Here is a 143,780-nt window from a genome sequence, read left to right on the forward strand (position 1 = left end):
GGTTTAAGCTGGTTCAATCCGGTTTTATCCGGTTTAAACCGGTTCTATCCGGTTCTATCCGGTTGAAACCGGTTTAATCCGGTTCAATCCGGTTTTATCCGGTTTAAACCGATTTAAACCGGTTCAGTCCGGTTTTATCCAGTTTAAACCGGTTATATCCGGTTTAAACCGGTATAAACCAGTTCAATCCGGTTTTATCCTGTTTAAACCGGTTTAAACCGGATCAATCCGGTTTTATCCGGTTTCAACCGGTTTTACCCGGTTCTATACGGTTTAAACATGTTTAAACCTGTTCAATCCGATTTCATCCGGTTTAAACCGATTCAACCCAGTTTTATCCGGTTTAAACCGGTTTAAGCTGGTTCAATCCGGTTTTATCCAGTTCAAACCGGTTTTATCCGTTTTAAACCGGTTTAATCCAGTTCAATCCTGTTTTTTCCGGTTTAAACCGTTGCTATCCGGTTCTATCCGTTTTAAACCGGTTTAAAAAAGTTCATTCCGGTTTTATCAGGTTTAACCCGGTTTGAACCGGTTCAATCCGGTTTAAACCAGTTTAAGCCGGTTTAATCCGTTTTTATGCGGTTTAAACCGGTTCAATCTGATTTTATGCGGTTTAAACCAGTTTGAACCGGTTCAATCCTGTTTAATCTGGTTTTAACCAGTTTAAGCCAGTTCAATCCAGTTTTATCCAGTTTAAACCGGTTCTATCTGGTTCTATCCGGTTGAAACCAGTTTAAACCGGTTCAATCCGGTTTTATCCGGTTTAAACCAGTTCAATCCTGTTTTATCCGGTTTAAACCGGTTCTATCCGGTTCTATACAGTTGAAACCGGTTTAAACCGGTTCTATCTGGTTCTATCCGGTTGAAACCGGTTTAAACCGGTTCAATCCGGTTTTATCCATTTTAAACCGGTTCAATCCGTTTTTTCCGGTTTAAACCGGTTTAAACCAGTTTATTCCGGTTTTATCCGGTTTAAGCCGGTTCAATCCGGTTTATCCAGTATAAACTGGTTTAATCCGGTTCAATCCGGTTTTATCCGCTTTAAACCGGTTTAAACCGTTTCAATCGGTTTTTATCTGGTTTAAACCGGATTAAACCGGTTTTATCCGGTTTTATCCATTTTAAACCGGTTCAGTCTGTTTTTTCCGGTTTAAACCGGTTTCAACCAGTTCATTCCGGTTTTATCCGGTTTAAGCCGGATCAATCCGGTTTAAACCGTTTCAATCTGATGTTATCCGGTTTTAACCGGTTTAAACCGCTTCAATCCGGTTTTATCCGGTTTAAACCGGTTTTATCCGGTTTAGACCAGTTTAAACCAGTTCAATCCGGTTTTAATCAGCTTAAACCGGATCAATCTGGTTTTATCCAGTTTAAACCGCTTTAAAACGGTTTTATCCGGTTTTATCCGGTTTAAACCAGTTTGAACCGGTACAATCCGGTTTTATCCGGTTTAAACCGGTTTAAGCTGGTTCAATCCGGTTTTATCCATTTTAAACCGATTCTATCTGGTTCTATCTGGTTGAAACCAGTTTAAACCGGTTCAATCCTGTTTTATCCGGTTTAAACCGGTTCGATCCGGTTTTATCCAGTTTAAACTGGTTCAGTCCGATTTTATCCGGTTTAAACCAGTTCATTCCGGTTTTATCCGGTTTAAACTGGTTTGAACCGGTTCAATCCGGTTTTATCCGGTTTAAACCAGTTCACTCCAGTTTTATCCGGTTTGAACCGGTTTGTACCGGTTCAATCTGGTTTTATCCGGTTTAAACCGGTTTAAGCTGGTTCAATCCGGTTTTATCCAGTTTAAACCGGTTCTATCCGGTTCTATCTGGTTGAAACCGGTTTAAACCAGTTCAATCCGGTTTTCTCAGGTTAAAACCGGTTCAATCTGGTTTTATCAGGTTTAAACCGGTTTAAACTGGTTCAATCGGTTTTATCCAGTTTAAACCAGTTCTATCCGGTTTAAACCAGTTTAATCCAGTTCAATCCGGTTTTATCCGGTTTAAACCGGTCCTATCGTGTTTAAACAGGTTTAGGCCGGTTCATTCCGGTTTTATCAGTTTTAAACCGGTTTAAACTGCTTCAATCCTTTTATATTCGGTTTAAACCGGTTACAACCGGTTCAATCCGGTTTTCTCCAGTTTAAACCGGTTTAAGCCGGTTCCACCCGGTTTTCTCCGGTTTTAACCGGCTTTAACCGGTTCAATCCGCTTTTATCCAGTTTAAACCGGTTCTATCTGGTTCTATCCGGTTGAAACCGGTTTATACCGGTTCAATCCGTTTTTTCCGGTTTAAACCGGTTTCAACCAGTTCATTCTGGTTTTATCCGGTTTAAGCCGGATCAATCCGGTTTAAACCGTTTCAATCTGATTTTATCCGGTTTAAACCGGTTTAAACCGCTTCAATCCGGTTTTATCCAGTTTAAACCAGTTCTATCCAGTTCTATCCGGTTGAAACCGGTTTAAACCGGTTCAATCCGGTTTTATCCGGTTTAAACCAGTTCAATCCGGTTTTATCCGGTTTAAACCGGTTTAAAACGGTTCAATCCGGTTTTATCCGGTTTAAACCGGTTCTATCCGGTTCTATCCGGTTTGAACCGGTTCAGTCCGGTTTTATCCGGTTTAAACCGGTTTAAGCCGGTTCAATCCGGTTTTATCCAGTTTAAACCGGTTCTATCCGGTTCTATCCGGTTGAAACCAGTTTAAACCGGTTCAATCCGGTTTTATCCGGTTTAAACCGGTTCAATCCGATTTTGTCCGGTTTAAACCGGTTCATTCCGGTTTTATCCGGTTAAAACCGGTTTGAAACGTTTCAATCCGGTTTTATCCGGTTTAAAACGGTTCATTCCGGTTTTATCCGTTTAAAACCGGTTTGAAAAGGTTCAATCCGATTATATCCGGTTTAAACCGGTTCGATCCGTTTTTATCCGGTTTAAACCAGTTCACTCCGATTTTATCCGGTTTAAACCGGTTTGAACCGGTTCAATCCGGTTTTATCTGGTTTAAACCGGTTCAATCTGGTTTTATCCTGTTGAAACCGGTTTTATCCGGTTTAGACCGGTTTAAACCAGTTCAATCCGGTTTTAATCGGCTTAAACTGGTTCCATCTGGTTTTATCCGATTTAAACCGCTTTAAAACGGTTTAATCCGGTTTTATCCGGTTTAAACCAGTTTGAACCGGTTCAATCCGGTTTTATCCGGTTTAAACCGGTTTAAACCGGTTCAATCCGGTTTTATCTCGTTTAGACCGGTTCTATCTGGTTCTATCCTTTTTAAATCGGATTAAACTGTTTCTGTACTGTTCTATCCTGTTTTAACTGGATTAAACCAGTTCAATCCGGTTTTATCCTGTTTAAACCGGTTTAAACCCTTTCAATCCGTTTTTATCCGGTTTCAACCGGTTTACAGCGGTTCAATCCGGTTTTATCCGGTTTATACCGTTTCTATCCGGTTCTATCCGTTTTAAACCGGTTTAAACCAGTTCATTCCGGTTTTATCCGGTTTAAACCTGTTTGAACCAGTTCAATCCGGTCTTATTCGGTTTAAACCGGTTTAAGCCAGTTCAATCCGGTTTTATCCGGTTTAAACCGGTTCAATCAGGTTTTATCCGGTTTAAACCGGTTTAAGCCGGTTCAATCCGGTTTTATCCAGTTTAAACCGGTCCTATCTGGTTCTATCCGGTTGAAACCATTTTAAACCGGTTCAATCCGGTTTTATCCGGTTTAAACCGGTTTAAGCTGGTTCAATCTGGTTTTATCCGGTTTAAACCGTTTCAATCTTGTTTTATCCGGTTTAAACCGTTGAAACCAGTTCAATCCGGTTTTATCTGGTTTAGACCAGTTCATACCGGTTCAATCCGGTTTTATCCAGTTTAAACCAGTTCTATCCATTTCTATCTGGTTTAAACCGGTTTAAACTGGTTCAATCCGGTTTTCTCCAGTTTAAACCGGTTCTATCCGTTTTAAACCGGTTTAAAACAGTTCATTCCGGTTTTATCCGGTTTAAACCGGTTTAAGCCGGTTCAATCCGGTTTTATCCGGTTTCAACCGGTTTACACCAGTTCAATCTGGTTTTATCCGGTTTAAACCGTTTCTATCCACTTCTATCCGTTTTAAACCGGTTTAAACCAGTTCATTCCGGTTTTATCCGGTTTAAACCGGTTTCAACCGGTTCAATCCGGTTTTATCCGGTTTAAACCGGTTTAAGCTGGTTCAATCCGGTTTAAACCAGTTTGAACCGGTTCAATCCGGTTTTATCCGGTTTAAACCGGTTTAAGCCGGTTCAATCCGGTTTTATCCAGTTTAAACCGGTTCTATCCGGTTCTATCCGGTTGAAACCAGTTTAAACCGGTTCAATCCGGTTTTGTCCGGTTTAAACCGGTTTTATCCGGTTTAGACCAGTTTAAACCCGTTCAATCCGGTTTTAATCAGCTTAAACCGGTTCAATCTGGTTTTATCCAGTTTAAACCGCTTTAAAACGGTTTTATCCAGTTTTATCCGGTTTAAACCAGTTTGAACCTGTTCAATCCGGTTTTATCCGGTTTAAACCGTTTCTATCCACTTCTATCCGTTTTAAACCGGTTTAAACCAGTTCATTCCGGTTTTATCCAGTTTAAACCGGTTCTATCCGGTTCTATCTGGTTGAAACCAGTTTAAACCGGTTCAATCCGGTTTTATCTGGTTTAAACCGGTTCAATCCGGTTTTATCCGGTTTAAACCGGTTCATTCCGGTTTTATCCGGTTAAAACCGGTTTGAAACGTTTCGATCCGGTTTTATCCAGTTTAAACTGGTTCAGTCCGATTTTATCCGGTTTAAACCAGTTCATTCCGATTTTATCCGGTTTAAACTGGTTTGAACCGGTTCAATCCGGTTTTATCCGGTTTAAACCAGTTCACTCCGGTTTTATCCGGTTTAAACCGGTTTGTACCGGTTCAATCCGGTTTTATCCGGTTTCAACCGGTTTTACCCGGTTCTATACCGTTTAAAAATGTTTAAACCTGTTCAATCCGATTTCATCCGGTTTAAACCGATTCAACCCAGTTTTATCCGGTTTAAACCGGTTTAAGCTGGTTCAATCCGGTTTTATCCAGTTTAAACTGGTTTTATCCGTTTTAAACCGGTTTAATCCAGTTCAATCCTGTTTTTTCCGGTTTAAACCGTTGCTATCCGGTTCTATCCGTTTTAAACCGGTTTAAAAAAGTTCATTCCGGTTTTATCAGGTTTAACCCGGTTTGAACCGGTTCAATCCGGTTTAAACCAGTTTAAGCCGGTTTAATCCGTTTTTATGCGGTTTAAACCGGTTCAATCTGATTTTATGCGGTTTAAACCAGTTTGAACCGGTTCAATCCTGTTTAATCTGGTTTTAACCAGTTTAAGCCAGTTCAATCCAGTTTTATCCAGTTTAAACCGGTTCTATCTGGTTCTATCCGGTTGAAACCAGTTTAAACCGGTTCAATCCGGTTTTATCCGGTTTAAACCAGTTCAATCCTGTTTTATCCGGTTTAAACCGGTTCTATCCGGTTCTATACAGTTGAAACCGGTTTAAACCGGTTCTATCTGGTTCTATCCGGTTGAAACCGGTTTAAACCGTTTCAATCCGGTTTTATCCATTTTAAACCGGTTCAATCCGTTTTTTCCGGTTTAAACCGGTTTAAACCAGTTTATTCCGGTTTTATCCGGTTTAAGCCGGTTCAATCCGGTTTATCCAGTATAAACTGGTTTAATCCGGTTCAATCCGGTTTTATCCGCTTTAAACCGGTTTAAACCGTTTCAATCGGTTTTTATCTGGTTTAAACCGGATTAAACCGGTTTTATCCGGTTTTATCCATTTTAAACCGGTTCAGTCCGTTTTTTCCGGTTTAAACCGGTTTCAACCAGTTCATTCCGGTTTTATCCGGTTTAAGCCGGATCAATCCGGTTTAAACCGTTTCAATCTGATGTTATCCGGTTTTAACCGGTTTAAACCGCTTCAATCCGGTTTTATCCGGTTTAAACCGGTTTTATCCGGTTTAGACCAGTTTAAACCAGTTCAATCCGGTTTTAATCAGCTTAAACCGGATCAATCTGGTTTTATCCAGTTTAAACCGCTTTAAAACGGTTTTATCCGGTTTTATCCGGTTTAAACCAGTTTGAACCGGTACAATCCGGTTTTATCCGGTTTAAACCGGTTTAAGCTGGTTCAATCCGGTTTTATCCATTTTAAACCGATTCTATCTGGTTCTATCTGGTTGAAACCAGTTTAAACCGGTTCAATCCTGTTTTATCCGGTTTAAACCGGTTCAATCCGGTTTTATCCGGTTTGAACCGGTTCATTCCGGTTTTATCCGGTTAAAACCGGATTGAAACGGTTCGATCCGGTTTTATCCAGTTTAAACTGGTTCAGTCCGATTTTATCCGGTTTAAACCAGTTCATTCCGGTTTTATCCGGTTTAAACTGGTTTGAACCGGTTCAATCCGGTTTTATCCGGTTTAAACCAGTTCACTCCAGTTTTATCCGGTTTGAACCGGTTTGTACCGGTTCAATCTGGTTTTATCCGGTTTAAACCGGTTTAAGCTGGTTCAATCCGGTTTTATCCAGTTTAAACCGGTTCTATCCGGTTCTATCTGGTTGAAACCGGTTTAAACCAGTTCAATCCGGTTTTCTCAGGTTAAAACCGGTTCAATCTGGTTTTATCAGGTTTAAACCGGTTTAAACTGGTTCAATCGGTTTTATCCAGTTTAAACCAGTTCTATCCGGTTTAAACCAGTTTAATCCAGTTCAATCCGGTTTTATCCGGTTTAAACCGGTCCTATCGTGTTTAAACAGGTTTAGGCCGGTTCATTCCGGTTTTATCAGTTTTAAACCGGTTTAAACTGCTTCAATCCTTTTATATTCGGTTTAAACCGGTTACAACCGGTTCAATCCGGTTTTCTCCAGTTTAAACCGGTTTAAGCCGGTTCCACCCGGTTTTCTCCGGTTTTAACCGGCTTTAACCGGTTCAATCCGCTTTTATCCAGTTTAAACCGGTTCTATCTGGTTCTATCCGGTTGAAACCGGTTTATACCGGTTCAATCCGTTTTTTCCGGTTTAAACCGGTTTCAACCAGTTCATTCTGGTTTTATCCGGTTTAAGCCGGATCAATCCGGTTTAAACCGTTTCAATCTGATTTTATCCGGTTTAAACCGGTTTAAACCGCTTCAATCCGGTTTTATCCGGTTTAAACCAGTTCTATCCAGTTCTATCCGGTTGAAACCGGTTTAAACCGGTTCAATCCGGTTTTATCCGGTTTAAACCAGTTCAATCCGGTTTTATCCGGTTTAAACCGGTTTAAAACGGTTCAATCCGGTTTTATCCGGTTTAAACCGGTTCTATCCGGTTCTATCCGGTTTGAACCGGTTCAGTCCGGTTTTATCCGGTTTAAACCGGTTTAAGCCGGTTCAATCCGGTTTTATCCAGTTTAAACCGGTTCTATCCGGTTCTATCCGGTTGAAACCAGTTTAAACCGGTTCAATCCGGTTTTATCCGGTTTAAACCGGTTCAATCCGATTTTGTCCGGTTTAAACCGGTTCATTCCGGTTTTATCAGGTTAAAACCGGTTTGAAACGTTTCAATCCGGTTTTATCCGGTTTAAAACGGTTCATTCCGGTTTTATCCGTTTAAAACCGGTTTGAAAAGGTTCAATCCGATTATATCCGGTTTAAACCGGTTCGATCCGTTTTTATCCGGTTTAAACCAGTTCACTCCGATTTTATCCGGTTTAAACCGGTTTGAACCGGTTCAATCCGGTTTTATCTGGTTTAAACCGGTTCAATCTGGTTTTATCCTGTTGAAACCGGTTTTATCCGGTTTAGACCGGTTTAAACCAGTTCAATCCGGTTTTAATCGGCTTAAACTGGTTCCATCTGGTTTTATCCGATTTAAACCGCTTTAAAACGGTTTAATCCGGTTTTATCCGGTTTAAACCAGTTTGAACCGGTTCAATCCGGTTTTATCCGGTTTAAACCGGTTCTATCCATTTCTATCTGGTTTAAACCGGTTTAAACTGGTTCAATCCGGTTTTCTCCAGTTTAAACCGGTTCTATACGTTTTAAACCGGTTTAAAACAGTTCATTCCGGTTTTATCCGGTTTAAACCGGTTTAAGCCGGTTCAATCCGGTTTTATCCGGTTTCAACCGGTTTACACCGGTTCAATCCGGTTTTATCCGGTTTAAACCGTTTCTATCCACTTCTATCCGTTTTAAACCGGTTTAAACCAGTTCATTCCGGTTTTATCCGGTTTAAACCGGTTTCAACCGGTTCAATCCGGTTTTATCCGGTTTAAACCGGTTTAAGCTGGTTCAATCCGGTTTAAACCAGTTTGAACTGGTTCAATCCGGTTTTATCCGGTTTAAACCGGTTTAAACCGGTTCAATCCGGTTTTATCCAGTTTAAACCGGTTCTATCCGGTTCTATCCGGTTGAAACCAGTTTAAACCGGTTCAATCCGGTTTTGTCCGGTTTAAACCGGTTTTATCCGGTTTAGACCAGTTTAAACCCGTTCAATCCGGTTTTAATCAGCTTAAACAGGTTCAATCTGGTTTTATCCAGTTTAAACCGCTTTAAAACGGTTTTATCCAGTTTTATCCGGTTTAAACCAGTTTGAACCTGTTCAATCCGGTTTTATCCGGTTTAAACCGTTTCTATCCACTTCTATCCGTTTTAAACCGGTTTAAACCAGTTCATTCCGGTTTTATCCAGTTTAAACCGGTTCTATCCGGTTCTATCTGGTTGAAACCAGTTTAAACCGGTTCAATCCGGTTTTATCCGGTTTAAACCGGTTCAATCCGGTTTTATCCGGTTTAAACCGGTTCATTCCGGTTTTATCCGGTTAAAACCGGTTTGAAACGGTTCGATCCGGTTTTATCCAGTTTAAACTGGTTCAGTCCGATTTTATCCGGTTTAAACCAGTTCATTCCGATTTTATCCGGTTTAAACTGGTTTGAACCGGTTCAATCCGGTTTTATCCGGTTTAAACCAGTTCACTCCGGTTTTATCCGGTTTAAACCGGTTTGTACCGGTTCAATCCGGTTTTATCCGGTTTAAACCGGTTTAAGCTGGTTCAATCCGGTTTTATCCAGTTTAAACCGGTTCTATCCGGTTCTATCTGGTTGAAACCGGTTTAAACCAGTTCAATCCGGTTTTCTCAGGTTAAATCCGGTTCAATCTGGTTTTATCCGGTTTAAACCGGTTTAAACCGGTTCAATCAGTTTTATCCAGTTTAAACCAGTTCTATCCGGTTTAAACCAGTTTAATCCAGTTCAATCCGGTTTTATCCAGTTTAAACCGGTACTATCGGGTTTAAACAGGTTTAGGACGGTTCATTCCGGTTTTATCAGTTTTAAACCGGTTTAAACTGCTTCAATCCGTTTATATCCGGTTTAAACCGGTTACAACCGGTTCGATCCGGTTTTCTCCGATTTAAACCGGTTTAAGCTGGTTCAATAGGGTTTTATCCGGTTTAAACCGGTTCTATCCGGTTCTATCCGGTTGAAACCGGTTTAATCCGGTTCAATCCGGTTTTATCCGGTTTAAACCGATTTAAACCGGTTCAGTCCGGTTTTATCCAGTTTAAACCGGTTATATCCGTTTTAAACCGGTATAAACCAGTTCAATCCGGTTTTATCCTGTTTAAACCGGTTTAAACCGGATCAATCCGGTTTTATCCGGTTTCAACCGGTTTTACCCGGTTCTATACCGTTTAAAAATATTTAAACCTGTTCAATCCGATTTCATCCGGTTTAAACCGATTCAACCCAGTTTTATCCGGTTTAAACCGGTTTAAGCTGGTTCAATCCGGTTTTATCCAGTTTAAACTGGTTTTATCCGTTTTAAACCGGTTTAATCCAGTTCAATCCTGTTTTATCCGATTTAAACCGTTGCTATCCGGTTCTATCCGTTTTAAACCGGTTTTAAAAAGTTCATTCCGGTTTTATCAGGTTTAAACCGGTTTGAACCGGTTCAATCCGGTTTAAACCAGTTTAAGCCCGTTCAATCCGTTTTTATGCGGTTTAAACCGGTTCAATCTGATTTTATGCGGTTTAAACCAGTTTGAACCGGTTCAATCCTGTTTAATCTGGTTTTAACCAGTTTAAGCCAGTTCAATCCAGTTTTATCCAGTTTAAACCGGTTCTATCCGGTTCTATCCGGTTGAAACCAGTTTAAACCGGATCAATCCGGTTTTATCCGGTTTAAACCAGTTCAATCCTGTTTTATCCGGGTTAAACCGGTTCTATCCGGTTCTATACAGTTGAAACCGGTGTAAACCGGTTCAATCCGGTTTTATCCTGTTTAAACCGGTATAAACCGGTTCAATCCGGTTTTATCTCGTTGAAACCGGTTCTGTCCGGTTCTATCCTGTTTAAATCGGTTTAAACCGGTTCTATCCTGTTCTATCCTGTTTTAACCGGTTAAACCAGTTCAATCCGGTTTTATCCAGTTTAAACCGGTTCTATTCGTTTCCATCTGGTTTAAAAGGGTTTAAACTGGTTCAATCCGGTTTTATACGTTTTAAACCAGTTCAATCTGATTTTATCCGGTTTAAACTGGTTCAATTCGGTTTTATCCGGTTTAAACCGGTTTGAACCGTTCAATCGGTTTTTATCTGGTTTAAACCGGATTAAACCTGTTCTATCCGGTTTTATCCAGTTTAAACCGGTTCAATCCGTTTTTTCCGGTTTAAACCGGTTCATTCCGGTTTCATCCGGTTTGAACCGGTTTAAACCGGTTTAAACCGGTTCAATCCGGTTTTAAACGGTTTAAACCAGTTCTATCCGGTTCAATCTGGTTTAAACCGGTTTAAACCCGTTCTATCCGTTTTTATCCGGTTTAAACCGATACAATTTGGTTTTATCCGGTTTAAACCGGTTTAAACCGGTTCAATCGGTTTTATCCAGTTTAAACCGGTTCAATCCGTTTTTTCCGGTTTAAACCGGTTTAAACCAGTTCATTCCGGTTTTATCCGGTTTAAACCGGTTCAATCCGGTTTAAACCGTTTCAATCTGGTTTTATCCGGTTTGAACCGGTTTAAACCGCTTCAATCCGTTTTTATCCGGTTTAAACCGGTTCTATCCGTTTCTATCCGGTTGAAACCGGTTTAAACCGGTTCAATCTGGTTTTATCCAGTTTAAACCGGTTTTAACCGATTCAATCCGGTTTATCCAGTATAAACTGGTTTAATCCGGTTCAATCCGGTTTTATCCGCTTTAAACCAGTTTAAACCGGTTCAATCGGTTTTTATCTGGTTTAAACCAGATTAAACCAGTTCTATCCGGTTTTATCCATTTTAAACCGGTTCAGTCCGTTTTTTCCGGTTTAAACCGGTCTCAACCAGTTCATTCCGGTTTTATCCGGTTTAAGCCGGATCAATCCGGTTTAAACCGTTTCAATCTGATTTTATCCGGTTTTAACCGGTTTAAACCGCTTCAATCCGGTTTAATCCGGTTTAAACCGGTTTTATCCGGTTTAGACCAGTTTAAACCAGTTCAATCCGGTTTTAATCAGCTTAAACCGGTTCAATCTGGTTTTATCCAGTTTAAACCGCTTTAAAACGGTTTTATCCGGTTTTATCCGGTTTAAACCAGTTTGAACCGGTTCAATCCGGTTTTATCCGGTTTAAACCGGTTTTATCCGGTTTAGACCAGTTTAAACCAGTTCAATCCGGTTTTATTCAGCTTAAACCGGTTCAATCTGGTTTTATCCTGTTTAAACTGCTTTAAAACGGTTTTATCCGGTTTAAACCAATTTGAACCGGTTCAATCCGGTTTTATCCGGTTTAAACCGGTTCAATCCGGTTTAAACCGGTTTAAGCCGGTTCAATCCTGTTTTATCCAGTTTAAACCGGTTCTATCCGGTTCTATCTGGTTGAAACCAGTTTAAACCGGTTCAATCCGGTTTTATCCGGTTTAAACCGGTTCAATCCGGTTTTATCCGGTTTAAACCGGTTTAAACCGGGTCAATCCGGTTTTATCCGGTTTCAACCTCTTCAATCCGGTTTTCTCCAGTTTAAACCGTTTTATACCAGTTCAATCCGGTTTTATCCGCTTTAAACCGGTTCTATCCGGTTCTATCCAGTTTAAACCGGTTCTATCCGGTTCTATCTGGTTTAAGCCGGTTTAAACCGGTTCAATCCGGTTTTATCCGGTTAAAACCGGATCAATCCGGTTTTATCCGGTTTAAACCGGTTTAAACTGGTTCAATCCGGTTTTATCCGGTTTAAACCGGTTCTATCCGGTTTAAACCGGTTTAAACCGGTTCAATCCGGTTTTATTCGGTTTAAACCGGTTCAATTGGTTTTTATCTGGTTTAAACCGGATTAAACCGGTTCTATCCGGTTTTATCCAGTTTAAACCGGTTCAATCCGTTTTTTCCGGTTTAACCCGGTTTCAACCAGTTCATTCCGGTTTTATCCGGTTTAGGCCGGTTCAATCCGGTTTAAACCGTTTCAATCTGGTTTTATCCGGTTTTAACCGGTTTAAACCGCTTCAATCCGGTTTTATCCGGTTTAAACTGGTTCTATACAGTTCTATCCGGTTGAAACCGGTTTAAACCGGTTCAATCCGGTTTTATACCTTTTAAACCAGTTCAATCCGGTTTTATCCTGTTTAAACCGGTTCAATCCGGTTTTATCCGGTTTAAACCGGTTCTATCCGGTTCTATCCAGTTTCAACCGGTTCAATCCGGTTTTATCCGGTTTAAACTGGTTTAAGCCGGTTCAATCTGGTTTTATCCAGTTTAAACCGGTTCTATCCGGTTCTATCCAGTTGAAACCAGTTTAAACCGGTTCAATCCGGTTTTATCCGGTTTCAACCGGTTCAATCCGGTTTTATCCGGTTTAAACCGGTTCATTCCGGTTTTATCCTGTTAAAACCGGTTTGAAACGGTTCAATCCGGTTTTATCCGGTTTCAACCGGTTCAATCCAGTTTTATCCGGTTTAAACCGGTTCATTCCGGTTTTATCCTGTTCAAACCGGTTTGAAACGTTTCAATCCGGTTTTATCCGGTTTAAACCGGTTCATTCCGGTTTTATCCGTTTAAAACCGGTTTGAAAGGGTTCAATCCGGTTTTATCCGGTTTAAACCGGTTCAATCCGTTTTTATCCGGTTTAAACCAGTTCACTCCAGTTTTATCCGGTTTAAACCGGTTTGAACCGGTTCAATCCGGTTTTATCTGGTTTAAACCGGTTCAATACGGTTTTATCTCATTTAGACCGGTTCTATCCGGTTCTATCCTTTTTAAATCGGATTAAACTGGTTCTATCCTGTTCTATCCTGTTTTAACTGGATTAAACCAGTTCAATCCGGTTTTATCCGGTTTAAACCGGTTCTATCCGTTTCTATCTGATTTAAACGGGTTTAAACAGGTTCAATCCGGTTTTATCCAGTTTAAACCGGTTTAAACTGGGTCAATCCGGTTTTATCCAATTTTAAACCTGTTCAATCCGGTTTTCTCCAGTTTAAACCGGTTTAGACAGGTTCAATCCGGTTTTATCAAGTTTAAACCGGTTCTATCCGGTTGAAATCGGTTTAAAGCGGTTCAATCCGGTTTTATCCGGTTTAAACCAGTTCAGTCCGGTTTTATCCGCTTTAACCTGGTTTAAACCGTTTGAATCCGCTTTTATCCGGTTTAAACCGGTTCTATCCGGTTCTATCCGGTTTAAACCGATTCTATCCGGTTCTATCTGGTTTAAACCGGTTTAAACCGGTTCATTCCGGTTTTATCCGTTTAAAACCGGTTTGAAAAGGTTCAATCCGATTATATCCGGTTTAAACCGGTTTAAACCGGTTCAATCCGGTTTTATCTCGTTTAAACCGGTTCTATCCGGTTCTATCCTGTTTAAATCAGTTTAAACCTGTTCTATCCTGTTCTATCCTGTTTTAACCGGTTAAACCAGTTCAATCCGGTTTTATCCAGTTTAAACCGGTTCTATTCGTTTCCATCTGGTGTAAAAGGGTTTAAACTAGTTCAATCCGGTTTTATCCGGTTTCAACCTCTTCAATCCGGTTTTCTCCAGTTTAAACCGGTTTATACCAGTTCAATCCGGTTTTATCCGCTTTAAACCGGTTCTATCCGGTTCTATCCGGTTTAAACCGGTTCTATCCGGTTCTATCTGGTTTAATCCGGTTTAAACCGGTTCAATCCGGTTTTATCCGGTTTAAACCGGATCAATCCGGTTTTATCCGGTTTAAACCGGTTTTATCCGTTTTTAACCGGTTTAATCCAGTTCAATCCGGTTTTATCCGGTTTAAAACCGTTTCTATCCGGTTCTCTCCGTTTTAAACCGGTTTAAACCAGTTCATTCCGGTTTTATCAGGTTTAAACCGGTTTGAACCGGTTTGAACCGGTTCAAACCGGTTTAAACCAGTTTAAGCCGGTTCAATCCTGTTTTATCTGGTTTAAACCGGTTCAATCTGATTTTATGCGGTTTAAACCAGTTTGAACCGGTTCAATCCGGTTTAATCCGGTTTAAACCGGTTTAAGCCAGTTCAATCCAGTTTTATCCAGTTTAAACCGGTTCTATCCGGTTCTATCCGGTTGAAACCAGTTTAAACCAGTTCAATCCGGTTTTATCCGGTTTAAACCAGTTCAATCCTGTTTTATCCGGTTTAAACCTGTTCTATCCGGTTCTATACAGTTGAAACCGGTTTAAACCGGTTCAATCCGGTTTTATCCTGTTTAAACCGGTTCAATCCGGTTTTATCCGGTTTAAACCGGTTCTATGCTGTTTATACCAGTTTAAGCCTGTTCAATCGGGTTTTATCCGGTTTAGACCTGTTTAAGCTGGTTCATTCCGGTTTTATCCAGTTTAAACCGGTTCTATCCGGTTCTACCCGGTTGAAACCAGTTTAAACCGGTTCTATCCGGTTGTATCCAGTTTGAACCGGTTCAATCCGGTTTTATCCGGTTTAAACCGGTTTAAGCCGGTTCAATCTGGTTTTATCCAGTTTAAACCGGTTCTATCTGGTTCTATCCAGTTGAAACCAGTTTAAACCGGTTCAATCCGGTTTTAACCGGTTTCAACCGGTTCAATCCGGTTTTATCCGGTTTAAACCGGTTCATTCCGGTTTTATCCTGTTAAAACCGGTTTGAAACGGTTCAATCCGGTTTTATCCGGTTTCAACCGGTTCAATCCGGTTTTTTCCGGTTTAAACCGGTTCATTCCGGTTTTATCCTGTTAAAACCGGTTTGAAACGTTTCAATCCGGTTTTATCCGGTTTCAACCGGTTCATTCCGGTTTTATCCGTTTAAAACCGGTTTGAAAGGGTTCAATCCGGTTTTATCTGGTTTAAACCGGTTCAATCTGGTTTTATCCGGTTTAAACCGGTTTTATCCGGTTTAGACCGGTTTAAACCAGTTCAATCCGGTTTTAATCGGCTTAAACTGGTTCAATCTGGTTTTATCCGGTTTAAACCAGTTTGAACCGGTTCAATCCAGTTTTGTCCGGTATAAACCGGTTTAAACCGGTTCAATCCGGTTTTATCTCATTTAGACCGGTTCTATCCGGTTCTATCCTTTTTAAATCGGATTAAACTGGTTCTATCCTGTTCTATCCGTTTTAAACCGGTTTAAAAATGTTCATTCCGGTTTTATCCGTTTTAAACCGGTTTAATCCAGTTCAATCCGGTTTTATCCAGTTAAAACGTGTTCTATCCGGTTCTATCCGGTTGAAACCAGTTTAAACCGGTTCAATCCAGTTTTATCCGGTTTAAGCCGGTTTAAGCTGGTTCAATCCGGTTTTATCCGGTTTAAACCGGTTCAATCTTGTTTTATCCGGTTTAAACCGGTTGAAACCAGTTCAATCCGTTTTTATCTGGTTTAGACCAGTTCAAACCGGTTCAATCCGGTTTTATCCAGTTTAAACTGGTTCAGTCTGGTTTTATCCGGTTTCAACCAGTTTAAACCGGTTCAATCCGGTTTTATCCGGTTGAAACCGGTTCTATGCTGTTTATACCAGTTTAAGCCTGTTCAATCGGGTTTTATCCGGTTTAGACCTGTTTAAGCCGGTTCATTCCAGTTTTATCCAGTTTAAACCGGTTTAAACCCTTTCAATCCGTTTTTATCCGGTTTCAACCGGTTTACACCGGTTCAATCCGGTTTTATCCGGTTAAAACCGTTTCTCTCCACTTCTATCCGTTTTAAACCGGTTTAAACCAGTTCATTCCGGTTTTATCCGGTTTAAACCGGTTTGAACCGGTTCAATCCGGTTTTATCCGGTTTAATCCGGTTTAAGCCGGATCAATCCGGTTTTATCCGGTTTAAACCGGTTTATTCCTGTTTAAACCGGTTTAAGCTGGTTCAATCCGGTTTTATCCAGTTTAAACCGGTTCTATCCGGTTCTATCCGGTTGAAACCAGTTTATACCGGTTCAATCCGGTTTTATCCGGTTTAAACCGGTTCATTCCGGTTTTATCCGGTTAAAACCGGTTTGAAATGCTTCAATCCTGTTTTTTCCGGTTTAAACTGGTTCAGTCCGGTTTTATCCTGTTTAAACCAGTTTATTCCGGTTTTATCCGGTTTAAACCGGTTTGAGCCGGTTCATGCCGGTTTTATCCGGTTTAACCCGGATACCGGTTTAAAGCGGCCCTATCCAGTTTAAACAGGTTTAAGCCGGTTCAATCCGGTTTTATCCAGTTTAAACCGGTTCAATCCGTTTTTTCCGGTTTAAACCGGTTTAAACCAGTTCATTCCGGTTTTATCCAGCTTAAACCGGTTCAATATGGTATTATCCGGTTTAAACTGGTTCAATTTGGTTTTATCCCGTTTAAACCGGTTTTATCCGGTTTAAACCAGTATAAACCAGTTCAATCCGGTTTTATCCTGTTTAAACCAGTCCTATCGGGTTTAAACAGGTTTAGGCCGGTTCATTCCGGCTTTATCAGTTTTAAACCGGTTTAAACTGCTTCAATCCGTTTATATCCGGTTTAAACCGGTTACAACCGGTTCAATCCGGTTTTCTCCGGTTTAAACCGGTTTAAGCCGGTTCCATCCGGTTTTCTCCGGTTTTAACCAGCTTTAACAGGTTCAATCTGCTTTTATCCAGTTTAAACCGGTTCTATCTGGTTCTATCCGGTTGAAACCGGTTTAAACCGGTTCAATCCGGTTTTATCCATTTTAAACCGGTTCAATCCGTTTTTTCCGGTTTAAACCGGTTTAAACCAGTTTATTCCGGTTTTATCCGGTTTAAGCCGGTTCAATCCGGTTTATCCAGTATAAACTGGTTTAATCCGGTTCAATCCGGTTTTATCCGCTTTAAACCGGTTTAAACCGGTTCAATCGGTTTTTATCTGGTTTAAACCGGATTAAACCGGTTCTATCCGGTTTTATCCATTTTAAACCGGTTCAGTCCGTTTTTTCCGGTTTAAACTGGTTTCAACCAGTTCATTCCGGTTTTATCCGGTTTAAGCCGGATCAATCCGGTTTAAACCGTTTCAATCTGATGTTATCCGGTTTTAACCGGTTTAAACCGCTTCAATCCGGTTTTATCCGGTTTAAACCGGTTTTATCCGGTTTAGACCAGTTTAAACCAGTTCAATCCGGTTTTAATCAGCTTAAACCGGATCAATCTGGTTTTATCCAGTTTAAACCGCTTTAAAACGGTTTTATCCGGTTTTATCCGGTTTAAACCAGTTTGAACCGGTACAATCCGGTTTTATCCGGTTTAAACCGGTTTAAGCTGGTTCAATCCGGTTTTATCCATTTTAAACCGATTCTATCTGGTTCTATCTGGTTGAAACCAGTTTAAACCGGTTCAATCCTGTTTTATCCGGTTTAAACCGGTTCAATCCGGTTTTATCCATTTTAAACCGGTTCAATCCGTTTTTTCCGGTTTAAACCGGTTTAAACCAGTTTATTCTGGTTTTATCCGGTTTAAGCCGGTTCAATCCGGTTTATCCAGTATAAACTGGTTTAATCCGGTTCAATCCGGTTTTATCCGCTTTAAACCGGTTTAAACCGGTTCAATCGGTTTTTATCTGGATTAAACCGGATTAAACCGGTTCTATCCGGTTTTATCCATTTTAAACCGGTTCAGTCTGTTTTTTCCGGTTTAAACCGGTTTCAACCAGTTCATTCCGGTTTTATCCGGTTTAAGCCGGATCAATCCGGTTTAAACCGTTTCAATCTGATGTTATCCGGTTTTAACCGGTTTAAACCGCTTCAATCCGGTTTTATCCGGTTTAAACCGGTTTTATCCGGTTTAGACCAGTTTAAACCAGTTCAATCCGGTTTTAATCAGCTTAAACCGGATCAATCTGGTTTTATCCAGTTTAAACCGCTTTAAAACGGTTTTATCCGGTTTTATCCGGTTTAAACCAGTTTGAACCGGTACAATCCGGTTTTATCCGGTTTAAACCGGTTTAAGCTGGTTCAATCCGGTTTTATCCATTTTAAACCGATTCTATCTGGTTCTATCTGGTTGAAACCAGTTTAAACCGGTTCAATCCTGTTTTATCCGGTTTTAAACCGGTTCGATCCGGTTTTATCCAGTTTAAACTGGTTCAGTCCGATTTTATCCGGTTTAAACCAGTTCATTCCGGTTTTATCCGGTTTAAACTGGTTTGAACCGGTTCAATCCGGTTTTATCCGGTTTAAACCAGTTCACTCCAGTTTTATCCGGTTTGAACCGGTTTGTACCGGTTCAATCTGGTTTTATCCGGTTTAAACCGGTTTAAGCTGGTTCAATCCGGTTTTATCCAGTTTAAACCGGTTCTATCCGGTTCTATCTGGTTGAAACCGGTTTAAACCAGTTCAATCCGGTTTTCTCAGGTTAAAACCGGTTCAATCTGGTTTTATCAGGTTTAAACCGGTTTAAACTGGTTCAATCGGTTTTATCCAGTTTAAACCAGTTCTATCCGGTTTAAACCAGTTTAATCCAGTTCAATCCGGTTTTATCCGGTTTAAACCGGTCCTATCGTGTTTAAACAGGTTTAGGCCGGTTCATTCCGGTTTTATCAGTTTTAAACCGGTTTAAACTGCTTCAATCCTTTTATATTCGGTTTAAACCGGTTACAACCGGTTCAATCCGGTTTTCTCCAGTTTAAACCGGTTTAAGCCGGTTCCACCCGGTTTTCTCCGGTTTTAACCGGCTTTAACCGGTTCAATCCGCTTTTATCCAGTTTAAACCGGTTCTATCTGGTTCTATCCGGTTGAAACCGGTTTATACCGGTTCAATCCGTTTTTTCCGGTTTAAACCGGTTTCAACCAGTTCATTCTGGTTTTATCCGGTTTAAGCCGGATCAATCCGGTTTAAACCGTTTCAATCTGATTTTATCCGGTTTAAACCGGTTTAAACCGCTTCAATCCGGTTTTATCCGGTTTAAACCAGTTCTATCCAGTTCTATCCGGTTGAAACCGGTTTAAACCGGTTCAATCCGGTTTTATCCGGTTTAAACCAGTTCAATCCGGTTTTATCCGGTTTAAACCGGTTTAAAACGGTTCAATCCGGTTTTATCCGGTTTAAACCGGTTCTATCCGGTTCTATCCGGTTTGAACCGGTTCAGTCCGGTTTTATCCGGTTTAAACCGGTTTAAGCCGGTTCAATCCGGTTTTATCCAGTTTAAACCGGTTCTATCCGGTTCTATCCGGTTGAAACCAGTTTAAACCGGTTCAATCCGGTTTTATCCGGTTTAAACCGGTTCAATCCGATTTTGTCCGGTTTAAACCGGTTCATTCCGGTTTTATCCGGTTAAAACCGGTTTGAAACGTTTCAATCCGGTTTTATCCGGTTTAAAACGGTTCATTCCGGTTTTATCCGTTTAAAACCGGTTTGAAAAGGTTCAATCCGATTATATCCGGTTTAAACCGGTTCGATCCGTTTTTATCCGGTTTAAACCAGTTCACTCCGATTTTATCCGGTTTAAACCGGTTTGAACCGGTTCAATCCGGTTTTATCTGGTTTAAACCGGTTCAATCTGGTTTTATCCTGTTGAAACCGGTTTTATCCGGTTTAGACCGGTTTAAACCAGTTCAATCCGGTTTTAATCGGCTTAAACTGGTTCCATCTGGTTTTATCCGATTTAAACCGCTTTAAAACGGTTTAATCCGGTTTTATCCGGTTTAAACCAGTTTGAACCGGTTCAATCCGGTTTTATCCGGTTTAAACCGGTTTAAACCGGTTCAATCCGGTTTTATCTCGTTTAGACCGGTTCTATCTGGTTCTATCCTTTTTAAATCGGATTAAACTGTTTCTGTACTGTTCTATCCTGTTTTAACTGGATTAAACCAGTTCAATCCGGTTTTATCCTGTTTAAACCGGTTTAAACCCTTTCAATCCGTTTTTATCCGGTTTCAACCGGTTTACAGCGGTTCAATCCGGTTTTATCCGGTTTATACCGTTTCTATCCGGTTCTATCCGTTTTTAAACCGGTTTAAACCAGTTCATTCCGGTTTTATCCGGTTTAAACCTGTTTGAACCAGTTCAATCCGGTCTTATTCGGTTTAAACCGGTTTAAGCCAGTTCAATCCGGTTTTATCCGGTTTAAACCGGTTCAATCAGGTTTTATCCGGTTTAAACCGGTTTAAGCCGGTTCAATCCGGTTTTATCCAGTTTAAACCGGTCCTATCTGGTTCTATCCGGTTGAAACCATTTTAAACCGGTTCAATCCGGTTTTATCCGGTTTAAACCGGTTTAAGCTGGTTCAATCTGGTTTTATCCGGTTTAAACCGTTTCAATCTTGTTTTATCCGGTTTAAACCGTTGAAACCAGTTCAATCCGGTTTTATCTGGTTTAGACCAGTTCATACCGGTTCAATCCGGTTTTATCCAGTTTAAACCAGTTCTATCCATTTCTATCTGGTTTAAACCGGTTTAAACTGGTTCAATCCGGTTTTCTCCAGTTTAAACCGGTTCTATCCGTTTTAAACCGGTTTAAAACAGTTCATTCCGGTTTTATCCGGTTTAAACCGGTTTAAGCCGGTTCAATCCGGTTTTATCCGGTTTCAACCGGTTTACACCGGTTCAATCCGGTTTTATCCGGTTTAAACCGTTTCTATCCACTTCTATCCGTTTTAAACCGGTTTAAACCAGTTCATTCCGGTTTTATCCGGTTTAAACCGGTTTCAACCGGTTCAATCCGGTTTTATCCGGTTTAAACCGGTTTAAGCTGGTTCAATCCGGTTTAAACCAGTTTGAACCGGTTCAATCCGGTTTTATCCGGTTTAAACCGGTTTAAGCCGGTTCAATCCGGTTTTATCCAGTTTAAACCGGTTCTATCCGGTTCTATCCGGTTGAAACCAGTTTAAACCGGTTCAATCCGGTTTTGTCCGGTTTAAACCGGTTTTATCCGGTTTAGACCAGTTTAAACCCGTTCAATCCGGTTTTAATCAGCTTAAACCGGTTCAATCTGGTTTTATCCAGTTTAAACCGCTTTAAAACGGTTTTATCCAGTTTTATCCGGTTTAAACCAGTTTGAACCTGTTCAATCCGGTTTTATCCGGTTTAAACCGTTTCTATCCACTTCTATCCGTTTTAAACCGGTTTAAACCAGTTCATTCCGGTTTTATCCAGTTTAAACCGGTTCTATCCGGTTCTATCTGGTTGAAACCAGTTTAAACCGGTTCAATCCGGTTTTATCTGGTTTAAACCGGTTCAATCCGGTTTTATCCGGTTTAAACCGGTTCATTCCGGTTTTATCCGGTTAAAACCGGTTTGAAACGTTTCGATCCGGTTTTATCCAGTTTAAACTGGTTCAGTCCGATTTTATCCGGTTTAAACCAGTTCATTCCGATTTTATCCGGTTTAAACTGGTTTGAACCGGTTCAATCCGGTTTTATCCGGTTTAAACCAGTTCACTCCGGTTTTATCCGGTTTAAACCGGTTTGTACCGGTTCAATCCGGTTTTATCCGGTTTCAACCGGTTTTACCCGGTTCTATACCGTTTAAAAATGTTTAAACCTGTTCAATCCGATTTCATCCGGTTTAAACCGATTCAACCCAGTTTTATCCGTTTTAAACCGGTTTAAGCTGGTTCAATCCGGTTTTATCCAGTTTAAACTGGTTTTATCCGTTTTAAACCGGTTTAATCCAGTTCAATCCTGTTTTTTCCGGTTTAAACCGTTGCTATCCGGTTCTATCCGTTTTAAACCGGTTTAAAAAAGTTCATTCCGGTTTTATCAGGTTTAACCCGGTTTGAACCGGTTCAATCCGGTTTAAACCAGTTTAAGCCGGTTTAATCCGTTTTTATGCGGTTTAAACCGGTTCAATCTGATTTTATGCGGTTTAAACCAGTTTGAACCGGTTCAATCCTGTTTAATCTGGTTTTAACCAGTTTAAGCCAGTTCAATCCAGTTTTATCCAGTTTAAACCGGTTCTATCTGGTTCTATCCGGTTGAAACCAGTTTAAACCGGTTCAATCCGGTTTTATCCGGTTTAAACCAGTTCAATCCTGTTTTATCCGGTTTAAACCGGTTCTATCCGGTTCTATACAGTTGAAACCGGTTTAAACCGGTTCTATCTGGTTCTATCCGGTTGAAACCGGTTTTAAACCGGTTCAATCCGGTTTTATCCATTTTAAACCGGTTCAATCCGTTTTTTCCGGTTTAAACCGGTTTAAACCAGTTTATTCCGGTTTTATCCGGTTTAAGCCGGTTCAATCCGGTTTATCCAGTATAAACTGGTTTAATCCGGTTCAATCCGGTTTTATCCGCTTTAAACCGGTTTAAACCGTTTCAATCGGTTTTTATCTGGTTTAAACCGGATTAAACCGGTTTTATCCGGTTTTATCCATTTTAAACCGGTTCAGTCCGTTTTTTCCGGTTTAAACCGGTTTCAACCAGTTCATTCCGGTTTTATCCGGTTTAAGCCGGATCAATCCGGTTTAAACCGTTTCAATCTGATGTTATCCGGTTTTAACCGGTTTAAACCGCTTCAATCCGGTTTTATCCGGTTTAAACCGGTTTTATCCGGTTTAGACCAGTTTAAACCAGTTCAATCCGGTTTTAATCAGCTTAAACCGGATCAATCTGGTTTTATCCAGTTTAAACCGCTTTAAAACGGTTTTATCCGGTTTTATCCGGTTTAAACCAGTTTGATCCGGTACAATCCGGTTTTATCCGGTTTAAACCGGTTTAAGCTGGTTCAATCCGGTTTTATCCATTTTAAACCGATTCTATCTGGTTCTATCTGGTTGAAACCAGTTTAAACCGGTTCAATCCTGTTTTATCCGGTTTAAACCGGTTCAATCCGGTTTTATCCGGTTTGAACCGGTTCATTCCGGTTTTATCCGGTTAAAACCGGATTGAAACGGTTCGATCCGGTTTTATCCAGTTTAAACTGGTTCAGTCCGATTTTATCCGGTTTAAACCAGTTCATTCCGGTTTTATCCGGTTTAAACTGGTTTGAACCGGTTCAATCCGGTTTTATCCGGTTTAAACCAGTTCACTCCAGTTTTATCCGGTTTGAACCGGTTTGTACCGGTTCAATCTGGTTTTATCCGGTTTAAACCGGTTTAAGCTGGTTCAATCCGGTTTTATCCAGTTTAAACCGGTTCTATCCGGTTCTATCTGGTTGAAACCGGTTTAAACCAGTTCAATCCGGTTTTCTCAAGTTAAAACCGGTTCAATCTGGTTTTATCAGGTTTAAACCGGTTTAAACTGGTTCAATCGGTTTTATCCAGTTTAAACCAGTTCTATCCGGTTTAAACCAGTTTAATCCAGTTCAATCCGGTTTTATCCGGTTTAAACCGGTCCTATCGTGTTTAAACAGGTTTAGGCCGGTTCATTCCGGTTTTATCAGTTTTAAACCGGTTTAAACTGCTTCAATCCTTTTATATTCGGTTTAAACCGGTTACAACCGGTTCAATCCGGTTTTCTCCAGTTTAAACCGGTTTAAGCCGGTTCCACCCGGTTTTCTCCGGTTTTAACCGGCTTTAACCGGTTCAATCCGCTTTTATCCAGTTTAAACCGGTTCTATCTGGTTCTATCCGGTTGAAACCGGTTTATACCGGTTCAATCCGTTTTTTCCGGTTTAAACCGGTTTCAACCAGTTCATTCTGGTTTTATCCGGTTTAAGCCGGATCAATCCGGTTTAAACCGTTTCAATCTGATTTTATCCGGTTTAAACCGGTTTAAACCGCTTCAATCCGGTTTTATCCGGTTTAAACCAGTTCTATCCAGTTCTATCCGGTTGAAACCGGTTTAAACCGGTTCAATCCGGTTTTATCCGGTTTAAACCAGTTCAATCCGGTTTTATCCGGTTTAAACCGGTTTAAAACGGTTCAATCCGGTTTTATCCGGTTTAAACCGGTTCTATCCGGTTCTATCCGGTTTGAACCGGTTCAGTCCGGTTTTATCCGGTTTAAACCGGTTTAAGCCGGTTCAATCCGGTTTTATCCAGTTTAAACCGGTTCTATCCGGTTCTATCCGGTTGAAACCAGTTTAAACCGGTTCAATCCGGTTTTATCCGGTTTAAACCGGTTCAATCCGATTTTGTCCGGTTTAAACCGGTTCATTCCGGTTTTATCAGGTTAAAACCGGTTTGAAACGTTTCAATCCGGTTTTATCCGGTTTAAAACGGTTCATTCCGGTTTTATCCGTTTAAAACCGGTTTGAAAAGGTTCAATCCGATTATATCCGGTTTAAACCGGTTCGATCCGTTTTTATCCGGTTTAAACCAGTTCACTCCGATTTTATCCGGTTTAAACCGGTTTGAACCGGTTCAATCCGGTTTTATCTGGTTTAAACCGGTTCAATCTGGTTTTATCCTGTTGAAACCGGTTTTATCCGGTTTAGACCGGTTTAAACCAGTTCAATCCGGTTTTAATCGGCTTAAACTGGTTCCATCTGGTTTTATCCGATTTAAACCGCTTTAAAACGGTTTAATCCGGTTTTATCCGGTTTAAACCAGTTTGAACCGGTTCAATCCGGTTTTATCCGGTTTAAACCGGTTCTATCCATTTCTATCTGGTTTAAACCGGTTTAAACTGGTTCAATCCGGTTTTCTCCAGTTTAAACCGGTTCTATACGTTTTAAACCGGTTTAAAACAGTTCATTCCGGTTTTATCCGGTTTAAACCGGTTTAAGCCGGTTCAATCCGGTTTTATCCGGTTTCAACCGGTTTACACCGGTTCAATCCGGTTTTATCCGGTTTAAACCGTTTCTATCCACTTCTATCCGTTTTAAACCGGTTTAAACCAGTTCATTCCGGTTTTATCCGGTTTAAACCGGTTTCAACCGGTTCAATCCGGTTTTATCCGGTTTAAACCGGTTTAAGCTGGTTCAATCCGGTTTAAACCAGTTTGAACTGGTTCAATCCGGTTTTATCCGGTTTAAACCGGTTTAAACCGGTTCAATCCGGTTTTATCCAGTTTAAACCGGTTCTATCCGGTTCTATCCGGTTGAAACCAGTTTAAACCGGTTCAATCCGGTTTTGTCCGGTTTAAACCGGTTTTATCCGGTTTAGACCAGTTTAAACCCGTTCAATCCGGTTTTAATCAGCTTAAACAGGTTCAATCTGGTTTTATCCAGTTTAAACCGCTTTAAAACGGTTTTATCCAGTTTTATCCGGTTTAAACCAGTTTGAACCTGTTCAATCCGGTTTTATCCGGTTTAAACCGTTTCTATCCACTTCTATCCGTTTTAAACCGGTTTAAACCAGTTCATTCCGGTTTTATCCAGTTTAAACCGGTTCTATCCGGTTCTATCTGGTTGAAACCAGTTTAAACCGGTTCAATCCGGTTTTATCTGGTTTAAACCGGTTCAATCCGGTTTTATCCGGTTTAAACCGGTTCATTCCGGTTTTATCCGGTTAAAACCGGTTTGAAACGGTTCGATCCGGTTTTATCCAGTTTAAACTGGTTCAGTCCGATTTTATCCGGTTTAAACCAGTTCATTCCGATTTTATCCGGTTTAAACTGGTTTGAACCGGTTCAATCCGGTTTTATCCGGTTTAAACCAGTTCACTCCGGTTTTATCCGGTTTAAACCGGTTTGTACCGGTTCAATCCGGTTTTATCCGGTTTAAACCGGTTTAAGCTGGTTCAATCCGGTTTTATCCAGTTTAAACCGGTTCTATCCGGTTCTATCTGGTTGAAACCGGTTTAAACCAGTTCAATCCGGTTTTCTCAGGTTAAATCCGGTTCAATCTGGTTTTATCCGGTTTAAACCGGTTTAAACCGGTTCAATCAGTTTTATCCAGTTTAAACCAGTTCTATCCGGTTTAAACCAGTTTAATCCAGTTCAATCCGGTTTTATCCAGTTTAAACCGGTACTATCGGGTTTAAACAGGTTTAGGACGGTTCATTCCGGTTTTATCAGTTTTAAACCGGTTTAAACTGCTTCAATCCGTTTATATCCGGTTTAAACCGGTTACAACCGGTTCGATCCGGTTTTCTCCGGTTTAAACCGGTTTAAGCTGGTTCAATAGGGTTTTATCCGGTTTAAACCGGTTCTATCCGGTTCTATCCGGTTGAAACCGGTTTAATCCGGTTCAATCCGGTTTTATCCGGTTTAAACCGATTTAAACCGGTTCAGTCCGGTTTTATCCAGTTTAAACCGGTTATATCCGTTTTAAACCGGTATAAACCAGTTCAATCCGGTTTTATCCTGTTTAAACCGGTTTAAACCGGATCAATCCGGTTTTATCCGGTTTCAACCGGTTTTACCCGGTTCTATACCGTTTAAAAATATTTAAACCTGTTCAATCCGATTTCATCCGGTTTAAACCGATTCAACCCAGTTTTATCCGGTTTAAACCGGTTTAAGCTGGTTCAATCCGGTTTTATCCAGTTTAAACTGGTTTTATCCGTTTTAAACCGGTTTAATCCAGTTCAATCCTGTTTTATCCGATTTAAACCGTTGCTATCCGGTTCTATCCGTTTTAAACCGGTTTTAAAAAGTTCATTCCGGTTTTATCAGGTTTAAACCGGTTTGAACCGGTTCAATCCGGTTTAAACCAGTTTAAGCCGGTTCAATCCGTTTTTATGCGGTTTAAACCGGTTCAATCTGATTTTATGCGGTTTAAACCAGTTTGAACCGGTTCAATCCTGTTTAATCTGGTTTTAACCAGTTTAAGCCAGTTCAATCCAGTTTTATCCAGTTTAAACCGGTTCTATCCGGTTCTATCCGGTTGAAACCAGTTTAAACCGGATCAATCCGGTTTTATCCGGTTTAAACCAGTTCAATCCTGTTTTATCCGGGTTAAACCGGTTCTATCCGGTTCTATACAGTTGAAACCGGTTTAAACCGGTTCAATCCGGTTTTATCCTGTTTAAACCGGTATAAACCGGTTCAATCCGGTTTTATCTCGTTTAAACCGGTTCTGTCCGGTTCTATCCTGTTTAAATCGGTTTAAACCGGTTCTATCCTGTTCTATCCTGTTTTAACCGGTTAAACCAGTTCAATCCGGTTTTATCCAGTTTAAACCGGTTCTATTCGTTTCCATCTGGTTTAAAAGGGTTTAAACTGGTTCAATCCGGTTTTATACGTTTTAAACCAGTTCAATCTGATTTTATCCGGTTTAAACTGGTTCAATTCGGTTTTATCCGGTTTAAACCGGTTTGAACCGTTCAATCGGTTTTTATCTGGTTTAAACCGGATTAAACCTGTTCTATCCGGTTTTATCCAGTTTAAACCGGTTCAATCCGTTTTTTTCCGGTTTAAACCGGTTCATTCCGGTTTCATCCGGTTTGAACCGGTTTAAACCGGTTTAAACCGGTTCAATCCGGTTTTAAACGGTTTAAACCAGTTCTATCCGGTTCAATCTGGTTTAAACCGGTTTAAACCCGTTCTATCCGTTTTTATCCGGTTTAAACCGATACAATTTGGTTTTATCCGGTTTAAACCGGTTTAAACCGGTTCAATCGGTTTTATCCAGTTTAAACCGGTTCAATCCGTTTTTTCCGGTTTAAACCGGTTTAAACCAGTTCATTCCGGTTTTATCCGGTTTAAACCGGTTCAATCCGGTTTAAACCGTTTCAATCTGGTTTTATCCGGTTTGAACCTGTTTAAACCGCTTCAATCCGTTTTTATCCGGTTTAAACCGGTTCTATCCGTTTCTATCCGGTTGAAACCGGTTTAAACCGGTTCAATCTGGTTTATCCAGTATAAACTGGTTTAATCCGGTTCAATCCGGTTTTATCCGCTTTAAACCAGTTTAAACCGGTTCAATCGGTTTTTATCTGGTTTAAACCAGATTAAACCAGTTCTATCCGGTTTTATCCATTTTAAACCGGTTCAGTCCGTTTTTTCCGGTTTAAACCGGTCTCAACCAGTTCATTCCGGTTTTATCCGGTTTAAGCCGGATCAATCCGGTTTAAACCGTTTCAATCTGATTTTATCCGGTTTTAACCGGTTTAAACCGCTTCAATCCGGTTTAATCCGGTTTAAACCGGTTTTATCCGGTTTAGACCAGTTTAAACCAGTTCAATCCGGTTTTAATCAGCTTAAACCGGTTCAATCTGGTTTTATCCAGTTTAAACCGCTTTAAAACGGTTTTATCCGGTTTTATCCGGTTTAAACCAGTTTGAACCGGTTCAATCCGGTTTTATCCGGTTTAAACCGGTTTTATCCGGTTTAGACCAGTTTAAACCAGTTCAATCCGGTTTTATTCAGCTTAAACCGGTTCAATCTGGTTTTATCCTGTTTAAACTGCTTTAAAACGGTTTTATCCGGTTTTATCCGGTTTAAACCAATTTGAACCGGTTCAATCCGGTTTTATCCGGTTTAAACCGGTTCAATCCGGTTTAAACCGGTTTAAGCCGGTTCAATCCTGTTTTATCCAGTTTAAACCGGTTCTATCCGGTTCTATCTGGTTGAAACCAGTTTAAACCGGTTCAATCCGGTTTTATCCGGTTTAAACCGGTTCAATCCGGTTTTATCCGGTTTAAACCGGTTTAAACCGGGTCAATCCGGTTTTATCCGGTTTCAACCTCTTCAATCCGGTTTTCTCCAGTTTAAACCGTTTTATACCAGTTCAATCCGGTTTTATCCGCTTTAAACCGGTTCTATCCGGTTCTATCCAGTTTAAACCGGTTCTATCCGGTTCTATCTGGTTTAAGCCGGTTTAAACTGGTTCAATCCGGTTTTATCCGGTTAAAACCGGATCAATCCGGTTTTATCCGGTTTAAACCGGTTTAAACTGGTTCAATCCGGTTTTATCCGGTTTAAACCGGTTCTATCCGGTTTAAACCGGTTTAAACCGGTTCAATCCGGTTTTATTCGGTTTAAACCGGTTCAATTGGTTTTTATCTGGTTTAAACCGGATTAAACCGGTTCTATCCGGTTTTATCCAGTTTAAACCGGTTCAATCCGTTTTTTCCGGTTTAACCCGGTTTCAACCAGTTCATTCCGGTTTTATCCGGTTTAGGCCGGTTCAATCCGGTTTAAACCGTTTCAATCTGGTTTTATCCGGTTTTAACCGGTTTAAACCGCTTCAATCCGGTTTTATCCGGTTTAAACTGGTTCTATACAGTTCTATCCGGTTGAAACCGGTTTAAACCGGTTCAATCCGGTTTTATACCTTTTAAACCAGTTCAATCCGGTTTTATCCTGTTTAAACCGGTTCAATCCGGTTTTATCCGGTTTAAACCGGTTCTATCCGGTTCTATCCAGTTTGAACCGGTTCAATCCGGTTTTATCCGGTTTAAACTGGTTTAAGCCGGTTCAATCTGGTTTTATCCAGTTTAAACCGGTTCTATCCGGTTCTATCCAGTTGAAACCAGTTTAAACCGGTTCAATCCGGTTTTATCCGGTTTCAACCGGTTCAATCCGGTTTTATCCGGTTTAAACCGGTTCATTCCGGTTTTATCCTGTTAAAACCGGTTTGAAACGGTTCAATCCGGTTTTATCCGGTTTCAACCGGTTCAATCCAGTTTTATCCGGTTTAAACCGGTTCATTCCGGTTTTATCCTGTTCAAACCGGTTTGAAACGTTTCAATCCGGTTTTATCCGGTTTAAACCGGTTCATTCCGGTTTTATCCGTTTAAAACCGGTTTGAAAGGGTTCAATCCGGTTTTATCCGGTTTAAACCGGTTCAATCCGTTTTTATCCGGTTTAAACCAGTTCACTCCAGTTTTATCCGGTTTAAACCGGTTTGAACCGGTTCAATCCGGTTTTATCTGGTTTAAACCGGTTCAATACGGTTTTATCTCATTTAGACCGGTTCTATCCGGTTCTATCCTTTTTAAATCGGATTAAACTGGTTCTATCCTGTTCTATCCTGTTTTAACTGGATTAAACCAGTTCAATCCGGTTTTATCCGGTTTAAACCGGTTCTATCCGTTTCTATCTGATTTAAACGGGTTTAAACAGGTTCAATCCGGTTTTATCCAGTTTAAACCGGTTTAAACTGGGTCAATCCGGTTTTATCCAATTTTAAACCTGTTCAATCCGGTTTTCTCCAGTTTAAACCGGTTTAGACAGGTTCAATCCGGTTTTATCAAGTTTAAACCGGTTCTATCCGGTTGAAATCGGTTTAAAGCGGTTCAATCCGGTTTTATCCGGTTTAAACCAGTTCAGTCCGGTTTTATCCGCTTTAACCTGGTTTAAACCGTTTGAATCCGCTTTTATCCGGTTTAAACCGGTTCTATCCGGTTCTATCCGGTTTAAACCGATTCTATCCGGTTCTATCTGGTTTAAACCGGTTTAAACCGGTTCATTCCGGTTTTATCCGTTTAAAACCGGTTTGAAAAGGTTCAATCCGATTATATCCGGTTTAAACCGGTTTAAACCGGTTCAATCCGGTTTTATCTCGTTTAAACCGGTTCTATCCGGTTCTATCCTGTTTAAATCAGTTTAAACCTGTTCTATCCTGTTCTATCCTGTTTTAACCGGTTAAACCAGTTCAATCCGGTTTTATCCAGTTTAAACCGGTTCTATTCGTTTCCATCTGGTGTAAAAGGGTTTAAACTAGTTCAATCCGGTTTTATCCGGTTTCAACCTCTTCAATCCGGTTTTCTCCAGTTTAAACCGGTTTATACCAGTTCAATCCGGTTTTATCCGCTTTAAACCGGTTCTATCCGGTTCTATCCGGTTTAAACCGGTTCTATCCGGTTCTATCTGGTTTAATCCGGTTTAAACCGGTTCAATCCGGTTTTATCCGGTTTAAACCGGATCAATCCGGTTTTATCCGGTTTAAACCGGTTTTATCCGTTTTTAACCGGTTTAATCCAGTTCAATCCGGTTTTATCCGGTTTAAACCGTTTCTATCCGGTTCTCTCCGTTTTAAACCGGTTTAAACCAGTTCATTCCGGTTTTATCAGGTTTAAACCGGTTTGAACCGGTTTGAACCGGTTCAAACCGGTTTAAACCAGTTTAAGCCGGTTCAATCCTGTTTTATCTGGTTTAAACCGGTTCAATCTGATTTTATGCGGTTTAAACCAGTTTGAACCGGTTCAATCCGGTTTAATCCGGTTTAAACCGGTTTAAGCCAGTTCAATCCAGTTTTATCCAGTTTAAACCGGTTCTATCCGGTTCTATCCGGTTGAAACCAGTTTAAACCAGTTCAATCCGGTTTTATCCGGTTTAAACCAGTTCAATCCTGTTTTATCCGGTTTAAACCTGTTCTATCCGGTTCTATACAGTTGAAACCGGTTTAAACCGGTTCAATCCGGTTTTATCCTGTTTAAACCGGTTCAATCCGGTTTTATCCGGTTTAAACCGGTTCTATGCTGTTTATACCAGTTTAAGCCTGTTCAATCGGGTTTTATCCGGTTTAGACCTGTTTAAGCTGGTTCATTCCGGTTTTATCCAGTTTAAACCGGTTCTATCCGGTTCTACCCGGTTGAAACCAGTTTAAACCGGTTCTATCCGGTTCTATCCAGTTTGAACCGGTTCAATCCGGTTTTATCCGGTTTAAACCGGTTTAAGCCGGTTCAATCTGGTTTTATCCAGTTTAAACCGGTTCTATCTGGTTCTATCCAGTTGAAACCAGTTTAAACCGGTTCAATCCGGTTTTAACCGGTTTCAACCGGTTCAATCCGGTTTTATCCGGTTTAAACCGGTTCATTCCGGTTTTATCCTGTTAAAACCGGTTTGAAACGGTTCAATCCGGTTTTATCCGGTTTCAACCGGTTCAATCCGGTTTTTTCCGGTTTAAACCGGTTCATTCCGGTTTTATCCTGTTAAAACCGGTTTGAAACGTTTCAATCCGGTTTTATCCGGTTTCAACCGGTTCATTCCGGTTTTATCCGTTTAAAACCGGTTTGAAAGGGTTCAATCCGGTTTTATCTGGTTTAAACCGGTTCAATCTGGTTTTATCCGGTTTAAACCGGTTTTATCCGGTTTAGACCGGTTTAAACCAGTTCAATCCGGTTTTAATCGGCTTAAACTGGTTCAATCTGGTTTTATCCGGTTTAAACCAGTTTGAACCGGTTCAATCCAGTTTTGTCCGGTATAAACCGGTTTAAACCGGTTCAATCCGGTTTTATCTCATTTAGACCGGTTCTATCCGGTTCTATCCTTTTTAAATCGGATTAAACTGGTTCTATCCTGTTCTATCCGTTTTAAACCGGTTTAAAAATGTTCATTCCGGTTTTATCCGTTTTAAACCGGTTTAATCCAGTTCAATCCGGTTTTATCCAGTTTAAACCGGTTCTATCCGGTTCTATCCGGTTGAAACCAGTTTAAACCGGTTCAATCCAGTTTTATCCGGTTTAAGCCGGTTTAAGCTGGTTCAATCCGGTTTTATCCGGTTTAAACCGGTTCAATCTTGTTTTATCCGGTTTAAACCGGTTGAAACCAGTTCAATCCGTTTTTATCTGGTTTAGACCAGTTCAAACCGGTTCAATCCGGTTTTATCCAGTTTAAACTGGTTCAGTCTGGTTTTATCCGGTTTCAACCAGTTTAAACCGGTTCAATCCGGTTTTATCCGGTTGAAACCGGTTCTATGCTGTTTATACCAGTTTAAGCCTGTTCAATCGGGTTTTATCCGGTTTAGACCTGTTTAAGCCGGTTCATTCCAGTTTTATCCAGTTTAAACCGGTTTAAACCCTTTCAATCCGTTTTTATCCGGTTTCAACCGGTTTACACCGGTTCAATCCGGTTTTATCCGGTTAAAACCGTTTCTCTCCACTTCTATCCGTTTTAAACCGGTTTAAACCAGTTCATTCCGGTTTTATCCGGTTTAAACCGGTTTGAACCGGTTCAATCCGGTTTTATCCGGTTTAATCCGGTTTAAGCCGGATCAATCCGGTTTTATCCGGTTTAAACCGGTTTATTCCTGTTTAAACCGGTTTAAGCTGGTTCAATCCGGTTTTATCCAGTTTAAACCGGTTCTATCCGGTTCTATCCGGTTGAAACCAGTTTATACCGGTTCAATCCGGTTTTATCCGGTTTAAACCGGTTCATTCCGGTTTTATCCGGTTAAAACCGGTTTGAAATGCTTCAATCCTGTTTTTTCCGGTTTAAACTGGTTCAGTCCGGTTTTATCCTGTTTAAACCAGTTTATTCCGGTTTTATCCGGTTTAAACCGGTTTGAGCCGGTTCATGCCGGTTTTATCCGGTTTAACCCGGATACCGGTTTAAAGCGGCCCTATCCAGTTTAAACAGGTTTAAGCCGGTTCAATCCGGTTTTATCCAGTTTAAACCGGTTCAATCCGTTTTTTCCGGTTTAAACCGGTTTAAACCAGTTCATTCCGGTTTTATCCAGCTTAAACCGGTTCAATATGGTATTATCCGGTTTAAACTGGTTCAATTTGGTTTTATCCCGTTTAAACCGGTTTTATCCGGTTTAAACCAGTATAAACCAGTTCAATCCGGTTTTATCCTGTTTAAACCAGTCCTATCGGGTTTAAACAGGTTTAGGCCGGTTCATTCCGGCTTTATCAGTTTTAAACCGGTTTAAACTGCTTCAATCCGTTTATATCCGGTTTAAACCGGTTACAACCGGTTCAATCCGGTTTTCTCCGGTTTAAACCGGTTTAAGCCGGTTCCATCCGGTTTTCTCCGGTTTTAACCAGCTTTAACAGGTTCAATCTGCTTTTATCCAGTTTAAACCGGTTCTATCTGGTTCTATCCGGTTGAAACCGGTTTAAACCGGTTCAATCCGGTTTTATCCATTTTAAACCGGTTCAATCCGTTTTTTCCGGTTTAAACCGGTTTAAACCAGTTTATTCCGGTTTTATCCGGTTTAAGCCGGTTCAATCCGGTTTATCCAGTATAAACTGGTTTAATCCGGTTCAATCCGGTTTTATCCGCTTTAAACCGGTTTAAACCGGTTCAATCGGTTTTTATCTGGTTTAAACCGGATTAAACCGGTTCTATCCGGTTTTATCCATTTTAAACCGGTTCAGTCCGTTTTTTCCGGTTTAAACTGGTTTCAACCAGTTCATTCCGGTTTTATCCGGTTTAAGCCGGATCAATCCGGTTTAAACCGTTTCAATCTGATGTTATCCGGTTTTAACCGGTTTAAACCGCTTCAATCCGGTTTTATCCGGTTTAAACCGGTTTTATCCGGTTTAGACCAGTTTAAACCAGTTCAATCCGGTTTTAATCAGCTTAAACCGGATCAATCTGGTTTTATCCAGTTTAAACCGCTTTAAAACGGTTTTATCCGGTTTTATCCGGTTTAAACCAGTTTGAACCGGTACAATCCGGTTTTATCCGGTTTAAACCGGTTTAAGCTGGTTCAATCCGGTTTTATCCATTTTAAACCGATTCTATCTGGTTCTATCTGGTTGAAACCAGTTTAAACCGGTTCAATCCTGTTTTATCCGGTTTAAACCGGTTCAATCCGGTTTTATCCATTTTAAACCGGTTCAATCCGTTTTTTCCGGTTTAAACCGGTTTAAACCAGTTTATTCTGGTTTTATCCGGTTTAAGCCGGTTCAATCCGGTTTATCCAGTATAAACTGGTTTAATCCGGTTCAATCCGGTTTTATCCGCTTTAAACCGGTTTAAACCGGTTCAATCGGTTTTTATCTGGATTAAACCGGATTAAACCGGTTCTATCCGGTTTTATCCATTTTAAACCGGTTCAGTCTGTTTTTTCCGGTTTAAACCGGTTTCAACCAGTTCATTCCGGTTTTATCCGGTTTAAGCCGGATCAATCCGGTTTAAACCGTTTCAATCTGATGTTATCCGGTTTTAACCGGTTTAAACCGCTTCAATCCGGTTTTATCCGGTTTAAACCGGTTTTATCCGGTTTAGACAAGTTTAAACCAGTTCAATCCGGTTTTAATCAGCTTAAACCGGATCAATCTGGTTTTATCCAGTTTAAACCGCTTTAAAACGGTTTTATCCGGTTTTATCCGGTTTAAACCAGTTTGAACCGGTACAATCCGGTTTTATCCGGTTTAAACCGGTTTAAGCTGGTTCAATCCGGTTTTATCCATTTTAAACCGATTCTATCTGGTTCTATCTGGTTGAAACCAGTTTAAACCGGTTCAATCCTGTTTTATCCGGTTTAAACCGGTTCGATCCGGTTTTATCCAGTTTAAACTGGTTCAGTCCGATTTTATCCGGTTTAAACCAGTTCATTCCGGTTTTATCCGGTTTAAACTGGTTTGAACCGGTTCAATCCGGTTTTATCCGGTTTAAACCAGTTCACTCCAGTTTTATCCGGTTTGAACCGGTTTGTACCGGTTCAATCTGGTTTTATCCGGTTTAAACCGGTTTAAGCTGGTTCAATCCGGTTTTATCCAGTTTAAACCGGTTCTATCCGGTTCTATCTGGTTGAAACCGGTTTAAACCAGTTCAATCCGGTTTTCTCAGGTTAAAACCGGTTCAATCTGGTTTTATCAGGTTTAAACCGGTTTAAACTGGTTCAATCGGTTTTATCCAGTTTAAACCAGTTCTATCCGGTTTAAACCAGTTTAATCCAGTTCAATCCGGTTTTATCCGGTTTAAACCGGTCCTATCGTGTTTAAACAGGTTTAGGCCGGTTCATTCCGGTTTTATCAGTTTTAAACCGGTTTAAACTGCTTCAATCCTTTTATATTCGGTTTAAACCGTTTACAACCGGTTCAATCCGGTTTTCTCCAGTTTAAACCGGTTTAAGCCGGTTCCACCCGGTTTTCTCCGGTTTTAACCGGCTTTAACCGGTTCAATCCGCTTTTATCCAGTTTAAACCGGTTCTATCTGGTTCTATCCGGTTGAAACCGGTTTATACCGGTTCAATCCGTTTTTTCCGGTTTAAACCGGTTTCAACCAGTTCATTCTGGTTTTATCCGGTTTAAGCCGGATCAATCCGGTTTAAACCGTTTCAATCTGATTTTATCCGGTTTAAACCGGTTTAAACCGCTTCAATCCGGTTTTATCCGGTTTAAACCAGTTCTATCCAGTTCTATCCGGTTGAAACCGGTTTAAACCGGTTCAATCCGGTTTTATCCGGTTTAAACCAGTTCAATCCGGTTTTATCCGGTTTAAACCGGTTTAAAACGGTTCAATCCGGTTTTATCCGGTTTAAACCGGTTCTATCCGGTTCTATCCGGTTTGAACCGGTTCAGTCCGGTTTTATCCGGTTTAAACCGGTTTAAGCCGGTTCAATCCGGTTTTATCCAGTTTAAACCGGTTCTATCCGGTTCTATCCGGTTGAAACCAGTTTAAACCGGTTCAATCCGGTTTTATCCGGTTTAAACCGGTTCAATCCGATTTTGTCCGGTTTAAACCGGTTCATTCCGGTTTTATCCGGTTAAAACCGGTTTGAAACGTTTCAATCCGGTTTTATCCGGTTTAAAACGGTTCATTCCGGTTTTATCCGTTTAAAACCGGTTTGAAAAGGTTCAATCCGATTATATCCGGTTTAAACCGGTTCGATCCGTTTTTATCCGGTTTAAACCAGTTCACTCCGATTTTATCCGGTTTAAACCGGTTTGAACCGGTTCAATCCGGTTTTATCTGGTTTAAACCGGTTCAATCTGGTTTTATCCTGTTGAAACCGGTTTTATCCGGTTTAGACCGGTTTAAACCAGTTCAATCCGGTTTTAATCGGCTTAAACTGGTTCCATCTGGTTTTATCCGATTTAAACCGCTTTAAAACGGTTTAATCCGGTTTTATCCGGTTTAAACCAGTTTGAACCGGTTCAATCCGGTTTTATCCGGTTTAAACCGGTTTAAACCGGTTCAATCCGGTTTTATCTCGTTTAGACCGGTTCTATCTGGTTCTATCCTTTTTAAATCGGATTAAACTGTTTCTGTACTGTTCTATCCTGTTTTAACTGGATTAAACCAGTTCAATCCGGTTTTATCCTGTTTAAACCGGTTTAAACCCTTTCAATCCGTTTTTATCCGGTTTCAACCGGTTTACAGCGGTTCAATCCGGTTTTATCCGGTTTATACCGTTTCTATCCGGTTCTATCCGTTTTAAACCGGTTTAAACCAGTTCATTCCGGTTTTATCCGGTTTAAACCTGTTTGAACCAGTTCAATCCGGTCTTATTCGGTTTAAACCGGTTTAAGCCAGTTCAATCCGGTTTTATCCGGTTTAAACCGGTTCAATCAGGTTTTATCCGGTTTAAACCGGTTTAAGCCGGTTCAATCCGGTTTTATCCAGTTTAAACCGGTCCTATCTGGTTCTATCCGGTTGAAACCATTTTAAACCGGTTCAATCCGGTTTTATCCGGTTTAAACCGGTTTAAGCTGGTTCAATCTGGTTTTATCCGGTTTAAACCGTTTCAATCTTGTTTTATCCGGTTTAAACCGTTGAAACCAGTTCAATCCGGTTTTATCTGGTTTAGACCAGTTCATACCGGTTCAATCCGGTTTTATCCAGTTTAAACCAGTTCTATCCATTTCTATCTGGTTTAAACCGGTTTAAACTGGTTCAATCCGGTTTTCTCCAGTTTAAACCGGTTCTATCCGTTTTAAACCGGTTTAAAACAGTTCATTCCGGTTTTATCCGGTTTAAACCGGTTTAAGCCGGTTCAATCCGGTTTTATCCGGTTTCAACCGGTTTACACCGGTTCAATCCGGTTTTATCCGGTTTAAACCGTTTCTATCCACTTCTATCCGTTTTAAACCGGTTTAAAACAGTTCATTCCGGTTTTATCCGGTTTAAACCGGTTTCAACCGGTTCAATCCGGTTTTATCCGGTTTAAACCGGTTTAAGCTGGTTCAATCCGGTTTAAACCAGTTTGAACCGGTTCAATCCGGTTTTATCCGGTTTAAACCGGTTTAAGCCGGTTCAATCCGGTTTTATCCAGTTTAAACCGGTTCTATCCGGTTCTATCCGGTTGAAACCAGTTTAAACCGGTTCAATCCGGTTTTGTCCGGTTTAAACCGGTTTTATCCGGTTTAGACCAGTTTAAACCCGTTCAATCCGGTTTTAATCAGCTTAAACCGGTTCAATCTGGTTTTATCCAGTTTAAACCGCTTTAAAACGGTTTTATCCAGTTTTATCCGGTTTAAACCAGTTTGAACCTGTTCAATCCGGTTTTATCCGGTTTAAACCGTTTCTATCCACTTCTATCCGTTTTAAACCGGTTTAAACCAGTTCATTCCGGTTTTATCCAGTTTAAACCGGTTTAAGCCGGTTCAATCCGGTTTTATCCGGTTTAAACCGGTTTAAGCCGGTTCAATCCGGTTTTATCCAGTTTAAACTGGTTCAGTCCGATTTTATCCGGTTTAAACCAGTTCATTCCGATTTTATCCGGTTTAAACTGGTTTGAACCGGTTCAATCCGGTTTTATCCGGTTTAAACCAGTTCACTCCGGTTTTATCCGGTTTAAACCGGTTTGTACCGGTTCAATCCGGTTTTATCCGGTTTAAACCGGTTTAAGCTGGTTCAATCCAGTTTTATCCAGTTTAAACCGGTTCTATCCGGTTCTATCTGGTTGAAACCGGTTTAAACCAGTTCAATCCGGTTTTCTCAGGTTAAAACCGGTTCAATCTGGTTTTATCCGGTTTAAACCGGTTTAAACCGGTTCAATCAGTTTTATCCAGTTTAAACCAGTTCTATCCGGTTTAAACCAGTTTAATCCAGTTCAATCCGGTTTTATCCAGTTTAAACCGGTACTATCGGGTTTAAACAGGTTTAGGACGGTTCATTCCGGTTTTATCAGTTTTAGACCGGTTTAAACTGCTTCAATCCGTTTATATCCGGTTTAAACCAGTTACAACCGGTTCGATCTGGTTTTCTCCGGTTTAAACCGGTTTAAGCTGGTTCAATAGGATTTTATCCGGTTTAAACCGGTTCTATCCGGTTCTATCCGGTTGAAACCGGTTTAATCCGGTTCAATCCGGTTTTATCCGGTTTAAACCGATTTAAACCGGTTCAGTCCGGTTTTATCCAGTTTAAACCAGTTATATCCGGTTTAAACCGGTATAAACCAGTTCAATCCGGTTTTATCCTGTTTAAACCGGTTTAAACCGGATCAATCCGGTTTTATCCGGTTTCAACCGGTTTTACCCGGTTCTATACCGTTTAAAAATGTTTAAACCTGTTCAATCCGATTTCATCCGGTTTAAACCGATTCAACCCAGTTTTATCCGGTTTAAACCGGTTTAAGCTGGTTCAATCCGGTTTTATCCAGTTTAAACTGGTTTTATCCGTTTTAAACCGGTTTAATCCAGTTCAATCCTGTTTTATCCGGTTTAAACCGTTGCTATCCGGTTCTATCCGTTTTAAACCGGTTTTAAAAAGTTCATTCCGGTTTTATCAGGTTTAAACCGGTTTGAACCGGTTCAATCCGGTTTAAACCAGTTTAAGCCGGTTCAATCCGTTTTTATGCGGTTTAAACCGGTTCAATCTGATTTTATGCGGTTTAAACCAGTTTGAACCGGTTCAATCCTGTTTAATCTGGTTTTAACCAGTTTAAGCCAGTTCAATCCAGTTTTATCCAGTTTAAACCGGTTCTATCCGGTTCTATCCGGTTGAAACCAGTTTAAACCGGATCAATCCGGTTTTATCCGGTTTAAACCAGTTCAATCCTGTTTTATCTGGGTTAAACCGGTTCTATCCGGTTCTATACAGTTGAAACCGGTTTAAACCGGTTCAATCCGGTTTTATCCTGTTTAAACCGGTATAAACCGGTTCAATCCGGTTTTATCTCGTTTAAACCGGTTCTGTCCGGTTCTATCCTGTTTAAATCGGTTTAAACCGGTTCTATCCTGTTCTATCCTGTTTTAACCGGTTAAACCAGTTCAATCCGGTTTTATCCAGTTTAAACCGGTTCTATTCGTTTCCATCTGGTTTAAAAGGGTTTAAACTGGTTCAATCCGGTTTTATACGTTTTAAACCAGTTCAATCTGATTTTATCCGGTTTAAACTGGTTCAATTTGGTTTTATCCGGTTTAAACCGGTTTGAACCGTTCAATCCGGTTTTATCCGGTTTAAACCGGTTTAAACCGGGTCAATCCGGTTTTATCCGGTTTCAACCTCTTCAATCCGGTTTTCTCCAGTTTAAACCGGTTTATACCAGTTCAATCCGGTTTTATCCGCTTTAAACCGGTTCTATCCGGTTCTATCCGGTTTAAACTGGTTCTATCCGGTTCTATCTGGTTTAAGCCGGTTTAAACCGGTTCAATCCGGTTTTATCCGGTTTAAACCGGATCAATCCGGTTTTATCCGGTTTAAACCGGTTTAAACTGGTTCAATCCGGTTTTATCCGGTTTAAACCGGTTCTATCCAGTTTAAACCGGTTTAAACCGGTTCAATCCGGTTTTATTCGGTTTAAACCGGTTTAAACCGGTTCAATTGGTTTTTATCTGGTTTAAACCAGATTAAACCGGTTCTATCCGGTTTTATCCAGTTTAAACCGGTTCAATCCGTTTTTTCCGGTTTAACCCGGTTTAAACCAGTTTATTCCGGTTTTATCCGGTTTAAGCCGGTTCAATCCGGTTTTATCCGGTTTCAACCGGTTTACACCGGTTCAATCCGGTTTTATCCGGTTTAAACCGTTTCTATCCACTTCTATCCGTTTTAAACCAGTTAAAACCAGTTCATTCCGGTTTTATCCGGTTTAAACCGGTTTCAACCGGTTCAATCCGGTTTTATCCGGTATAAACCGGTTTAAGCCAGTTCAATCCGGTTTTATCCGGTTTAAACCGGTTTAATTCTGTTTAAACCGGTTTAAGCTGGTTCAATCCGGTTTAAACCAGTTTGAACCGGTTCAATCCGGTTTTATCCGGTTTAAACCGGTTTAAGCCGGTTCAATCCGGTTTTATCCGGTTTAAACCGGTTTAAGCCGGTTCAATCCGGTTTTATCCAGTTTAAACCGGTTCTATCCGGTTCTATCCGGTTGAAACCAGTTTAAACCGGTTCAATCCGGTTTTGTCCGGTTTAAACCGGTTTTATCCGGTTTAGACCAGTTTAAACCAGTTCAATCCGGTTTTAATCAGCTTAAACCGGTTCAATCTGGTTTTATCCAGTTTAAACCGCTTTAAAACGGTTTTATCCCGTTTTTCCGGTTTATACCAGTTTGAACCGGTTCAATCCGGTTTTATCCGGTTTAAACCGTTTCTATCCACTTCTATCCGTTTTAAACCGGTTTAAACCAGTTCATTCCGGTTTTATCCAGTTTAAACCGGTTCTATCCGGTTCTATCTGGTTGAAACCAGTTTAAACCGGTTCAATCCGGTTTTATCTGGTTTAAACCGGTTCAATCCGGTTTTATCCGGTTTAAACCGGTTCATTCCGGTTTTATCCGGTTAAACCGGTTTGAAACGGTTCGATCCGGTTTTATGCAGTTTAAACTGGTTCAGTCCGATTTTATCCGGTTTAAACCAGTTCATTCCGGTTTTATCCGGTTTAAACTGGTTTGAACCGGTTCAATCCGGTTTTATCCGGTTTAAACCAGTTCACTCCGGTTTTATCCGGTTTAAACCGGTTTAAGCTGGTTCAATCCGGTTTTATCCAGTTTAAACCGGTTCTATCCGGTTCTATCTGGTTGAAACCTGTTTAAACCAGTTCAATCCGGTTTTCTCATGTTAAAACCGGTTCAATCTGGTTTTATCCGGTTTAAACTGGTTTAAACCGGTTCAATCAGTTTTATCTAGTTTAAACCAGTTCTATCCGGTTTAAACCAGTTTAATCCAGTTCAATCCGGTTTTATCCAGTTTAAACCGGTACTATCGGGTTTAAACAGGTTTAGGCCGGTTCATTCCGGTTTTATCAGTTTTAAACTGGTTTAAACTGCTTCAATCCGTTTATATCCGGTTTAAACCGGTTACAACCGGTTCGATCCGGTTTTCTCCGGTTTAAACCGGTTTAAGCTGGTTCAATCCGGTTTTATCCGGTTTAAACCGGTTCTATCCGGTTCTATCCGGTTGAAACCGGTTTAATCCGGTTCAATCCGGTTTTATCCGGTTTAAACCGATTTAAACCGGTTCAGTCCGGTTTTATCCAGTTTAAACCGGTTATATCCGGTTTAAACCGGTATAAACCAGTTCAATCCGGTTTTATCCTGTTTAAACCGGTTTAAACCGGATCAATCCGGTTTTATCCGGTTTCAACCGGTTTTACCCGGTTCTATACGGTTTAAACATGTTTAAACCTGTTCAATCCGATTTCATCCGGTTTAAACCGATTCAACCCAGTTTTATCCGGTTTAAACCGGTTTAAGCTGGTTCAATCCGGTTTTATCCAGTTTAAACCGGTTTTATCCGTTTTAAACCGGTTTAATCCAGTTCAATCCTGTTTTTTCCGGTTTAAACCGTTGCTATCCGGTTCTATCCGTTTTAAACCGGTTTAAAAAAGTTCATTCCGGTTTTATCAGGTTTAACCCGGTTTGAACCGGTTCAATCCGGTTTAAACCAGTTTAAGCCGGTTTAATCCGTTTTTATGCGGTTTAAACCGGTTCAATCTGATTTTATGCGGTTTAAACCAGTTTGAACCGGTTCAATCCTGTTTAATCTGGTTTTAACCAGTTTAAGCCAGTTCAATCCAGTTTTATCCAGTTTAAACCGGTTCTATCTGGTTCTATCCGGTTGAAACCAGTTTAAACCGGTTCAATCCGGTTTTATCCGGTTTAAACCAGTTCAATCCTGTTTTATCCGGTTTAAACCGGTTCTATCCGGTTCTATACAGTTGAAACCGGTTTAAACCGGTTCTATCTGGTTCTATCCGGTTGAAACCGGTTTAAACCGGTTCAATCCGGTTTTATCCATTTTAAACCGGTTCAATCCGTTTTTTCCGGTTTAAACCGGTTTAAACCAGTTTATTCCGGTTTTATCCGGTTTAAGCCGGTTCAATCCGGTTTATCCAGTATAAACTGGTTTAATCCGGTTCAATCCGGTTTTATCCGCTTTAAACCGGTTTAAACCGTTTCAATCGGTTTTTATCTGGTTTAAACCGGATTAAACCGGTTTTATCCGGTTTTATCCATTTTAAACCGGTTCAGTCCGTTTTTTCCGGTTTAAACCGGTTTCAACCAGTTCATTCCGGTTTTATCCGGTTTAAGCCGGATCAATCCGGTTTAAACCGTTTCAATCTGATGTTATCCGGTTTTAACCGGTTTAAACCGCTTCAATCCGGTTTTATCCGGTTTAAACCGGTTTTATCCGGTTTAGACCAGTTTAAACCAGTTCAATCCGGTTTTAATCAGCTTAAACCGGATCAATCTGGTTTTATCCAGTTTAAACCGCTTTAAAACGGTTTTATCCGGTTTTATCCGGTTTAAACCAGTTTGAACCGGTACAATCCGGTTTTATCCGGTTTAAACCGGTTTAAGCTGGTTCAATCCGGTTTTATCCATTTTAAACCGATTCTATCTGGTTCTATCTGGTTGAAACCAGTTTAAACCGGTTCAATCCTGTTTTATCCGGTTTAAACCGGTTCGATCCGGTTTTATCCAGTTTAAACTGGTTCAGTCCGATTTTATCCGGTTTAAACCAGTTCATTCCGGTTTTATCCGGTTTAAACTGGTTTGAACCGGTTCAATCCGGTTTTATCCGGTTTAAACCAGTTCACTCCAGTTTTATCCGGTTTGAACCGGTTTGTACCGGTTCAATCTGGTTTTATCCGGTTTAAACCGGTTTAAGCTGGTTCAATCCGGTTTTATCCAGTTTAAACCGGTTCTATCCGGTTCTATCTGGTTGAAACCGGTTTAAACCAGTTCAATCCGGTTTTCTCAGGTTAAAACCGGTTCAATCTGGTTTTATCAGGTTTAAACCGGTTTAAACTGGTTCAATCGGTTTTATCCAGTTTAAACCAGTTCTATCCGGTTTAAACCAGTTTAATCCAGTTCAATCCGGTTTTATCCGGTTTAAACCGGTCCTATCGTGTTTAAACAGGTTTAGGCCGGTTCATTCCGGTTTTATCAGTTTTAAACCGGTTTAAACTGCTTCAATCCTTTTATATTCGGTTTAAACCGGTTACAACCGGTTCAATCCGGTTTTCTCCAGTTTAAACCGGTTTAAGCCGGTTCCACCCGGTTTTCTCCGGTTTTAACCGGCTTTAACCGGTTCAATCCGCTTTTATCCAGTTTAAACCGGTTCTATCTGGTTCTATCCGGTTGAAACCGGTTTATACCGGTTCAATCCGTTTTTTCCGGTTTAAACCGGTTTCAACCAGTTCATTCTGGTTTTATCCGGTTTAAGCCGGATCAATCCGGTTTAAACCGTTTCAATCTGATTTTATCCGGTTTAAACCGGTTTAAACCGCTTCAATCCGGTTTTATCCGGTTTAAACCAGTTCTATCCAGTTCTATCCGGTTGAAACCGGTTTAAACCGGTTCAATCCGGTTTTATCCGGTTTAAACCAGTTCAATCCGGTTTTATCCGGTTTAAACCGGTTTAAAACGGTTCAATCCGGTTTTATCCGGTTTAAACCGGTTCTATCCGGTTCTATCCGGTTTGAACCGGTTCAGTCCGGTTTTATCCGGTTTAAACCGGTTTAAGCCGGTTCAATCCGGTTTTATCCAGTTTAAACCGGTTCTATCCGGTTCTATCCGGTTGAAACCAGTTTAAACCGGTTCAATCCGGTTTTATCCGGTTTAAACCGGTTCAATCCGATTTTGTCCGGTTTAAACCGGTTCATTCCGGTTTTATCCGGTTAAAACCGGTTTGAAACGTTTCAATCCGGTTTTATCCGGTTTAAAACGGTTCATTCCGGTTTTATCCGTTTAAAACCGGTTTGAAAAGGTTCAATCCGATTATATCCGGTTTAAACCGGTTCGATCCGTTTTTATCCGGTTTAAACCAGTTCACTCCGATTTTATCCGGTTTAAACCGGTTTGAACCGGTTCAATCCGGTTTTATCTGGTTTAAACCGGTTCAATCTGGTTTTATCCTGTTGAAACCGGTTTTATCCGGTTTAGACCGGTTTAAACCAGTTCAATCCGGTTTTAATCGGCTTAAACTGGTTCCATCTGGTTTTATCCGATTTAAACCGCTTTAAAACGGTTTAATCCGGTTTTATCCGGTTTAAACCAGTTTGAACCGGTTCAATCCGGTTTTATCCGGTTTAAACCAGTTTAAACCGGTTCAATCCGGTTTTATCTCGTTTAGACCGGTTCTATCTGGTTCTATCCTTTTTAAATCGGATTAAACTGTTTCTGTACTGTTCTATCCTGTTTTAACTGGATTAAACCAGTTCAATCCGGTTTTATCCTGTTTAAACCGGTTTAAACCCTTTCAATCCGTTTTTATCCGGTTTCAACCGGTTTACAGCGGTTCAATCCGGTTTTATCCGGTTTATACCGTTTCTATCCGGTTCTATCCGTTTTAAACCGGTTTAAACCAGTTCATTCCGGTTTTATCCGGTTTAAACCTGTTTGAACCAGTTCAATCCGGTCTTATTCGGTTTAAACCGGTTTAAGCCAGTTCAATCCGGTTTTATCCGGTTTAAACCGGTTCAATCAGGTTTTATCCGGTTTAAACCGGTTTAAGCCGGTTCAATCCGGTTTTATCCAGTTTAAACCGGTCCTATCTGGTTCTATCCGGTTGAAACCATTTTAAACCGGTTCAATCCGGTTTTATCCGGTTTAAACCGGTTTAAGCTGGTTCAATCTGGTTTTATCCGGTTTAAACCGTTTCAATCTTGTTTTATCCGGTTTAAACCGTTGAAACCAGTTCAATCCGGTTTGATCTGGTTTAGACCAGTTCATACCGGTTCAATCCGGTTTTATCCAGTTTAAACCAGTTCTATCCATTTCTATCTGGTTTAAACCGGTTTAAACTGGTTCAATCCGGTTTTCTCCAGTTTAAACCGGTTCTATCCGTTTTAAACCGGTTTAAAACAGTTCATTCCGGTTTTATCCGGTTTAAACCGGTTTAAGCCGGTTCAATCCGGTTTTATCCGGTTTCAACCGGTTTACACCGGTTCAATCCGGTTTTATCCGGTTTAAACCGTTTCTATCCACTTCTATCCGTTTTAAACCGGTTTAAACCAGTTCATTCCGGTTTTATCCGGTTTAAACCGGTTTCAACCGGTTCAATCCGGTTTTATCCGGTTTAAACCGGTTTAAGCTGGTTCAATCCGGTTTAAACCAGTTTGAACCGGTTCAATCCGGTTTTATCCGGTTTAAACCGGTTTAAGCCGGTTCAATCCGGTTTTATCCAGTTTAAACCGGTTCTATCCGGTTCTATCCGGTTGAAACCAGTTTAAACCGGTTCAATCCGGTTTTGTCCGGTTTAAACCGGTTTTATCCGGTTTAGACCAGTTTAAACCCGTTCAATCCGGTTTTAATCAGCTTAAACCGGTTCAATCTGGTTTTATCCAGTTTAAACCGCTTTAAAACGGTTTTATCCAGTTTTATCCGGTTTAAACCAGTTTGAACCTGTTCAATCCGTTTTTATCCGGTTTAAACCGTTTCTATCCACTTCTATCCGTTTTAAACCGGTTTAAACCAGTTCATTCCGGTTTTATCCAGTTTAAACCGGTTCTATCCGGTTCTATCTGGTTGAAACCAGTTTAAACCGGTTCAATCCGGTTTTATCTGGTTTAAACCGGTTCAATCCGGTTTTATCCGGTTTAAACCGGTTCATTCCGGTTTTATCCGGTTAAAACCGGTTTGAAACGTTTCGATCCGGTTTTATCCAGTTTAAACTGGTTCAGTCCGATTTTATCCGGTTTAAACCAGTTCATTCCGATTTTATCCGGTTTAAACTGGTTTGAACCGGTTCAATCCGGTTTTATCCGGTTTAAACCAGTTCACTCCGGTTTTATCCGGTTTAAACCGGTTTGTACCGGTTCAATCCGGTTTTATCTGGTTTAAACCGGTTTAAGCTGGTTCAATCCGGTTTTATCCAGTTTAAACCGGTTCTATCCGGTTCTATCTGGTTGAAACCGGTTTAAACCAGCTCAATCCGGTTTTCTCAGGTTAAAACCGGTTCAATCTGGTTTTATCCGGTTTAAACCGGTTTAAACCGGTTCAATCAGTTTTATCCAGTTTAAACCAGTTCTATCCGGTTTAAACCAGTTTAATCCAGTTCAATCCGGTTTTATCCAGTTTAAACCGGTACTATCGGGTTTAAACAGGTTTAGGACGGTTCATTCCGGTTTTATCAGTTTTAGACCGGTTTAAACTGCTTCAATCCGTTTATATCCGGTTTAAACCGGTTACAACCGGTTCGATCTGGTTTTCTCCGGTATAAACCGGTTTAAGCTGGTTCAATAGGATTTTATCCGGTTTAAACCGGTTCTATCCGGTTCTATCCGGTTGAAACCGGTTTAATCCGGTTCAATCCGGTTTTATCCGGTTTAAACCGATTTAAACCGGTTCAGTCCGGTTTTATCCAGTTTAAACCGGTTATATCCGGTTTAAACCGGTATAAACCAGTTCAATCTGGTTTTATCCTGTTTAAACCGGTTCAATCCGTTTTTTCCGGTTTAAACCGGTTTAAACCAGTTTATTCCGGTTTTATCCGGTTTAAACCGTTTCTATCCACTTCTATCCGTTTTAAACCGGTTTAAACCAGTTCATTCCTTTTTTATCCGGTTTAAACCGGTTTCAACCGGTTCAATCCGGTTTTATCCGGTTTAAACCGGTTTAAGCTGGTTCAATCCGGTTTAAACCAGTTTGAACCGGTTCAATCCGGTTTTATCCGGTTTAAACCGGTTTAAGCCGGTTCAATCCGGTTTTATCCAGTTTAAACCGGTTCTATCCGGTTCTATCCGGTTGAAACCAGTTTAAACCGGTTCAATCCGGTTTTATCCGGTTTAAACCAGTTCAATCCTGTTTTATCCGGTTTAAACCGGTTCTATCCGGTTCTATACAGTTGAAACCGGTTTAAACCGGTTCTATCTGGTTCTATCCGGTTGAAACCGGTTTAAACCGGTTCAATCCGGTTTTATCCATTTTAAACCGGTTCAATCCGTTTTTTCCGGTTTAAACCGGTTTAAACCAGTTTATTCCGGTTTTATCCGGTTTAAGCCGGTTCAATCCGGTTTATCCAGTATAAACTGGTTTAATCCGGTTCAATCCGGTTTTATCCGCTTTAAACCGGTTTAAACCGTTTCAATCGGTTTTTATCTGGTTTAAACCGGATTAAACCGGTTTTATCCGGTTTTATCCATTTTAAACCGGTTCAGTCTGTTTTTTCCGGTTTAAACCGGTTTCAACCAGTTCATTCCGGTTTTATCCGGTTTAAGCCGGATCAATCCGGTTTAAACCGTTTCAATCTGATGTTATCCGGTTTTAACCGGTTTAAACCGCTTCAATCCGGTTTTATCCGGTTTAAACCGGTTTTATCCGGTTTAGACCAGTTTAAACCAGTTCAATCCGGTTTTAATCAGCTTAAACCGGATCAATCTGGTTTTATCCAGTTTAAACCGCTTTAAAACGGTTTTATCCGGTTTTATCCGGTTTAAACCAGTTTGAACCGGTACAATCCGGTTTTATCCGGTTTAAACCGGTTTAAGCTGGTTCAATCCGGTTTTATCCATTTTAAACCGATTCTATCTGGTTCTATCTGGTTGAAACCAGTTTAAACCGGTTCAATCCTGTTTTATCCGGTTTAAACCGGTTCGATCCGGTTTTATCCAGTTTAAACTGGTTCAGTCCGATTTTATCCGGTTTAAACCAGTTCATTCCGGTTTTATCCGGTTTAAACTGGTTTGAACCGGTTCAATCCGGTTTTATCCGGTTTAAACCAGTTCACTCCAGTTTTATCCGGTTTGAACCGGTTTGTACCGGTTCAATCTGGTTTTATCCGGTTTAAACCGGTTTAAGCTGGTTCAATCCGGTTTTATCCAGTTTAAACCGGTTCTATCCGGTTCTATCTGGTTGAAACCGGTTTAAACCAGTTCAATCCGGTTTTCTCAGGTTAAAACCGGTTCAATCTGGTTTTATCAGGTTTAAACCGGTTTAAACTGGTTCAATCGGTTTTATCCAGTTTAAACCAGTTCTATCCGGTTTAAACCAGTTTAATCCAGTTCAATCCGGTTTTATCCGGTTTAAACCGGTCCTATCGTGTTTAAACAGGTTTAGGCCGGTTCATTCCGGTTTTATCAGTTTTAAACCGGTTTAAACTGCTTCAATCCTTTTATATTCGGTTTAAACCGTTTACAACCGGTTCAATCCGGTTTTCTCCAGTTTAAACCGGTTTAAGCCGGTTCCACCCGGTTTTCTCCGGTTTTAACCGGCTTTAACCGGTTCAATCCGCTTTTATCCAGTTTAAACCGGTTCTATCTGGTTCTATCCGGTTGAAACCGGTTTATACCGGTTCAATCCGTTTTTTCCGGTTTAAACCGGTTTCAACCAGTTCATTCTGGTTTTATCCGGTTTAAGCCGGATCAATCCGGTTTAAACCGTTTCAATCTGATTTTATCCGGTTTAAACCGGTTTAAACCGCTTCAATCCGGTTTTATCCGGTTTAAACCAGTTCTATCCAGTTCTATCCGGTTGAAACCGGTTTAAACCGGTTCAATCCGGTTTTATCCGGTTTAAACCAGTTCAATCCGGTTTTATCCGGTTTAAACCGGTTTAAAACGGTTCAATCCGGTTTTATCCGGTTTAAACCGGTTCTATCCGGTTCTATCCGGTTTGAACCGGTTCAGTCCGGTTTTATCCGGTTTAAACCGGTTTAAGCCGGTTCAATCCGGTTTTATCCAGTTTAAACCGGTTCTATCCGGTTCTATCCGGTTGAAACCAGTTTAAACCGGTTCAATCCGGTTTTATCCGGTTTAAACCGGTTCAATCCGATTTTGTCCGGTTTAAACCGGTTCATTCCGGTTTTATCCGGTTTAAAACCGGTTTGAAACGTTTCAATCCGGTTTTATCCGGTTTAGAAACGGTTCATTCCGGTTTTATCCGTTTAAAACCGGTTTGAAAAGGTTCAATCCGATTATATCCGGTTTAAACCGGTTCGATCCGTTTTTATCCGGTTTAAACCAGTTCACTCCGATTTTATCCGGTTTAAACCGGTTTGAACCGGTTCAATCCGGTTTTATCTGGTTTAAACCGGTTCAATCTGGTTTTATCCTGTTGAAAACCGGTTTTATCCGGTTTAGACCGGTTTAAACCAGTTCAATCCGGTTTTAATCGGCTTAAACTGGTTCCATCTGGTTTTATCCGATTAAACCGCTTTAAAACGGTTTAATCCGGTTTTATCCGGTTTAAACCAGTTTGAACCGGTTCAATCCGGTTTTATCCGGTTTAAACGGTTTAAACCGGTTCAATCCGGTTTTATCTCGTTTAGACCGGTTCTATCTGGTTCTATCCTTTTTAAATCGGATTAAACTGTTTCTGTACTGTTCTATCCTGTTTTAACTGGATTAAACCAGTTCAATCCGGTTTTATCCTGTTTAAACCGGTTTAAACCCTTTCAATCCGTTTTTATCCGGTTCAACCGGTTTACAGCGGTTCAATCCGGTTTTATCCGGTTTATACCGTTTCTATCCGGTTCTATCCGTTTTAAACCGGTTTAAACCAGTTCATTTCCGGTTTTATCCGGTTTAAACCTGTTTGAACCAGTTCAATCCGGTCTTATTCGGTTTAAACCGGTTTAAGCCAGTTCAATCCGGTTTTATCCGGTTTAAACCGGTTCAATCAGGTTTTATCCGGTTTAAACCGGTTTAAGCCGGTTCAATCCGGTTTTATCCAGTTTAAACCGGTCCTATCTGGTTCTATCCGGTTGAAACCATTTTAAACCGGTTCAATCCGGTTTTATCCGGTTTAAACCGGTTTAAGCTGGTTCAATCTGGTTTTATCCGGTTTAAACCGTTTCAATCTTGTTTTATCCGGTTTAAACCGTTGAAACCAGTTCAATCCGGTTTTATCTGGTTTAGACCAGTTCATACCGGTTCAATCCGGTTTTATCCAGTTTAAACCAGTTCTATCCATTTCTATCTGGTTTAAACCGGTTTAAACTGGTTCAATCCGGTTTTCTCCAGTTTAAACCGGTTCTATCCGTTTTAAACCGGTTTAAAACAGTTCATTCCGGTTTTATCCGGTTTAAACCGGTTTAAGCCGGTTCAATCCGGTTTTATCCGGTTTCAACCGGTTTACACCGGTTCAATCCGGTTTTATCCGGTTTAAACCGTTTCTATCCACTTCTATCCGTTTTAAACCGGTTTAAAACAGTTCATTCCGGTTTTATCCGGTTTAAACCGGTTTCAACCGGTTCAATCCGGTTTTATCCGGTTTAAACCGGTTTAAGCTGGTTCAATCCGGTTTAAACCAGTTTGAACCGGTTCAATCCGGTTTTATCCGGTTTAAACCGGTTTAAGCCGGTTCAATCCGGTTTTATCCAGTTTAAACCGGTTCTATCCGGTTCTATCCGGTTGAAACCAGTTTAAACCGGTTCAATCCGGTTTTGTCCGGTTTAAACCGGTTTTATCCGGTTTAGACCAGTTTAAACCCGTTCAATCCGGTTTTAATCAGCTTAAACCGGTTCAATCTGGTTTTATCCAGTTTAAACCGCTTTAAAACGGTTTTATCCAGTTTTATCCGGTTTAAACCAGTTTGAACCTGTTCAATCCGGTTTTATCCGGTTTAAACCGTTTCTATCCACTTCTATCCGTTTTAAACCGGTTTAAACCAGTTCATTCCGGTTTTATCCAGTTTAAACCGGTTTAAGCCGGTTCAATCCGGTTTTATCCGGTTTAAACCGGTTTAAGCCGGTTCAATCCGGTTTTATCCAGTTTAAACTGGTTCAGTCCGATTTTATCCGGTTTAAACCAGTTCATTCCGATTTTATCCGGTTTAAACTGGTTTGAACCGGTTCAATCCGGTTTTATCCGGTTTAAACCAGTTCACTCCGGTTTTATCCGGTTTAAACCGGTTTGTACCGGTTCAATCCGGTTTTATCCGGTTTAAACCGGTTTAAGCTGGTTCAATCCAGTTTTATCCAGTTTAAACCGGTTCTATCCGGTTCTATCTGGTTGAAACCGGTTTAAACCAGTTCAATCCGGTTTTCTCAGGTTAAAACCGGTTCAATCTGGTTTTATCCGGTTTAAACCGGTTTAAACCGGTTCAATCAGTTTTATCCAGTTTAAACCAGTTCTATCCGGTTTAAACCAGTTTAATCCAGTTCAATCCGGTTTTATCCAGTTTAAACCGGTACTATCGGGTTTAAACAGGTTTAGGACGGTTCATTCCGGTTTTATCAGTTTTAGACCGGTTTAAACTGCTTCAATCCGTTTATATCCGGTTTAAACCAGTTACAACCGGTTCGATCTGGTTTTCTCCGGTTTAAACCGGTTTAAGCTGGTTCAATAGGATTTTATCCGGTTTAAACCGGTTCTATCCGGTTCTATCCGGTTGAAACCGGTTTAATCCGGTTCAATCCGGTTTTATCCGGTTTAAACCGATTTAAACCGGTTCAGTCCGGTTTTATCCAGTTTAAACCAGTTATATCCGGTTTAAACCGGTATAAACCAGTTCAATCCGGTTTTATCCTGTTTAAACCGGTTTAAACCGGATCAATCCGGTTTTATCCGGTTTCAACCGGTTTTACCCGGTTCTATACCGTTTAAAAATGTTTAAACCTGTTCAATCCGATTTCATCCGGTTTAAACCGATTCAACCCAGTTTTATCCGGTTTAAACCGGTTTAAGCTGGTTCAATCCGGTTTTATCCAGTTTAAACTGGTTTTATCCGTTTTAAACCGGTTTAATCCAGTTCAATCCTGTTTTATCCGGTTTAAACCGTTGCTATCCGGTTCTATCCGTTTTAAACCGGTTTTAAAAAGTTCATTCCGGTTTTATCAGGTTTAAACCGGTTTGAACCGGTTCAATCCGGTTTAAACCAGTTTAAGCCGGTTCAATCCGTTTTTATGCGGTTTAAACCGGTTCAATCTGATTTTATGCGGTTTAAACCAGTTTGAACCGGTTCAATCCTGTTTAATCTGGTTTTAACCAGTTTAAGCCAGTTCAATCCAGTTTTATCCAGTTTAAACCGGTTCTATCCGGTTCTATCCGGTTGAAACCAGTTTAAACCGGATCAATCCGGTTTTATCCGGTTTAAACCAGTTCAATCCTGTTTTATCTGGGTTAAACCGGTTCTATCCGGTTCTATACAGTTGAAACCGGTTTAAACCGGTTCAATCCGGTTTTATCCTGTTTAAACCGGTATAAACCGGTTCAATCCGGTTTTATCTCGTTTAAACCGGTTCTGTCCGGTTCTATCCTGTTTAAATCGGTTTAAACCGGTTCTATCCTGTTCTATCCTGTTTTAACCGGTTAAACCAGTTCAATCCGGTTTTATCCAGTTTAAACCGGTTCTATTCGTTTCCATCTGGTTTAAAAGGGTTTAAACTGGTTCAATCCGGTTTTATACGTTTTAAACCAGTTCAATCTGATTTTATCCGGTTTAAACTGGTTCAATTTGGTTTTATCCGGTTTAAACCGGTTTGAACCGTTCAATCCGGTTTTATCCGGTTTAAACCGGTTTAAACCGGGTCAATCCGGTTTTATCCGGTTTCAACCTCTTCAATCCGGTTTTCTCCAGTTTAAACCGGTTTATACCAGTTCAATCCGGTTTTATCCGCTTTAAACCGGTTCTATCCGGTTCTATCCGGTTTAAACTGGTTCTATCCGGTTCTATCTGGTTTAAGCCGGTTTAAACCGGTTCAATCCGGTTTTATCCGGTTTAAACCGGATCAATCCGGTTTTATCCGGTTTAAACCGGTTTAAACTGGTTCAATCCGGTTTTATCCGGTTTAAACCGGTTCTATCCAGTTTAAACCGGTTTAAACCGGTTCAATCCGGTTTTATTCGGTTTAAACCGGTTTAAACCGGTTCAATTGGTTTTTATCTGGTTTAAACCAGATTAAACCGGTTCTATCCGGTTTTATCCAGTTTAAACCGGTTCAATCCGTTTTTTCCGGTTTAACCCGGTTTAAACCAGTTTATTCCGGTTTTATCCGGTTTAAGCCGGTTCAATCCGGTTTTATCCGGTTTCAACCGGTTTACACCGGTTCAATCCGGTTTTATCCGGTTTAAACCGTTTCTATCCACTTCTATCCGTTTTAAACCAGTTAAAACCAGTTCATTCCGGTTTTATCCGGTTTAAACCGGTTTCAACCGGTTCAATCCGGTTTTATCCGGTATAAACCGGTTTAAGCCAGTTCAATCCGGTTTTATCCGGTTTAAACCGGTTTAATTCTGTTTAAACCGGTTTAAGCTGGTTCAATCCGGTTTAAACCAGTTTGAACCGGTTCAATCCGGTTTTATCCGGTTTAAACCGGTTTAAGCCGGTTCAATCCGGTTTTATCCGGTTTAAACCGGTTTAAGCCGGTTCAATCCGGTTTTATCCAGTTTAAACCGGTTCTATCCGGTTCTATCCGGTTGAAACCAGTTTAAACCGGTTCAATCCGGTTTTGTCCGGTTTAAACCGGTTTTATCCGGTTTAGACCAGTTTAAACCAGTTCAATCCGGTTTTAATCAGCTTAAACCGGTTCAATCTGGTTTTATCCAGTTTAAACCGCTTTAAAACGGTTTTATCCCGTTTTTCCGGTTTATACCAGTTTGAACCGGTTCAATCCGGTTTTATCCGGTTTAAACCGTTTCTATCCACTTCTATCCGTTTTAAACCGGTTTAAACCAGTTCATTCCGGTTTTATCCAGTTTAAACCGGTTCTATCCGGTTCTATCTGGTTGAAACCAGTTTAAACCGGTTCAATCCGGTTTTATCTGGTTTAAACCGGTTCAATCCGGTTTTATCCGGTTTAAACCGGTTCATTCCGGTTTTATCCGGTTAAACCGGTTTGAAACGGTTCGATCCGGTTTTATGCAGTTTAAACTGGTTCAGTCCGATTTTATCCGGTTTAAACCAGTTCATTCCGGTTTTATCCGGTTTAAACTGGTTTGAACCGGTTCAATCCGGTTTTATCCGGTTTAAACCAGTTCACTCCGGTTTTATCCGGTTTAAACCGGTTTAAGCTGGTTCAATCCGGTTTTATCCAGTTTAAACCGGTTCTATCCGGTTCTATCTGGTTGAAACCTGTTTAAACCAGTTCAATCCGGTTTTCTCATGTTAAAACCGGTTCAATCTGGTTTTATCCGGTTTAAACTGGTTTAAACCGGTTCAATCAGTTTTATCTAGTTTAAACCAGTTCTATCCGGTTTAAACCAGTTTAATCCAGTTCAATCCGGTTTTATCCAGTTTAAACCGGTACTATCGGGTTTAAACAGGTTTAGGCCGGTTCATTCCGGTTTTATCAGTTTTAAACTGGTTTAAACTGCTTCAATCCGTTTATATCCGGTTTAAACCGGTTACAACCGGTTCGATCCGGTTTTCTCCGGTTTAAACCGGTTTAAGCTGGTTCAATCCGGTTTTATCCGGTTTAAACCGGTTCTATCCGGTTCTATCCGGTTGAAACCGGTTTAATCCGGTTCAATCCGGTTTTATCCGGTTTAAACCGATTTAAACCGGTTCAGTCCGGTTTTATCCAGTTTAAACCGGTTATATCCGGTTTAAACCGGTATAAACCAGTTCAATCCGGTTTTATCCTGTTTAAACCGGTTTAAACCGGATCAATCCGGTTTTATCCGGTTTCAACCGGTTTTACCCGGTTCTATACGGTTTAAACATGTTTAAACCTGTTCAATCCGATTTCATCCGGTTTAAACCGATTCAACCCAGTTTTATCCGGTTTAAACCGGTTTAAGCTGGTTCAATCCGGTTTTATCCAGTTTAAACCGGTTTTATCCGTTTTAAACCGGTTTAATCCAGTTCAATCCTGTTTTTTCCGGTTTAAACCGTTGCTATCCGGTTCTATCCGTTTTAAACCGGTTTAAAAAAGTTCATTCCGGTTTTATCAGGTTTAACCCGGTTTGAACCGGTTCAATCCGGTTTAAACCAGTTTAAGCCGGTTTAATCCGTTTTTATGCGGTTTAAACCGGTTCAATCTGATTTTATGCGGTTTAAACCAGTTTGAACCGGTTCAATCCTGTTTAATCTGGTTTTAACCAGTTTAAGCCAGTTCAATCCAGTTTTATCCAGTTTAAACCGGTTCTATCTGGTTCTATCCGGTTGAAACCAGTTTAAACCGGTTCAATCCGGTTTTATCCGGTTTAAACCAGTTCAATCCTGTTTTATCCGGTTTAAACCGGTTCTATCCGGTTCTATACAGTTGAAACCGGTTTAAACCGGTTCTATCTGGTTCTATCCGGTTGAAACCGGTTTAAACCGGTTCAATCCGGTTTTATCCATTTTAAACCGGTTCAATCCGTTTTTTCCGGTTTAAACCGGTTTAAACCAGTTTATTCCGGTTTTATCCGGTTTAAGCCGGTTCAATCCGGTTTATCCAGTATAAACTGGTTTAATCCGGTTCAATCCGGTTTTATCCGCTTTAAACCGGTTTAAACCGTTTCAATCGGTTTTTATCTGGTTTAAACCGGATTAAACCGGTTTTATCCGGTTTTATCCATTTTAAACCGGTTCAGTCCGTTTTTTCCGGTTTAAACCGGTTTCAACCAGTTCATTCCGGTTTTATCCGGTTTAAGCCGGATCAATCCGGTTTAAACCGTTTCAATCTGATGTTATCCGGTTTTAACCGGTTTAAACCGCTTCAATCCGGTTTTATCCGGTTTAAACCGGTTTTATCCGGTTTAGACCAGTTTAAACCAGTTCAATCCGGTTTTAATCAGCTTAAACCGGATCAATCTGGTTTTATCCAGTTTAAACCGCTTTAAAACGGTTTTATCCGGTTTTATCCGGTTTAAACCAGTTTGAACCGGTACAATCCGGTTTTATCCGGTTTAAACCGGTTTAAGCTGGTTCAATCCGGTTTTATCCATTTTAAACCGATTCTATCTGGTTCTATCTGGTTGAAACCAGTTTAAACCGGTTCAATCCTGTTTTATCCGGTTTAAACCGGTTCGATCCGGTTTTATCCAGTTTAAACTGGTTCAGTCCGATTTTATCCGGTTTAAACCAGTTCATTCCGGTTTTATCCGGTTTAAACTGGTTTGAACCGGTTCAATCCGGTTTTATCCGGTTTAAACCAGTTCACTCCAGTTTTATCCGGTTTGAACCGGTTTGTACCGGTTCAATCTGGTTTTATCCGGTTTAAACCGGTTTAAGCTGGTTCAATCCGGTTTTATCCAGTTTAAACCGGTTCTATCCGGTTCTATCTGGTTGAAACCGGTTTAAACCAGTTCAATCCGGTTTTCTCAGGTTAAAACCGGTTCAATCTGGTTTTATCAGGTTTAAACCGGTTTAAACTGGTTCAATCGGTTTTATCCAGTTTAAACCAGTTCTATCCGGTTTAAACCAGTTTAATCCAGTTCAATCCGGTTTTATCCGGTTTAAACCGGTCCTATCGTGTTTAAACAGGTTTAGGCCGGTTCATTCCGGTTTTATCAGTTTTAAACCGGTTTAAACTGCTTCAATCCTTTTATATTCGGTTTAAACCGGTTACAACCGGTTCAATCCGGTTTTCTCCAGTTTAAACCGGTTTAAGCCGGTTCCACCCGGTTTTCTCCGGTTTTAACCGGCTTTAACCGGTTCAATCCGCTTTTATCCAGTTTAAACCGGTTCTATCTGGTTCTATCCGGTTGAAACCGGTTTATACCGGTTCAATCCGTTTTTTCCGGTTTAAACCGGTTTCAACCAGTTCATTCTGGTTTTATCCGGTTTAAGCCGGATCAATCCGGTTTAAACCGTTTCAATCTGATTTTATCCGGTTTAAACCGGTTTAAACCGCTTCAATCCGGTTTTATCCGGTTTAAACCAGTTCTATCCAGTTCTATCCGGTTGAAACCGGTTTAAACCGGTTCAATCCGGTTTTATCCGGTTTAAACCAGTTCAATCCGGTTTTATCCGGTTTAAACCGGTTTAAAACGGTTCAATCCGGTTTTATCCGGTTTAAACCGGTTCTATCCGGTTCTATCCGGTTTGAACCGGTTCAGTCCGGTTTTATCCGGTTTAAACCGGTTTAAGCCGGTTCAATCCGGTTTTATCCAGTTTAAACCGGTTCTATCCGGTTCTATCCGGTTGAAACCAGTTTAAACCGGTTCAATCCGGTTTTATCCGGTTTAAACCGGTTCAATCCGATTTTGTCCGGTTTAAACCGGTTCATTCCGGTTTTATCCGGTTAAAACCGGTTTGAAACGTTTCAATCCGGTTTTATCCGGTTTAAAACGGTTCATTCCGGTTTTATCCGTTTAAAACCGGTTTGAAAAGGTTCAATCCGATTATATCCGGTTTAAACCGGTTCGATCCGTTTTTATCCGGTTTAAACCAGTTCACTCCGATTTTATCCGGTTTAAACCGGTTTGAACCGGTTCAATCCGGTTTTATCTGGTTTAAACCGGTTCAATCTGGTTTTATCCTGTTGAAACCGGTTTTATCCGGTTTAGACCGGTTTAAACCAGTTCAATCCGGTTTTAATCGGCTTAAACTGGTTCCATCTGGTTTTATCCGATTTAAACCGCTTTAAAACGGTTTAATCCGGTTTTATCCGGTTTAAACCAGTTTGAACCGGTTCAATCCGGTTTTATCCGGTTTAAACCAGTTTAAACCGGTTCAATCCGGTTTTATCTCGTTTAGACCGGTTCTATCTGGTTCTATCCTTTTTAAATCGGATTAAACTGTTTCTGTACTGTTCTATCCTGTTTTAACTGGATTAAACCAGTTCAATCCGGTTTTATCCTGTTTAAACCGGTTTAAACCCTTTCAATCCGTTTTTATCCGGTTTCAACCGGTTTACAGCGGTTCAATCCGGTTTTATCCGGTTTATACCGTTTCTATCCGGTTCTATCCGTTTTAAACCGGTTTAAACCAGTTCATTCCGGTTTTATCCGGTTTAAACCTGTTTGAACCAGTTCAATCCGGTCTTATTCGGTTTAAACCGGTTTAAGCCAGTTCAATCCGGTTTTATCCGGTTTAAACCGGTTCAATCAGGTTTTATCCGGTTTAAACCGGTTTAAGCCGGTTCAATCCGGTTTTATCCAGTTTAAACCGGTCCTATCTGGTTCTATCCGGTTGAAACCATTTTAAACCGGTTCAATCCGGTTTTATCCGGTTTAAACCGGTTTAAGCTGGTTCAATCTGGTTTTATCCGGTTTAAACCGTTTCAATCTTGTTTTATCCGGTTTAAACCGTTGAAACCAGTTCAATCCGGTTTGATCTGGTTTAGACCAGTTCATACCGGTTCAATCCGGTTTTATCCAGTTTAAACCAGTTCTATCCATTTCTATCTGGTTTAAACCGGTTTAAACTGGTTCAATCCGGTTTTCTCCAGTTTAAACCGGTTCTATCCGTTTTAAACCGGTTTAAAACAGTTCATTCCGGTTTTATCCGGTTTAAACCGGTTTAAGCCGGTTCAATCCGGTTTTATCCGGTTTCAACCGGTTTACACCGGTTCAATCCGGTTTTATCCGGTTTAAACCGTTTCTATCCACTTCTATCCGTTTTAAACCGGTTTAAACCAGTTCATTCCGGTTTTATCCGGTTTAAACCGGTTTCAACCGGTTCAATCCGGTTTTATCCGGTTTAAACCGGTTTAAGCTGGTTCAATCCGGTTTAAACCAGTTTGAACCGGTTCAATCCGGTTTTATCCGGTTTAAACCGGTTTAAGCCGGTTCAATCCGGTTTTATCCAGTTTAAACCGGTTCTATCGGTTCTATCCGGTTGAAACCAGTTTAAACCGGTTCAATCCGGTTTTGTCCGGTTTAAACCGGTTTTATCCGGTTTAGACCAGTTTAAACCCGTTCAATCCGGTTTTAATCAGCTTAAACCGGTTCAATCTGGTTTTATCCAGTTTAAACCGCTTTAAAACGGTTTTATCCAGTTTTATCCGGTTTAAACCAGTTTGAACCTGTTCAATCCGTTTTTATCCGGTTTAAACCGTTTCTATCCACTTCTATCCGTTTTAAACCGGTTTAAACCAGTTCATTCCGGTTTTATCCAGTTTAAACCGGTTCTATCCGGTTCTATCTGGTTGAAACCAGTTTAAACCGGTTCAATCCGGTTTTATCTGGTTTAAACCGGTTCAATCCGGTTTTATCCGGTTTAAACCGGTTCATTCCGGTTTTATCCGGTTAAAACCGGTTTGAAACGTTTCGATCCGGTTTTATCCAGTTTAAACTGGTTCAGTCCGATTTTATCCGGTTTAAACCAGTTCATTCCGATTTTATCCGGTTTAAACTGGTTTGAACCGGTTCAATCCGGTTTTATCCGGTTTAAACCAGTTCACTCCGGTTTTATCCGGTTTAAACCGGTTTGTACCGGTTCAATCCGGTTTTATCTGGTTTAAACCGGTTTAAGCTGGTTCAATCCGGTTTTATCCAGTTTAAACCGGTTCTATCCGGTTCTATCTGGTTGAAACCGGTTTAAACCAGCTCAATCCGGTTTTCTCAGGTTAAAACCGGTTCAATCTGGTTTTATCCGGTTTAAACCGGTTTAAACCGGTTCAATCAGTTTTATCCAGTTTAAACCAGTTCTATCCGGTTTAAACCAGTTTAATCCAGTTCAATCCGGTTTTATCCAGTTTAAACCGGTACTATCGGGTTTAAACAGGTTTAGGACGGTTCATTCCGGTTTTATCAGTTTTAGACCGGTTTAAACTGCTTCAATCCGTTTATATCCGGTTTAAACCGGTTACAACCGGTTCGATCTGGTTTTCTCCGGTATAAACCGGTTTAAGCTGGTTCAATAGGATTTTATCCGGTTTAAACCGGTTCTATCCGGTTCTATCCGGTTGAAACCGGTTTAATCCGGTTCAATCCGGTTTTATCCGGTTTAAACCGATTTAAACCGGTTCAGTCCGGTTTTATCCAGTTTAAACCGGTTATATCCGGTTTAAACCGGTATAAACCAGTTCAATCTGGTTTTATCCTGTTTAAACCGGTTCAATCCGTTTTTTCCGGTTTAAACCGGTTTAAACCAGTTTATTCCGGTTTTATCCGGTTTAAACCGTTTCTATCCACTTCTATCCGTTTTAAACCGGTTTAAACCAGTTCATTCCTTTTTTATCCGGTTTAAACCGGTTTCAACCGGTTCAATCCGGTTTTATCCGGTTTAAACCGGTTTAAGCTGGTTCAATCCGGTTTAAACCAGTTTGAACCGGTTCAATCCGGTTTTATCCGGTTTAAACCGGTTTAAGCCGGTTCAATCCGGTTTTATCCAGTTTAAACCGGTTCTATCCGGTTCTATCCGGTTGAAACCAGTTTAAACCGGTTCAATCCGGTTTTATCCGGTTTAAACCAGTTCAATCCTGTTTTATCCGGTTTAAACCGGTTCTATCCGGTTCTATACAGTTGAAACCGGTTTAAACCGGTTCTATCTGGTTCTATCCGGTTGAAACCGGTTTAAACCGGTTCAATCCGGTTTTATCCATTTTAAACCGGTTCAATCCGTTTTTTCCGGTTTAAACCGGTTTAAACCAGTTTATTCCGGTTTTATCCGGTTTAAGCCGGTTCAATCCGGTTTATCCAGTATAAACTGGTTTAATCCGGTTCAATCCGGTTTTATCCGCTTTAAACCGGTTTAAACCGTTTCAATCGGTTTTTATCTGGTTTAAACCGGATTAAACCGGTTTTATCCGGTTTTATCCATTTTAAACCGGTTCAGTCTGTTTTTTCCGGTTTAAACCGGTTTCAACCAGTTCATTCCGGTTTTATCCGGTTTAAGCCGGATCAATCCGGTTTAAACCGTTTCAATCTGATGTTATCCGGTTTTAACCGGTTTAAACCGCTTCAATCCGGTTTTATCCGGTTTAAACCGGTTTTATCCGGTTTAGACCAGTTTAAACCAGTTCAATCCGGTTTTAATCAGCTTAAACCGGATCAATCTGGTTTTATCCAGTTTAAACCGCTTTAAAACGGTTTTATCCGGTTTTATCCGGTTTAAACCAGTTTGAACCGGTACAATCCGGTTTTATCCGGTTTAAACCGGTTTAAGCTGGTTCAATCCGGTTTTATCCATTTTAAACCGATTCTATCTGGTTCTATCTGGTTGAAACCAGTTTAAACCGGTTCAATCCTGTTTTATCCGGTTTAAAACGGTTCGATCCGGTTTTATCCAGTTTAAACTGGTTCAGTCCGATTTTATCCGGTTTAAACCAGTTCATTCCGGTTTTATCCGGTTTAAACTGGTTTGAACCGGTTCAATCCGGTTTTATCCGGTTTAAACCAGTTCACTCCAGTTTTATCCGGTTTGAACCGGTTTGTACCGGTTCAATCTGGTTTTATCCGGTTTAAACCGGTTTAAGCTGGTTCAATCCGGTTTTATCCAGTTTAAACCGGTTCTATCCGGTTCTATCTGGTTGAAACCGGTTTAAACCAGTTCAATCCGGTTTTCTCAGGTTAAAACCGGTTCAATCTGGTTTTATCAGGTTTAAACCGGTTTAAACTGGTTCAATCGGTTTTATCCAGTTTAAACCAGTTCTATCCGGTTTAAACCAGTTTAATCCAGTTCAATCCGGTTTTATCCGGTTTAAACCGGTCCTATCGTGTTTAAACAGGTTTAGGCCGGTTCATTCCGGTTTTATCAGTTTTAAACCGGTTTAAACTGCTTCAATCCTTTTATATTCGGTTTAAACCGGTTACAACCGGTTCAATCCGGTTTTCTCCAGTTTAAACCGGTTTAAGCCGGTTCCACCCGGTTTTCTCCGGTTTTAACCGGCTTTAACCGGTTCAATCCGCTTTTATCCAGTTTAAACCGGTTCTATCTGGTTCTATCCGGTTGAAACCGGTTTATACCGGTTCAATCCGTTTTTTCCGGTTTAAACCGGTTTCAACCAGTTCATTCTGGTTTTATCCGGTTTAAGCCGGATCAATCCGGTTTAAACCGTTTCAATCTGATTTTATCCGGTTTAAACCGGTTTAAACCGCTTCAATCCGGTTTTATCCGGTTTAAACCAGTTCTATCCAGTTCTATCCGGTTGAAACCGGTTTAAACCGGTTCAATCCGGTTTTATCCGGTTTAAACCAGTTCAATCCGGTTTTATCCGGTTTAAACCGGTTTAAAACGGTTCAATCCGGTTTTATCCGGTTTAAACCGGTTCTATCCGGTTCTATCCGGTTTGAACCGGTTCAGTCCGGTTTTATCCGGTTTAAACCGGTTTAAGCCGGTTCAATCCGGTTTTATCCAGTTTAAACCGGTTCTATCCGGTTCTATCCGGTTGAAACCAGTTTAAACCGGTTCAATCCGGTTTTATCCGGTTTAAACCGGTTCAATCCGATTTTGTCCGGTTTAAACCGGTTCATTCCGGTTTTATCCGGTTAAAACCGGTTTGAAACGTTTCAATCCGGTTTTATCCGGTTTAAAACGGTTCATTCCGGTTTTATCCGTTTAAAACCGGTTTGAAAAGGTTCAATCCGATTATATCCGGTTTAAACCGGTTCGATCCGTTTTTATCCGGTTTAAACCAGTTCACTCCGATTTTATCCGGTTTAAACCGGTTTGAACCGGTTCAATCCGGTTTTATCTGGTTTAAACCGGTTCAATCTGGTTTTATCCTGTTGAAACCGGTTTTATCCGGTTTAGACCGGTTTAAACCAGTTCAATCCGGTTTTAATCGGCTTAAACTGGTTCCATCTGGTTTTATCCGATTTAAACCGCTTTAAAACGGTTTAATCCGGTTTTATCCGGTTTAAACCAGTTTGAACCGGTTCAATCCGGTTTTATCCGGTTTAAACCGGTTTAAACCGGTTCAATCCGGTTTTATCTCGTTTAGACCGGTTCTATCTGGTTCTATCCTTTTTAAATCGGATTAAACTGTTTCTGTACTGTTCTATCCTGTTTTAACTGGATTAAACCAGTTCAATCCGGTTTTATCCTGTTTAAACCGGTTTAAACCCTTTCAATCCGTTTTTATCCGGTTTCAACCGGTTTACAGCGGTTCAATCCGGTTTTATCCGGTTTATACCGTTTCTATCCGGTTCTATCCGTTTTAAACCGGTTTAAACCAGTTCATTCCGGTTTTATCCGGTTTAAACCTGTTTGAACCAGTTCAATCCGGTCTTATTCGGTTTAAACCGGTTTAAGCCAGTTCAATCCGGTTTTATCCGGTTTAAACCGGTTCAATCAGGTTTTATCCGGTTTAAACCGGTTTAAGCCGGTTCAATCCGGTTTTATCCAGTTTAAACCGGTCCTATCTGGTTCTATCCGGTTGAAACCATTTTAAACCGGTTCAATCCGGTTTTATCCGGTTTAAACCGGTTTAAGCTGGTTCAATCTGGTTTTATCCGGTTTAAACCGTTTCAATCTTGTTTTATCCGGTTTAAACCGTTGAAACCAGTTCAATCCGGTTTTATCTGGTTTAGACCAGTTCATACCGGTTCAATCCGGTTTTATCCAGTTTAAACCAGTTCTATCCATTTCTATCTGGTTTAAACCGGTTTAAACTGGTTCAATCTGGTTTTCTCCAGTTTAAACCGGTTCTATCCGTTTTAAACCGGTTTAAAACAGTTCATTCCGGTTTTATCCGGTTTAAACCGGTTTAAGCCGGTTCAATCCGGTTTTATCCGGTTTCAACCGGTTTACACCGGTTCAATCCGGTTTTATCCGGTTTAAACCGTTTCTATCCACTTCTATCCGTTTTAAACCGGTTTAAACCAGTTCATTCCGGTTTTATCCGGTTTAAACCGGTTTCAACCGGTTCAATCCGGTTTTATCCGGTTTAAACCGGTTTAAGCTGGTTCAATCCGGTTTAAACCAGTTTGAACCGGTTCAATCCGGTTTTATCCGGTTTAAACCGGTTTAAGCCGGTTCAATCCGGTTTTATCCAGTTTAAACCGGTTCTATCCGGTTCTATCCGGTTGAAACCAGTTTAAACCGGTTCAATCCGGTTTTGTCCGGTTTAAACCGGTTTTATCCGGTTTAGACCAGTTTAAACCCGTTCAATCCGGTTTTAATCAGCTTAAACCGGTTCAATCTGGTTTTATCCAGTTTAAACCGCTTTAAAACGGTTTTATCCAGTTTTATCCGGTTTAAACCAGTTTGAACCTGTTCAATCCGGTTTTATCCGGTTTAAACCGTTTCTATCCACTTCTATCCGTTTTAAACCGGTTTAAACCAGTTCATTCCGGTTTTATCCAGTTTAAACCGGTTCTATCCGGTTCTATCTGGTTGAAACCAGTTTAAACCGGTTCAATCCGGTTTTATCTGGTTTAAACCGGTTCAATCCGGTTTTATCCGGTTTAAACCGGTTCATTCCGGTTTTATCCGGTTAAAACCGGTTTGAAACGTTTCGATCCGGTTTTATCCAGTTTAAACTGGTTCAGTCCGATTTTATCCGGTTTAAACCAGTTCATTCCGATTTTATCCGGTTTAAACTGGTTTGAACCGGTTCAATCCGGTTTTATCCGGTTTAAACCAGTTCACTCCGGTTTTATCCGGTTTAAACCGGTTTGTACCGGTTCAATCCGGTTTTATCCGGTTTCAACCGGTTTTACCCGGTTCTATACCGTTTAAAAATGTTTAAACCTGTTCAATCCGATTTCATCCGGTTTAAACCGATTCAACCCAGTTTTATCCGGTTTAAACCGGTTTAAGCTGGTTCAATCCGGTTTTATCCAGTTTAAACTGGTTTTATCCGTTTTAAACCGGTTTAATCCAGTTCAATCCTGTTTTTTCCGGTTTAAACCGTTGCTATCCGGTTCTATCCGTTTTAAACCGGTTTAAAAAAGTTCATTCCGGTTTTATCAGGTTTAACCCGGTTTGAACCGGTTCAATCCGGTTTAAACCAGTTTAAGCCGGTTTAATCCGTTTTTATGCGGTTTAAACCGGTTCAATCTGATTTTATGCGGTTTAAACCAGTTTGAACCGGTTCAATCCTGTTTAATCTGGTTTTAACCAGTTTAAGCCAGTTCAATCCAGTTTTATCCAGTTTAAACCGGTTCTATCTGGTTCTATCCGGTTGAAACCAGTTTAAACCGGTTCAATCCGGTTTTATCCGGTTTAAACCAGTTCAATCCTGTTTTATCCGGTTTAAACCGGTTCTATCCGGTTCTATACAGTTGAAACCGGTTTAAACCGGTTCTATCTGGTTCTATCCGGTTGAAACCGGTTTAAACCGGTTCAATCCGGTTTTATCCATTTTAAACCGGTTCAATCCGTTTTTTCCGGTTTAAACCGGTTTAAACCAGTTTATTCCGGTTTTATCCGGTTTAAGCCGGTTCAATCCGGTTTATCCAGTATAAACTGGTTTAATCCGGTTCAATCCGGTTTTATCCGCTTTAAACCGGTTTTAAACCGTTTCAATCGGTTTTTATCTGGTTTAAACCGGATTAAACCGGTTTTATCCGGTTTTATCCATTTTAAACCGGTTCAGTCCGTTTTTTCCGGTTTAAACCGGTTTCAACCAGTTCATTCCGGTTTTATCCGGTTTAAGCCGGATCAATCCGGTTTAAACCGTTTCAATCTGATGTTATCCGGTTTTAACCGGTTTAAACCGCTTCAATCCGGTTTTATCCGGTTTAAACCGGTTTTATCCGGTTTAGACCAGTTTAAACCAGTTCAATCCGGTTTTAATCAGCTTAAACCGGATCAATCTGGTTTTATCCAGTTTAAACCGCTTTAAAACGGTTTTATCCGGTTTTATCCGGTTTAAACCAGTTTGAACCGGTACAATCCGGTTTTATCCGGTTTAAACCGGTTTAAGCTGGTTCAATCCGGTTTTATCCATTTTAAACCGATTCTATCTGGTTCTATCTGGTTGAAACCAGTTTAAACCGGTTCAATCCTGTTTTATCCGGTTTAAACCGGTTCAATCCGGTTTTATCCGGTTTGAACCGGTTCATTCCGGTTTTATCCGGTTAAAACCGGATTGAAACGGTTCGATCCGGTTTTATCCAGTTTAAACTGGTTCAGTCCGATTTTATCCGGTTTAAACCAGTTCATTCCGGTTTTATCCGGTTTAAACTGGTTTGAACCGGTTCAATCCGGTTTTATCCGGTTTAAACCAGTTCACTCCAGTTTTATCCGGTTTGAACCGGTTTGTACCGGTTCAATCTGGTTTTATCCGGTTTAAACCGGTTTAAGCTGGTTCAATCCGGTTTTATCCAGTTTAAACCGGTTCTATCCGGTTCTATCTGGTTGAAACCGGTTTAAACCAGTTCAATCCGGTTTTCTCAGGTTAAAACCGGTTCAATCTGGTTTTATCAGGTTTAAACCGGTTTAAACTGGTTCAATCGGTTTTATCCAGTTTAAACCAGTTCTATCCGGTTTAAACCAGTTTAATCCAGTTCAATCCGGTTTTATCCGGTTTAAACCGGTCCTATCGTGTTTAAACAGGTTTAGGCCGGTTCATTCCGGTTTTATCAGTTTTAAACCGGTTTAAACTGCTTCAATCCTTTTATATTCGGTTTAAACCGGTTACAACCGGTTCAATCCGGTTTTCTCCAGTTTAAACCGGTTTAAGCCGGTTCCACCCGGTTTTCTCCGGTTTTAACCGGCTTTAACCGGTTCAATCCGCTTTTATCCAGTTTAAACCGGTTCTATCTGGTTCTATCCGGTTGAAACCGGTTTATACCGGTTCAATCCGTTTTTTCCGGTTTAAACCGGTTTCAACCAGTTCATTCTGGTTTTATCCGGTTTAAGCCGGATCAATCCGGTTTAAACCGTTTCAATCTGATTTTATCCGGTTTAAACCGGTTTAAACCGCTTCAATCCGGTTTTATCCGGTTTAAACCAGTTCTATCCAGTTCTATCCGGTTGAAACCGGTTTAAACCGGTTCAATCCGGTTTTATCCGGTTTAAACCAGTTCAATCCGGTTTTATCCGGTTTAAACCGGTTTAAAACGGTTCAATCCGGTTTTATCCGGTTTAAACCGGTTCTATCCGGTTCTATCCGGTTTGAACCGGTTCAGTCCGGTTTTATCCGGTTTAAACCAGTTTAAGCCGGTTCAATCCGGTTTTATCCAGTTTAAACCGGTTCTATCCGGTTCTATCCGGTTGAAACCAGTTTAAACCGGTTCAATCCGGTTTTATCCGGTTTAAACCGGTTCAATCCGATTTTGTCCGGTTTAAACCGGTTCATTCCGGTTTTATCCGGTTAAAACCGGTTTGAAACGTTTCAATCCGGTTTTATCCGGTTTAAAACGGTTCATTCCGGTTTTATCCGTTTAAAACCGGTTTGAAAAGGTTCAATCCGATTATATCCGGTTTAAACCGGTTCGATCCGTTTTTATCCGGTTTAAACCAGTTCACTCCGATTTTATCCGGTTTAAACCGGTTTGAACCGGTTCAATCCGGTTTTATCTGGTTTAAACCGGTTCAATCTGGTTTTATCCTGTTGAAACCGGTTTTATCCGGTTTAGACCGGTTTAAACCAGTTCAATCCGGTTTTAATCGGCTTAAACTGGTTCCATCTGGTTTTATCCGATTTAAACCGCTTTAAAACGGTTTAATCCGGTTTTATCCGGTTTAAACCAGTTTGAACCGGTTCAATCCGGTTTTATCCGGTTTAAACCGGTTTAAACCGGTTCAATCCGGTTTTATCTCGTTTAGACCGGTTCTATCTGGTTCTATCCTTTTTAAATCGGATTAAACTGTTTCTGTACTGTTCTATCCTGTTTTAACTGGATTAAACCAGTTCAATCCGGTTTTATCCTGTTTAAACCGGTTTAAACCCTTTCAATCCGTTTTTATCCGGTTTCAACCGGTTTACAGCGGTTCAATCCGGTTTTATCCGGTTTATACCGTTTCTATCCGGTTCTATCCGTTTTAAACCGGTTTAAACCAGTTCATTCCGGTTTTATCCGGTTTAAACCTGTTTGAACCAGTTCAATCCGGTCTTATTCGGTTTAAACCGGTTTAAGCCAGTTCAATCCGGTTTTATCCGGTTTAAACCGGTTCAATCAGGTTTTATCCGGTTTAAACCGGTTTAAGCCGGTTCAATCCGGTTTTATCCAGTTTAAACCGGTCCTATCTGGTTCTATCCGGTTGAAACCATTTTAAACCGGTTCAATCCGGTTTTATCCGGTTTAAACCGGTTTAAGCTGGTTCAATCTGGTTTTATCCGGTTTAAACCGTTTCAATCTTGTTTTATCCGGTTTAAACCGTTGAAACCAGTTCAATCCGGTTTTATCTGGTTTAGACCAGTTCATACCGGTTCAATCCGGTTTTATCCAGTTTAAACCAGTTCTATCCATTTCTATCTGGTTTAAACCGGTTTAAACTGGTTCAATCCGGTTTTCTCCAGTTTAAACCGGTTCTATCCGTTTTAAACCGGTTTAAAACAGTTCATTCCGGTTTTATCCGGTTTAAACCGGTTTAAGCCGGTTCAATCCGGTTTTATCCGGTTTCAACCGGTTTACACCGGTTCAATCCGGTTTTATCCGGTTTAAACCGTTTCTATCCACTTCTATCCGTTTTAAACCGGTTTAAACCAGTTCATTCCGGTTTTATCCGGTTTAAACCGGTTTCAACCGGTTCAATCCGGTTTTATCCGGTTTAAACCGGTTTAAGCTGGTTCAATCCGGTTTAAACCAGTTTGAACCGGTTCAATCCGGTTTTATCCGGTTTAAACCGGTTTAAGCCGGTTCAATCCGGTTTTATCCAGTTTAAACCGGTTCTATCCGGTTCTATCCGGTTGAAACCAGTTTAAACCGGTTCAATCCGGTTTTGTCCGGTTTAAACCGGTTTTATCCGGTTTAGACCAGTTTAAACCCGTTCAATCCGGTTTTAATCAGCTTAAACCGGTTCAATCTGGTTTTATCCAGTTTAAACCGCTTTAAAACGGTTTTATCCAGTTTTATCCGGTTTAAACCAGTTTGAACCTGTTCAATCCGGTTTTATCCGGTTTAAACCGTTTCTATCCACTTCTATCCGTTTTAAACCGGTTTAAACCAGTTCATTCCGGTTTTATCCAGTTTAAACCGGTTCTATCCGGTTCTATCTGGTTGAAACCAGTTTAAACCGGTTCAATCCGGTTTTATCTGGTTTAAACCGGTTCAATCTGGTTTTATCCGGTTTAAACCGGTTCATTCCGGTTTTATCCGGTTAAAACCGGTTTGAAACGTTTCGATCCGGTTTTATCCAGTTTAAACTGGTTCAGTCCGATTTTATCCGGTTTAAACCAGTTCATTCCGATTTTATCCGGTTTAAACTGGTTTGAACCGGTTCAATCCGGTTTTATCCGGTTTAAACCAGTTCACTCCGGTTTTATCCGGTTTAAACCGGTTTGTACCGGTTCAATCCGGTTTTATCCGGTTTCAACCGGTTTTACCCGGTTCTATACCGTTTAAAAATGTTTAAACCTGTTCAATCCGATTTCATCCGGTTTAAACCGATTCAACCCAGTTTTATCCGGTTTAAACCGGTTTAAGCTGGTTCAATCCGGTTTTATCCAGTTTAAACTGGTTTTATCCGTTTTAAACCGGTTTAATCCAGTTCAATCCTGTTTTTTCCGGTTTAAACCGTTGCTATCCGGTTCTATCCGTTTTAAACCGGTTTTAAAAAGTTCATTCCGGTTTTATCAGGTTTAACCCGGTTTGAACCGGTTCAATCCGGTTTAAACCAGTTTAAGCCGGTTTAATCCGTTTTTATGCGGTTTAAACCGGTTCAATCTGATTTTATGCGGTTTAAACCAGTTTGAACCGGTTCAATCCTGTTTAATCTGGTTTTAACCAGTTTAAGCCAGTTCAATCCAGTTTTATCCAGTTTAAACCGGTTCTATCTGGTTCTATCCGGTTGAAACCAGTTTAAACCGGTTCAATCCGGTTTTATCCGGTTTAAACCAGTTCAATCCTGTTTTATCCGGTTTAAACCGGTTCTATCCGGTTCTATACAGTTGAAACCGGTTTAAACCGGTTCTATCTGGTTCTATCCGGTTGAAACCGGTTTAAACCGGTTCAATCCGGTTTTATCCATTTTAAACCGGTTCAATCCGTTTTTTCCGGTTTAAACCGGTTTAAACCAGTTTATTCCGGTTTTATCCGGTTTAAGCCGGTTCAATCCGGTTTATCCAGTATAAACTGGTTTAATCCGGTTCAATCCGGTTTTATCCGCTTTAAACCGGTTTAAACCGTTTCAATCGGTTTTTATCTGGTTTAAACCGGATTAAACCGGTTTTATCCGGTTTTATCCATTTTAAACCGGTTCAGTCCGTTTTTTCCGGTTTAAACCGGTTTCAACCAGTTCATTCCGGTTTTATCCGGTTTAAGCCGGATCAATCCGGTTTAAACCGTTTCAATCTGATGTTATCCGGTTTTAACCGGTTTAAACCGCTTCAATCCGGTTTTATCCGGTTTAAACCGGTTTTATCCGGTTTAGACCAGTTTAAACCAGTTCAATCCGGTTTTAATCAGCTTAAACCGGATCAATCTGGTTTTATCCAGTTTAAACCGCTTTAAAACGGTTTTATCCGGTTTTATCCGGTTTAAACCAGTTTGAACCGGTACAATCCGGTTTTATCCGGTTTAAACCGGTTTAAGCTGGTTCAATCCGGTTTTATCCATTTTAAACCGATTCTATCTGGTTCTATCTGGTTGAAACCAGTTTAAACCGGTTCAATCCTGTTTTATCCGGTTTAAACCGGTTCAATCCGGTTTTATCCGGTTTGAACCGGTTCATTCCGGTTTTATCCGGTTAAAACCGGATTGAAACGGTTCGATCCGGTTTTATCCAGTTTAAACTGGTTCAGTCCGATTTTATCCGGTTTAAACCAGTTCATTCCGGTTTTATCCGGTTTAAACTGGTTTGAACCGGTTCAATCCGGTTTTATCCGGTTTAAACCAGTTCACTCCAGTTTTATCCGGTTTGAACCGGTTTGTACCGGTTCAATCTGGTTTTATCCGGTTTAAACCGGTTTAAGCTGGTTCAATCCGGTTTTATCCAGTTTAAACCGGTTCTATCCGGTTCTATCTGGTTGAAACCGGTTTAAACCAGTTCAATCCGGTTTTTTCAGGTTAAAACCGGTTCAATCTGGTTTTATCAGGTTTAAACCGGTTTAAACTGGTTCAATCGGTTTTATCCAGTTTAAACCAGTTCTATCCGGTTTAAACCAGTTTAATCCAGTTCAATCCGGTTTTATCCGGTTTAAACCGGTCCTATCGTGTTTAAACAGGTTTAGGCCGGTTCATTCCGGTTTTATCAGTTTTAAACCGGTTTAAACTGCTTCAATCCTTTTATATTCGGTTTAAACCGGTTACAACCGGTTCAATCCGGTTTTCTCCAGTTTAAACCGGTTTAAGCCGGTTCCACCCGGTTTTCTCCGGTTTTAACCGGCTTTAACCGGTTCAATCCGCTTTTATCCAGTTTAAACCGGTTCTATCTGGTTCTATCCGGTTGAAACCGGTTTATACCGGTTCAATCCGTTTTTTCCGGTTTAAACCGGTTTCAACCAGTTCATTCTGGTTTTATCCGGTTTAAGCCGGATCAATCCGGTTTAAACCGTTTCAATCTGATTTTATCCGGTTTAAACCGGTTTAAACCGGTTCAATCCGGTTTTATCCGGTTTAAACCAGTTCAATCCGGTTTTATCCGGTTTAAACCGGTTTAAAACGGTTCAATCCGGTTTTATCCGGTTTAAACCAGTTCAATCCGGTTTTATCCGGTTTAAACCGGTTTAAAACGGTTCAATCCGGTTTTATCCGGTTTAAACCGGTTCTATCCGGTTCTATCCGGTTTGAACCGGTTCAGTCCGGTTTTATCCGGTTTAAACCGGTTTAAGCCGGTTCAATCCGGTTTTATCCAGTTTAAACCGGTTCTATCCGGTTCTATCCGGTTGAAACCAGTTTAAACCGGTTCAATCCGGTTCAATCCGGTTTAAACCGGTTCAATCCGATTTTGTCCGGTTTAAACCGGTTCATTCCGGTTTTATCAGGTTAAAACCGGTTTGAAACGTTTCAATCCGGTTTTATCCGGTTTAAAACGGTTCATTCCGGTTTTATCCGTTTAAAACCGGTTTGAAAAGGTTCAATCCGATTATATCCGGTTTAAACCGGTTCGATCCGTTTTTATCCGGTTTAAACCAGTTCACTCCGATTTTATCCGGTTTAAACCGGTTTGAACCGGTTCAATCCGGTTTTATCTGGTTTAAACCGGTTCAATCTGGTTTTATCCTGTTGAAACCGGTTTTATCCGGTTTAGACCGGTTTAAACCAGTTCAATCCGGTTTTAATCGGCTTAAACTGGTTCCATCTGGTTTTATCCGATTTAAACCGCTTTAAAACGGTTTAATCCGGTTTTATCCGGTTTAAACCAGTTTGAACCGGTTCAATCCGGTTTTATCCGGTTTAAACCGGTTCTATCCATTTCTATCTGGTTTAAACCGGTTTAAACTGGTTCAATCCGGTTTTCTCCAGTTTAAACCGGTTCTATACGTTTTAAACCGGTTTAAAACAGTTCATTCCGGTTTTATCCGGTTTAAACCGGTTTAAGCCGGTTCAATCCGGTTTTATCCGGTTTCAACCGGTTTACACCGGTTCAATCCGGTTTTATCCGGTTTAAACCGTTTCTATCCACTTCTATCCGTTTTAAACCGGTTTAAACCAGTTCATTCCGGTTTTATCCGGTTTAAACCGGTTTCAACCGGTTCAATCCGGTTTTATCCGGTTTAAACCGGTTTAAGCTGGTTCAATCCGGTTTAAACCAGTTTGAACTGGTTCAATCCGGTTTTATCCGGTTTAAACCGGTTTAAACCGGTTCAATCCGGTTTTATCCAGTTTAAACCGGTTCTATCCGGTTCTATCCGGTTGAAACCAGTTTAAACCGGTTCAATCCGGTTTTGTCCGGTTTAAACCGGTTTTATCCGGTTTAGACCAGTTTAAACCCGTTCAATCCGGTTTTAATCAGCTTAAACAGGTTCAATCTGGTTTTATCCAGTTTAAACCGCTTTAAAACGGTTTTATCCAGTTTTATCCGGTTTAAACCAGTTTGAACCTGTTCAATCCGGTTTTATCCGGTTTAAACCGTTTCTATCCACTTCTATCCGTTTTAAACCGGTTTAAACCAGTTCATTCCGGTTTTATCCAGTTTAAACCGGTTCTATCCGGTTCTATCTGGTTGAAACCAGTTTAAACCGGTTCAATCCGGTTTTATCTGGTTTAAACCGGTTCAATCCGGTTTTATCCGGTTTAAACCGGTTCATTCCGGTTTTATCCGGTTAAAACCGGTTTGAAACGGTTCGATCCGGTTTTATCCAGTTTAAACTGGTTCAGTCCGATTTTATCCGGTTTAAACCAGTTCATTCCGATTTTATCCGGTTTAAACTGGTTTGAACCGGTTCAATCCGGTTTTATCCGGTTTAAACCAGTTCACTCCGGTTTTATCCGGTTTAAACCGGTTTGTACCGGTTCAATCCGGTTTTATCCGGTTTAAACCGGTTTAAGCTGGTTCAATCCGGTTTTATCCAGTTTAAACCGGTTCTATCCGGTTCTATCTGGTTGAAACCGGTTTAAACCAGTTCAATCCGGTTTTCTCAGGTTAAAACCGGTTCAATCTGGTTTTATCCGGTTTAAACCGGTTTAAACCGGTTCAATCAGTTTTATCCAGTTTAAACCAGTTCTATCCGGTTTAAACCAGTTTAATCCAGTTCAATCCGGTTTTATCCAGTTTAAACCGGTACTATCGGGTTTAAACAGGTTTAGGACGGTTCATTCCGGTTTTATCAGTTTTAAACCGGTTTAAACTGCTTCAATCCGTTTATATCCGGTTTAAACCGGTTACAACCGGTTCGATCCGGTTTTCTCCGGTTTAAACCGGTTTAAGCTGGTTCAATAGGGTTTTATCCGGTTTAAACCGGTTCTATCCGGTTCTATCCGGTTGAAACCGGTTTAATCCGGTTCAATCCGGTTTTATCCGGTTTAAACCGATTTAAACCGGTTCAGTCCGGTTTTATCCAGTTTAAACCGGTTATATCCATTTTAAACCGGTATAAACCAGTTCAATCCGGTTTTATCCTGTTTAAACCGGTTTAAACCGGATCAATCCGGTTTTATCCGGTTTCAACCGGTTTTACCCGGTTCTATACCGTTTAAAAATATTTAAACCTGTTCAATCCGATTTCATCCGGTTTAAACCGATTCAACCCAGTTTTATCCGGTTTAAACCGGTTTAAGCTGGTTCAATCCGGTTTTATCCAGTTTAAACTGGTTTTATCCGTTTTAAACCGGTTTAATCCAGTTCAATCCTGTTTTATCCGATTTAAACCGTTGCTATCCGGTTCTATCCGTTTTAAACCGGTTTTAAAAAGTTCATTCCGGTTTTATCAGGTTTAAACCGGTTTGAACCGGTTCAATCCGGTTTAAACCAGTTTAAGCCGGTTCAATCCGTTTTTATGCGGTTTAAACCGGTTCAATCTGATTTTATGCGGTTTAAACCAGTTTGAACCGGTTCAATCCTGTTTAATCTGGTTTTAACCAGTTTAAGCCAGTTCAATCCAGTTTTATCCAGTTTAAACCGGTTCTATCCGGTTCTATCCGGTTGAAACCAGTTTAAACCGGATCAATCCGGTTTTATCCGGTTTAAACCAGTTCAATCCTGTTTTATCCGGGTTAAACCGGTTCTATCCGGTTCTATACAGTTGAAACCGGTTTAAACCGGTTCAATCCGGTTTTATCCTGTTTAAACCGGTATAAACCGGTTCAATCCGGTTTTATCTCGTTTAAACCGGTTCTGTCCGGTTCTATCCTGTTTAAATCGGTTTAAACCGGTTCTATCCTGTTCTATCCTGTTTTAACCGGTTAAACCAGTTCAATCCGGTTTTATCCAGTTTAAACCGGTTCTATTCGTTTCCATCTGGTTTAAAAGGGTTTAAACTGGTTCAATCCGGTTTTATACGTTTTAAACCAGTTCAATCTGATTTTATCCGGTTTAAACTGGTTCAATTCGGTTTTATCCGGTTTAAACCGGTTTGAACCGTTCAATCGGTTTTTATCTGGTTTAAACCGGATTAAACCTGTTCTATCCGGTTTTATCCAGTTTAAACCGGTTCAATCCGTTTTTTCCGGTTTAAACCGGTTCATTCCGGTTTCATCCGGTTTGAACCGGTTTAAACCGGTTTAAACCGGTTCAATCCGGTTTTAAACGGTTTAAACCAGTTCTATCCGGTTCAATCTGGTTTAAACCGGTTTAAACCCGTTCTATCCGTTTTTATCCGGTTTAAACCGATACAATTTGGTTTTATCCGGTTTAAACCGGTTTAAACCGGTTCAATCGGTTTTATCCAGTTTAAACCGGTTCAATCCGTTTTTTCCGGTTTAAACCGGTTTAAACCAGTTCATTCCGGTTTTATCCGGTTTAAACCGGTTCAATCCGGTTTAAACCGTTTCAATCTGGTTTTATCCGGTTTGAACCGGTTTAAACCGCTTCAATCCGTTTTTATCCGGTTTAAACCGGTTCTATCCGTTTCTATCCGGTTGAAACCGGTTTTAACCGATTCAATCCGGTTTATCCAGTATAAACTGGTTTAATCCAGTTCAATCCGGTTTTATCCGCTTTAAACCAGTTTAAACCGGTTCAATCGGTTTTTATCTGGTTTAAACCAGATTAAACCAGTTCTATCCGGTTTTATCCATTTTAAACCGGTTCAGTCCGTTTTTTCCGGTTTAAACCGGTCTCAACCAGTTCATTCCGGTTTTATCCGGTTTAAGCCGGATCAATCCGGTTTAAAACGTTTCAATCTGATTTTATCCGGTTTTAACCGGTTTAAACCGCTTCAATCCGGTTTAATCCGGTTTAAACCGGTTTTATCCGGTTTAGACCAGTTTAAACCAGTTCAATCCGGTTTTAATCAGCTTAAACCGGTTCAATCTGGTTTTATCCAGTTTAAACCGCTTTAAAACGGTTTTATCCGGTTTTATCCGGTTTAAACCAGTTTGAACCGGTTCAATCCGGTTTTATCCGGTTTAAACCGGTTTTATCCGGTTTAGACCAGTTTAAACCAGTTCAATCCGGTTTTATTCAGCTTAAACCGGTTCAATCTGGTTTTATCCTGTTTAAACTGCTTTAAAACGGTTTTATCCGGTTTTATCCGGTTTAAACCAATTTGAACCGGTTCAATCCGGTTTTATCCGGTTTAAACCGGTTCAATCCGGTTTAAACCGGTTTAAGCCGGTTCAATCCTGTTTTATCCAGTTTAAACCGGTTCTATCCGGTTCTATCTGGTTGAAACCAGTTTAAACCGGTTCAATCCGGTTTTATCCGGTTTAAACCGGTTCAATCCGGTTTTATCCGGTTTAAACCGGTTTAAACCGGGTCAATCCGGTTTTATCCGGTTTCAACCTCTTCAATCCGGTTTTCTCCAGTTTAAACCGTTTTATACCAGTTCAATCCGGTTTTATCCGCTTTAAACCGGTTCTATCCGGTTCTATCCAGTTTAAACCGGTTCTATCCGGTTCTATCTGGTTTAAGCCGGTTTAAACCGGTTCAATCCGGTTTTATCCGGTTAAAACCGGATCAATCCGGTTTTATCCGGTTTAAACCGGTTTAAACTGGTTCAATCCGGTTTTATCCGGTTTAAACCGGTTCTATCCGGTTTAAACCGGTTTAAACCGGTTCAATCCGGTTTTATTCGGTTTAAACCGGTTCAATTGGTTTTTATCTGGTTTAAACCGGATTAAACCGGTTCTATCCGGTTTTATCCAGTTTAAACCGGTTCAATCCGTTTTTTCCGGTTTAACCCGGTTTCAACCAGTTCATTCCGGTTTTATCCGGTTTAGGCCGGTTCAATCCGGTTTAAACCGTTTCAATCTGGTTTTATCCGGTTTTAACCGGTTTAAACCACTTCAATCCGGTTTTATCCGGTTTAAACTGGTTCTATACAGTTCTACCCGGTTGAAACCGGTTTAAACCGGTTCAATCCGGTTTTATACCTTTTAAACCAGTTCAATCCGGTTTTATCCTGTTTAAACCGGTTCAATCCGGTTTTATCCGGTTTAAACCGGTTCTATCCGGTTCTATCCAGTTTGAACCGGTTCAATCCGGTTTTATCCGGTTTAAACTGGTTTAAGCCGGTTCAATCTGGTTTTATCCAGTTTAAACCGGTTCTATCCGGTTCTATCCAGTTGAAACCAGTTTAAACCGGTTCAATCCGGTTTTATCCGGTTTCAACCGGTTCAATCCGGTTTTATCCGGTTTAAACCGGTTCATTCCGGTTTTATCCTGTTAAAACCGGTTTGAAACGGTTCAATCCGGTTTTATCCGGTTTCAACCGGTTCAATCCAGTTTTATCCGGTTTAAACCGGTTCATTCCGGTTTTATCCTGTTCAAACCGGTTTGAAACGTTTCAATCCGGTTTTATCCGGTTTAAACCAGTTCACTCCAGTTTTATCCGGTTTAAACCGGTTTGAACCGGTTCAATCCGGTTTTATCTGGTTTAAACCGGTTCAATACGGTTTTATCTCATTTAGACCGGTTCTATCCGGTTCTATCCTTTTTAAATCGGATTAAACTGGTTCTATCCTGTTCTATCCTGTTTTAACTGGATTAAACCAGTTCAATCCGGTTTTATCCGGTTTAAACCGGTTCTATCCGTTTCTATCTGATTTAAACGGGTTTAAACTGGTTCAATCCGGTTTTATCCAGTTTAAACCGGTTTAAACTGGGTCAATCCGGTTTTATCCAATTTTAAACCTGTTCAATCCGGTTTTCTCCAGTTTAAACCGGTTTAGACAGGTTCAATCCGGTTTTATCAAGTTTAAACCGGTTCTATCCGGTTGAAATCGGTTTAAAGCGGTTCAATCCGGTTTTATCCGGTTTAAACCAGTTCAGTCCGGTTTTATCCGCTTTAACCTGGTTTAAACCGTTTGAATCCGCTTTTATCCGGTTTAAACCGGTTCTATCCGGTTCTATCCGGTTTAAACCGATTCTATCCGGTTCTATCTGGTTTAAACCGGTTTAAACCGGTTCATTCCGGTTTTATCCGTTTAAAACCGGTTTGAAAAGGTTCAATCCGATTATATCCGGTTTAAACCGGTTTAAACCGGTTCAATCCGGTTTTATCTCGTTTAAACCGGTTCTATCCGGTTCTATCCTGTTTAAATCAGTTTAAACCTGTTCTATCCTGTTCTATCCTGTTTTAACCGGTTAAACCAGTTCAATCCGGTTTTATCCAGTTTAAACCGGTTCTATTCGTTTCCATCTGGTGTAAAAGGGTTTAAACTAGTTCAATCCGGTTTTATCCGGTTTCAACCTCTTCAATCCGGTTTTCTCCAGTTTAAACCGGTTTATACCAGTTCAATCCGGTTTTATCCGCTTTAAACCGGTTCTATCCGGTTCTATCCGGTTTAAACCGGTTCTATCCGGTTCTATCTGGTTTAATCCGGTTTAAACCGGTTCAATCCGGTTTTATCCGGTTTAAACCGGATCAATCCGGTTTTATCCGGTTTAAACCGGTTTTATCCGTTTTTAACCGGTTTAATCCAGTTCAATCCGGTTTTATCCGGTTTAAACCGTTTCTATCCGGTTCTCTCCGTTTTAAACCGGTTTAAACCAGTTCATTCCGGTTTTATCAGGTTTAAACCTGTTTGAACCGGTTTGAACCGGTTCAAACCGGTTTAAACCAGTTTAAGCCGGTTCAATCCTGTTTTATCTGGTTTAAACCGGTTCAATCTGATTTTATGCGGTTTAAACCAGTTTGAACCGGTTCAATCCGGTTTAATCCGGTTTAAACCGGTTTAAGCCAGTTCAATCCAGTTTTATCCAGTTTAAACCGGTTCTATCCGGTTCTATCCGGTTGAAACCAGTTTAAACCAGTTCAATCCGGTTTTATCCGGTTTAAACCAGTTCAATCCTGTTTTATCCGGTTTAAACCTGTTCTATCCGGTTCTATACAATTGAAACCGGTTTAAACCGGTTCAATCCGGTTTTATCCTGTTTAAACCGGTTCAATCCGGTTTTATCCGGTTTAAACCGGTTCTATGCTGTTTATACCAGTTTAAGCCTGTTCAATCGGGTTTTATCCGGTTTAGACCTGTTTAAGCTGGTTCATTCCGGTTTTATCCAGTTTAAACCGGTTCTATCCGGTTCTACCCGGTTGAAACCAGTTTAAACCGGTTCTATCCGGTTCTATCCAGTTTGAACCGGTTCAATCCGGTTTTATCCGGTTTAAACCGGTTTAAGCCGGTTCAATCTGGTTTTATCCAGTTTAAACCGGTTCTATCTGGTTCTATCCAGTTGAAACCAGTTTAAACCGGTTCAATCCGGTTTTAACCGGTTTCAACCGGTTCAATCCGGTTTTATCCGGTTTAAACCGGTTCATTCCGGTTTTATCCTGTTAAAACCGGTTTGAAACGGTTCAATCCGGTTTTATCCGGTTTCAACCGGTTCAATCCGGTTTTTTCCGGTTTAAACCGGTTCATTCCGGTTTTATCCTGTTAAAACCGGTTTGAAACGTTTCAATCCGGTTTTATCCGGTTTCAACCGGTTCATTCCGGTTTTATCCGTTTAAAACCGGTTTGAAGGGGTTCAATCCGGTTTTATCTGGTTTAAACCGGTTCAATCTGGTTTTATCCGGTTTAAACCGGTTTTATCCGGTTTAGACCGGTTTAAACCAGTTCAATCCGGTTTTAATCGGCTTAAACTGGTTCAATCTGGTTTTATCCGGTTTAAACCAGTTTGAACCGGTTCAATCCAGTTTTGTCCGGTATAAACCGGTTTAAACCGGTTCAATCCGGTTTTATCTCATTTAGACCGGTTCTATCCGGTTCTATCCTTTTTAAATCGGATTAAACTGGTTCTATCCTGTTCTATCCGTTTTAAACCGGTTTAAAAATGTTCATTCCGGTTTTATCCGTTTTAAACCGGTTTAATCCAGTTCAATCCGGTTTTATCCAGTTTAAACCGGTTCTATCCGGTTCTATCCGGTTGAAACCAGTTTAAACCGGTTCAATCCAGTTTTATCCGGTTTAAGCCGGTTTAAGCTGGTTCAATCCGGTTTTATCCGGTTTAAACCGGTTCAATCTTGTTTTATCCGGTTTAAACCGGTTGAAACCAGTTCAATCCGTTTTTATCTGGTTTAGACCAGTTCAAACCGGTTCAATCCGGTTTTATCCAGTTTAAACTGGTTCAGTCTGGTTTTATCCGGTTTCAACCAGTTTAAACCGGTTCAATCCGGTTTTATCCGGTTGAAACCGGTTCTATGCTGTTTATACCAGTTTAAGCCTGTTCAATCGGGTTTTATCCGGTTTAGACCTGTTTAAGCCGGTTCATTCCAGTTTTATCCAGTTTAAACCGGTTTAAACCCTTTCAATCCGTTTTTATCCGGTTTCAACCGGTTTACACCGGTTCAATCCGGTTTTATCCGGTTAAAACCGTTTCTCTCCACTTCTATCCGTTTTAAACCGGTTTAAACCAGTTCATTCCGGTTTTATCCGGTTTAAACCGGTTTGAACCGGTTCAATCCGGTTTTATCCGGTTTAATCCGGTTTAAGCCGGATCAATCCGGTTTTATCCGGTTTAAACCGGTTTATTCCTGTTTAAACCGGTTTAAGCTGGTTCAATCCGGTTTTATCCAGTTTAAACCGGTTCTATCCGGTTCTATCCGGTTGAAACCAGTTTATACCGGTTCAATCCGGTTTTATCCGGTTTAAACCGGTTCATTCCGGTTTTATCCGGTTAAAACCGGTTTGAAATGCTTCAATCCTGTTTTTTCCGGTTTAAACTGGTTCAGTCCGGTTTTATCCTGTTTAAACCAGTTTATTCCGGTTTTATCCGGTTTAAACCGGTTTGAGCCGGTTCATGCCGGTTTTATCCGGTTTAACCCGGATACCGGTTTAAAGCGGCCCTATCCAGTTTAAACAGGTTTAAGCCGGTTCAATCCGGTTTTATCCAGTTTAAACCGGTTCAATCCGTTTTTTCCGGTTTAAACCGGTTTAAACCAGTTCATTCCGGTTTTATCCAGCTTAAACCGGTTCAATATGGTATTATCCGGTTTAAACTGGTTCAATTTGGTTTTATCCCGTTTAAACCGGTTTTATCCGGTTTAAACCAGTATAAACCAGTTCAATCCGGTTTTATCCTGTTTAAACCAGTCCTATCGGGTTTAAACAGGTTTAGGCCGGTTCATTCCGGCTTTATCAGTTTTAAACCGGTTTAAACTGCTTCAATCCGTTTATATCCGGTTTAAACCGGTTACAACCGGTTCAATCCGGTTTTCTCCGGTTTAAACCGGTTTAAGCCGGTTCCATCCGGTTTTCTCCGGTTTTAACCAGCTTTAACAGGTTCAATCTGCTTTTATCCAGTTTAAACCGGTTCTATCTGGTTCTATCCGGTTGAAACCGGTTTAAACCGGTTCAATCCGGTTTTATCCATTTTAAACCGGTTCAATCCGTTTTTTCCGGTTTAAACCGGTTTAAACCAGTTTATTCCGGTTTTATCCGGTTTAAGCCGGTTCAATCCGGTTTATCCAGTATAAACTGGTTTAATCCGGTTCAATCCGGTTTTATCCGCTTTAAACCGGTTTAAACCGGTTCAATCGGTTTTTATCTGGTTTAAACCGGATTAAACCGGTTCTATCCGGTTTTATCCATTTTAAACCGGTTCAGTCCGTTTTTTCCGGTTTAAACTGGTTTCAACCAGTTCATTCCGGTTTTATCCGGTTTAAGCCGGATCAATCCGGTTTAAACCGTTTCAATCTGATGTTATCCGGTTTTAACCGGTTTAAACCGCTTCAATCCGGTTTTATCCGGTTTAAACCGGTTTTATCCGGTTTAGACCAGTTTAAACCAGTTCAATCCGGTTTTAATCAGCTTAAACCGGATCAATCTGGTTTTATCCAGTTTAAACCGCTTTAAAACGGTTTTATCCGGTTTTATCCGGTTTAAACCAGTTTGAACCGGTACAATCCGGTTTTATCCGGTTTAAACCGGTTTAAGCTGGTTCAATCCGGTTTTATCCATTTTAAACCGATTCTATCTGGTTCTATCTGGTTGAAACCAGTTTAAACCGGTTCAATCCTGTTTTATCCGGTTTAAACCGGTTCAATCCGGTTTTATCCATTTTAAACCGGTTCAATCCGTTTTTTCCGGTTTAAACCGGTTTAAACCAGTTTATTCTGGTTTTATCCGGTTTAAGCCGGTTCAATCCGGTTTATCCAGTATAAACTGGTTTAATCCGGTTCAATCCGGTTTTATCCGCTTTAAACCGGTTTAAACCGGTTCAATCGGTTTTTATCTGGATTAAACCGGATTAAACCGGTTCTATCCGGTTTTATCCATTTTAAACCGGTTCAGTCTGTTTTTTCCGGTTTAAACCGGTTTCAACCAGTTCATTCCGGTTTTATCCGGTTTAAGCCGGATCAATCCGGTTTAAACCGTTTCAATCTGATGTTATCCGGTTTTAACCGGTTTAAACCGCTTCAATCCGGTTTTATCCAGTTTAAACCGGTTTTATCCGGTTTAGACAAGTTTAAACCAGTTCAATCCGGTTTTAATCAGCTTAAACCGGATCAATCTGGTTTTATCCAGTTTAAACCGCTTTAAAACGGTTTTATCCGGTTTTATCCGGTTTAAACCAGTTTGAACCGGTACAATCCGGTTTTATCCGGTTTAAACCGGTTTAAGCTGGTTCAATCCGGTTTTATCCATTTTAAACCGATTCTATCTGGTTCTATCTGGTTGAAACCAGTTTAAACCGGTTCAATCCTGTTTTATCCGGTTTAAACCGGTTCGATCCGGTTTTATCCAGTTTAAACTGGTTCAGTCCGATTTTATCCGGTTTAAACCAGTTCATTCCGGTTTTATCCGGTTTAAACTGGTTTGAACCGGTTCAATCCGGTTTTATCCGGTTTAAACCAGTTCACTCCAGTTTTATCCGGTTTGAACCGGTTTGTACCGGTTCAATCTGGTTTTATCCGGTTTAAACCGGTTTAAGCTGGTTCAATCCGGTTTTATCCAGTTTAAACCGGTTCTATCCGGTTCTATCTGGTTGAAACCGGTTTAAACCAGTTCAATCCGGTTTTCTCAGGTTAAAACCGGTTCAATCTGGTTTTATCAGGTTTAAACCGGTTTAAACTGGTTCAATCGGTTTTATCCAGTTTAAACCAGTTCTATCCGGTTTAAACCAGTTTAATCCAGTTCAATCCGGTTTTATCCGGTTTAAACCGGTCCTATCGTGTTTAAACAGGTTTAGGCCGGTTCATTCCGGTTTTATCAGTTTTAAACCGGTTTAAACTGCTTCAATCCTTTTATATTCGGTTTAAACCGTTTACAACCGGTTCAATCCGGTTTTCTCCAGTTTAAACCGGTTTAAGCCGGTTCCACCCGGTTTTCTCCGGTTTTAACCGGCTTTAACCGGTTCAATCCGCTTTTATCCAGTTTAAACCGGTTCTATCTGGTTCTATCCGGTTGAAACCGGTTTATACCGGTTCAATCCGTTTTTTCCGGTTTAAACCGGTTTCAACCAGTTCATTCTGGTTTTATCCGGTTTAAGCCGGATCAATCCGGTTTAAACCGTTTCAATCTGATTTTATCCGGTTTAAACCGGTTTAAACCGCTTCAATCCGGTTTTATCCGGTTTAAACCAGTTCTATCCAGTTCTATCCGGTTGAAACCGGTTTAAACCGGTTCAATCCGGTTTTATCCGGTTTAAACCAGTTCAATCCGGTTTTATCCGGTTTAAACCGGTTTAAAACGGTTCAATCCGGTTTTATCCGGTTTAAACCGGTTCTATCCGGTTCTATCCGGTTTGAACCGGTTCAGTCCGGTTTTATCCGGTTTAAACCGGTTTAAGCCGGTTCAATCCGGTTTTATCCAGTTTAAACCGGTTCTATCCGGTTCTATCCGGTTGAAACCAGTTTAAACCGGTTCAATCCGGTTTTATCCGGTTTAAACCGGTTCAATCCGATTTTGTCCGGTTTAAACCGGTTCATTCCGGTTTTATCCGGTTAAAACCGGTTTGAAACGTTTCAATCCGGTTTTATCCGGTTTAAAACGGTTCATTCCGGTTTTATCCGTTTAAAACCGGTTTGAAAAGGTTCAATCCGATTATATCCGGTTTAAACCGGTTCGATCCGTTTTTATCCGGTTTAAACCAGTTCACTCCGATTTTATCCGGTTTAAACCGGTTTGAACCGGTTCAATCCGGTTTTATCTGGTTTAAACCGGTTCAATCTGGTTTTATCCTGTTGAAACCGGTTTTATCCGGTTTAGACCGGTTTAAACCAGTTCAATCCGGTTTTAATCGGCTTAAACTGGTTCCATCTGGTTTTATCCGATTTAAACCGCTTTAAAACGGTTTAATCCGGTTTTATCCGGTTTAAACCAGTTTGAACCGGTTCAATCCGGTTTTATCCGGTTTAAACCGGTTTAAACCGGTTCAATCCGGTTTTATCTCGTTTAGACCGGTTCTATCTGGTTCTATCCTTTTTAAATCGGATTAAACTGTTTCTGTACTGTTCTATCCTGTTTTAACTGGATTAAACCAGTTCAATCCGGTTTTATCCTGTTTAAACCGGTTTAAACCCTTTCAATCCGTTTTTATCCGGTTTCAACCGGTTTACAGCGGTTCAATCCGGTTTTATCCGGTTTATACCGTTTCTATCCGGTTCTATCCGTTTTAAACCGGTTTAAACCAGTTCATTCCGGTTTTATCCGGTTTAAACCTGTTTGAACCAGTTCAATCCGGTCTTATTCGGTTTAAACCGGTTTAAGCCAGTTCAATCCGGTTTTATCCGGTTTAAACCGGTTCAATCAGGTTTTATCCGGTTTAAACCGGTTTAAGCCGGTTCAATCCGGTTTTATCCAGTTTAAACCGGTCCTATCTGGTTCTATCCGGTTGAAACCATTTTAAACCGGTTCAATCCGGTTTTATCCGGTTTAAACCGGTTTAAGCTGGTTCAATCTGGTTTTATCCGGTTTAAACCGTTTCAATCTTGTTTTATCCGGTTTAAACCGTTGAAACCAGTTCAATCCGGTTTTATCTGGTTTAGACCAGTTCATACCGGTTCAATCCGGTTTTATCCAGTTTAAACCAGTTCTATCCATTTCTATCTGGTTTAAACCGGTTTAAACTGGTTCAATCCGGTTTTCTCCAGTTTAAACCGGTTCTATCCGTTTTAAACCGGTTTAAAACAGTTCATTCCGGTTTTATCCGGTTTAAACCGGTTTAAGCCGGTTCAATCCGGTTTTATCCGGTTTCAACCGGTTTACACCGGTTCAATCCGGTTTTATCCGGTTTAAACCGTTTCTATCCACTTCTATCCGTTTTAAACCGGTTTAAACCAGTTCATTCCGGTTTTATCCGGTTTAAACCGGTTTCAACCGGTTCAATCCGGTTTTATCCGGTTTAAACCGGTTTAAGCTGGTTCAATCCGGTTTAAACCAGTTTGAACCGGTTCAATCCGGTTTTATCCGGTTTAAACCGGTTTAAGCCGGTTCAATCCGGTTTTATCCAGTTTAAACCGGTTCTATCCGGTTCTATCCGGTTGAAACCAGTTTAAACCGGTTCAATCCGGTTTTGTCCGGTTTAAACCGGTTTTATCCGGTTTAGACCAGTTTAAACCCGTTCAATCCGGTTTTAATCAGCTTAAACCGGTTCAATCTGGTTTTATCCAGTTTAAACCGCTTTAAAACGGTTTTATCCAGTTTTATCCGGTTTAAACCAGTTTGAACCTGTTCAATCCGGTTTTATCCGGTTTAAACCGTTTCTATCCACTTCTATCCGTTTTAAACCGGTTTAAACCAGTTCATTCCGGTTTTATCCAGTTTAAACCGGTTTAAGCCGGTTCAATCCGGTTTTATCCGGTTTAAACCGGTTTAAGCCGGTTCAATCCGGTTTTATCCAGTTTAAACTGGTTCAGTCCGATTTTATCCGGTTTAAACCAGTTCATTCCGATTTTATCCGGTTTAAACTGGTTTGAACCGGTTCAATCCGGTTTTATCCGGTTTAAACCAGTTCACTCCGGTTTTATCCGGTTTAAACCGGTTTGTACCGGTTCAATCCGGTTTTATCCGGTTTAAACCGGTTTAAGCTGGTTCAATCCGGTTTTATCCAGTTTAAACCGGTTCTATCCGGTTCTATCTGGTTGAAACCGGTTTAAACCAGTTCAATCCGGTTTTCTCAGGTTAAAACCGGTTCAATCTGGTTTTATCCGGTTTAAACCGGTTTAAACCGGTTCAATCAGTTTTATCCAGTTTAAACCAGTTCTATCCGGTTTAAACCAGTTTAATCCAGTTCAATCCGGTTTTATCCAGTTTAAACCGGTACTATCGGGTTTAAACAGGTTTAGGACGGTTCATTCCGGTTTTATCAGTTTTAGACCGGTTTAAACTGCTTCAATCCGTTTATATCCGGTTTAAACCGGTTTTATCCGGTTTAGACCAGTTTAAACCAGTTCAATCCGGTTTTAATCAGCTTAAACCGGATCAATCTGGTTTTATCCAGTTTAAACCGCTTTAAAACGGTTTTATCCGGTTTTATCCGGTTTAAACCAGTTTGAACCGGTACAATCCGGTTTTATCCGGTTTAAACCGGTTTAAGCTGGTTCAATCCGGTTTTATCCATTTTAAACCGATTCTATCTGGTTCTATCTGGTTGAAACCAGTTTAAACCGGTTCAATCCTGTTTTATCCGGTTTAAACCGGTTCGATCCGGTTTTATCCAGTTTAAACTGGTTCAGTCCGATTTTATCCGGTTTAAACCAGTTCATTACGGTTTTATCCGGTTTAAACTGGTTTGAACCGGTTCAATCCGGTTTTATCCGGTTTAAACCAGTTCACTCCAGTTTTATCCGGTTTGAACCGGTTTGTACCGGTTCAATCTGGTTTTATCCGGTTTAAACCGGTTTAAGCTGGTTCAATCCGGTTTTATCCAGTTTAAACCGGTTCTATCCGGTTCTATCTGGTTGAAACCGGTTTAAACCAGTTCAATCCGGTTTTCTCAGGTTAAAACCGGTTCAATCTGGTTTTATCAGGTTTAAACCGGTTTAAACTGGTTCAATCGGTTTTATCCAGTTTAAACCAGTTCTATCCGGTTTAAACCAGTTTAATCCAGTTCAATCCGGTTTTATCCGGTTTAAACCGGTCCTATCGTGTTTAAACAGGTTTAGGCCGGTTCATTCCGGTTTTATCAGTTTTAAACCGGTTTAAACTGCTTCAATCCTTTTATATTCGGTTTAAACCGTTTACAACCGGTTCAATCCGGTTTTCTCCAGTTTAAACCGGTTTAAGCCGGTTCCACCCGGTTTTCTCCGGTTTTAACCGGCTTTAACCGGTTCAATCCGCTTTTATCCAGTTTAAACCGGTTCTATCTGGTTCTATCCGGTTGAAACCGGTTTATACCGGTTCAATCCGTTTTTTCCGGTTTAAACCGGTTTCAACCAGTTCATTCTGGTTTTATCCGGTTTAAGCCGGATCAATCCGGTTTAAACCGTTTCAATCTGATTTTATCCGGTTTAAACCGGTTTAAACCGCTTCAATCCGGTTTTATCCGGTTTAAACCAGTTCTATCCAGTTCTATCCGGTTGAAACCGGTTTAAACCGGTTCAATCCGGTTTTATCCGGTTTAAACCAGTTCAATCCGGTTTTATCCGGTTTAAACCGGTTTAAAACGGTTCAATCCGGTTTTATCCGGTTTAAACCGGTTCTATCCGGTTCTATCCGGTTTGAACCGGTTCAGTCCGGTTTTATCCGGTTTAAACCGGTTTAAGCCGGTTCAATCCGGTTTTATCCAGTTTAAACCGGTTCTATCCGGTTCTATCCGGTTGAAACCAGTTTAAACCGGTTCAATCCGGTTTTATCCGGTTTAAACCGGTTCAATCCGATTTTGTCCGGTTTAAACCGGTTCATTCCGGTTTTATCCGGTTAAAACCGGTTTGAAACGTTTCAATCCGGTTTTATCCGGTTTAAAACGGTTCATTCCGGTTTTATCCGTTTAAAACCGGTTTGAAAAGGTTCAATCCGATTATATCCGGTTTAAACCGGTTCGATCCGTTTTTATCCGGTTTAAACCAGTTCACTCCGATTTTATCCGGTTTAAACCGGTTTGAACCGGTTCAATCCGGTTTTATCTGGTTTAAACCGGTTCAATCTGGTTTTATCCTGTTGAAACCGGTTTTATCCGGTTTAGACCGGTTTAAACCAGTTCAATCCGGTTTTAATCGGCTTAAACTGGTTCCATCTGGTTTTATCCGATTTAAACCGCTTTAAAACGGTTTAATCCGGTTTTATCCGGTTTAAACCAGTTTGAACCGGTTCAATCCGGTTTTATCCGGTTTAAACCGGTTTAAACCGGTTCAATCCGGTTTTATCTCGTTTAGACCGGTTCTATCTGGTTCTATCCTTTTTAAATCGGATTAAACTGTTTCTGTACTGTTCTATCCTGTTTTAACTGGATTAAACCAGTTCAATCCGGTTTTATCCTGTTTAAACCGGTTTAAACCCTTTCAATCCGTTTTTATCCGGTTTCAACCGGTTTACAGCGGTTCAATCCGGTTTTATCCGGTTTATACCGTTTCTATCCGGTTCTATCCGTTTTAAACCGGTTTAAACCAGTTCATTCCGGTTTTATCCGGTTTAAACCTGTTTGAACCAGTTCAATCCGGTCTTATTCGGTTTAAACCGGTTTAAGCCAGTTCAATCCGGTTTTATCCGGTTTAAACCGGTTCAATCAGGTTTTATCCGGTTTAAACCGGTTTAAGCCGGTTCAATCCGGTTTTATCCAGTTTAAACCGGTCCTATCTGGTTCTATCCGGTTGAAACCATTTTAAACCGGTTCAATCCGGTTTTATCCGGTTTAAACCGGTTTAAGCTGGTTCAATCTGGTTTTATCCGGTTTAAACCGTTTCAATCTTGTTTTATCCGGTTTAAACCGTTGAAACCAGTTCAATCCGGTTTTATCTGGTTTAGACCAGTTCATACCGGTTCAATCCGGTTTTATCCAGTTTAAACCAGTTCTATCCATTTCTATCTGGTTTAAACCGGTTTAAACTGGTTCAATCCGGTTTTCTCCAGTTTAAACCGGTTCTATCCGTTTTAAACCGGTTTAAAACAGTTCATTCCGGTTTTATCCGGTTTAAACCGGTTTAAGCCGGTTCAATCCGGTTTTATCCGGTTTCAACCGGTTTACACCGGTTCAATCCGGTTTTATCCGGTTTAAACCGTTTCTATCCACTTCTATCCGTTTTAAACCGGTTTAAACCAGTTCATTCCGGTTTTATCCGGTTTAAACCGGTTTCAACCGGTTCAATCCGGTTTTATCCGGTTTAAACCGGTTTAAGCTGGTTCAATCCGGTTTAAACCAGTTTGAACCGGTTCAATCCGGTTTTATCCGGTTTAAACCGGTTTAAGCCGGTTCAATCCGGTTTTATCCAGTTTAAACCGGTTCTATCCGGTTCTATCCGGTTGAAACCAGTTTAAACCGGTTCAATCCGGTTTTGTCCGGTTTAAACCGGTTTTATCCGGTTTAGACCAGTTTAAACCCGTTCAATCCGGTTTTAATCAGCTTAAACCGGTTCAATCTGGTTTTATCCAGTTTAAACCGCTTTAAAACGGTTTTATCCAGTTTTATCCGGTTTAAACCAGTTTGAACCTGTTCAATCCGGTTTTATCCGGTTTAAACCGTTTCTATCCACTTCTATCCGTTTTAAACCGGTTTAAACCAGTTCATTCCGGTTTTATCCAGTTTAAACCGGTTTAAGCCGGTTCAATCCGGTTTTATCCGGTTTAAACCGGTTTAAGCCGGTTCAATCCGGTTTTATCCAGTTTAAACTGGTTCAGTCCGATTTTATCCGGTTTAAACCAGTTCATTCCGATTTTATCCGGTTTAAACTGGTTTGAACCGGTTCAATCCGGTTTTATCCGGTTTAAACCAGTTCACTCCGGTTTTATCCGGTTTAAACCGGTTTGTACCGGTTCAATCCGGTTTTATCCGGTTTAAACCGGTTTAAGCTGGTTCAATCCGGTTTTATCCAGTTTAAACCGGTTCTATCCGGTTCTATCTGGTTGAAACCGGTTTAAACCAGTTCAATCCGGTTTTCTCAGGTTAAAACCGGTTCAATCTGGTTTTATCCGGTTTAAACCGGTTTAAACCGGTTCAATCAGTTTTATCCAGTTTAAACCAGTTCTATCCGGTTTAAACCAGTTTAATCCAGTTCAATCCGGTTTTATCCAGTTTAAACCGGTACTATCGGGTTTAAACAGGTTTAGGACGGTTCATTCCGGTTTTATCAGTTTTAGACCGGTTTAAACTGCTTCAATCCGTTTATATCCGGTTTAAACCGGTTACAACCGGTTCGATCTGGTTTTCTCCGGTTTAAACCGGTTTAAGCTGGTTCAATAGGATTTTATCCGGTTTAAACCGGTTCTATCCGGTTCTATCCGGTTGAAACCGGTTTAATCCGGTTCAATCCGGTTTTATCCGGTTTAAACCGATTTAAACCGGTTCAGTCCGGTTTTATCCAGTTTAAACCGGTTATATCCGGTTTAAACCGGTATAAACCAGTTCAATCCGGTTTTATCCTGTTTAAACCGGTTTAAACCGGATCAATCCGGTTTTATCCGGTTTCAACCGGTTTTACCCGGTTCTATACCGTTTAAAAATGTTTAAACCTGTTCAATCCGATTTCATCCGGTTTAAACCGATTCAACCCAGTTTTATCCGGTTTAAACCGGTTTAAGCTGGTTCAATCCGGTTTTATCCAGTTTAAACTGGTTTTATCCGTTTTAAACCGGTTTAATCCAGTTCAATCCTGTTTTATCCGGTTTAAACCGTTGCTATCCGGTTCTATCCGTTTTAAACCGGTTTTAAAAAGTTCATTCCGGTTTTATCAGGTTTAAACCGGTTTGAACCGGTTCAATCCGGTTTAAACCAGTTTAAGCCGGTTCAATCCGTTTTTATGCGGTTTAAACCGGTTCAATCTGATTTTATGCGGTTTAAACCAGTTTGAACCGGTTCAATCCTGTTTAATCTGGTTTTAACCAGTTTAAGCCAGTTCAATCCAGTTTTATCCAGTTTAAACCGGTTCTATCCGGTTCTATCCGGTTGAAACCAGTTTAAACCGGATCAATCCGGTTTTATCCGGTTTAAACCAGTTCAATCCTGTTTTATCTGGGTTAAACCGGTTCTATCCGGTTCTATACAGTTGAAACCGGTTTAAACCGGTTCAATCCGGTTTTATCCTGTTTAAACCGGTATAAACCGGTTCAATCCGGTTTTATCTCGTTTAAACCGGTTCTGTCCGGTTCTATCCTGTTTAAATCGGTTTAAACCGGTTCTATCCTGTTCTATCCTGTTTTAACCGGTTAAACCAGTTCAATCCGGTTTTATCCAGTTTAAACCGGTTCTATTCGTTTCCATCTGGTTTAAAAGGGTTTAAACTGGTTCAATCCGGTTTTATACGTTTTAAACCAGTTCAATCTGATTTTATCCGGTTTAAACTGGTTCAATTTGGTTTTATCCGGTTTAAACCGGTTTGAACCGTTCAATCCGGTTTTATCCGGTTTAAACCGGTTTAAACCGGGTCAATCCGGTTTTATCCGGTTTCAACCTCTTCAATCCGGTTTTCTCCAGTTTAAACCGGTTTATACCAGTTCAATCCGGTTTTATCCGCTTTAAACCGGTTCTATCCGGTTCTATCCGGTTTAAACTGGTTCTATCCGGTTCTATCTGGTTTAAGCCGGTTTAAACCGGTTCAATCCGGTTTTATCCGGTTTAAACCGGATCAATCCGGTTTTATCCGGTTTAAACCGTTTTAAACTGGTTCAATCCGGTTTTATCCGGTTTAAACCGGTTCTATCCAGTTTAAACCGGTTTAAACCGGTTCAATCCGGTTTTATTCGGTTTAAACCGGTTTAAACCGGTTCAATTGGTTTTTATCTGGTTTAAACCAGATTAAACCGGTTCTATCCGGTTTTATCCAGTTTAAACCGGTTCAATCCGTTTTTTCCGGTTTAACCCGGTTTAAACCAGTTTATTCCGGTTTTATCCGGTTTAAGCCGGTTCAATCCGGTTTTATCCGGTTTCAACCGGTTTACACCGGTTCAATCCGGTTTTATCCGGTTTAAACCGTTTCTATCCACTTCTATCCGTTTTAAACCGGTTAAAACCAGTTCATTCCGGTTTTATCCGGTTTAAACCGGTTTCAACCGGTTCAATCCGGTTTTATCCGGTATAAACCGGTTTAAGCCAGTTCAATCCGGTTTTATCCGGTTTAAACCGGTTTAATTCTGTTTAAACCGGTTTAAGCTGGTTCAATCCGGTTTAAACCAGTTTGAACCGGTTCAATCCGGTTTTATCCGGTTTAAACCGGTTTAAGCCGGTTCAATCCGGTTTTATCCGGTTTAAACCGGTTTAAGCCGGTTCAATCCGGTTTTATCCAGTTTAAACCGGTTCTATCCGGTTCTATCCGGTTGAAACCAGTTTAAACCGGTTCAATCCGGTTTTTGTCCGGTTTAAAACCGGTTTTATCCGGTTTAGACCAGTTTAAACCAGTTCAATCCGGTTTTAATCAGCTTAAACCGGTTCAATCTGGTTTTATCCAGTTTAAACCGCTTTAAAACGGCTTTATCCCGTTTTTCCGGTTTATACCAGTTTGAACCGGTTCAATCCGGTTTTATCCGGTTTAAACCGTTTCTATCCACTTCTATCCGTTTTAAACCGGTTTAAACCAGTTCATTCCGGTTTTATCCAGTTTAAACCGGTTCTATCCGGTTCTATCTGGTTGAAACCAGTTTAAACCGGTTCAATCCGGTTTTATCTGGTTTAAACCGGTTCAATCCGGTTTTATCCGGTTTAAACCGGTTCATTCCGGTTTTATCCGGTTAAACCGGTTTAAGCTGGTTCAATCCGGTTTTATCCAGTTCAAACCGGTTTTATCCGTTTTAAACCGGTTTAATCCAGTTCAATCCTGTTTTTTCCGGTTTAAACCGTTGCTATCCGGTTCTATCCGTTTTAAACCGGTTTAAAAAAGTTCATTCCGGTTTTATCAGGTTTAACCCGGTTTGAACCGGTTCAATCCGGTTTAAACCAGTTTAAGCCGGTTTAATCCGTTTTTATGCGGTTTAAACCGGTTCAATCTGATTTTATGCGGTTTAAACCAGTTTGAACCGGTTCAATCCTGTTTAATCTGGTTTTAACCAGTTTAAGCCAGTTCAATCCAGTTTTATCCAGTTTAAACCGGTTCTATCTGGTTCTATCCGGTTGAAACCAGTTTAAACCGGTTCAATCCGGTTTTATCCGGTTTAAACCAGTTCAATCCTGTTTTATCCGGTTTAAACCGGTTCTATCCGGTTCTATACAGTTGAAACCGGTTTAAACCGGTTCTATCTGGTTCTATCCGGTTGAAACCGGTTTAAACCGGTTCAATCCGGTTTTATCCATTTTAAACCGGTTCAATCCGTTTTTTCCGGTTTAAACCGGTTTAAACCAGTTTATTCCGGTTTTATCCGGTTTAAGCCGGTTCAATCCGGTTTATCCAGTATAAACTGGTTTAATCCGGTTCAATCCGGTTTTATCCGCTTTAAACCGGTTTAAACCGTTTCAATCGGTTTTTATCTGGTTTAAACCGGATTAAACCGGTTTTATCCGGTTTTATCCATTTTAAACCGGTTCAGTCCGTTTTTTCCGGTTTAAACCGGTTTCAACCAGTTCATTCCGGTTTTATCCGGTTTAAGCCGGATCAATCCGGTTTAAACCGTTTCAATCTGATGTTATCCGGTTTTAACCGGTTTAAACCGCTTCAATCCGGTTTTATCCGGTTTAAACCGGTTTTATCCGGTTTAGACCAGTTTAAACCAGTTCAATCCGGTTTTAATCAGCTTAAACCGGATCAATCTGGTTTTATCCAGTTTAAACCGCTTTAAAACGGTTTTATCCGGTTTTATCCGGTTTAAACCAGTTTGAACCGGTACAATCCGGTTTTATCCGGTTTAAACCGGTTTAAGCTGGTTCAATCCGGTTTTATCCATTTTAAACCGATTCTATCTGGTTCTATCTGGTTGAAACCAGTTTAAACCGGTTCAATCCTGTTTTATCCGGTTTAAACCGGTTCAATCCGGTTTTATCCGGTTTGAACCGGTTCATTCCGGTTTTATCCGGTTAAAACCGGATTGAAACGGTTCGATCCGGTTTTATCCAGTTTAAACTGGTTCAGTCCGATTTTATCCGGTTTAAACCAGTTCATTCCGGTTTTATCCGGTTTAAACTGGTTTGAACCGGTTCAATCCGGTTTTATCCGGTTTAAACCAGTTCACTCCAGTTTTATCCGGTTTGAACCGGTTTGTACCGGTTCAATCTGGTTTTATCCGGTTTAAACCGGTTTAAGCTGGTTCAATCCGGTTTTATCCAGTTTAAACCGGTTCTATCCGGTTCTATCTGGTTGAAACCGGTTTAAACCAGTTCAATCCGGTTTTCTCAGGTTAAAACCGGTTCAATCTGGTTTTATCAGGTTTAAACCGGTTTAAACTGGTTCAATCGGTTTTATCCAGTTTAAACCAGTTCTATCCGGTTTAAACCAGTTTAATCCAGTTCAATCCGGTTTTATCCGGTTTAAACCGGTCCTATCGTGTTTAAACAGGTTTAGGCCGGTTCATTCCGGTTTTATCAGTTTTAAACCGGTTTAAACTGCTTCAATCCTTTTATATTCGGTTTAAACCGGTTACAACCGGTTCAATCCGGTTTTCTCCAGTTTAAACCGGTTTAAGCCGGTTCCACCCGGTTTTCTCCGGTTTTAACCGGCTTTAACCGGTTCAATCCGCTTTTATCCAGTTTAAACCGGTTCTATCTGGTTCTATCCGGTTGAAACCGGTTTATACCGGTTCAATCCGTTTTTTCCGGTTTAAACCGGTTTCAACCAGTTCATTCTGGTTTTATCCGGTTTAAGCCGGATCAATCCGGTTTAAACCGTTTCAATCTGATTTTATCCGGTTTAAACCGGTTTAAACCGCTTCAATCCGGTTTTATCCGGTTTAAACCAGTTCTATCCAGTTCTATCCGGTTGAAACCGGTTTAAACCGGTTCAATCCGGTTTTATCCGGTTTAAACCAGTTCAATCCGGTTTTATCCGGTTTAAACCGGTTTAAAACGGTTCAATCCGGTTTTATCCGGTTTAAACCGGTTCTATCCGGTTCTATCCGGTTTGAACCGGTTCAGTCCGGTTTTATCCGGTTTAAACCGGTTTAAGCCGGTTCAATCCGGTTTTATCCAGTTTAAACCGGTTCTATCCGGTTCTATCCGGTTGAAACCAGTTTAAACCGGTTCAATCCGGTTTTATCCGGTTTAAACCGGTTCAATCCGATTTTGTCCGGTTTAAACCGGTTCATTCCGGTTTTATCCGGTTAAAACCGGTTTGAAACGTTTCAATCCGGTTTTATCCGGTTTAAAACGGTTCATTCCGGTTTTATCCGTTTAAAACTGGTTTGAAAAGGTTCAATCCGATTATATCCGGTTTAAACCGGTTCGATCCGTTTTTATCCGGTTTAAACCAGTTCACTCCGATTTTATCCGGTTTAAACCGGTTTGAACCGGTTCAATCCGGTTTTATCTGGTTTAAACCGGTTCAATCTGGTTTTATCCTGTTGAAACCGGTTTTATCCGGTTTAGACCGGTTTAAACCAGTTCAATCCGGTTTTAATCGGCTTAAACTGGTTCCATCTGGTTTTATCCGATTTAAACCGCTTTAAAACGGTTTAATCCGGTTTTATCCGGTTTAAACCAGTTTGAACCGGTTCAATCCGGTTTTATCCGGTTTAAACCGGTTTAAACCGGTTCAATCCGGTTTTATCTCGTTTAGACCGGTTCTATCTGGTTCTATCCTTTTTAAATCGGATTAAACTGTTTCTGTACTGTTCTATCCTGTTTTAACTGGATTAAACCAGTTCAATCCGGTTTTATCCTGTTTAAACCGGTTTAAACCCTTTCAATCCGTTTTTATCCGGTTTCAACCGGTTTACAGCGGTTCAATCCGGTTTTATCCGGTTTATACCGTTTCTATCCGGTTCTATCCGTTTTAAACCGGTTTAAACCAGTTCATTCCGGTTTTATCCGGTTTAAACCTGTTTGAACCAGTTCAATCCGGTCTTATTCGGTTTAAACCGGTTTAAGCCAGTTCAATCCGGTTTTATCCGGTTTAAACCGGTTCAATCAGGTTTTATCCGGTTTAAACCGGTTTAAGCCGGTTCAATCCGGTTTTATCCAGTTTAAACCGGTCCTATCTGGTTCTATCCGGTTGAAACCATTTTAAACCGGTTCAATCCGGTTTTATCCGGTTTAAACCGGTTTAAGCTGGTTCAATCTGGTTTTATCCGGTTTAAACCGTTTCAATCTTGTTTTATCCGGTTTAAACCGTTGAAACCAGTTCAATCCGGTTTTATCTGGTTTAGACCAGTTCATACCGGTTCAATCCGGTTTTATCCAGTTTAAACCAGTTCTATCCATTTCTATCTGGTTTAAACCGGTTTAAACTGGTTCAATCCGGTTTTCTCCAGTTTAAACCGGTTCTATCCGTTTTAAACCGGTTTAAAACAGTTCATTCCGGTTTTATCCGGTTTAAACCGGTTTAAGCCGGTTCAATCCGGTTTTATCCGGTTTCAACCGGTTTACACCGGTTCAATCCGGTTTTATCCGGTTTAAACCGTTTCTATCCACTTCTATCCGTTTTAAACCGGTTTAAACCAGTTCATTCCGGTTTTATCCGGTTTAAACCGGTTTCAACCGGTTCAATCCGGTTTTATCCGGTTTAAACCGGTTTAAGCCGGTTCAATCCGGTTTTATCCGGTTTCAACCGGTTTACACCGGTTCAATCCGGTTTTATCCGGTTTAAACCGTTTCTATCCACTTCTATCCGTTTTAAACCGGTTTAAGCCGGTTCAATCCGGTTTTCTCCGGTTTAAACCGGTTTCAACCGGTTCAATCCGGTTTTATCCGGTTTAAACCGGTTTAAGCTGGTTCAATCCGGTTTAAACCAGTTTGAACCGGTTCAATCCGGTTTTATCCGGTTTAAACCGGTTTAAGCCGGTTCAATCCGGTTTTATCCAGTTTAAACCGGTTCTATCCGGTTCTATCCGGTTGAAACCAGTTTAAACCGGTTCAATCCGGTTTTGTCCGGTTTAAACCGGTTTTATCCGGTTTAGACCAGTTTAAACCCGTTCAATCCGGTTTTAATCAGCTTAAACCGGTTCAATCTGGTTTTATCCAGTTTAAACCGGTTTAAAACGGTTTTATCCAGTTTTATCCGGTTTAAACCAGTTTGAACCTGTTCAATCCGGTTTTATCCGGTTTAAACCGTTTCTATCCACTTCTATCCGTTTTAAACCGGTTTAAACCAGTTCATTCCGGTTTTATCCAGTTTAAACCGGTTCTATCCGGTTCTATCTGGTTGAAACCAGTTTAAACCGGTTCAATCCGGTTTTATCTGGTTTAAACCGGTTCAATCCGGTTTTATCCGGTTTAAACCGGTTCATTCCGGTTTTATCCGGTTAAAACCGGTTTGAAACGGTTCGATCCGGTTTTATCCAGTTTAAACTGGTTCAGTCCGATTTTATCCGGTTTAAACCAGTTCATTCCGATTTTATCCGGTTTAAACTGGTTTGAACCGGTTCAATCCGGTTTTATCCGGTTTAAACCAGTTCACTCCGGTTTTATCCGGTTTAAACCGGTTTGTACAGGTTCAATCCGGTTTTATCCGGTTTAAACCGGTTTAAGCTGGTTCAATCCGGTTTTATCCAGTTTAAACCGGTTCTATCCGGTTCTATCTGGTTGAAACCGGTTTAAACCAGTTCAATCCGGTTTTCTCAGGTTAAAACCGGTTCAATCTGGTTTTATCCGGTTTAAACCGGTTTAAACCGGTTCAATCAGTTTTATCCAGTTTAAACCAGTTCTATCCGGTTTAAACCAGTTTAATCCAGTTCAATCCGGTTTTATCCAGTTTAAACCGGTACTATCGGGTTTAAACAGGTTTAGGACGGTTCATTCCGGTTTTATCAGTTTTAAACCGGTTTAAACTGCTTCAATCCGTTTATATCCGGTTTAAACCGGTTACAACCGGTTCGATCTGGTTTTCTCCGGTTTAAACCGGTTTAAGCTGGTTCAATAGGGTTTTATCCGGTTTAAACCGGTTCTATCCGGTTCTATCCGGTTGAAACCGGTTTAATCCGGTTCAATCCGGTTTTATCCGGTTTAAACCGATTTAAACCGGTTCAGTCCGGTTTTATCCAGTTTAAACCGGTTATATCCGGTTTAAACCGGTATAAACCAGTTCAATCCGGTTTTATCCTGTTTAAACCGGTTTAAACCGGATCAATCCGGTTTTATCCGGTTTCAACCGGTTTTACCCGGTTCTATACCGTTTAAAAATGTTTAAACCTGTTCAATCCGATTTCATCCGGTTTAAACCGATTCAACCCAGTTTTATCCGGTTTAAACCGGTTTAAGCTGGTTCAATCCGGTTTTATCCAGTTTAAACTGGTTTTATCCGTTTTAAACCGGTTTAATCCAGTTCAATCCTGTTTTATCCGGTTTAAACCGTTGCTATCCGGTTCTATCCGTTTTAAACCGGTTTTAAAAAGTTCATTCCGGTTTTATCAGGTTTAAACCGGTTTGAACCGGTTCAATCCGGTTTAAACCAGTTTAAGCCGGTTCAATCCGTTTTTATGCGGTTTAAACCGGTTCAATCTGATTTTATGCGGTTTAAACCAGTTTGAACCGGTTCAATCCTGTTTAATCTGGTTTTAACCAGTTTAAGCCAGTTCAATCCAGTTTTATCCAGTTTAAACCGGTTCTATCCGGTTCTATCCGGTTGAAACCAGTTTAAACCGGATCAATCCGGTTTTATCCGGTTTAAAACAGTTCAATCCTGTTTTATCCGGGTTAAACCGGTTCTATCCGGTTCTATACAGTTGAAACCGGTTTAAACCGGTTCAATCCGGTTTTATCCTGTTTAAACCGGTATAAACCGGTTCAATCCGGTTTTATCTCGTTTAAACCGGTTCTGTCCGGTTCTATCCTGTTTAAATCGGTTTAAACCGGTTCTATCCTGTTCTATCCTGTTTTAACCGGTTAAACCAGTTCAATCCGGTTTTATCCAGTTTAAACCGGTTCTATTCGTTTCCATCTGGTTTAAAAGGGTTTAAACTGGTTCAATCCGGTTTTATACGTTTTAAACCAGTTCAATCTGATTTTATCCGGTTTAAACTGGTTCAATTTGGTTTTATCCGGTTTAAACCGGTTGGAACCGTTCAATCCGGTTTTATCCGGTTTAAAACGGTTTAAACCGGGTCAATCCGGTTTTATCCGGTTTCAACCTCTTCAATCCGGTTTTCTCCAGTTTAAACCGGTTTATACCAGTTCAATCCGGTTTTATCCGCTTTAAACCGGTTCTATCCGGTTCTATCCGGTTTAAACTAGTTCTATCCGGTTCTATCTGGTTTTATCCGGTTTAAACCGGATCAATCCGGTTTTATCCGGTTTAAACCGGATCAATCCGGTTTTATCCGGTTTAAACCGGTTTAAACTGGTTCAATCCGGTTTTATCCGGTTTAAACCGGTTCTATCCAGTTTAAACCGGTTTAAACCGGTTCAATCCGGTTTTATTCGGTTTAAACCGGTTTAAACCGGTTCAATTGGTTTTTATCTGGTTTAAACCGGATTAAACCGGTTCTATCCGGTTTTATCCAGTTTAAACCGGTTCAATCCGTTTTTTCCGGTTTAACCCGGTTTAAACCAGTTTATTCCGGTTTTATCCGGTTTAAGCCGGTTCAATCCGGTTTTATCCGGTTTCAACCGGTTTACACCGGTTCAATCCGGTTTTATCCGGTTTAAACCGTTTCTATCCACTTCTATCCGTTTTAAACCGGTTAAAACCAGTTCATTCCGGTTTTATCCGGTTTAAACCGGTTTCAACCGGTTCAATCCGGTTTTATCCGGTATAAACCGGTTTAAGCCAGTTCAATCCGGTTTTATCCGGTTTAAACCGGTTTAATTCTGTTTAAACCGGTTTAAGCTGGTTCAATCCGGTTTAAACCAGTTTGAACCGGTTCAATCCGGTTTTATCCGGTTTAAACCGGTTTAAGCCGGTTCAATCCGGTTTTATCCGGTTTAAACCGGTTTAAGCCGGTTCAATCCGGTTTTATCCAGTTTAAACCGGTTCTATCCGGTTCTATCCGGTTGAAACCAGTTTAAACCGGTTCAATCCGGTTTTGTCCTGCTTAAACCGGTTTTATTCGGTTTAGACCAGTTTAAACCAGTTCAATCCAGTTTTAATCAGCTTAAACCGGTTCAATCTGGTTTTATCCAGTTTAAACCACTTTAAAACGGTTTTATCCCGTTTTTCCGGTTTATACCAGTTTGAACCGGTTCAATCCGGTTTTATCCGGTTTAAACCGTTTCTATCCACTTCTATCCGTTTTAAACCGGTTTAAACCAGTTCATTCCGGTTTTATCCAGTTTAAACCGGTTCTATCCGGTTCTATCTGGTTGAAACCAGTTTAAACCGGTTCAATCCGGTTTTATCTGGTTTAAACCGGTTCAATCCGGTTTTATCCGGTTTAAACCGGTTCATTCCGGTTTTATCCGGTTAAACCGGTTTGAAACGGTTCGATCCGGTTTTATGCAGTTTAAACTGGTTCAGTCCGATTTTATCCGGTTTAAACCAGTTCATTCCGGTTTTATCCGGTTTAAACTGGTTTGAACCGGTTCAATCCGGTTTTATCCGGTTTAAACCAGTTCACTCCGGTTTTATCCGGTTTAAACCGGTTTAAGCTGGTTCAATCCGGTTTTATCCAGTTTAAACCGGTTCTATCCGGTTCTATCTGGTTGAAACCTGTTTAAACCAGTTCAATCCGGTTTTCTCATGTTAAAACCGGTTCAATCTGGTTTTATCCGGTTTAAACTGGTTTAAACCGGTTCAATCAGTTTTATCCAGTTTAAACCAGTTCTATCCGGTTTAAACCAGTTTAATCCAGTTCAATCCGGTTTTATCCAGTTTAAACCGGTACTATCGGGTTTAAACAGGTTTAGGCCGGTTCATTCCGGTTTTATCAGTTTTAAACTGGTTTAAACTGCTTCAATCCGTTTATATCCGGTTTAAACCGGTTACAACCGGTTCGATCCGGTTTTCTCCGGTTTAAACCGGTTTAAGCTGGTTCAATCCGGTTTTATCCGGTTTAAACCGGTTCTATCCGGTTCTATCCGGTTGAAACCGGTTTAATCCGGTTCAATCCGGTTTTATCCGGTTTAAACCGATTTAAACCGGTTCAGTCCGGTTTTATCCAGTTTAAACCGGTTATATCCGGTTTAAACCGGTATAAACCAGTTCAATCCGGTTTTATCCTGTTTAAACCGGTTTAAACCGGATCAATCCGGTTTTATCCGGTTTCAACCGGTTTTACCCGGTTCTATACGGTTTAAACATGTTTAAACCTGTTCAATCCGATTTCATCCGGTTTAAACCGATTCAACCCAGTTTTATCCGGTTTAAACCGGTTTAAGCTGGTTCGATCCAGTTTTATCCAGTTTAAACCGGTTTTATCTGTTTTAAACCGGTTTAATCCAGTTCAATCCTGTTTTTTCCGGTTTAAACCGTTGCTATCTGGTTCTATCCGTTTTAAACCGGTTTAAAAAAGTTCATTCCGGTTTTATCAGGTTTAACCCGGTTTGAACCGGTTCAATCCGGTTTAAACCAGTTTAAGCCGGTTTAATCCGTTTTTATGCGGTTTAAACCGGTTCAATCTGATTTTATGCGGTTTAAACCAGTTTGAACCGGTTCAATCCTGTTTAATCTGGTTTTAACCAGTTTAAGCCAGTTCAATCCAGTTTTATCCAGTTTAAACCGGTTCTATCTGGTTCTATCCGGTTGAAACCAGTTTAAACCGGTTCAATCCGGTTTTATCCGGTTTAAACCAGTTCAATCCTGTTTTATCCGGTTTAAACCGGTTCTATCCGGTTCTATACAGTTGAAACCGGTTTAAACCGGTTCTATCTGGTTCTATCCGGTTGAAACCGGTTTAAACCGGTTCAATCCGGTTTTATCCATTTTAAACCGGTTCAATCCGTTTTTTCCGGTTTAAACCGGTTTAAACCAGTTTATTCCGGTTTTATCCGGTTTAAGCCGGTTCAATCCGGTTTATCCAGTATAAACTGGTTTAATCCGGTTCAATCCGGTTTTATCCGCTTTAAACCGGTTTAAACCGTTTCAATCGGTTTTTATCTGGTTTAAACCGGATTAAACCGGTTCTATCCGGTTTTATCCATTTTAAACCGGTTCAGTCCGTTTTTTCCGGTTTAAACCGGTTTCAACCAGTTCATTCCGGTTTTATCCGGTTTAAGCCGGATCAATCCGGTTTAAACCGTTTCAATCTGATGTTATCCGGTTTTAACCAGTTTAAATCGCTTCAATCCGGTTTTATCCGGTTTAAACCGGTTTTATCCGGTTTTGACCAGTTTAAACCAGTTCAATCCGGTTTTAATCAGCTTAAACCGGATCAATCTGGTTTTATCCAGTTTAAACCGCTTTAAAACGGTTTTATCCGGTTTTATCCGGTTTAAACCAGTTTGAACCGGTACAATCCGGTTTTATCCGGTTTAAACCGGTTTAAGCTGGTTCAATCCGGTTTTATCCATTTTAAACCGATTCTATCTGGTTCTATCTGGTTGAAACCAGTTTAAACCGGTTCAATCCTGTTTTATCCGGTTTAAACCAGTTCAATCCGGTTTTATCCGGTTTAAACCGGTTTAAAACGGTTCAATCCGGTTTTATCCGGTTTAAACCGGTTCTATCCTGTTTGAACCGGTTCAGTCCGGTTTTATCCGGTTTAAACCGGTTTAAGCCGGTTCAATCCGGTTTTATCCAGTTTAAACCGGTTCTATCCGGTTCTATCCGGTTGAAACCAGTTTAAACCGGTTCAATCCGGTTTTATCCGGTTTAAACCGGTTCAATCCGATTTTGTCCGGTTTAAACCGGTTCATTCCGGTTTTATCTGGTTAAAACCGGTTTGAAACGTTTCAATCCGGTTTTATCCGGTTTAAAACGGTTCATTCCGGTTTTATCCGTTTAAAACCGGTTTGAAAAGGTTCAATCCGATTATATCCGGTTTAAACCGGTTCTATCCGGTTCTATCCAGTTTGAACCGGTTCAATCCGGTTTTATCCTGTTTAAACCGGTTTAAACCCTGTCAATCCGTTTTTATCCGGTTTAAACCGGTTTAAGCCGGTTCAATCCGGTTTTATCCAGTTTAAATCGGATCTATCCGGTTCTATCCGCTTGAAACCAGTTTAAACCGGTTCAATCCGGTTTTATCCGGTTTAAACCGGTTTTATCCGGTTTAGACCAGTTTAAACCAGTTCAATCCGGTTTTAATCAGCTTAAACCTTTTCAATCTGGTTTTATCCAGTTTAAACCGCTTTAAAACGGTTTTATCTGGTTTTATCCGGTTTAAACCAGTTTGAACCGGTTCAATCCGGTTTTATCCGGTTTAAACCGGTTCAATCCGGTTTAAACCGGTTTAAGCCGGTTCAATCCGGTTTTATCCAGTTTAAACCGGTTCTATCCGGTTCTATCTGGTTGAAACCAGTTTAAACCGGTTCAATCCGGTTTTATCCGGTTTAAACCGGTTCCATCCGGTTTTATCCGGTTTAAACCGGTTCATTCCGGTTTTATCCGGTTAAAACCGGTTTGAAACGGTTCGATCCAGTTTTATCCGGTTTGAACTGGTTCAGTCCGATTTTATCCGGTTTAAACCAGTTCATTCCGGTTTTATCCGGTTTAAACTGGTTTGAACCGGTTCAATCCGGTTTTATCCGGTTTAAACCAGTTCACTCCGGTTTTATCCGGTTTAAACCGGTTTGTACCGGTTCAATCCGGTTTTATCCGGTTTAAACCGGTTTAAGCTGGTTCAATCCGGTTTTCTCAGGTTAAAACCGGTTCAATCTGGTTTTATCCGGTTTAAACCGGTTTAAACTGGTTCAATCGGTTTTATCCAGTTTAAACCAGTTCTATCCGGTTTAAACCAGTTTAATCCAGTTCAATCCGGTTTTATCCGGTTTAAACCGGTCCTATCGGGTTTAAACAGGTTTAGGCCGGTTCATTCCGGTTTTATCAGTTTTAAACCGGTTTAAACTGCTTCAATCCGTTTATATTCGGTTTAAACCGGTTACAACCGGTTCAATCCGTTTTTTCCAGTTTAAAGCGGTTTCAACCAGTTCATTCCGGTTTTATCCGGTTTAAGCCGGATCAATCCGGTTTAAACCGTTTCAATCTGATTTTATCCGGTTTAAACCGGTTTAAACCGCTTCAATCCGGTTTTATCCGGTTTAAACCGGTTCTATCCAGTTCTATCCGGTTGAAACCGGTTTAAACCGTTTCAATCCGGTTTTATCCGGTTTAAACCAGTTCAATCCGGTTTTATCCGGTTTAAACCGGTTTAAACCGGTTCAATCCGATTTTATCCGGTTTAAACCGGTTCTATCCGGTTCTATCCGGTTTGCACCGGTTCAATCGGGTTTAAACCGGTTTAAGCCGGTTCAATCCGGTTTTATCCAGCTTAAACCGGTTCTATCCGGTTCTATCCGGTTGAAACCAGTTTAAACTGGTTAAATCCGGTTTTATCCGGATTAAACCGGTTCAATCCGATTTTATCCGGTTTAAACCGGTTCATTCCGGTTTTATCCGGTTAAAACCGGTTTGAAACGTTTCAATCCGGTTTTATCCGGTTTAAAACGGTTCATTCCGGTTTTATCCGTTTAAAACCGGTTTGAAACGGTTCAATCCGGTTTTATCCGGTTTAAACCGGTTCGATCCGTTTTTATCCGGTTTAAACCAGTTCACTCCGGTTTTATCCGGTTTAAACCGGTTTGAACCGGTTCAATCCGGTTTTATCTGGTTTAAACCGGTTCAATCCGGTTTTATCTCATTTAGACCGGTTCTGTCCGGTTCTATCCTTTTTAAATCGGATTAAACTGGTTCTATCCTGTTCTATCCTGTTTTAACTGGATTAAACCACTTCAATCCGGTTTTATCTGTTTTAAACCGGTTCTATCCGTTTCTATCTGATTTAAACGGGTTTAAACTGGTTCAATCCCTTTTTATCCGGTTTAAACCAGTTTAAACTGGGTCAATCCGGTTTTATCCAGTTTAAACCTGTTCAATCCGGTTTTCTCCAGTTTAAACCGATTTAGACAGGTTCAATCCGGTTTTATCCAGTTTAAACCGGTTCTATCCGGTTGAAATCGGTTTAAACCAGTTCAGTCCGGTTTTATCCGCTTTAACCTGGTTTAAACCGGTTGAATCCGCTTTTATCCGGTTTAAACCGGTTCTATCCGGTTCTATCCGGTTTAAACCGATTCTATCCGGTTCTATCTGGTTTAAACCGGTTTAAACCGGTTCAATCCGGTTTTATCCGGTTTAAACCGGTTTAAACTGGTTCAATCCGGTTTTATCTGGTTTAAACGGTTTCTATCCGGTTTAAACCAGTTCTATCCGGTTTAAACCAGTTTAAACCGCTTCAATCCGGTATTATCCGGTTTAAACGGGTTTCAACCGGTTCTATCCGGTTTAAACCGGTTTGAGCCGGTTCATGCTGGTTTTATCCGGTTTAAACCGGATACCGGTTTAAACCGGCTCTATCCAGTTTAAACAGGTTTAAGCCGGTTCAGTCCGGTTTTATCCAGTTTAAACCGGTTCCATCCGTTTTTTCCGGTTTAATCCGGTTTAAACCAGTTCATTCCGGTTTTATCCGGTTTAAGCCGGTTCAATCCGGTTTAAACCGTTTCAATCTGGTTTTATCCGGTTTGAACCAGATTAAACCGCTTCAATCGGGTTTTATCCGGTTTAAACCGGTTCTATCCGGTTCTATCCGGTTGAAACCGGTTTAATCCGGTTCAATCCGGTTTGATCCGGTTTAAACCGGTTCAATCTGGTTTTATCCGGTTTAAACCGGTTTTAACCGATTCAATCCGGTTTATACAGTATAAACTGGTTTAATCCGTTTCAATCCGGTTTTATCAGGTTTAAACCGTTTCAATCCGGTTTTATCCGGTTTAAACCGGTTCATTCCGGTTTTATCCGGTTAAAACCGGTTTGAAATGCTTCAATCCTGTTTTTTCCGGTTTAAACTGGTTCAGTCCGGTTTTATCCTGTTTAAACCAGTTCATTCCGGTTTTATCCGGTTTAAACCGGTTCAATCCGGTTTTATCCGATTTAAACCAGTTCACTCTGGTTTTATCCGGTTTAAACCGGTTTGAACCGGTTCAATCCGGTTTTATCCGGTTTAAACCTGTTTAAGCTGGTTCAATCCGGTTTTATCCAGTTTAAACCGGTTCTATCCGGTTCTATCCAGTTGAAACCGGTTTAAACCAGTTCAATCCGGTTTTATCCAGTTAAAACCGGTTCAATCCGGTTTTATCCGGTTTAAACCTGTTTAAACCGGTTCAATCGGTTTTATCCAGTTTAAACCAGTTCTATCCGGTTTAAACCCATTTAAGCCAGTTCAATCCGGTTTTATCCAGTTTAAACCAGTTCTATCCAGTTCTATCCGGTTGAAACCGGTTTAAACCAGTTCAATCCGGTTTTCTCAGGTTAAAACCAGTTCAATCTGGTTTTCTCTGGTTTAAACCGGTTTAAGCCGTTTCCACCCGGTTTTCTCCGGTTTTAACCAGCTTTAACCGGTTCAATCCGCTTTTATCCAGTTTAAACCGGTTCTATCTGGTTCTATCCGGTTGAAACCGGTTTAAACTGGTTCAATCCGTTTTTTCCGGTTTAAACCGGTTTCAACCAGTTCATTCCGGTTTTATCCGGTTTAAGCCGGATCAATCCGGTTTAAACCGTTTCAATCTGATTTTATCCGGTTTAAACCGGTTTAAACCGCTTCAATCCGGTTTTATCCGGTTTAAACCAGTTCTATCCAGTTCTATCCGGTTGAAACCGGTTTAAACCGGTTCAATCCGGTTTTATCCGGTTTAAACCAGTTCAATCCGGTTTTATCCGGTTTAAACCGGTTTAAACCGGTTCAATCCGGTTTTATCCGGTTTAAACCGGTTCTATCCGGTTCTATCCGGTTTGAACCAGTTCAATCCGGTTTTATCCGGTTTAAACCGGTTTAAGCCTGTTCAATCCGGTTTTATCCAGTTTAAACCGGTTCTATCCGGTTCTATCTGGTTTAAACCAGTTTAAACCGGTTCAATCCGGTTTTATCCGGTTTAAACCGGTTCATTCCGGTTTTATCTGTTTAAAACCGGTTTGAAACGGTTCAATCCGGTTTTTTCCGGTTTAAAATGGTTCGATCCGTTTTTATCCGGTTTAAACCAGTTCACTCCGGTTTTATCCGGTTTAAACCGGTTCAATCTGGTTTTATCCTGTTGAAACCGGTTTTATCCGGTTTAGACCGGTTTAAACCGGTTCAATCCGGTTTTAATCGGCTTAAACTGGTTCAATCTGGTTTTATCCGATTTAAACCGCTTTAAAACGGTTTAATCCGGTTTTATCCGGTTTAAACCAGTTTGAACCGGTTCAATCCGGTTTTATCCGGTTTAAACCGGTTTAAACTGGTTCAATCCGGTTTTATCTCGTTTAGACCTGTTCTATCCGGTTCTATCCTTTTTAAATCGTATTAAACTGTTTCTGTCCTGTTCTATCCTGTTTTAACTGGCTTAAACCAGTTCAATCCGGTTTTATCCTGTTTAAACCGGTTTAAACCCTGTCAATCCGTTTTTATCCGGTTTCAACCGGTTTACAGCGGTTCAATCCGGTTTTATCCAGTTTAAATCGGATCTATCCGGTTCTATCCGCTTGAAACCTGTTTAAACCGGTTCAATCCGGTTTTATCTGGTTTAAACTGGTTTGAACCGGTTCAATCCGGTTTTATCCGGTTTAAACCAGTTCACTCCGGTTTTATCCGGTTTAAACCGGTTTGTACCGGTTCAATCCGGTTTTATCCGGTTTAAACCAGTTCACTCCGGTTTTATCCGGTTTAAACCGGTTTGTACCGGTTCAATCCGGTTTTATCCGGTTTAAACCGGTTTAAGCTGGTTCAATCCGGTTTTCTCAGGTTAAAACCGGTTCAATCTGGTTTTATCCGGTTTAAACCGGTTTAAACTGGTTCAATCGGTTTTATCCAGTTTAAACCAGTTCTATCCGGTTTAAACCAGTTTAATCCAGTTCAGTCCGATTTTATCCGGTTTAAACCAGTTCATTCCGGTTTTATCCGGTTTAAACTGGTTTGAACCGGTTCAATCCGGTTTTATCCGGTTTAAACCAGTTCACTCCGGTTTTATCCGGTTTAAACCGGTTTGTACCGGTTCAATCCGGTTTTATCCGGTTTAAACCGGTTTAAGCTGGTTCAATCCGGTTTTCTCAGGTTAAAACCGGTTCAATCTGGTTTTATCCGGTTTAAACCGGTTTAAACTGGTTCAATCGGTTTTATCCAGTTTAAACCAGTTCTATCCGGTTTAAACCAGTTTAATCCAGTTCAATCCGGTTTTATCCGGTTTAAACCGGTCCTATCGGGTTTAAACAGGTTTAGGCCGGTTCATTCCGGTTTTATCAGTTTTAAACCGGTTTAAACTGCTTCAATCCGTTTATATTCGGTTTAAACCGGTTACAACCGGTTCAATCCGTTTTTTCCAGTTTAAAGCGGTTTCAACCAGTTCATTCCGGTTTTATCCGGTTTAAGCCGGATCAATCCGGTTTAAACCGTTTCAATCTGATTTTATCCGGTTTAAACCGGTTTAAACCGCTTCAATCCGGTTTTATCCGGTTTAAACCGGTTCAATCCGGTTTTATCCGGTTTAAACCGGTTTAAACCGTTTCAATCCGATTTTATCCGGTTTAAACCGGTTCTATCCGGTTCTATCCGGTTTGAACCGGTTCAATCGGGTTTAAACCGGTTTAAGCCGGTTCAATCCGGTTTTATCCAGCTTAAACCGGTTCTATCCGGTTCTATCCGGTTGAAACAAGTTTAAACCGGTTCAATCCGGTTTTATCCGGTTTAAACCGGTTCAATCCGATTTTATCCGGTTTAAACCGGTTCATTCCGGTTTTATCCGGTTAAAACCGGTTTGAAACGTTTCAATCCGGTTTTATCCGGTTTAAAACGGTTCATTCCGGTTTTATCCGTTTAAAACCGGTTTGAAACGGTTCAATCCGGTTTTATCCGGTTTAAACCGGTTCGATCCGTTTTTATCCGGTTTAAACCAGTTCACTCCGGTTTTATCCGGTTTAAACCGGTTTGAACCTGTTCAATCCGGTTTTATCTGGTTTAAACCGGTTCAATCTGGTTTTATCCTGTTGAAACCGGTTTTATCCGGTTTAGACCGGTTTAAACCAGTTCAATCCGGTTTTAATCGGCTTAAACTGGTTCAATCTGGTTTTATCCGATTTAAACCGCTTTAAAACGCTTTAATCCGGTTTTATCCGGTTTAAACCAGTTTGAACCGGTTCAATCCGGTTTTATCCGGATTAAACCGGTTTAAACCGGTTCAATCCGGTTTTATCTCGTTTAGACCGGTTCTATCCGGTTCTATCCTTTTTAAATCGGATTAAACTGTTTCTGTCCTGTTCTATCCTGTTTTAACTGGATTAAACCAGTTCAATCCGGTTTTATCCTGTTTAAAACGGTTTAAACCCTTTCAATCCGTTTTTATCCGGTTTCAACCGGTTTACAGTGGTTCAATCCGGTTTTATCTGGTTTATACCGTTTCTATCCGGTTCTATCCGTTTTAAACCGGTTTAAACCAGTTCATTCCGGTTTTATCTGGTTTAAACCTGTTTGAACCGGTTCAATCCGGTCTTATCCGGTTTAAACCGGTTTAAGCCGGTTCAATCCGGTTTTATCCAGTTTAAACCGGTTCAATCAGGTTTTATCCGGTTTAAACCGGTTTAAGCCGGTTCAATCCGGTTTTATCCAGTTTAAACCGGTTCTATCCGGTTCTATCCGGTTGAAACCATTTTAAACCGGTTCAATCCGGTTTTATCCGGTTTAAACCGGTTCTATCCGGTTCTATCCGGTTGAAACCGGTTTAATCCGGTTCAATCCGGTTTGATCCGGTTTAAACCGGTTCAATCTGGTTTTATCCGGTTTAAACCGGTTTTAACCGATTCAATCCGGTTTATCCAGTATAAACTGGTTTAATCCGTTTCAATCCGGTTTTATCCGGTTTAAACCGATTTAAACCGGTTCAGTCCGGTTTTATCCAGTTTAAACCGGTTATATCCGGTTTAAACCGGTATAAACCAGTTCAATCCGGTTTTATCCTGTTTAAACCGGTTTAAACCGGATCAATCCGGTTATATCCGGTTTAAACCGGTTCTATCCGGTTCTATCCAGTTGAAAACAGTTTAAACCGGTTCAATCCGGTTTTATCCGGTTTCAACCGGTTCAATCCGGTTTTATCCGGTTTAAACCGGTTCATTCCGGTTTTATCCTGTTAAAACCGGTTTGAAACGGTTCAATCCGGTTTTATCCGGTTTCAACCGGTTCAATCCGGTTTTTTCCGGTTTAAACCGGTTCATTCCGGTTTTATCCTGTTAAAACCGGTTTGAAACGTTCCAATCCGGTTTTATCCCGTTTAAACCGGTTCATTCCGGTTTTATCCGTTTAAAACCGGTTTGAAAGGGTTCAATCCGGTTTTATCTGGTTTAAACCGGTTCAATCTGGTTTTATCCGGTTTAAACCGGTTTTATCCGGTTTAGACCGGTTTAAACCAGTTCAATCCGGTTTTAATCGGCTTAAACTGGTTCAATCTGGTTTTATCCGGTTTAAACCAGTTTGAACCGGTTCAATCCGGTTTTGTCCGGTTTAAACCGGTTTAAACCGGTTCAATCCGGTTTTATCTCATTTAGACCGGTTCTATCCGGTTCTATCCTTTTTAAATCGGATTAAACTGGTTCTATCCAGTTCTATCCGTTTTAAACCGGTTTAAAAATGTTCATTCCGGTTTTATCCGTTTTAAACCGGTTTAATCCAGTTCAATCCGGTTTTATCCAGTTTAAACCGGTTCTATCCGGTTCTATCCGGTTGAAACCAGTTTAAACCGGTTCAATCCAGTTTTATCCGGTTTAAACCGGTTTAAGCTGGTTCAATCCGGTTTTATCCGGTATAAACCGGTTCAATCTTGTTTTATCCGGTTTAAACCGGTTGAAACCAGTTCAATCCGGTTTTATCTGGTTTAGACCAGTTCAAACCGGTTCAATCCGGTTTTATCCAGTTTAAACTGGTTCAGTCTGGTTTTATCCGGTTTCAACCGGTTTAAACCGGTTCAATCCGGTTTTATCCGGTTGAAACCGGTTCTATGCTGTTTATACCAGTTTAAGCCTGTTCAATCGGGTTTTATCCGGTTTAGACCTGTTTAAGCCGGTTCATTCCAGTTTTATCCAGTTTAAACCGGTTTAAACCCTTTCAATCCCTTTTTATCCGGTTTCAACCGGTTTACACCGGTTCAATCCGGTTTTATCCGGTTAAAACCGTTTCTCTCCACTTCTATCCGTTTTAAACCGGTTTAAACCAGTTCATTCCGGTTTTATCCGGTTTAAACCGGTTTGAACCGGTTCAATCCGGTTTTATCTGGTTTAAACCGGTTTAAGCCGGATCAATCCGGTTTTATCCGGTTTAAACCGGTTTAATCCTGTTTAAACCGGTTTAAGCTGGTTCAATCCGGTTTTATCCAGTTTAAACCGGTTCTATCCGGTTCTATCCGGTTGAAACCAGTTTATACCGGTTCAATCCGGTTTTATCCGGTTTAAACCGGTTCATTCCGGTTTTATCCGGTTAAAACCGGTTTGAAATGCTTCAATCCTGTTTTTTCCGGTTTAAACTGGTTCAGTCCGGTTTTATCCTGTTTAAACCAGTTTATTCCGGTTTTATCCGGTTTAAACCGGTTCAATCCGGTTTTATCCGGTTTAAACCAGTTCATTCCGGTTTTATCCGGTTTAAACTGGTTTGAACCGGTTCAATCCGGTTTTATCTGGTTTAAACCGGTTTTATCCGGTTTAGACCAGTTCATTCCGGTTCTATCCGGTTGAAACCGGTTTGAACCGGTTCAATCCGGTTTTATCTGGTTTAAACCGGTTTTATCCGGTTTAGACCAGTTCATTCCGGTTCTATCCGGTTTAAACCGGTTTGAGCCGGTTCATGCCGGTTTTATCCGGTTTAAACCGGATACCGGTTTAAAGCGGCCCTATCCAGTTTAAACAGGTTTAAGCCGGTTCAATCCGGTTTTATCCAGTTTAAACCGGTTCAATCCGTTTTTTCCGGTTTAAACCGGTTTAAACCAGTTCATTCCGGTTTTATCCAGCTTAAACCGGTTCAATATGGTATTATCCGGTTTAAACTGGTTCAATTTGGTTTTATCCCGTTTAAACCGGTTTTATCCGGTTTAAACCAGTATAAACCAGTTCAATCCGGTTTTATCCTGTTTAAACCAGTCCTATCGGGTTTAAACAGGTTTAGGCCGGTTCATTCCGGCTTTATCAGTTTTAAACCGGTTTAAACTGCTTCAATCCGTTTATATCCGGTTTAAACCGGTTACAACCGGTTCAATCCGGTTTTCTCCGGTTTAAACCGGTTTAAGCCGGTTCCATCCAGTTTTCTCTGGTTTTAACCAGCTTTAACAGGTTCAATCTGCTTTTATCCAGTTTAAACCGGTTCTATCTGGTTCTATCCGGTTGAAACCGGTTTAAACCGGTTCAATCCGGTTTTATCCATTTTAAAACGGTTCAATCCGTTTTTTCCAGTTTAAACTGGTTTAAACCAGTTTATTCCGGTTTTATCCGGTTTAAGCCGGTTCAATTCGGTTTTATCCAGTTTAAACCGGTTCTATCCGGTTCTATCCGGTTTTAACCAGTTTAAACCGGTTCAATCTGGTTTTATCCGGTTTAAAGCGGTTTTATCCGGTTTAGACCAGTTTAAACCAGTTCAATCCGGTTTTAATCAGCTTAAACCGGTTCAATCTGGTTTTATCCAGTTTAAACCGCTTTAAAACGGTTTTATCCGGTTTTATCCAGTTTAAACCAGTTTGCACCGGTTCAATCCGGTTTTATCCGGTTTAAACCGGTTCAATCCGGTTTAAACCGGTTTAAGCCGGTTCAATCCGGTTTTATCCAGTTTAAACCGGTTCTATCCGGTTCTATCTGGTTGAAACCAGTTTAAACCGGTTCAATCCGGTTTTATCCGGTTTAAACCGGTTCAATCCAGTTTTATCCGATTTAAACCGGTTCATTCCGGTTTTATCCGGTAAAAACCGGTTTGAAACGGTTCGATCCGGTTTTATCCAGTTTAAACTGGTTCAGTCCGATTTTATCCGGTTTAAACCAGTTCAATCCGGTTTTAAACGGTTTAAACCGGTTCTATCCGGTTCAATCTGGTTAAAACCGGTTTAAACCGGTTCTATCCGTTTTTATCCGGTTTATACCGGTACAATCTGGTTTTATCCGGTTTAAACCGGTTTAAACCAGGTCAATCGGTTTTATCCAGTTTAAACCGGTTCAATCCGTTTTTTCCGGTTTAAACCGGTTTAAACCAGTTCATTCCGGTTTTATCCGGTTTAAACCGGTTCAATCCGGTTTAAACCGGTTTAAGCCGGTTCAATCCGGTTTTATCCAGTTTAAACCGGTTCTATCCGGTTCTATCTGGTTGAAACCAGTTTAAACCGGTTCAATCCGGTTTTATCCGGTTTAAACCGGTTCAATCCGGTTTTATCCGATTTAAACCGGTTCATTCCGGTTTTATCCGGTTAAAAACGGTTTGAAACGGTTCGATCTGGTTTTATCCGGTTTAAACTGGTTCAGTCCGATTTTATCCGGTTTAAACCAGTTCAATCCGGTTTTAAACGGTTTAAACCGGTTCTATCCGGTTCAATCTGGTTTAAACCGGTTTAAACCGCTTTAAAACGGTTTTATCCGGTTTTATCCAGTTTAAACCAGTTTGCACCGGTTCAATCCTTTTTTATCCAGTTTAAACCGGTTCTATCCGGTTCTATCCGGTTGAAACCGGTTTAAACTGGTTCAATCTGGTTTTATCCAGTTTAAACCGGTTTTAACCGATTCAATCCGGTTTATCCAGTATAAACCGGTTTAAACCGGTTCAATCGGTTTTTATCTGGTTTAAACCAGATTAAACCGGTTCTATCCTGCTTTATCCATTTTAAACCGGTTCAGTCCGTTTTTTCCGGTTTAAACCGGTTTCAACCAGTTCATTCCGGTTTTATCCGGTTTAAGCTGGATCAATCCGGTTTAAACCGTTTCAATCTGATTTTATCCGGTTTTAACCGGTTTAAACCGCTTCAATCCGGTTTAATCCGGTTTAAACTGGTTTTATCCGGTTTAGACCAGTTTAAACTAGTTCAATCCGGTTTTAATCAGCTTAAACCGGTTCAATCTGGTTTTATCCAGTTTAAACCGCTTTAAAACGGTTTTATCCGGTTTTATCCGGTTTAAACCAGTTTGAACCGGTCCAATCCGGTTTTATTCGGTTTAAACCGGTTCAATCCGGTTTAAACCGGTTTAAGCCGTTTCAATCCTGTTTTTTCCGATTTAAACCGGTTCTATCCGGTTCTATCTGGTTGAAACCAGTTTAAACCGGTTCAATCCGGTTTTATCCGGTTTAAACCGGTTCAATCCGGTTTTATCCGGTTTAAACCGGTTCATTCCGGTTTTATCCGGTTAAAACCGGTTTGAAACGGTTCGATCCGGTTTTATCTGGTTTAAACTGGTTCAGTCGGATTTTATCCGGTTTAAACCAGTTCATTCCGGTTTTATCCGGTTTAAACTGGTTTGAACCGGTTCAATCCGGTTTTATCCGGTTTAAACCAGTTCACTCCGGTTTTATCCGGTTTAAGCCGGTTTGTACCGGTTCAATCCGGTTTTATCCGGTTTAAACCGGTTTAAGCTGGTTCAATCCGGTTTTATCCAGTTTAAACCGGTTCTATCCGGTTCTATCTGGTTGAAACCGGTTTAAACCAGTTCAATCCGGTTTTCTCAGGTTAAAACCGGTTCAATCTGGTTTTATCCGGTTTAAACCGGTTTAAACCGGGTCAATCGGTTTTATCCAGTTTAAACCAGTTCTATCCGGTTTAAACCAGTTTAATCCAGTTCCATCCGGTTTTATCCGGTTTAAACCGGTCCTATCGGGTTTAAACAGGTTAGGCTGGTTCATTCCGGTTTTATCAGTTTTAAACCGGTTTAAACTGCTTCAATCCGTTTATATTCGGTTTAAACCGGTTACAACCGGTTCAATCCGGTTTTCTCCGGTTTAAACCGGTTTAAGCCGGTTCCATCCGGTTTTCTCAGGTTTTAACCGGCTTTAACCGGTTCAATCCGCTTTTATCCAGTTTAAACCGGTTCTATCTGGTTCTTTCCGGTTGAAACCGGTTTAAACCGGTTCAATCCGGTTTTATACGGTTTAAACCGGTTCATTCCAGTTTCATCCAGTTTGAACCGGTTTAAACCGGTTCAATCCGGTTTTAAACGGTTTAAACCGGTTCTATCCGGTTCAATCTGGTTTAAACCAGTTTAAACCGGTTCTATCCGTTTTTATCCGGTTTAAACCGGTTCAATCGGTTTTATCCAGTTTAAACCGATTCAATCCGTTTTTTCCGGTTTAAACCGGTTTAAACCAGTTCATTCCGGTTTTATCCGGTTTAAACCAGTTCAATCCGGTTTAAACCGTTTCAATCTGGTTTTATCCGGTTTGAACCGGTTTAAACCGCTTCAATCCGTTTTTATCCGGTTTAAACCGGTTCTATCCGGTTCTACCCGGTTGAAACCGGTTTAAACCGGTTCAATCTGGTTTTATCCAGTTTAAACCGGTTTTAACCAATTCAATCCGGTTTATCCAGTATAAACTGGTTTAATCCGGTTCAATCCGGTTTTATCCGCTTTAAACCGGTTTAAACCGGTTCAATCGGTTTTTATCTGGTTTAAACCGGATTAAACCGGTTCTATCCGGTTTTATCCATTTTAAACCGGTTCAGTCCGTTTTTTCCGGTTTAAACCGGTTTCAACCAGTTCATTCCGGTTTTATCCGGTTTAAGCCGGATCAATCCGGTTTAAACCGTTTCAATCTGATTTTATCCGGTTTTAACCGGTTTAAACCGCTTCAATCCGGTTTTATCCGCTTTAAACCGGTTTTATCCGGTTTAGACCAGTTTAAACCAGTTCAATCCGGTTTTAATCAGCTTAAACCGGATCAATCTGGTTTTATCCAGTTTAAACCGCTTTAAAACGGTTTTATCCAGTTTTATCCGGTTTAAACCAGTTTGAACCGGTACAATCCGGTTTTATCCGGTTTAAACCGGTTTAAGCTGGTTCAATCCGGTTTTATCCATTTTAAACCGATTCTATCTGGTTCTATCTGGTTGAAACCAGTTTAAACCGGTTCAATCCTGTTTTATCCGGTTTAAACCGGTTCAATCCGGTTTTATCCGGTTTAAACCGGTTCATTCCGGTTTTATCCGGTTAAAACCGGATTGAAACGGTTCGATCCGGTTTTATCCAGTTTAAACTGGTTCAGTCCGATTTTATCCGGTTTAAACCAGTTCATTCCGGTTTTATCCGGTTTAAACTGGTTTGAACCGGTTCAATCCGGTTTTATCCGGTTTAAACCAGTTCACTCCAGTTTTATCCGGTTTGAACCGGTTTGTACCGGTTCAATCTGGTTTTATCCGGTTTACACCGGTTTAAGCTGGTTCAATCCGGTTTTATCCAGTTTAAACCGGTTCTATCCGGTTCTATCTGGTTGAAACCGGTTTAAACCAGTTCAATCCGGTTTTCTCAGGTTAAAACCGGTTCAATCTGGTTTTATCAGGTTTAAACCGGTTTAAACTGGTTCAATCGGTTTTATCCAGTTTAAACCAGTTCTATCCGGTTTAAACCAGTTTAATCCAGTTCAATCCGGTTTTATCCGGTTTAAACCGGTCCTATCGTGTTTAAACAGGTTTAGGCCGGTTCATTCCGGTTTTATCAGTTTTAAACCGGTTTAAACTGCTTCAATCCTTTTATATTCGGTTTAAACCGGTTACAACCGGTTCAATCCGGTTTTCTCCAGTTTAAAACGGTTTAAGCCGGTTCCACCCGGTTTTCTCTGGTTTTAACCGGCTTTAACCGGTTCAATCCGCTTTTGTCCAGTTTAAACCGGTTCTATCTGGTTCTATCCGGTTGAAACCGGTTTATACCGGTTCAATCCGTTTTTTCCGGTTTAAACCGGTTTCAACCAGTTCATTCTGGTTTTATCCGGTTTAAGCCGGATCAATCCGGTTTAAACCGTTTCAATCTGATTTTATCCGGTTTAAACCGGTTTAAACCGCTTCAATCCGGTTTTATCCGGTTTAAACCAGTTCTATCCAGTTCTATCCGGTTGAAACCGGTTTAAACCGGTTCAATCCGGTTTTATCCGGTTTAAACCAGTTCAATCCGGTTTTATCCGGTTTAAACCGGTTTAAAACGGTTCAATCCGGTTTTATCCGGTTTAAACCGGTTCTATCCGGTTCTATCCGGTTTGAACCGGTTCAGTCCGGTTTTATCCGGTTTAAACAAGTTTAAGCCGGTTCAATCCGGTTTTATCCAGTTTAAACCGGTTCTATCCGGTTCTATCCGGTTGAAACCAGTTTAAACCGGTTCAATCCGGTTTTATCCGGTTTAAAACGGTTCATTCCGGTTTTATCCGTTTAAAACCGGTTTGAAAAGGTTCAATCCGATTATATCCGGTTTAAACCGGTTCGATCCGTTTTTATCCGGTTTAAACCAGTTCACTCCGATTTTATCCGGTTTAAACCGGTTTGAACCGGTTCAATCCGGTTTTATCTGGTTTAAACCGGTTCAATCTGGTTTTATCCTGTTGAAACCGGTTTTATCCGGTTTAGACCGGTTTAAACCAGTTCAATCCGGTTTTAATCGGCTTAAACTGGTTCCATCTGGTTTTATCCGATTTAAACCGCTTTAAAACGGTTTAATCCGGTTTTATCCGGTTTAAACCAGTTTGAACCGGTTCAATCCGGTTTTATCCGGTTTAAACCGGTTTAAACCGGTTCAATCCGGTTTTATCTCATTTAGAACGGTTCTATCCGGTTCTATCCTTTTTAAATCGGATTAAACTGTTTCTGTACTGTTCTATCCTGTTTTAACTGGATTAAACCAGTTCAATCCGGTTTTATCCTGTTTAAACCGGTTTAAACCCTTTCAATCCGTTTTTATCCGGTTTCAACCGGTTTACAGCGGTTCAATCCGGTTTTATCCGGTTTATACCGTTTCTATCCGGTTCTATCCGTTTTAAACCGGTTTAAACCAGTTCATTCCGGTTTTATCCGGTTTAAACCTGTTTGAACCAGTTCAATCCGGTCTTATTCGGTTTAAACCGGTTTAAGCCAGTTCAATCCGGTTTTATCCGGTTTAAACCGGTTCAATCAGGTTTTATACGGTTTAAACCGGTTTAAGCCGGTTCAATCCGGTTTTATCCAGTTTAAACCGGTCCTATCTGGTTCTATCCGGTTGAAACCATTTTAAACCGGTTCAATCCGGTTTTATCCGGTTTAAACCGGTTTAAGCTGGTTCAATCTGGTTTTATCCGGTTTAAACCGTTTCAATCTTGTTTTATCCGGTTTAAACCGTTGAAACCAGTTCAATCCGGTTTTATCTGGTTTAGACCAGTTCATACCGGTTCAATCCGGTTTTATCCAGTTTAAACCAGTTCTATCCATTTCTATCTGGTTTAAACCGGTTTAAACTGGTTCAATCCGGTTTTCTCCAGTTTAAACCGGTTCTATCCGTTTTAAACCGGTTTAAAACAGTTCATTCCGGTTTTATCCGGTTTAAACCGGTTTAAGCCGGTTCAATCCGATTTTATCCGGTTTCAACTGGTTTACACCGGTTCAATCCGGTTTTATCCGGTTTAAACCGTTTCTATCCACTTCTATCCGTTTTAAACCGGTTTAAACCAGTTCATTCCGGTTTTATCCGGTTTAAACCGGTTTCAACCGTTTCAATCCGGTTTTATCCGGTATAAACCGGTTTAAGCCAGTTCAATCCGGTTTTATCTGGTTTAAACCGGTTTAATTCTGTTTAAACCGGTTTAAGCTGGTTCAATCCGGTTTAAACCAGTTTGAACCGGTTCAATCCGGTTTTATCCGGTTTAAACCGGTTTAAGCCGGTTCAATCCGGTTTTATCCGGTTTAAACCGGTTCTATCCGGTTCTATCCGGTTGAAACCAGTTTAAACCGGTTCAATCCGTTTTTGTCCGGTTTAAACCGGTTTTATCCGGTTTAGACCAGTTTAAACCAGTTCAATCCGGTTTTAATCAGCTTAAACCGGTTCAATCTGGTTTTATCCAGTTTAAACCGCTTTAAAACGGTTTTATCCCGTTTTATCCGGTTTAAACCAGTTTGAACCGGTTCAATCCGGTTTTATCCGGTTTAAACCGTTTCTATCCACTTCTATCCGTTTTAAACCGGTTTAAACCAGTTCATTCCGGTTTTATCCAGTTTAAACCGGTTCTATCCGGTTCTATCTGGTTGAAACCAGTTTAAACCGGTTCAATCCGGTTTTATCTGGTTTAAACCGGTTCAATCCGGTTTTATCCGGTTTAAACCGGTTCATTCCGGTTTTATCCGGTTAAAACCGGTTTGAAAAGGTTCGATCCGGTTTTATCCAGTTTAAACTGGTTCAGTCCGATTTTATCCGGTTTAAACCAGTTCATTCCGGTTTTATCCGGTTTAAACTGGTTTGAACCGGTTCAATCCGGTTTTATCCGGTTTAAACCAGTTCACTCCGGTTTTATCCGGTTTAAACTGGTTTGTACCGGTTCAATCCGGTTTTATCCGGTTTAAACCGGTTTAAGCTGGTTCATTCCGGTTTTATCCAGTTTAAACCGGTTCTATCCGGTTCTATCTGGTTGAAACCGGTTTAAACCAGTTCAATCCGGTTTTCTCAGGTTAAAACCGGTTCAATCTGGTTTTATCCGGTTTAAACCGGTATAAACCAGTTCAATCCGGTTTTATCCTGTTTAAACCAGTCCTATCGGGTTTAAACAGGTTTAGGCCGGTTCATTCCAGTTTTATCAGTTTTAAACCGGTTTAAACTGCTTCAATCCGTTTATATCCGGTTTAAACCGGTTACAACCGGTTCAATCCGGTTTTCTCCGGTTTAAACCGGTTTAAGCCGGTTCCATCCGGTCTTAACCAGCTTTAACCGGTTCAATCTGCTTTTATCCCGTTCAAACCGGTTATATCTGGTTCTATCCGGTTGAAACCGGTTTAAACCGGTTCAATCCGGTTTTATCCATTTTAAACCGGTTCAATCCGTTTTTTCCGGTTTAAACCGGTTCTATCCGGTTCTATCCGGTTGAAACCAGTTTAAACCGGTTCAATCCGGTTTTATCCGGTTTAAACCGGTTTTATCCGGTTTAGACCAGTTTAAACCAGTTCAATCCGGTTTTAATCAGCTTAAACCGGTTCAATCTGGTTTTATCCAGTTTAAACCGCTTTAAAACGGTTTTATCCGGTTTTATCCAGTTTAAACCAGTTTGAACCGGTTCAATCCGGTTTTATCTGGTTTAAACCAGTTCAATCCGGTTTAAACCGGTTTAAGCCGGTTCAATCCGGTTTTATCCGGTTTTAACCGGTTTGTACCGGCTCAATCCGGTTTTATCCAGTTTAAACAGGTTTAAGCTGGGTCAATCCGGTTTTATCCAGTTTAAACCGGTTCTATCCGGTTCTATCTGGTTGAAACCGGTTTAAACCAGTTCAATCCGGTTTTCTAAGGTTAAAACCGGTTCAATCTGGTTTTATCCAGTTTAAACCGGTTTAAACCGGTTCAATCGGTTTTATCCAGTTTAAACCAGTTCTATCCGGTTTAAACCAGTTTAATCCAGTTCAATCCGGTTTTATCCGGTTTAAACCGGTCTTATCGGGTTTAAACAGGTTTAGGCCGGTTCATTCCGGTTTTATCAGTTTTAAACCGGTTTAACCTGCTTCAATCCGTTTATATCCGGTTCAAACCGGTTACAACCGGTTCAATCCGGTTTTCTCCGGTTTAAACCGGTTTAAGCCGGTTCCACCCGGTTTTCTCCGGTTTTAACCGGCTTTAACCGGTTCAATCCGCTTTTATCCAGTTTAAACCGGTTCTATCTAGTTCTATCCGGTTGAAACCGGTTTAAACCGGTTCAATCCGGTTTTATACGGTTTAAACCGGTTCATTCCGGTTTCATCCGGTTTGAACCGGTTTAAACCGGTTTAAACCAGTTCAATCCGGTTTTAAACGGTTTAAACCGGTTCTATACGGTTCAATCTGGTTTAAACCGGTTTAAACCCGTTCTATCCGTTTTTATCCGGTTTAAACCGATACAATCTGGTTTTATCCGGTTTAAACCGGTTTAAACCGGTTCAATCGGTTTTATCCAGTTTAAACCGGTTCAATCCGTTTTTTCCGGTTTAAACCGGTTTAAACCATTTCATTCCGGTTTTATCCGGTTTAAACCGGTTCAATCCGGTTTAAACCTTTTCAATCTGGTTTTATCCGGTTTGAACCGGTTTAAACCGCTTCAATCCGTTTTTATCCGGTTTAAACCGGTTCTTTCCGTTTCTATCCGGTTGAAACCGGTTTAAACCGGTTCAATCTGGTTTTATCCAGTTTAAACCGGTTTTAACCGATTCAATCCGGTTTATCCAGTATAAACTGGTTTAATCCGGTTCAATCCGGTTTTATCCGCTTTAAACCAGTTTAAACCGGTTCAATCGGTTTTTATCTGGTTTAAACCAGATTAAACCGGTTCTATCCGGTTTTATCCATTTTAAACCGGTTCAGTCCGTTTTTTCCGGTTTAAACCGGTCTCAACCAGTTCATTCCGGTTTTATCCGGTTTAAGCCGGATCAATCCGGTTTAAACCGTTTCAATCTGATTTTATCCGGTTTTAACCGGTTTAAACCGCTTCAATCCGGTTTTATCCGGTTTAAACCGGTTTTATCCGGTTTAGACCAGTTTAAACCAGTTCAATCCGGTTTTAATCAGCTTAAACCGGTTCAATCTGGTTTTATCCAGTTTAAACCGCTTTAAAACGGTTTTATCCGGTTTTATCCGGTTTAAACCAGTTTGAACCGGTTCAATCCGGTTTTATTCGGTTTAAACCGGTTCAATCCGGTTTAAACCGGTTTAAGCCGGTTCAATCCGGTTTTATCCAGTTTAAACCGGTTCTATCCGGTTCTATCTGGTTGAAACCAGTTTAAACCGGTTCAATCCGGTTTTATCCGGATTATACCGGTTCAATCCGGTTTTATCCGGTTTAAACCGGTTCATTCCGGGTTTATCCGGTTAAAACCGGTTTGAAACGGTTCGATCCGGTTTTATCCGGTTTAAACTGGTTCAGTCCGATTTTATCCGGTTTAAACCAGTTCATTCCGGTTTTATCCGGTTTAAACTGGTTTGAACCGGTTCAATCCGGTTTTATCCGGTTTAAACCAGTTCACTCCGGTTTTATCCGGTTTAAGCCGGTTTGTACCGGTTCAATCCGGTTTTATCCGGTTTAAACCGGTTTAAGCTGGTTCAATCCGGTTTTATCCAGTTTAAACCGGTTCTGTCTGGTTCTATCTGGTTGAAACCGGTTTAAACCAGTTCAATCCGGTTTTCTCAGGTTAAAACCAGTTCAATCTGGTTTTATCCGGTTTAAACCGGTTTAAACCGGTTCAATCCGGTTTTATCCAGTTTAAACCAGTTCTATCCGGTTTAAACCAGTTTAATCCAGTTCAATCCGGTTTTATCCGGTTTAAACCGGTCCTATCGGGTTTAAACAGGTTTAGGCCTGTTCATTCCGGTTTTATCAGTTTTAAACCGGTTTAAACTGCTTCAATCCGTTTATATTCGGTTTAAACCAGTTACAACCGGTTCAATCCGGTTTTCTCCGATTTAAACCGGTTTAAGCCGGTTCCACCCGGTTTTCTCCGGTTTTAACCGGCTTTAACCGGTTCAATCCGCTTTTATCCAGTTTAAACCGGTTCTATCTGGTTCTATCCGGTTGAAACCGGTTTAAACCGGGTCAATCCGGTTTTATACGGTTTAAACCGGTTCATTCTGGTTTCATCCGGTTTGATCCGGTTTAAACCGGTTTAAACCAGTTCAATCCGGTTTTAAACGGTTTAAACCGGTTCTATCCGGTTCAATCTGGTTTAAACCAGTTTAAACCGGTTCTATCCGTTTTTATCCGGTTTAAACCGGTACAATCTGGTTTTATCCGGTTTAAACCGGTTTAAACCGGTTCAATCGGTTTTATCCAGTTTAAACCGGTTCAATCCGTTTTTTCCGGTTTAAAACGGTTTAAACCAGTTCATTCCGGTTTTATCCGGTTTAAACCGGTTCAATCCGGTTTAAACCGTTTCAATCTGGTTTTATCCGGTTTGAACCGGTTTAAACCGCTTCAATCCGTTTTTATCCGGTTTAAACCGGTTCTATCCGGTTCTATCCGGTTGAAACTGGTTTAAACCGGTTCAATCTGGTTTTATCCAGTTTAAACCGGTTTTAACCGATTCAATCCGGTTTATCCAGTATAAACTGGTATAATCCGGTTCAATCCGGTTTTATCTGCTTTAAACCGGTTTAAACCGGTTCAATCGGTTTTATCCAGATTAAACCGGTTCAATCCGTTTTTTCCGGTTTAAACCGGTTTCAACCAGTTCATTCCGGTTTTATCCGGTTTAAGCCGGATCAATCCGGTTTAAACCGTTTCAATCTGATTTTATCCGGTTTAAACCTGTTTAAAACGCTTCAATCCGGTTTTATCTGGTTTAAACCGGTTCTATCCAGTTCTATCCGGTTGAAACCGGTTTAAACCGGTTCAATCCGGTTTTATCCGGTTTAAACCAGTTCAATCCGGTTTTATCCGGTTTAAACCGGTTTAAACCGGTTCAATCCGGTTTTATCCGGTTTAAACCGGTTCTATCCGGTTCTATCCGGTTTGAACCGGTTCAATCCAGTTTTATCCGGTTTAAACCGGTTTGAACCGGTTCAATCCGGTTTTATCTGGTTTAAACCGGTTGAATCCGGTTTTATCTCATTTAGACCGGTTCTATCCGGTTCTATCCTTTTTAAATCGGATTAAACTGGTTCTATCCTGTTCTATCCTGTTTTAACTGGATTAAACCAGTTCAATCCGGTTTTATCCGGTTTAAACCGGTTCTATCCGTTTCTATCTGATTTAAACGGGTTTAAACTGGTTCAATCCGGTTTTATCCGGTTTAAACCGGTTTAAACTGGGTCAATCCGGTTTTATCCAGTTTAAACCTGTTCAATCCGGTTTTCTCCAGTTTTAACCGGTTTAGACAGGTTCAATCCGGTTTTATCCAGTTTAAACCGGTTCTATCCGGTTGAAATCGGTTTAAACCAGTTCAGTCCGGTTTTATCCGCTTTAACCTGGTTTAAACCGGTTGAATCCGCTTTTATCCGGTTTAAACCGGTTCTATCCGGTTCTATCCGGTTTAAACCGATTCTATCCGGTTCTATCTGGTTTAAACCGGTTTAAACCGGTTCAATCCGGTTTTATCCGGTTTAAACCGGTTTAAACTGGTTCAATCCGGTTTTATCTGGTTTAAACGGTTTCTATCCAGTTTAAACCAGTTCTATCCGGTTTAAACCAGTTTAATCCAGTTCAATCCGGTTTTATCCAGTTTAAACCGGTACTATCGGGTTTAAACAGGTTTAGGACGGTTCATTCCGGCTTTATCAGTTTTAAACCGGTTTAAACTGCTTCAATCCGTTTATATCCGGTTTAAACCGGTTACAACCGGTTCAATCCGGTTTTCTCCGGTTTAAACCGGTTTAAGCCGGTTCCATCCGGTTTTCTCCGGTTTTAACCAGCTTTAACAGGTTCAATCTGCTTTTATCCAGTTTAAACCGGTTCTATCTGGTTCTATCCGGTTGAAACCGGTTTAAACCGTTTCAATCCGGTTTTATCCATTTTAAACCGGTTCAATCCGTTTTTTCCCGGTTTAAACCGGTTTAAACCAGTTTATTCTGGTTTTATCCGGTTTAAGCCGGTTCAATCCGGTTTATCCAGTATAAACTGGTTTAATCCGGTTCAATCCGGTTTTATCCGCTTTAAACCGGTTTAAACCGGTTCAATCGGTTTTTATCTGGTTTAAACCGGATTAAACCGGTTCTATCCGGTTTTATCCATTTTAAACTGGTTCAGTCTGTTTTTTCCGGTTTAAACCGGTTTCAACCAGTTCATTCCGGTTTTATCCGGTTTAAGCCGGATCAATCCGGTTTAAACCGTTTCAATCTGATGTTATCCGGTTTTAACCGGTTTAAACCGCTTCAATCCGGTTTTATCCGGTTTAAACCGGTTTTATCCGGTTTAGACCAGTTTAAACCAGTTCAATCCGGTTTTAATCAGCTTAAACCGGATCAATCTGGTTTTATCCAGTTTAAACCGCTTTAAAACGGTTTTATCCGGTTTTATCCGGTTTAAACCAGTTTGAACCGGTACAATCCGGTTTTATCCGGTTTAAACCGGTTTAAGCTGGTTCAATCCGGTTTTATCCATTTTAAACCGATTCTATCTGGTTCTATCTGGTTGAAACCAGTTTAAACCGGTACAATTCTGTTTTATCCGGTTTAAACCGGTTCAATCCGGTTTTATCCGGTTTGAACCGGTTCATTCCGGTTTTATCCGGTTAAAACCGGATTGAAACTGTTCGATCCGGTTTTATCCAGTTTAAACTGGTTCAGTCCGATTTTATCCGGTTTAAACCAGTTCATTCCGGTTTTATCCGGTTTAAACTGGTTTGAACCGGTTCAATCCGGTTTTATCCGGTTTAAACCAGTTCACTCCAGTTTTATCCGGTTTGAACCGGTTTGTACCGGTTCAATCTGGTTTTATACGGTTTAAACCGGTTTAAGCTGGTTCAATCCGGTTTTATCCAGTTTAAACCGGTTCTATCCAGTTCTATCTGGTTGAAACCGGTTTAAACCAGTTCAATCCGGTTTTCTCAGGTTAAAACCGGTTCAATCTGGTTTTATCAGGTTTAAACCGGTTTAAACTGGTTCAATCGGTTTTATCCAGTTTAAACCAGTTCTATCCGGTTTAAACCAGTTTAATCCAGTTCAATCCGGTTTTATCCGGTTTAAACCGGTCCTATCGTGTTTAAACAGGTTTAGGCCGGTTCATTCCGGTTTTATCAGTTTTAAACCGGTTTAAACTGCTTCAATCCTTTTATATTCGGTTTAAACCGGTTACAACCGGTTCAATCCGGTTTTCTCCAGTTTAAACCGGTTTAAGCCGGTTCCACCCGGTTTGCTCCGGTTTTAACCGGCTTTAACCGGTTCAATCCGCTTTTATCCAGTTTAAACCGGTTCTATCTGGTTCTATCCGGTTGAAACCGGTTTATACCGGTTCAATCCGTTTTTTCCGGTTTAAACCGGTTTCAACCAGTTCATTCTGGTTTTATCCGGTTTAAGCCGGATCAATCCGGTTTAAACCGTTTCAATCTGATTTTATCCGGTTTAAACCGGTTTAAACCGCTTCAATCCGGTTTTATCCGGTTTAAACCAGTTCTATCCGGTTCTATCCGGTTGAAACCGGTTTAAACCGGTTCAATCCGGTTTTATCCGGTTTAAACCAGTTCAATCCGGTTTTATCCGGTTTAAACCGGTTTAAAACGGTTCAATCCGGTTTTATCCGGTTTAAACCGGTTCTATCCGGTTCTATCTGGTTTGAACCGGTTCAGTCCGGTTTTATCCGGTTTAAACCGGTTTAAGCCGGTTCAATCCGGTTTTATCCAGTTTAAACCGGTTCTATCCGGTTCTATCCGGTTGAAACCAGTTTAAACCGGTTCAATCCGGTTTTATCCGGTTTAAACCGGTTCAATCCGATTTTGTCCGGTTTAAACCGGTTCATTCCGGTTTTATCCGTTTAAAACCGGTTTGAAAAGGTTCAATCCGATTATATCCGGTTTAAACCGGTTCGATCCGTTTTTATCCGGTTTAAACCAGTTCACTCCGATTTTATCCGGTTTAAACCGGTTTGAACCGGTTCAATCCGGTTTTATCTGGTTTAAACCGGTTCAATCTGGTTTTATCCTGTTGAAACCGGTTTTATCCGGTTTAGACCGGTTTAAACCAGTTCAATCCGGTTTTAATCGGCTTAAACTGGTTCCATCTGGTTTTATCCGATTTAAACCGCTTTAAAACGGTTTAATCCGGTTTTATCCGGTTTAAACCAGTTTGAACCGGTTCAATCCGGTTTTATCCGGTTTAAACCGGTTTAAACCGGTTCAATCCGGTTTTATCTCGTTTAGACCGGTTCTATCCGGTTCTATCCTTTTTAAATCGGATTAAACTGTTTCTGTACTGTTCTATCCTGTTTTAACTGGATTAAACCAGTTCAATCCGGTTTTATCCTGTTTAAACCGGTTTAAACCCTTTCAATCCGTTTTTATCCGGTTTCAACCGGTTTACAGCGGTTCAATCCGGTTTTATCCGGTTTATACCGTTTCTATCCGGTTCTATCCGTTTTAAACCGGTTTAAACCAGTTCATTCCGGTTTTATCCGGTTTAAACCTGTTTGAACCAGTTCAATCCGGTCTTATTCGGTTTAAACCGGTTTAAGCCAGTTCAATCCGGTTTTATCCGGTTTAAACCGGTTCAATCAGGTTTTATCCGGTTTAAACCGGTTTAAGCCGGTTCAATCCGGTTTTATCCAGTTTAAACCGGTCCTATCTGGTTCTATCCGGTTGAAACCATTTTAAACCGGTTCAATCCGGTTTTATCCGGTTTAAACCGGTTAAAGCTGGTTCAATCTAGTTTTATCCGGTTTAAACCGTTTCAATCTTGTTTTATCCGGTTTAAACCGTTGAAACCAGTTCAATCCGGTTTTATCTGGTTTAGACCAGTTCATACCGGTTCAATCCGGTTTTATCCAGTTTAAACCAGTTCTATCCATTTCTATCTGGTTTAAACCGGTTTAAACTGGTTCAATCCGGTTTTCTCCAGTTTAAACCGGTTCTATCCGTTTTAAACCGGTTTAAAACAGTTCATTCCGGTTTTATCCGGTTTAAACCGGTTTAAGCCGGTTCAATCCGGTTTTATCCGGTTTCAACCGGTTTACACCGGTTCAATCCGGTTTTGTCCGGTTTAAACCGTTTCTATCCACTTCTATCCGTTTTAAACCGGTTTAAACCAGTTCATTCCGGTTTTATCCGGTTTAAACCGGTTTCAACCGGTTCAATCCGGTTTTATCCGGTTTAAACCGGTTTAAGCTGGTTCAATCCGGTTTAAACCAGTTTGAACCGGTTCAATCCGGTTTTATCCGGTTTAAACCGGTTTAAGCCGGTTCAATCCGGTTTTATCCAGTTTAAACCGGTTCTATCCGGTTCTATCCGGTTGAAACCAGTTTAAACCGGTTCAATCCGGTTTTGTCCGGTTTAAACCGGTTTTATCCGGTTTAGACCAGTTTAAACCCGTTCAATCCGGTTTTAATCAGCTTAAACCGGTTCAATCTGGTTTTATCCAGTTTAAACCGCTTTAAAACGGTTTTATCCAGTTTTATCCGGTTTAAACCAGTTTGAACCTGTTCAATCCGGTTTTATCCGGTTTAAACCGTTTCTATCCACTTCTATCCGTTTTAAACCGGTTTAAACCAGTTCATTCCGGTTTTATCCAGTTTAAACCGGTTCTATCCGGTTCTATCTGGTTGAAACCAGTTTAAACCGGTTCAATCCGGTTTTATCTGGTTTAAACCGGTTCAATCCGGTTTTATCCGGTTTAAACCGGTTCATTCCGGTTTTATCCGGTTAAAACCGGTTTGAAACGGTTCGATCCGGTTTTATCCAGTTTAAACTGGTTCAGTCCGATTTTATCCGGTTTAAACCAGTTCATTCCGATTTTATCCGGTTTAAACTGGTTTGAACCGGTTCAATCCGGTTTTATCCGGTTTAAACCAGTTCACTCCGGTTTTATCCGGTTTAAACCGGTTTATACCGGTTCAATCCGGTTTTATCCGGTTTAAACCGGTTTAAGCTGGTTCAATCCGGTTTTATCCAGTTTAAACCGGTTCTATCCGGTTCTATCTGGTTGAAACCGGTTTAAACCAGTTCAATCCGGTTTTCTCAGGTTAAAACCGGTTCAATCTGGTTTTATCCGGTTTAAACCGGTTTAAACCGGTTCAATCAGTTTTATCCAGTTTAAACCAGTTCTATCCGGTTTAAACCAGTTTAATCCAGTTCAATCCGGTTTTATCCAGTTTAAACCGGTACTATCGGGTTTAAACAGGTTTAGGACGGTTCATTCCGGTTTTATCAGTTTTAAACCGGTTTAAACTGCTTCAATCCTTTTATATCCGGTTTAAACCGGTAACAACCGGTTCGATCCGGTTTTCTCTGGTTTAAACCGGTTTAAGCTGGTTCAATAGGGTTTTATCCGGTTTAAACCGGTTCTATCCGGTTCTATCCGGTGGAAACCGGTTTAATCCGGTTCAATCCGGTTTTGTCCGGTTTAAACCGATTTAAACCGGTTCAGTCCGGTTTTATCCAGTTTAAACCGGTTATATCCGGTTTAAACCGGTATAAACCAGTTCAATCCGGTTTTATCCTGTTTAAACCGGTTTAAACCGGATCAATCCGGTTTTATCCGGTTTCAACCGGTTTTACCCGGTTCTATACCGTTTAAAAATGTTTAAACCTGTTCAATCCGATTTCATCCGGTTTAAACCGATTCAAACCAGTTTTATCCGGTTTAAACCGGTTTAAGCTGGTTCAATCCGGTTTTATCCAGTTTAAACTGGTTTTATCCGTTTTAAACCGGTTTAATCCAGTTCAATCCTGTTTTATCCGGTTTAAACCGTTGCTATCCGGTTCTATCCGTTTTAAACCGGTTTTAAAAAGTTCATTCCGGTTTTATCAGGTTTAAACCGGTTTGAACCGGTTCAATCCGGTTTAAACCAGTTTAAGCCGGTTCAATCCGTTTTTATGCGGTTTAAACCGGTTCAATCTGATTTTATGCGGTTTAAACCAGTTTGAACCGGTTCAATCCTGTTTAATCTGGTTTTAACCAGTTTAAGCCAGTTCAATCCAGTTTTATCCAGTTTAAACCGGTTCTATCCGGTTCTATCCGGTTGAAACCAGTTTAAACCGGATCAATCCGGTTTTATCCGGTTTGAACCAGTTCAATCCTGTTTTATCCGGGTTAAACCGGTTCTATCCGGTTCTATACAGTTGAAACCGGTTTAAACCGGTTCAATCCGGTTTTATCCTGTTTAAACCGGTATAAACCGGTTCAATCCGGTTTTATCTCGTTTAAACCGGTTCTGTCCGGTTCTATCCTGTTTAAATCGGTTTAAACCGGTTCTATCCTGTTCTATTCTGTTTTAACCGGTTAAACCAGTTCAATCCGGTTTTATCCAGTTTAAACCGGTTCTATTCGTTTCCATCTGGTTTAAAAGGGTTTAAACTGGTTCAATCCGGTTTTATACGTTTTAAACCAGTTCAATCTGATTTTATCCGGTTTAAACTGGTTCAATTTGGTTTTATCCGGTTTAAACCGGTTTGAACCGTTCAATCCGGTTTTATCCGGTTTAAACCGGTTTAAACCAGGTCAATCCGGTTTTATCCGGTTTCAACCTCTTCAATCCGGTTTTCTCCAGTTTAAACCGGTTTATACCAGTTCAATCCGGTTTTATCCGCTTTAAACCGGTTCTATCCGGTTCTATCCGGTTTAAACTGGTTCTATCCGGTTCTATCTGGTTTAAGCCGGTTTAAACCGGTTCAATCCGGTTTTATCCGGTTTAAACCGGATCAATCCGGTTTTATCCGGTTTAAACCGGTTTAAACTGGTTCAATCCGGTTTTATCCGGTTTAAACCGGTTCTATCCAGTTTAAACCGGTTTAAACCGGTTCAATCCGGTTTTATTCGGTTTAAACCGGTTTAAACCGGTTCAATTGGTTTTTATCTGTTTTAAACCGGATTAAACCGGTTCTATCCGGTTTTATCCAGTTTAAACCGGTTCAATCCGTTTTTTCCGGTTTAACCCGGTTTAAACCAGTTTATTCCGGTTTTATCCGGTTTAAGCCGGTTCAATCCGGTTTTATCCGGTTTCAACCGGTTTACACCGGTTCAATCCGGTTTTATCCGGTTTAAACCGTTTCTATCCACTTCTATCCGTTTTAAACCGGTTAAAACCAGTTCATTCCGGTTTTATCCGGTTTAAACCGGTTTCAACCGGTTCAATCCGGTTTTATCCGGTATAAACCGGTTTAAGCCAGTTCAATCCGGTTTTATCCGGTTTAAACCGGTTTAATTCTGTTTAAACCGGTTTAAGCTGGTTCAATCCGGTTTAAACCAGTTTGAACCGGTTTAAGCTGGTTCAATCCGGTTTAAACCGGTTTAAGCCGGTTCAATCCGGTTTTATCCGGTTTAAACCGGTTTAAGCCGGTTCAATCCGGTTTTATCCGGTTTAAACCGGTTTAAGCCGGTTCAATCCGGTTTTATCCAGTTTAAACCGGTTCTATCCGGTTCTATCCGGTTGAAACCAGTTTAAACCGGTTCAATCCGGTTTTGTCCGGTTTAAACCGGTTTTATCCGGTTTAGACCAGTTTAAACCAGTTCAATCCGGTTTTAATCAGCTTAAACCGGTTCAATCTGGTTTTATCCAGTTTAAACCGCTTTAAAACGGTTTTATCCCGTTTTTCCGGTTTATACCAGTTTGAACCGGTTCAATCCGGTTTTATCCGGTTTAAACCGTTTCTATCCACTTCTATCCGTTTTAAACCAGTTTAAACCAGTTCATTCCGGTATTATCCAGTTTAAACCGGTTCTATCCGGTTCTATCTGGTTGAAACCAGTTTAAACCGGTTCAATCCGGTTTTATCTGGTTTAAACCGGTTCAATCCGGTTTTATCCGGTTTAAACCGGTTCATTCCGGTTTTATCCGGTTAAACCGGTTTGAAACGGTTTGATCCGGTTTTATCCAGTTTAAACTGGTTCAGTCCGATTTTATCCGGTTTAAACCAGTTCATTCCGGTTTTATCCGGTTTAAACTGGTTTGAACCGGTTCAATCCGGTTTTATCCGTTTTAAACCAGTTCACTCCGGTTTTATCCGGTTTAAACCGGTTTAAGCTGGTTCAATCCGGTTTTATCCAGTTTACACCGGTTCTATCCGGTTCTATCTGGTTGAAACCTGTTTAAACCAGTTCAATCCGGTTTTCTCATGTTAAAACCGGTTCAATCTGGTTTTATCCGGTTTAAACTGGTTTAAACCGGTTCAATCAGTTTTATCCAGTTTAAACCAGTTCTATCCGGTTTAAACCAGTTTAATCCAGTTCAATCCGGTTTTATCCAGTTTAAACCGGTACTATCGGGTTTAAACAGGTTTAGGCCGGTTCATTCCGGTTTTATCAGTTTTAAACTGGTTTAAACTGCTTCAATCCGTTTATATCCGGTTTAAACCGGTTACAACCGGTTCTATCCGGTTCTATCCGGTTGAAACCGGTTTAATCCGGTTCAATCCGGTTTTATCCGGTTTAAACCGATTTAAACCAGTTCAATCCGGTTTTATCCTGTTTAAACCGGTTTAAACCGGATCAATCCGGTTTTATCCGGTTTCAACCGGTTTTACCCGGTTCTATACGGTTTAAACATGTTTAAACCTGTTCAATCCGATTTCATCCGGTTTAAACCGATTCAACCCAGTTTTATCCGGTTTAAACCGGTTTAAGCTGGTTCAATCCGGTTTTATCCAGTTTAAACCGGTTTTATCCGTTTTAAACCGGTTTAATCCAGTTCAATCCTGTTTTTTCCGGTTTAAACCGTTGCTATCCGGTTCTATCCGTTTTAAACCGGTTTAAAAAAGTTCATTCCGGTTTTATCAGGTTTAACCCGGTTTGAACCGGTTCAATCCGGTTTAAACCAGTTTAAGCCGGTTTAATCCGTTTTTATGCGGTTTAAACCGGTTCAATCTGATTTTATGCGGTTTCAACCAGTTTGAACCGGTTCAATCCTGTTTAATCTGGTTTTAACCAGTTTAAGCCAATTCAATCCAGTTTTATCCAGTTTAAACCGGTTCTATCCGGTTCTATCCGGTTGAAACCAGTTTAAACCGGTTCAATCCGGTTTTATCCGGTTTAAACCAGTTCAATCCTGTTTTATCCGGTTTAAACCGGTTCTATCCGGTTCTATACAGTTGAAACCGGTTTAAACCGGTTCAATCCGGTTTTATCCTGTTTACACCGGTATAAACCGGTTCAATCCGGTTTTATCTCGTTTAAACCGGTTCTGTCCGGTTCTATCCTGTTTAAATCGGTTTAAACCGGTTCTATCCTGTTCTATCCTGTTTTAACCGGTTAAACCAGTTCAATCCGGTTTTATCCAGTTTAAACCGGTTCTATTCGTTTCCATCTGGTTTAAAAGGGTTTAAACCAGTTCAATCTGATTTTATCCGGTTTAAACTGGTTCAATTTGGTTTTATCCGGTTTAAACCGGTTTGAACCGTTCAATCCGGTTTTATCCGGTTTAAACCGGTTTAAACCGGGTCAATCCGGTTTTATCCGGTTTCAACCTCTTCAATCCGGTTTTCTCCAGTTTAAACCGGTTTATACCAGTTCAATCCGGTTTTATCCGCTTTAAACCGGTTCTATCCGGTTCTATCCGGTTTAAACCGGTTCTATCCGGTTCTATCTGGTTTAAGCCGGTTTAAACCGGTTCAATCCGGTTTTATCCGGTTTAAACCGGATCAATCCGGTTTTATCCGGTTTAAACCGGTTTAAACTGGTTCATTCCGGTTTTGTCCGGTTTAAACCGGTTCTATCCGGTTTAAACCGGTTTAAACCGGTTCAATCCGGTTTTATTCGGTTTAAACCGGTTTAAACCGGTTCAATTGGTTTTTATCTGGTTTAAACCGGAATAAACCGGTTCTATCCGGTTTTATGCAGTTTAAACCGGTTCAATCCGTTTTTTCCGGTTTAACCCGGTTTCAACCAGTTCATTCCGGTTTTATCCGGTTTAAGCCGGTTCAATCCGGTTTAAACCGTTTCAATCTGGTTTTATCCGGTTTTAACCGGTTTAAACCGCTTCAATCCGGTTTTATCCGGTTTAAACTGGTTCTATACAGTTCTATCCGGTTGAAACCGGTTTAAACTGGTTCAATCCGGTTTTATACCTTTTAAACCAGTTCAATCCGGTTTTATCCTGTTTAAACCGGTTCAATCCGGTTTTATCCGGTTTAAACCGGTTCTATCCGGTTCTATCCAGTTTGAACCGGTTCAATCCGGTTTTATCCGGTTTAAACTGGTTTAAGCCGGTTCAATCTGGTTTTATCCAGTTTAAACCGGTTCTATCCGGTTCTATCCAGTTGAAACCATTTTAAACCGGTTCAATCCGGTTTTATCCGGTTTCAACCAGTTCAATCCGGTTTTATCCGGTTTAAACCGGTTCATTCCGGTTTTATCCTGTTAAAACCGGTTTGAAATGGTTCAATCCGGTTTTATCCGGTTTCAACCGGTTCAATCCAGTTTTATCCGGTTTAAACCGGTTCATTCCGGTTTTATCCTGTTCAAACCGGTTTGAAACGTTTCAATCCGGTTTTATCCGGTTTAAACCGGTTCATTCCGGTTTTATCCGTTTAAAACCGGTTTGAAAGGGTTCAATCCGGTTTTATCCGGTTTAAACCGGTTCAATCCGTTTTTATCCGGTTTAAACCAGTTCACTCCAGTTTTATCCGGTTTAAACCGGTTTGAACCGGTTCAATCCGGTTTTATCTGGTTTAAAGCGGTTCAATCCGGTTTTATCTCATTTAGACCGGTTCTGTCCGGTTCTATCCTTTTTAAATCGGATTAAACTGGTTCTATCCTGTTCTATCCTGTTTTAACTGGATTAAACCAGTTCAATCCGGTTTTATCCGGTTTAAACCGGTTCTATCCGTTTCTATCTGATTTAAACGGGTTTAAACTGGTTCAATCCGGTTTTATCCGGTTTAAACTGGTTTAAACTGGGTCAATCCGGTTTTATCCAGTTTAAACCTGTTCAATCCGGTTTTCTCCAGTTTAAACCGGTTTAGACAGGTTCAATCCGGTTTTATCCAGTTTAAACCGGTTCTATCCGGTTGAAATCGGTTTAAACCAGTTCAGTCCGGTTTTATCCGCTTTAACCTGGTATAAACCGGTTGAATCCGCTTTTATCCGGTTTAAACCGGTTCTATCCGGTTCTATCCGGTTTAAACCGATTCTATCCGGTTCTATCTGGTTTAAACCGGTTTAAACCGGTTCAATCCGGTTTTATCCGGTTTAAACCGGTTTAAACTGGTTCAATCCGGTTTTATCTGGTTTAAACGGTTTCTATCCGGTTTAAACCAGTTCTATCCGGTTTAAACCAGTTTAAACCGCTTCAATCCGGTTTTATCCGGTTTAAACGGGTTTCAACCGGTTCTATCCGGTTTAAACCGGTTTGAGCCGGTTCATGCTGGTTTTATCCGGTTTAAACCGGATACCGGTTTAAACCGGCTCTATCCAGTTTAAACAGGTTTAAGCCGGTTCAGTCCGGTTTTATCCAGTTTAAACCGGTTCCATCCGTTTTTTCCGGTTTAATCCGGTTTAAACCAGTTCATTCCGGTTTTATCCGGTTTAAGCCGGTTCAATCCGGTTTAAACCGTTTCAATCTGGTTTTATCCGGTTTGAACCAGATTAAACCGCTTCAATCGGGTTTTATCCGGTTTAAACCGGTTCTATCCCGTTCTATCCGGTTGAAACCGGTTTAATCCGGTTCAATCCGGTTTTATCCAGTTTAAACCGGTCCTATCTGGTTCTATCCGGTTGAAACCATTTTAAACCGGTTCAATCCGGTTTTATCCGGTTTAAACCGGTTTAAGCTGGTTCAATCTGGTTTTATCCGGTTTAAACCGTTTCAATCTTGTTTTATCCGGTTTAAACCGTTGAAACCAGTTCAATCCGGTTTTATCTGGTTTAGACCAGTTCATACCGGTTCAATCCGGTTTTATCCAGTTTAAACCAGTTCTATCCATTTCTATCTGGTTTAAACCGGTTTAAACTGGTTCAATCCGGTTTTCTCCAGTTTAAACCGGTTCTATCCGTTTTAAACCGGTTTAAAACAGTTCATTCCGGTTTTATCCGGTTTAAACCGGTTTAAGCCGGTTCAATCCGGTTTTATCCGGTTTCAACCGGTTTACACCGGTTCAATCCGGTTTTATCCGGTTTAAACCGTTTCTATCCACTTCTATCCGTTTTAAACCGGTTTAAACCAGTTCATTCCGGTTTTATCCGGTTTAAACCGGTTTCAACCGGTTCAATCCGGTTTTATCCGGTTTAAACCGGTTTAAGCTGGTTCAATCCGGTTTAAACCAGTTTGAACCGGTTCAATCCGGTTTTATCCGGTTTAAACCGGTTTAAGCCGGTTCAATCCGGTTTTATCCAGTTTAAACCGGTTCTATCCGGTTCTATCCGGTTGAAACCAGTTTAAACCGGTTCAATCCGGTTTTGTCCGGTTTAAACCGGTTTTATCCGGTTTAGACCAGTTTAAACCCGTTCAATCCGGTTTTAATCAGCTTAAACCGGTTCAATCTGGTTTTATCCAGTTTAAACCGCTTTAAAACGGTTTTATCCAGTTTTATCCGGTTTAAACCAGTTTGAACCTGTTCAATCCGGTTTTATCCGGTTTAAACCGTTTCTATCCACTTCTATCCGTTTTAAACCGGTTTAAACCAGTTCATTCCGGTTTTATCCAGTTTAAACCGGTTTAAGCCGGTTCAATCCGGTTTTATCCGGTTTAAACCGGTTTAAGCCGGTTCAATCCGGTTTTATCCAGTTTAAACTGGTTCAGTCCGATTTTATCCGGTTTAAACCAGTTCATTCCGATTTTATCCGGTTTAAACTGGTTTGAACCGGTTCAATCCGGTTTTATCCGGTTTAAACCAGTTCACTCCGGTTTTATCCGGTTTAAACCGGTTTGTACCGGTTCAATCCGGTTTTATCCGGTTTAAACCGGTTTAAGCTGGTTCAATCCGGTTTTATCCAGTTTAAACCGGTTCTATCCGGTTCTATCTGGTTGAAACCGGTTTAAACCAGTTCAATCCGGTTTTCTCAGGTTAAAACCGGTTCAATCTGGTTTTATCCGGTTTAAACCGGTTTAAACCGGTTCAATCAGTTTTATCCAGTTTAAACCAGTTCTATCCGGTTTAAACCAGTTTAATCCAGTTCAATCCGGTTTTATCCAGTTTAAACCGGTACTATCGGGTTTAAACAGGTTTAGGACGGTTCATTCCGGTTTTATCAGTTTTAGACCGGTTTAAACTGCTTCAATCCGTTTATATCCGGTTTAAACCGGTTACAACCGGTTCGATCTGGTTTTCTCCGGTTTAAACCGGTTTAAGCTGGTTCAATAGGATTTTATCCGGTTTAAACCGGTTCTATCCGGTTCTATCCGGTTGAAACCGGTTTAATCCGGTTCAATCCGGTTTTATCCGGTTTAAACCGATTTAAACCGGTTCAGTCCGGTTTTATCCAGTTTAAACCGGTTATATCCGTTTTAAACCGGTATAAACCAGTTCAATCCGGTTTTATCCTGTTTAAACCGGTTTAAACCGGATCAATCCGGTTTTATCCGGTTTCAACCGGTTTTACCCGGTTCTATACCGTTTAAAAATGTTTAAACCTGTTCAATCCGATTTCATCCGGTTTAAACCGATTCAACCCAGTTTTATCCGGTTTAAACCGGTTTAAGCTGGTTCAATCCGGTTTTATCCAGTTTAAACTGGTTTTATCCGTTTTAAACCGGTTTAATCCAGTTCAATCCTGTTTTATCCGGTTTAAACCGTTGCTATCCGGTTCTATCCGTTTTAAACCGGTTTTAAAAAGTTCATTCCGGTTTTATCAGGTTTAAACCGGTTTGAACCGGTTCAATCCGGTTTAAACCAGTTTAAGCCGGTTCAATCCGTTTTTATGCGGTTTAAACCGGTTCAATCTGATTTTATGCGGTTTAAACCAGTTTGAACCGGTTCAATCCTGTTTAATCTGGTTTTAACCAGTTTAAGCCAGTTCAATCCAGTTTTATCCAGTTTAAACCGGTTCTATCCGGTTCTATCCGGTTGAAACCAGTTTAAACCGGATCAATCCGGTTTTATCCGGTTTAAACCAGTTCAATCCTGTTTTATCTGGGTTAAACCGGTTCTATCCGGTTCTATACAGTTGAAACCGGTTTAAACCGGTTCAATCCGGTTTTATCCTGTTTAAACCGGTATAAACCGGTTCAATCCGGTTTTATCTCGTTTAAACCGGTTCTGTCCGGTTCTATCCTGTTTAAATCGGTTTAAACCGGTTCTATCCTGTTCTATCCTGTTTTAACCGGTTAAACCAGTTCAATCCGGTTTTATCCAGTTTAAACCGGTTCTATTCGTTTCCATCTGGTTTAAAAGGGTTTAAACTGGTTCAATCCGGTTTTATACGTTTTAAACCAGTTCAATCTGATTTTATCCGGTTTAAACTGGTTCAATTTGGTTTTATCCGGTTTAAACCGGATTGAACCGTTCAATCCGGTTTTATCCGGTTTAAACCGGTTTAAACCGGGTCAATCCGGTTTTATCCGGTTTCAACCTCTTCAATCCGGTTTTCTCCAGTTTAAACCGGTTTATACCAGTTCAATCCGGTTTTATCCGCTTTAAACCGGTTCTATCCGGTTCTATCCGGTTTAAACTGGTTCTATCCGGTTCTATCTGGTTTAAGCCGGTTTAAACCGGTTCAATCCGGTTTTATCCGGTTTAAACCGGATCAATCCGGTTTTATCCGGTTTAAACCGGTTTAAACTGGTTCAATCCGGTTTTATCCGGTTTAAACCGGTTCTATCCAGTTTAAACCGGTTTAAACCGGTTCAATCCGGTTTTATTCGGTTTAAACCGGTTTAAACCGGTTCAATTGGTTTTTATCTGGTTTAAACCAGATTAAACCGGTTCTATCCGGTTTTATCCAGTTTAAACCGGTTCAATCCGTTTTTTTCCGGTTTAACCCGGTTTAAACCAGTTTATTCCGGTTTTATCCGGTTTAAGCCGGTTCAATCCGGTTTTATCCGGTTTCAACCGGTTTACACCGGTTCAATCCGGTTTTATCCGGTTTAAACCGTTTCTATCCACTTCTATCCGTTTTAAACCGGTTAAAACCAGTTCATTCCGGTTTTATCCGGTTTAAACCGGTTTCAACCGGTTCAATCCGGTTTTATCCGGTATAAACCGGTTTAAGCCAGTTCAATCCGGTTTTATCCGGTTTAAACCGGTTTAATTCTGTTTAAACCGGTTTAAGCTGGTTCAATCCGGTTTAAACCAGTTTGAACCGGTTCAATCCGGTTTTATCCGGTTTAAACCGGTTTAAGCCGGTTCAATCCGGTTTTATCCGGTTTAAACCGGTTTAAGCCGGTTCAATCCGGTTTTATCCAGTTTAAACCGGTTCTATCCGGTTCTATCCGGTTGAAACCAGTTTAAACCGGTTCAATCCGGTTTTGTCCGGTTTAAACCGGTTTTATCCGGTTTAGACCAGTTTAAACCAGTTCAATCCGGTTTTAATCAGCTTAAACCGGTTCAATCTGGTTTTATCCAGTTTAAACCGCTTTAAAACGGTTTTATCCCGTTTTTCCGGTTTATACCAGTTTGAACCGGTTCAATCCGGTTTTATCCGGTTTAAACCGTTTCTATCCACTTCTATCCGTTTTAAACCGGTTTAAACCAGTTCATTCCGGTTTTATCCAGTTTAAACCGGTTCTATCCGGTTCTATCTGGTTGAAACCAGTTTAAACCGGTTCAATCCGGTTTTATCTGGTTTAAACCGGTTCAATCCGGTTTTATCCGGTTTAAACCGGTTCATTCCGGTTTTATCCGGTTAAACCGGTTTGAAACGGTTCGATCCGGTTTTATGCAGTTTAAACTGGTTCAGTCCGATTTTATCCGGTTTAAACCAGTTCATTCCGGTTTTATCCGGTTTAAACTGGTTTGAACCGGTTCAATCCGGTTTTATCCGGTTTAAACCAGTTCACTCCGGTTTTATCCGGTTTAAACCGGTTTAAGCTGGTTCAATCCGGTTTTATCCAGTTTAAACCGGTTCTATCCGGTTCTATCTGGTTGAAACCTGTTTAAACCAGTTCAATCCGGTTTTCTCATGTTAAAACCGGTTCAATCTGGTTTTATCCGGTTTAAACTGGTTTAAACCGGTTCAATCAGTTTTATCTAGTTTAAACCAGTTCTATCCGGTTTAAACCAGTTTAATCCAGTTCAATCCGGTTTTATCCAGTTTAAACCGGTACTATCGGGTTTAAACAGGTTTAGGCCGGTTCATTCCGGTTTTATCAGTTTTAAACTGGTTTAAACTGCTTCAATCCGTTTATATCCGGTTTAAACCGGTTACAACCGGTTCGATCCGGTTTTCTCCGGTTTAAACCGGTTTAAGCTGGTTCAATCCGGTTTTATCCGGTTTAAACCGGTTCTATCCGGTTCTATCCGGTTGAAACCGGTTTAATCCGGTTCAATCCGGTTTTATCCGGTTTAAACCGATTTAAACCGGTTCAGTCCGGTTTTATCCAGTTTAAACCGGTTATATCCGGTTTAAACCGGTATAAACCAGTTCAATCCGGTTTTATCCTGTTTAAACCGGTTTAAACCGGATCAATCCGGTTTTATCCGGTTTCAACCGGTTTTACCCGGTTCTATACGGTTTAAACATGTTTAAACCTGTTCAATCCGATTTCATCCGGTTTAAACCGATTCAACCCAGTTTTATCCGGTTTAAACCGGTTTAAGCTGGTTCAATCCGGTTTTATCCAGTTCAAACCGGTTTTATCCGTTTTAAACCGGTTTAATCCAGTTCAATCCTGTTTTTTCCGGTTTAAACCGTTGCTATCCGGTTCTATCCGTTTTAAACCGGTTTAAAAAAGTTCATTCCGGTTTTATCAGGTTTAACCCGGTTTGAACCGGTTCAATCCGGTTTAAACCAGTTTAAGCCGGTTTAATCCGTTTTTATGCGGTTTAAACCGGTTCAATCTGATTTTATGCGGTTTAAACCAGTTTGAACCGGTTCAATCCTGTTTAATCTGGTTTTAACCAGTTTAAGCCAGTTCAATCCAGTTTTATCCAGTTTAAACCGGTTCTATCTGGTTCTATCCGGTTGAAACCAGTTTAAACCGGTTCAATCCGGTTTTATCCGGTTTAAACCAGTTCAATCCTGTTTTATCCGGTTTAAACCGGTTCTATCCGGTTCTATACAGTTGAAACCGGTTTAAACCGGTTCTATCTGGTTCTATCCGGTTGAAACCGGTTTAAACCGGTTCAATCCGGTTTTATCCATTTTAAACCGGTTCAATCCGTTTTTTCCGGTTTAAACCGGTTTAAACCAGTTTATTCCGGTTTTATCCGGTTTAAGCCGGTTCAATCCGGTTTATCCAGTATAAACTGGTTTAATCCGGTTCAATCCGGTTTTATCCGCTTTAAACCGGTTTAAACCGTTTCAATCGGTTTTTATCTGGTTTAAACCGGATTAAACCGGTTTTATCCGGTTTTATCCATTTTAAACCGGTTCAGTCTGTTTTTTCCGGTTTAAACCGGTTTCAACCAGTTCATTCCGGTTTTATCCGGTTTAAGCCGGATCAATCCGGTTTAAACCGTTTCAATCTGATGTTATCCGGTTTTAACCGGTTTAAACCGCTTCAATCCGGTTTTATCCGGTTTAAACCGGTTTTATCCGGTTTAGACCAGTTTAAACCAGTTCAATCCGGTTTTAATCAGCTTAAACCGGATCAATCTGGTTTTATCCAGTTTAAACCGCTTTAAAACGGTTTTATCCGGTTTTATCCGGTTTAAACCAGTTTGAACCGGTACAATCCGGTTTTATCCGGTTTAAACCGGTTTAAGCTGGTTCAATCCGGTTTTATCCATTTTAAACCGATTCTATCTGGTTCTATCTGGTTGAAACCAGTTTAAACCGGTTCAATCCTGTTTTATCCGGTTTAAACCGGTTCGATCCGGTTTTATCCAGTTTAAACTGGTTCAGTCCGATTTTATCCGGTTTAAACCAGTTCATTCCGGTTTTATCCGGTTTAAACTGGTTTGAACCGGTTCAATCCGGTTTTATCCGGTTTAAACCAGTTCACTCCAGTTTTATCCGGTTTGAACCGGTTTGTACCGGTTCAATCTGGTTTTATCCGGTTTAAACCGGTTTAAGCTGGTTCAATCCGGTTTTATCCAGTTTAAACCGGTTCTATCCGGTTCTATCTGGTTGAAACCGGTTTAAACCAGTTCAATCCGGTTTTCTCAGGTTAAAACCGGTTCAATCTGGTTTTATCAGGTTTAAACCGGTTTAAACTGGTTCAATCGGTTTTATCCAGTTTAAACCAGTTCTATCCGGTTTAAACCAGTTTAATCCAGTTCAATCCGGTTTTATCCGGTTTAAACCGGTCCTATCGTGTTTAAACAGGTTTAGGCCGGTTCATTCCGGTTTTATCAGTTTTAAACCGGTTTAAACTGCTTCAATCCTTTTATATTCGGTTTAAACCGGTTACAACCGGTTCAATCCGGTTTTCTCCAGTTTAAACCGGTTTAAGCCGGTTCCACCCGGTTTTCTCCGGTTTTAACCGGCTTTAACCGGTTCAATCCGCTTTTATCCAGTTTAAACCGGTTCTATCTGGTTCTATCCGGTTGAAACCGGTTTATACCGGTTCAATCCGTTTTTTCCGGTTTAAACCGGTTTCAACCAGTTCATTCTGGTTTTATCCGGTTTAAGCCGGATCAATCCGGTTTAAACCGTTTCAATCTGATTTTATCCGGTTTA

Source organism: Cynocephalus volans, chromosome 8, assembly GCF_027409185.1.
Source record: "Cynocephalus volans isolate mCynVol1 chromosome 8, mCynVol1.pri, whole genome shotgun sequence".
Classification (NCBI taxonomy): domain Eukaryota; kingdom Metazoa; phylum Chordata; class Mammalia; order Dermoptera; family Cynocephalidae; genus Cynocephalus; species Cynocephalus volans.